Source organism: Artibeus jamaicensis, unplaced genomic scaffold (genome assembly GCF_021234435.1).
Source record: "Artibeus jamaicensis isolate MK-2021 breed Jamaican fruit bat unplaced genomic scaffold, CSHL_Jam_final contig_685, whole genome shotgun sequence".
NCBI classification, from domain to species: Eukaryota; Metazoa; Chordata; class Mammalia; order Chiroptera; family Phyllostomidae; genus Artibeus; species Artibeus jamaicensis.
Window position 1 is genome coordinate 32,484,941 of NW_026521924.1, and position 138,527 is coordinate 32,623,467.

General features: G+C 52.2%; 7 protein-coding genes across 14 annotated transcripts; 5 read left to right on the top strand and 2 right to left on the bottom strand.

Moving 5' to 3' along the window:
* Positions 1 to 26,243: 26,243 nt before the first annotated feature.
* On the top strand, positions 26,244 to 34,430 carry FAM210B (family with sequence similarity 210 member B). The gene is made up of 3 exons (XM_037133670.2): positions 26,244 to 26,468; positions 31,753 to 31,928; positions 32,144 to 34,430. Exons 1-3 carry the CDS (start codon positions 26,280 to 26,282, stop codon positions 32,358 to 32,360), a joined length of 582 nt encoding a protein of 193 aa, XP_036989565.2. The 5' UTR covers positions 26,244 to 26,279; the 3' UTR covers positions 32,361 to 34,430.
* A 1,405-nt stretch (positions 34,431 to 35,835) lies between these two features.
* AURKA (aurora kinase A) lies at positions 35,836 to 51,631 on the bottom strand. Of its 5 annotated transcripts, none has more exons than XM_037133643.2 (9): positions 51,522 to 51,631; positions 48,709 to 48,755; positions 46,453 to 46,732; positions 45,256 to 45,310; positions 44,018 to 44,209; positions 43,010 to 43,148; positions 39,236 to 39,384; positions 36,849 to 37,023; positions 35,838 to 36,706 (listed from the first exon to the last, which is right to left on the bottom strand). In XM_037133643.2, exons 2-9 carry the CDS (start codon positions 48,748 to 48,750, stop codon positions 36,521 to 36,523), a joined length of 1,218 nt encoding a protein of 405 aa, XP_036989538.2. In that variant the 5' UTR covers positions 48,751 to 48,755; positions 51,522 to 51,631; the 3' UTR covers positions 35,838 to 36,520. The 5 variants fall into 5 exon arrangements, with proteins under 5 accessions (XP_036989543.2, XP_036989538.2, XP_036989541.2 ...); XM_037133646.2 differs by lacking the exon at positions 51,522 to 51,631 and adding an exon at positions 50,913 to 51,060; XM_037133645.2 differs by lacking the exon at positions 51,522 to 51,631 and adding an exon at positions 49,149 to 49,169.
* A 103-nt stretch (positions 51,632 to 51,734) lies between these two features.
* Positions 51,735 to 61,985, top strand: CSTF1 (cleavage stimulation factor subunit 1). Of its 3 annotated transcripts, none has more exons than XM_037133640.2 (6): positions 51,735 to 51,907; positions 53,810 to 54,010; positions 55,234 to 55,511; positions 55,666 to 55,863; positions 56,575 to 56,965; positions 59,654 to 61,985. In XM_037133640.2, the coding sequence occupies exons 2-6, from the start codon at positions 53,842 to 53,844 to the stop codon at positions 59,911 to 59,913; spliced, it is 1,296 nt and encodes a 431-aa protein (XP_036989535.1). In that variant the 5' UTR covers positions 51,735 to 51,907; positions 53,810 to 53,841; the 3' UTR covers positions 59,914 to 61,985. The 3 variants fall into 3 exon arrangements, with proteins under 3 accessions (XP_036989535.1, XP_036989537.1, XP_036989536.1); XM_037133642.2 differs by having other exon boundaries at positions 51,735 to 51,901; XM_037133641.2 differs by lacking the exon at positions 51,735 to 51,907 and adding an exon at positions 51,983 to 52,079.
* Positions 61,986 to 66,635: 4,650 nt separating this feature from the next.
* CASS4 (Cas scaffold protein family member 4) lies at positions 66,636 to 93,235 on the top strand. Of its 2 annotated transcripts, none has more exons than XM_037133685.2 (7): positions 66,636 to 66,997; positions 81,009 to 81,431; positions 84,953 to 85,042; positions 86,244 to 86,324; positions 87,128 to 88,438; positions 89,393 to 89,470; positions 92,043 to 93,235. In XM_037133685.2, the coding sequence occupies exons 1-7, from the start codon at positions 66,962 to 66,964 to the stop codon at positions 92,451 to 92,453; spliced, it is 2,430 nt and encodes an 809-aa protein (XP_036989580.2). In that variant the 5' UTR covers positions 66,636 to 66,961; the 3' UTR covers positions 92,454 to 93,235. The 2 variants fall into 2 exon arrangements, with proteins under 2 accessions (XP_036989580.2, XP_053526987.1); XM_053671012.1 differs by lacking the exon at positions 66,636 to 66,997 and adding an exon at positions 73,927 to 73,997.
* Positions 93,236 to 99,253: 6,018 nt separating this feature from the next.
* RTF2 (replication termination factor 2) lies at positions 99,254 to 127,509 on the top strand. Its single transcript, XM_037133652.2, has 9 exons — positions 99,254 to 99,394; positions 101,368 to 101,462; positions 102,131 to 102,224; positions 104,125 to 104,264; positions 107,140 to 107,218; positions 124,528 to 124,641; positions 125,993 to 126,047; positions 126,132 to 126,209; positions 127,047 to 127,509. The coding sequence occupies exons 1-9, from the start codon at positions 99,326 to 99,328 to the stop codon at positions 127,220 to 127,222; spliced, it is 900 nt and encodes a 299-aa protein (XP_036989547.2). The 5' UTR covers positions 99,254 to 99,325; the 3' UTR covers positions 127,223 to 127,509.
* On the bottom strand, positions 113,683 to 117,740 carry LOC119040621 (beta-1,3-galactosyl-O-glycosyl-glycoprotein beta-1,6-N-acetylglucosaminyltransferase 7-like). The gene is made up of 3 exons (XM_037133638.2): positions 116,771 to 117,740; positions 115,800 to 115,898; positions 113,683 to 113,900 (listed from the first exon to the last, which is right to left on the bottom strand). The coding sequence occupies exons 1-3, from the start codon at positions 117,738 to 117,740 to the stop codon at positions 113,683 to 113,685; spliced, it is 1,287 nt and encodes a 428-aa protein (XP_036989533.2).
* Positions 127,510 to 127,850: 341 nt separating the features above from the next.
* Positions 127,851 to 131,380, top strand: LOC119040630 (protein FAM209-like). Its single transcript, XM_037133653.2, has 2 exons — positions 127,851 to 129,967; positions 130,979 to 131,380. The coding sequence occupies exons 1-2, from the start codon at positions 129,716 to 129,718 to the stop codon at positions 131,240 to 131,242; spliced, it is 516 nt and encodes a 171-aa protein (XP_036989548.2). The 5' UTR covers positions 127,851 to 129,715; the 3' UTR covers positions 131,243 to 131,380.
* Positions 131,381 to 138,527: the final 7,147 nt, after the last annotated feature.

The following is a 138,527-nucleotide window of genomic DNA, read 5'->3' on the forward strand; positions in this document are numbered from 1 at the left end:
AGTTCTTGGCTGTCATCAGGGTGACGGCCCGGCCTAATTGAGCTACGGGCTCCAGATCATCGAAAATCAGTCTTCTGACAAACCGCCACGGGGTTTTTAGCATGTGACGCGGAGGACTCTAAATAATTGAGTGACATTGCTCTAGCGGGCCTGTTTCACTTCTATCCATTTACTCCTGTGTCGTCGCGGTTTCTCAGAACTTACATCTAGAAAAAAATTTTAAATGAGAGCAGAATGAATGCTGCCCCATGCGTCATTATGGTAACGAGTAATGTCCTCTCCAGCAGGGCCTCTAAAAGCCCTGATCCTCCAAGAAAGAGATGCAGGCCCACAGAATGTTACTTCTAATGCTCCATAATTATCTCCTCTCTTTTTAGAATCAATTTATGTTATGTAGACAAATTATATTAATACTAGTTAAATTGCAAGCTCAGTCTAGAAAAAAATTTAAGCCCTAAAAGCCTTAGGATACCAGCAAACCACATTTTTGCATAGATACATATATGCAAAGTATATATATATATGTGTTTTCTCGCAGAGAACTATGATAAAAACAATCAAGAAAAGCTTCTGTGGCATAAAAAACATTTTATTAGAATAAAACTCTGCGTAGAAATAAAAAAGAAATTGTAAGCTCAAGGACAAAAAAAGGGAACCACGTAAAATTTTTAATTATTTTTCATCCATTTTTAAATGAAAAGTGGTAGGTATCAAATCGTTACGGTGTTTATATTCCACAGGATACAATCTTGTAAACATGTAACATTTTTCACCTTTAAACATCCATATTGATGCCATGCCAGAAGTAACCATCTTTGCAGCTATTAAAACTTACCAATAAAACTTTCGAATATCAACCTCAAAGTGTGTGAGGGAAGTCACGGTTTTTTTTAAATACTTTAGGGTGGTGTGCCAGCAAACACCCGTGGAAGCTCCTGGCCTGCACCCTTCCCTCGGCCCCCGGCCCCCACCACCGTGGGACGCACATGCCTGGGCTCCAACAGCCCCGCAGCGGCCACCTCGTTGGAGCTCCTCACACCAGCCCCGTGTCTCCAACACGGATCGAGGCAGAGTCCCGCAGTGGCCTGTCTCTGCCTGCTGTGCTGGAGCAGCACAGAGCAGAGCAGACCAGAGCCGAGCCCAGGATCCAGCAGCTCCTGACTCAGCCCTTGTAACTCACGCATGAAGACCTGAATTTAAATCTCACGCTGGCCGACTATGGCAGGTTCTCCTCAGTCACTCCTTCAGCCCCCGTGGGTCTTTATTTCCTCATCAGTGAAGTGGGGTCACACCTACTGCATCCCGTTTACAGGATTTTTATGAGGCTCGGATAGGATCAACATTCTTCCTGGTTTTGACCGCCATTTGTGAACTATCACCTTGCAGCCTACTTGCTCGTTCCCGGCTCACAAAACCTCCCACAAAAAGAATGGTAAGAACTCCCTGCAAACATCAATGTCCCTGACCATCACCACTGCAAACAAGGGAACCTCTTCCACCTTTCTTAGGAGCCCAATGAGCCAGATATGGCCTAAAATTCCTTTATAAAAACCCACACCTCTCCGAGCACCACCGACTGATCCTCCGGGCCACTCTCCCTCCAATATGTTTGATGACTGAATATGGAGTGCTGGTGAATTGGTTATTAAGCAGTCCCAGGGTGGAGTCCCAGGGTGGAGTCCCAGGGTGGAGCCCCACACTTCCCCCAGCACCAGCCTGGACAGCAAGGGAGACGGGGGTGGGGAGAAGTGGGCACGAGGAGAAGGGAACCCCAGGGTCCACGCCCCACCTGCCCTGTGGAGGTGGCCCCAGGTGACTGCCGGCACTGCAGCACCCGGTTCAGCTGCAACGTCCCCTCAGAGCCCGTTTTGAATCTGCTCCCCCTCGCTGTGCTTGAAGGATTCAACCAAGACAAACACCCGTACTCTGCCCTGCCTGCTGTTTCTGCTGTGCAAGAGGCTAGTTTATTTGAGAAAAGACCCTCCCATCCCTGGGGGCAGACGAGAGAAGCAGTGACTCGGGCAGGGCGGGATTCCCAGCAACCGGTGCCACTCCCCCAGGGGTGAGGAAGGCGTGCCCACCTGTGTGTCCCAGGAGACAGAGGCTCCACCCTTCTGGAACTGGTTCTCAAGCTGCCAGCCACAGGTAAGGGTCTCGGCACTCCGCCATCTCTGTCCTGATGGTCACCACGAACAGGACTGCACTGTCCCTTCCCTACGTCATCTTGCTCTTTGCAAGCATTTCCACACGCACAGAGGCCAGAAGGGCTTACACACTGGGCTTTGCTGTTGCTGGAGCCTGAGTTCCAATCAACAGTGAAGCCACAGGTGGAGGGGCAAGGAGCCCACCGACCCGCTGGGAGGCTGCCGAGCCTCGTTAGGCAGAAGGATCAGAGTGGTTACGCTGCAGCTGGCTGCATCTGACACTGGGGGGCCATGAGCCCCCCAGGCCACAGCCTTGGAAGGCGTGGAAGGACCCAGAAGGCTCCCACACGGGAGGGTATTGGCTCCTCCATGCCTGGCGCTGATCTTGGTACCAGGGAGAGAGCCGTGAACCACAGACAAAAACCCTACTGAGGAACACAGGCAATGAACAGCATAAATAACACAATCCTCTCTACCAACGGTGAAAGGAGGCGGGGAGAGGAACGGAGCAGAGAAGGGCGTGGCTAGCGTGGGTATGGGGCGCCGGCTGAAATGGTGAGGTCAGGGACGGCCTCGCTGAGACGCTGGCCTGTGAGTTCCCACGTGAGGGAAATGAGGGAGGTCCTGGGCAGCGTCCTGGGAGGGAGCGTTCAGACGGAAAGAGCAGTGAGTGTGAAAGCCTCCAAAGACCCATCGTGCGTATCTGGGTCACAAATCCTCACACCGCATCACTGAGTAAGTGGCTCTCCCCCTCCCAGGGCCTAGGGCGCCTTTCGTTGTTGTTCTGCAAGGAGAGGGCAGCGCGGCCATCGCTTCTCGGGGAGCCCGTGCCTCTGCTGAGAGGTTGCCCTGCTGCTCTGTCTCAGCCTTTCCGGGGAACTTCTCCTTTCCATGCCCAATTATGGTGCATGACAAGTGTCCCGAGGACACCCGCGGTGACAGCCACGCCCACCGCTCAATGCCATCAGGCAACGGACAGCCCCGTGAACAGGTAAAACTACGCTCACACATGCAGACAATGGCAACTGCCTCTCCCCTGCTGCCTGGCTCACAGCGACTCCAGAACAACAGCTCAAGACCGCAAGACTGCCGTGTCCAGACATGCGGTACGAGTGATTAGCAAGGTGACTGAATAAAAGGTTACTACGTGGAAAGCCACACCTGTTCTCAGTGGCAAAAACCTGGCCATCTGCTGGGGCCTGGGTGAGCAAACTCCAGTGTATTTGCCCGATGAAATATTAGGCGAAAGTAACATGTATTCATTGCAGTCGCACGAAATAACATGGATAGAGCACAGCATAGGTAAGTGGAAAGAGTCAAAAAAGATGACATAAGGCATCTTTTTCTAAAGTTAAAAACGACCAAAATCAAAAAGATGCTCCAGCAGGGGACATGCAGGGGCACTAAAGCTGCAGGTAAAATGGAACGACAGGTAACACGGGACCGAGGAGACGGTTACCGTGGGTGGGGGTGACCCTGCGGGATAGGAGGGCGGGGGCCACGGGGTTAAAGGGAGCCTCGTGTCAGGTGTGCGTACCTGTTACATATCAAAAATAAGCAACAGACGGACAAAATCAGGTCGTGACTGGACCACTGCGAGAGTGGCCCTCGAACCAGCCGCCACGCCGTCATTGCCACGTCCATGCTGCCTGCATCTTCCCTCATTTCTCTCCCAGGGGCCTGTGACTTTATCCTGAGCTAACGTTTTTGTTTGCCAGTCATCACCTCTGTTCAGATCCCTGCTAGGACTTCTGTCCCCTGACCCCGTCCCCTGATCAGTCCAGGCCCACCCTTCCTGCCATCGTCGGACGCCAGGAGCGGGTAGGATTGGAGCTGGGCTGCTTACCTGGCTTCTTACCTTCACCCTCCACCTCCTGAGCCCCCTGGAGGGCGGAGCTGAGCCTGTCCACCACTGAGTCTCCCCTACCTGACCCAGAGGCTTGTCCTCTGAGTTGACAATACCTATTGAAGACACAAGAGCATGTACCGTCTCACGAGTCTTCGTGGCCACCCTCGTGCCTGTTTATGTCTCCAGCCAGGGGGAGAGTGGCAAAAAGCAAAGGAGGCAAACACCAGAGGAAAATAAAAACAGACAAAAGAAAAGCAGAACACTTCCTCCAGAGGAGACCTTCCGAGCAGCCACCTACAGTGGAGAGACCCCCGTCCTTGTAGAGGGACAGGAGGGGTTGTCGCCGCAGCCGGAAGACAAGGTCGGGCTCGGGATGTCTCCGAGAGGCTCGGGTCCTCTCTGAAGGGGGAACCCACACGGGGCAGCATCCGGATTATTACTAACAACATCGCAGGCTATAAAATGGGGGTAACGGTGGTCTAACTTCACAAAGTTGCCGTGAGGCCCAGCTGAGATAAAGTGTTGTGAGTGGCTCAGCACAGTGTCCCGTGGCCAGGACATCAATAAGCGGTGGCTGCTTCCATCGGGTGGACATGACTTCCTCGTCACAGCCAGCTACAAACCCCCACGGGCATGGAGTGGGCCAATGTTCTCTTCTCCAAGGAATTCTGCTAATTCCTCCAGATAAATGAGAAAAGAGGAAAAAGTGAAAAAAGCCATGAGGACCGGCTGGCTATGGGGGAAAATGAGATTATTTTCTGATTAAGTGGCTGCCGAGAGATATTGCCTCTGAACCCCACTGCTTGCTCAGCCAGTGCTGGTCCTCGGTAAAACACAGCTGCCCAGAAACATAATCAAAACACTGAGATGTTGCCCAGGAAAGTCAGCCCATCTGCAAATGCACAAGGCTCTGGGGGGAGGCATTTCCATCGACACTGATGAGAAGGGTGCTACCTCCATCGGGGTCCAGGCACGCCCCAACAGGGCGATTCAACGAGGCATTAATACAAGACCTGCATGCAAGGGGTAGGGAAGTGCCCCAGCTCTGGAGAGGGTCCACAGACACCCTGGTTAGGCCAGAAGGAACGTGAAGAAAGAACTGTCACTAAAATGGGGAAGGAGAGCTGCGTGTGGAGATAGCTGCCCAGCGCCTGGTGGGAGCCACACGCTTCAGTTGAGGCACGCGACCGGCCCAACTGCACCTGCAGGGGACGAGCCAGAGTGAGACGAGATGCCCTGGCCCCCAACCCCTTGCCCTCACCCCCTCCAGTCTCTCTGTGTGGGTCTCCACGGTCAAACCCAAGCTGAAGCCACTGAGGAAGGTACACATCTCTGGCGGAGGGGTACAGAGAGAATATGGGAGGTCAAATAGAAATTATCCCACCCATGTATGTATGGATTTATAAAGAAAAACAGCAGTAGCACACGTAGTGAACAATCATTGTACATCATGAGATCTTTATGATGACTTTCGAAGTCTCATTACCAGCACCCTTTCACTGAGACGGTACCAGCGACTCGGAAGTGTTGAAACTGGACAGTGCTTTCTCATACATGGCCCATCAGTGAACACCCTGGTGTGCAGCCCACAGTCAGACCTGGGCAAGCCATGTGCTGGACGGAAGAACTTTTCGGGAACACAGCCCCTAGGCACTCTTGTCTTGTATCACATGACCTCCAAGGTCACAGCTGATTGGACCACTGGCAAGCATCGTCCACACGGACAGCCAATCCATAAGCTGGCTGGCAGTTTATACCACAGTCTGTCATTCGTGGGCCAGCCAAGGACCCTGCTCAAGAATAGTAATTAGAAAATAGGGGTGAATGCAGCGATTAATAGACACATTAATAAACCAAGTTCCTGCGTAAAAGAACTCCCTCTTGAGTCCCAATTTCTTCCACATTCTTTAAAGGGCTTCTATTCTCAAAGATCCTTGAGGGGGATTACCCTGATCAGCCTTGCCCACGTGTGTTTCCTGAAACCCGCTCTTTTTTTTTTTCCTAGATGCCAGACGGAAAAAGATAACAGAGTCTGTGATAAGATAAACTTGAGACAGGCGTCACATTACATCTTCCCCAGACCTGCCACATGTGGCAAGTTAAGTTAATTAAAATAAAACTAAACTTGAACTTCCGTTTCCTGGTCTCACTGGCCTCAGGTCAAGTGCTCAGGAGCTGCGTGTGGCCGGCGGCATCCACCCTGGACAGTGAAGGGAACCTTTCTGCCATCACAGAACAAAATCCACCAAGCAGAGCTGCTCCCGATGACTAATTCTCAAGGCACGACGCCATCTGAAAGTCGCTGCAAAACCCGGAAGGGAAATATCATGCTCGAGTGTGTGACTGTCCCCCACGCTCCTTTGGTCCTAGCACCCTGGGACGTTACACAAGTTCACAACCAGGACATGACTCCTAGAAGGAAAACCGGCCGGCTGTTTCCCGGCACCCAGCCCGTCTGACCCCAGTAAGCTCTCCTTTCTACTTAGCTGACTTCCTATTTGCTTATTTCCTCTGCCATGTGATGAATGGAATCAAAATCCCAAGAAATAATGTAAGAGAAAACGCACAAAGAAAACATTGGCGAGAGTTGTTATATTTGTGGGGACGATGACTTTCTCCTGTAGTGGAGAAAGGATTGATCAAGTCAGTTCTCATAACACCCACCAGGTGGAATATTATCCTCCCCTTTAAAAGAATGGTTCTAAAGTATTGTCATAAAGTGGAAATGCTTAGGGCCTAATATAAGTGAAAAACGAGGACACCAAACAGCCCCTGTTATGATTCTGACAGTGTAAAAATAATCTGTTTGGAAGGGAATAGTCCCAGGCGTATTCACCTTTGTGTTTTGGTGGTGGAATTGCGGGTATTCTTCTGCTTTCCTTTATTTCTCAAATATCTTTTAAAAGCACCTCGTCCTTTCAGAACAACACCATAAAATGCTGGTGGAAAAACAGCCCAGGTATGCTGCGGGGGAGGGTTGCTGGTGACTCGGTCCGGTCCCCTGGGTTTGCTGATGCTGTGCCTTTCCTGACGAAGCGGCAAGGACCGAGTCAGCTCTCAGTGGCACGTTGGGGGAATCCAAGCACCGAGGTCTCCCCGCCCCCCCCGCCCCCGTAGCTCCGAGCAACACGCCCTCATCCGTGGCACAGCAGAAAGGTAGCAAGAGACAGTTGACTCCTGGCCTCCCTGCCAGCTGTCTCCCGGGGTCCTGCCTTTCTCTGGGTGCAAGCCACTGCCAACACAATGGACCCTCTCCCCGGCGCTGGGTCCCAAACCTCATCGCTGCTCAAATCCCATCTCTGATGCCTTCTCGATGGAGACAGCTCCCCACCCCCCAAACCCAACTAGAGAAAATCTCACAGTGTGGGCCCAAACCCCTAGGCCTATTTCTGGCAAATGGTGAATAATAATTTAATAATAATAATTTTCTTTTCCTCATCCCTCCTTTTTTAAGTTAACAAATAATTAAACAAACAGAAAATAATTTCCTTATAAATGTCAACCTGCAAATATAATTTTTTGATTATTTTTTGGCCTATTCTTTCATACTTTGCCACTGGAACACGGGCAGTTCGTGTTCCCTAACTCCCCCCACCCCGTCGCCGCCACCCCCACTCCTAAATCTCTGTGACTGGGTCACAAAGAGGCCAGTGCCAGGCTGGACTGATTCCACTGTCATTACGCAAAATGTGGAAGTTAGAGCAGAACCTGCCGGGTAACTCACCTGCCTCTACAGCTGAATGGAAGCAGCTTTTATTAAATTATGCAGCCAATGTTCCTTTTATTTCCTTAATGAAAATGTGGCCCATAAATTGCTCTGCGGATTAACTTAATCAGTTAATTCCAACAATCTATAACCTCGAAGAGGCAATTTCAATACATTGTGGAGAGTAGTTTAGGCAGCGGCTTCGGAGGGGACATGGTGCTTGCTGTTCGAGGCCTGGACACGCCATGCATCGGGGAACACGCCGTGTGGGGAGCCTCTGCCTGCTCCGCCCTTCAGAGGCTTTGTCTGCCTGGGGCCGCGCCCAGTGTCACCCTGTGCAGAGTTCCAGGCTTGTCCCCTGCCCGCGGGAGCTCCCTGTGTCCTGGGGGAAATAATAGTAATTCGGAGAGCTCCCTGGTGACCTTCACCAGAACGATGGGACAAGGGCTCGGGGAGGGAGTGCTAATGCCAGGGGCTTCTGGGGGCAGGTTCTTTTCCAGAAAGGCTGGGCTTCGAACTTCATGTGTGAGGGGCTGGGCCAGGCAAGCTGGCCTGTGAGAAAAATTTCCCCAAGGCCTATAGTATTGAGTCTCCAGCAGTGCGTTTGACAAACCTTTCTTTTGGGCCTACTATGTGCTGAGGATGGCACAGATACAGGAAGGGTAAGACCCAGCACGGCCCACCCCCAGAGGCATGCAGTCCCCGAGGCGCAGGGAGTGACACCAGGGAGGCCCCCGTTGGTGTCTGAGCCTAGAAACCCCCCCGATCCAATGAGATAAAGCCGTGCGGGAAGTAGAAAGGTCCCAGGGACCCCCAGTGTCTGGGCGCCTCCACCTACTCGCCCCGCGCCCCTAGGAAGTGGGGGCAGTGGAGTGCCTGCCTAGTGACGAGTAAATACTTTGAGATTTTCAAAGCGCTTAACCTGGTCTCTGGCTCAGGCTGAATTTCCACATCCTACTCAGCAACCAGGAGACGCGCTGAGCCGGCTGCAGCTTTCCAACCATGTTCCAAGTCTGGGAGTGGGAGGGGTGGGGAGTGGGCTGCTGGCGTCCCTGGAGAAAAGGCAGAGAAACTGCCTCCCCCAAAAAATGAGTCGGAAATATTTGTGAGGACTGGCTTTTGTGCAGAAATCATTTTTCTTTTACTTAATCAATATTGGAGGCACATTATGCTATAGAAATGAAGATGTATCATATAGTTGATAGTTTAACTTACTAAATAATACACAGATTTTAAACGCAACTATTTCCATAGTCTTGAAGAGAAAGATCTTCTCCACTATGGCACCTCCCACTTCTAGGAATTCTCACAAGGCAATGCCAGATTGTTACATTTACATCAAAATATAAATAAGGCACTTGGGAGAAGCAGTTTTGGGGAGAAAGTCCTCTGTTGTACCCTTTCCTGGTGTCCCACACTTTCCCTCAATAGTTGTCACATCATGATGTCGCACGGCTGTTTGTTGAATTTTCAGTGTCACCATCTGTTGCCCCAGATATGAACAAGTCCCACGAGAGCAGGGACAGTGTCTGTCCACTTTCACATCTCTGGCCTGACAAGAATTGCCACATGGTTGGCATTTGGTGGGTGTTTCTTGGGTGGATGTGTGGATGGATGGATGGGTGGAGGAAAATATGCACAGAGGACTTCCAGTCAAGATGGAGGCACGCTTCACCTCCTGCACAACCACAGAGAGAATTACAGCTAAACCTCAAAACAAATAACACCCGGAATTGTTAGAAAATCAAACTACATGGAAGTCCGACAAGGATTTAAAGAAGCCACATTCATCCAGACAGGTAGGAGGGACAGAGCTGAGGGAACAGGTGGAGGGGCAAGGAGATGCAGTGGGGCACAGAGAGGCAGCGGCAGTGGTGGAACGGGTGGCCCCACATTCACTGCCCCTGTGCTTTGCTGGGTAAAACTTGGGAGGGGCACCTTGGGAGCAAGGGATCCCAGCCCCAGGCCAGACCACACAGCCCAGGGTTCCAGTGCCGAGAAGAAAAGTCCCCATAACTCTGGCTGTAAAAACCAGTGGGGGTTGCTGCAGCAGAATAAACTGCTGGGTTTTCAGGAGACTCTGCTTAAAGGGCCTGGACAATCTTAGAGCTTTCGCACACCGACCCACTCGGATTTCAGCACCAGGGCGACAGCTGGAAGGGCGCCAGTCACATATGGGGAGTGGGCGAAGTGACTGGAAACGGGGTGAGTACCAGGCAAACCTCCAGGGTCAGGTAGCGGCACTGTCCCCTCCCCAAGCCCTCCCCCCACACAGAGCCCCACCTTAGCGATTACCTAAGACTCCACCCCACACAACTTACAGGTGTGCTTTTCTACACAGGCCACACTACCGAGACAGGGAGTCAAAGCAGCTCTACCTAATACATAGAAACAAACACAGGGAGGCTGCCAAATTGAGGAGACAAAGAAGCATGGCTCAAATGAAAGAACAGATCAACACCCCAGAAAAAGAACTAAACAAAAGGGAGGTAGCCAACCTATCAGGCAACTGAATCTAAAGAAACAAACAAAGCAATCAAGCAGAACAGGAATGAAATCACAGAAATGGGGATAATTTGGAGGGTTGTCAGCGGGGAGTGGGAGTGGGGAGAATGGAGGAAAAGGGAGTAAGAAGCACAAATGGCAGGTACAAAACAAACAGGGGGAGGTTAAGGACAGTACGGGAAATGGAGAAGCCAAAGAACTTATATGTATGACCCATGGACATGAACTTAGGCGGGGTGCGGGGGTGGGGGGAGAGATTGCTGGAGGGAAGGTGGGTACAGGGTGAAGGGGTAAAAGGGGGAAAAATTGGGACAGCTGTAATAGCAAAATCAATAAAATATATTTAAAAAATAAACTACATTCAAAAAAAGAAATGAAAATGTGAACACATCTCAGGACCAAAGTCCGGGTCCATGAGCACCACATACCTCAGCAGCTTGAAGTTGTTGGCAGCCAAGGCAGGGCGCACTGACGCGTGTTGATCCACTGCAAAGTGGCTCCTGAGAAATAACTCCCAAGTTCCCGGCAGACTTATAATTTGCCCCAGTTACATGAGGTCAAGATCGTCCTTACAAGCACATTGCCGCCCTCACTAACACTCAGAAGTGCTTCCCCAGAAGGAAGCAGGAGGAGTGACATCGCAGCAAAAGGCCTCTGAACAAAGGTTCCACCCGGGCCCTCCCCTTTGCATGATGCACCAGAGACCTGTGGTCCCCACCAAACGCCCGCGTTGCTTCTCCGAATTTCTCAGTCCCCTGCAGTCGGCTGGGGCCGTGGGACTAGTTCTGGTCGGTGGACTATGCGCAGAAGTGGCATGTGACGCTCCCAAAGAAAAGCACAAAGAAAAGCCTCCAGAGGAAGTAGCTATGACAGCACACAGAGCCTGTCTCAGCCTGGGTCACGAGTGGTCACGAGTGGTCACGAGAAGCAGAGCCTCCCCTTCAACCTGCATTGGACAGGTGCACCCGACAAAACACAACTGTTAGGAGATTAAGCCGTCGGAATTTTGCGGTTGCTTCCTCAGCGTAGCCTGGCCAAACCGACTGGTGTGTGTCACGGTGCGGGGTCGGCTCTGTGTGGGGTCGTGCTGCCATCATTCCCACGGTGTGAGACACGCAGAAAGTCCGGAACCACCGGCGTGCTGGGAATCGCTCTGCCGAGCATCTGGGGATTTAGGAAAGGCTCCTGTTCAAACATTTTGGAATTATGAAATGCGTTTTACATGCAGAAAACTGAATAACAGATAATGTACCAACCGCGCAAATTTGAAAAGTTTGATATTTTGCCATATCAGCTTCAATTTTTCACGCATAAAACATTACAGCTACAGGCAATACTCCACCCCACTCCCAGCCCACTAGCCACGTGTCTGTCCGTCACCTTCGAGGAAAGCCATCTGACACTCGAGCTTCCTGTTCCAGTCACACATGACAAAACTCCACACTTTCACGTTTCTCCTTCACAACAGTGCGATTTGTGGCATTACCTGCCCTTCCTCTTCTTCCGCCTTTTGTCTTCTTTCCCATGGCTTGCAAAACTATCTTAAGATCAGAAACAGGGGACCCCTTTATTTATAAACAGTGGCCCCTTGAACCAAGGGTATTCTATTTAAGTTAGGTTCAAAATTCTTTGAGGGAAAACACCAGTACTGTATTTGTGTTAGCGATAGGTTTTCCAGACACCTCCTCCTGACCCATAAATCCACCGGTCCGTGTCCTCACCCCCAGTTGGCCTCCCGCTGGCTGGGTGAGTGTGACCGGCTGTCCTCTCTTTATGGGCTCCAACTCCTTGTGCGCCGCTCAGGTCCCAGGCGTGAGGTTAATGGCTCAAGAGAGGCGGTCGGAGAGAATAGCACGAGGCCTTGCAGGAGGCACGGGCGAGGAGGCACGGGCGAGGAGCAGAGGGATACGCCCTAGAGCGGGGCCTCGGGGCGGAGCTGCCAATCCGAAACACACCCCTTTGGCACGTTGGTCTGATCCTTGAAACGCGTTTTTTTGTTGTTTGTTGGTTTTCCCTTTTTTCAGATTTTTGCTGGAACAGGGGAATAAGCTACAAGGGGCTCTCCCTCCGTACCTTCCTTTCTGCGTAAAATTGAGAAGCCGTGTGTCAGGAGAGATAAGGGGAAGGAGCCGGGACGACTCTGCAGGTCACCGAGAGGCGATCCTGACTCTGGACCAGCCGGGGCTGCTGGGAGGCCTCAGGGGCCAAGTCCCTGCGACTCCCGAAGACCTCGCTTGCCAGTTTAACCTTCTCGGCCTGCGGGCAGGGATTCCGTCTGAAATGAGGCTTCACCGGAGCAGGGTAAGCCAACCTACAAAGCACAAGAAAAGGCGGGGGAGGAATGCGGCCTCGTCAGAAAGGCCTCTGAACTCGAGAAAGGAGAGACCACAGTGTTTCCACGCTGTGTTACGTGATGCAGTGTCTAGAGACAGCGGTGCGGAAAAACACGCCCAAATCCACAAATTTCCTAGGTGGAGCCGTGAAACCTCTTTACCCTCAGAATCTCATTCTGCCACGAAGGGTTCTTTTTCCGAATTTTAAAACACACTCGTCTGGCAGAACTGGCGCTTCCTCCCTGATGCTCTCGCTCGCTATGAGGCACAGGATTCGGGGGGGGGATGTCGAGTCCCCAGCAGCCCCTCACACCTGCCTTGCCTCACCTCTTCCACACGTGAAGTGGAAGGTACGTGTTTCCACCTTAAACACCAGGCCGTCTCGTGGAGGCTGCCTACTCTGCAACTCGGCAGAACCTCGGAGGAAAGACCGACCACGGGAGAAGTTTCCGTTCCGCGTTGTGAAGGACAGTCCGGGTTCAAGTTCGGGGAGCATTCTGCTTGAACCACTCACTTACAGGCGAGGGCGCATGCGGGGTTAGAGTGCTCTACGGAGTGGTTTTTACAAGGGGCCTGCAATGCGTGGAACATTCTCTTCTGACCCCGTCTTAAGGAAAAGCTCCACAGAAAGCAGCTACACAAGGAGCCTTTTTCAGAGACACAGAGGGTCTAGAAGTCCGCCCCAGCCAACGCTCGGCCTGGAAGCTGCCCCTAAGTCTCACCACTCCCTCTGCCCCAGGTAACGAGGATTTGTCTTTGGCATTTGGTGGCTCCGTGCGCATCGAAGTGACGGCACTTGCACCTTGGCCTGGACCTTCTGTCCATCTGTCCCCAGCCCTTCTCACTTCTCTACTCGCTCATTCAGTAGGTGGCCCGGGACCATCTGGCCAAGCCCCCTTTGGCTTGGTCAATAGGAGGCACCAACGGGAGAGCAAAAGGCAGGGGGGAGAGGCTGGTCAGGGCACACCTTCCGCCCACACCCCGCCGCACAGGAGTCTCGGCCCAGGCTGGTTTTGTACTGAGGCTACCCGACCCCAATTTTCTGAGCCGCCCGTTTGCACCGGCAGCCGTGTGGTGTCGACTTGGGGCTGAGATGTGGTCCCTGACAAATGTGTGCATTAAGTTCAAGCCTTCCCTGAAGAACACTCACATTTCTTTTTACCTGGAAATGGAATCTGCTTTGTCGGTTGCCTGAGAGACAAAACACACTGCTCTGTGCTACTGAAATGTGAAGAGGGCTTGGGTGTTTTTCTGCAAAGAGCCCATTTGTGCTGCACCGAGCACCCCAGGCCTCCCCATTTCACAGGTTAGGAAGTTCCCTTTCGTTAGAAAGCTCTTTAGAGCATGAAAAGGACGGATTTTATTTATATGGACTTTCTTGTTGCCCCAGGTTTGACAGATCAGATCTGCAAAGTCACCACGACATCATTTTCTATACTAAACCTGACCAGCTCTGGGCCAAGAACCCTTGATTTCTCATCTCTATCCCCCCCACCCCCCATCTCCCACAGTAAATAGAGTTATTCCCAGTGAAGAAACAGAGGCTCAGAAAGAAGCGGCGGCCCTCCGGGGAGCTGAATGTCGGCCGAAGTCTCCGTGGCCCTGAAGCCTGGGCTCCGTCCACCACAGTGCGGCCTCCCACCATGGACCCTGCAGTCGGCTGAGGCTTCCGTTTGCCAACGTCCACCTTCTGAGGGTGACCTCACTTCCCTGCCCCTAACTGCTCAGATTACAAGGGCCCAGAGCAGGCTTCGTGCCTCCCCGCCTGGGTCTGCAGAGATAAATGCCGTTGTTTTATGTCTGTTCTTAGTTATCTGTTACTCATAGAAAGTCCAGGTCTTGACTGGCATTTTTCTTGTATTTACTTGGTTTGGGTCTTTCTCCCTATAGCAGGGGGGTCCAACCTTTCGGCGTCTCTGGTTGCACTGGAAGAAGAGTTGTCTTGGGCCACACATTGAATGCATTGTGACAAGTAATCACACACAAAAAAAAAAACCCACATAATGTTTTAAGTAAATTTATGATTTAGTGTTGGGCCACATCTGTAGCCATCCTGGGCCGTGGGCTGGACGCCCCTGCAAATGTCACCTCCCTCAGGAGAGTATTTTGTCTCTCTTGGTCCCGTGGTGTCCTCAGCACCTACGACAGTGTTCGGTGCATGGCAGATGCCCAGTCAGCATTTGTTGGATGGGGGAATGAATGAATGAATGAATGAATGAATGAATGACACAAGAAACTAGTTTCCAGCAGGTGTTCTAGGCGAGGGGCGATGCCCTGCACAGATGGCAGGTGTTACTACACAGTGCACGGTATTGGGACTGATCCGCATTGTTTCCCTGGGTACCACGGAGACCCAAGGAGGCCACTGTTCTCAAATAGCATCACAGGGGAAAATTAGCCACTGACTTCAGAAGTGTTCACCCTCCGTGTAGTAATCCAGTGAGCAAAGGAAAGGCATGGAAAGATATTAGTTCAACTGTCAACACCCTTTTTTCTTTCCAGTTTTTAAAACTCCTAGCTCCTCTGTGCACGTCTTGCCATTTTCTCTCCATCAGGCTGAGAACTCTCCAAGAAAAGGGGCTAGGGTGCGAGGGGGCTTCAGGACAGGGCTGAGGGTCCGGGGAGGGCTGTACGTGCTTCCCTATGTTCTGTGAGCTAGTCCAGCAAATTACCAAGGCCAAGTGGGGTGGGGAGTGTGGGAGCCTCTCCTGAGAGGCAGTTGGTCAGAATAGAGGGACACCCTGGGACTTGTGATTGGCATCTGCAGTGGACTCAGTCTTATGGGACTGAGCCCTCACCTTGCAGGGTCTGACGCTAACGCCGGGTGTCAGAACTGAATTGAATTGTGGGGCGCCCAGTTGGTATTGGGGGCTCGGTCAGTGTGGGGGAAGAAACCCTCACATCGGTCACAGGAGGGTTCCTGGGGGCAGCAGACAAGAAGCATAAAAACCCTTTCTCTTGTGCTTCCTCCCTGGGACGACTGAAGCAGGAGCCCTGGGCCCCACGGTCTGTGTTCTCACAAGCCAAGCAAGTGATTCCACTCCAAGTTCAAGTTTGAGACCACTGCCTGCCTCCCCTGGGAAGTCCCTGAAATGCCGGGCCCTCTTCCCTCCAGTGGAGTCTCTGTGCCTTCCTTGTGGCAGAGCTGTTCCGCTGGGGCGCACGGCACTGGTCCCCAACAGACAGCCCCCCGTGCTCAGCTGCCCAGCTCTCAGCAATAAGCTGAGATGATTACTCCTGAACTGAGACAGCGTGCGTGGCCTCCCTGAGACACCATGTGGCCCAGCAGCCCGCTCCTGGGTGCCCGTCTGAAGGAACTGGAGCCAGGACCTCAAGGGGACGGCTGCTCTCCCGTATCCCTCAGGTGAGAAAAAAAAAAAAAAAAGGACTGAAGGCAGAGGACGGCAAACTGAGCTCCACTGTGTAAAACAGGTACAACTACACCCTTTCTGTCTCGTAAAGCGTCCAGCAGGGAATAACCCAGAGAGAGCTTCCCCTGGAAGAATCTCCGGCCACTCCCACCTCTCTTGGGCTTTGTATTTTCTCTCCCAGCTTTGCAAACCTGAGGAAACTACATGTTTCATTGTCAGGTGTTCAGAACTAAGACTGGCTCTTTAAAAATCTCGCAAACGATGCAGGCAACACCACTTGGAGACCTTGGATATCCGAAGTGTGAAAGAGGCTTCTAGCTCCCTCATGCTGCCGCTCACTGAGCCCCTGTGAGGACACTGACTCAAAACACCCGTGTCCTTGCCCCACGCGATGAGCACTGATTACTTACCACTGGTGTTACAAAAACACATCGATGTGCAGAAGCTAACTTTCTGCTGGTGCCCAGGCTCCCTGCAGTGAGCGACAAGATGAGGACTTTGTGCACGACTGAAGCTGAAAGTTTCTAGTTTTAAACAGGACCAGAGATCACCTTGGACAAAGAAGCCCGTAGATACAAATGCTAAAACCCGCCCCACACCACGAGGGGAAAGCCCGGGCGAGCTAGTGCCCTCCGAGGGCAGTCACAGCGAACCCTTGTCCACACTCACGCTCAGTTCGTATTTATAAACTCACGCCAGTTTGCCTGTGCCGGCACTGCCGCAAGCAGCCGACCCGGACTCGTTCCTATCCCACAGGCTCCATGGCGGTCTTTGAGAACTGGGGACCCCTGCAGCCCGGCCTGGAACGCATGAACGTTTGGTTCAGCTAGTACAGGTGTCGGTTTGTGGGGGTTGTTTTTATTCATTGCCAACCTTTAAAAGGCAGGGGAGTTTCATTCTTTAAATGCAGACAGCCAGCTTGGGTCGGTTAGCACTGTCTGGGCGACATCCCTCCGCGGTCTCAGAATGCTGGGTTTGGCAATCGGGACTGGGCTCAGCCAGACAGCTCTGCTGGTCTAGAAGGGATCGGCTGACCTTGGCTGGTTTTGATCTTGGGTTCATGATCAGCCGCTGGGTTAGGTGGGGGCTGGTGGTCTCCGATGGCCTTGGCTGGGATGCCTCACTCTGCTCCTCCAGCAGGGTAGTTCTAAGAGCAAGAGCAGAATGTACAAGGCCCCTCGCAGCCTGGGCTCAAAACACACAGCATCACTTGCACTTGGGAACGGGAGGCCCTGTGGCCAGGTGGCCCCTGTGCACACAGCTGCTCTTCAGAAATCAGGAGACGTGACCCGCTCTGACACACACGTGCCAGAACCTAGAGGCAGCCACCTGGCCCTGAGGCGGACCTGGCCCCGCCCTTCTGCACGAGCTCTGCCCTTGCTGGTCATTCACACAGCCGTCTGGCCCCGTGGGCACAGGGTTTGTCACTCCTGGTCCCAGAAAAAGCTGCACCCCTTGGTCCCAGAGACCATGAACACAACCGCTGTGCCATGCCCCGGACGCACCTCTGGGGAAACATCGCCATCCTCCGAACCCTGTTTCCTTCCCCCCAAGGAAGGGCCCGTTGTCTGCTCAGAGGACCAACGGAGGAGTGTGCGAAGAGGGGGCAGGAGGGTGATTGTCCAGCGTGGGAGCCAGACCCGCCTGGGCTCTCCCCGGCTCCACCACCCCATCCACTTAATCTCTCTGTGCCTCGGGTTCTCACCTGTAAAACCGTACCTGTTGTGTTTGCACACTTCTCTTTGAAGGTACTAAGTTAGTTGGGTCATGTGTTTTGCATCAATGTGGACCCATTTTGGTGTAACAAAACAATTAGACAAAAATAAAACAAAAGGAACAATAGCCACTCCAAAGTACTCAGAGGAGTGAATGGTTACGGTTATTTCCCTGTTTCGGCTTCACAAAAGGCAATGTGTGACTGGAATGCAGAAGCGATTTGCTGAAAGGTCCAGGAACTCCCTCGCCCAGGAGGCTGTCTTAGGTCGTTGCTTTGCAAATTGTAGCGAGCTCGCCCAAACCTGAGTCTAGGACTCTACCCGGCCTCTCCGCAGTCGGAGCCTTGGGAGAGCCTGCAGCGCCACCTGCTGGGCCAGGGCGCCTAGGACAGGGCTGTTTGCTGAGGGTAAACCGGGGCTGGTCCCTTATCGGGAAGCTCGTCCCTGAAAGCATCACCCGCGGCAGCCCCTGGAGCCCGGTGCCCTCAAGGCTGCCTCCGAAGCCCAGCTCCCGGGTCCCTGCCACCTTCGGAACTCAGATCGCCATGGTGCACAGTCCTCAGCCACGGAACAGGCCGGGGTGGGGGGAGGGGATGCTGACTGGAGGGGCTTCAATGAGCTGCCCACTGTCCTCCCACGTGCTGGGGGCCCAGGAGCCCCAGGCCACCCTCCAGTGACCTCCCTAACTCTGCAAACCAGAAATGACGGCACTGCCAGCCCCCTGGGGGCGATGTCAGGTGCGAAAGTGAGGATCTTGGGGGAGCACTCAGGGGCCCACAGCAAACCCTGCAATAAGTAACAGCTGCCGACGCTGGGCCTAAATGACGTATTATATTACCATGTTATCACGTTATCTAGAATCGCCTGTAGCCCTGGCTGGTGTAGCTCAGTGGATTGAGTGCAGGCCTGCCAACCAGAAGATCTCAGTTCGATTCCCAGTCAGGGCACATGCCTGGGTTGCAGGCCAGTTCCCAGCAAGGGGACTCATGAGAGGCAACCATACATTGATATTTCTCTCTCTCCTTTCCTTCCCCTCTAGAGATAATAAAGAAAGAATCTCCTCTAAATGATGTGATATAATAAAGAAAATAACAAATGGTGTCCTCCTGCCCACCAGGAGTGCAATAGTGGGTGGTGGGTGGATTTACACTTGTCAGGCTCTGCTCTAAGAGCCTTATTTACTGTGTCAGACCTGAAACATTTCCATAAAGTCAATATCATTGCATCCACCTTAAAGATAAGGAAGTGAACTCAGAAAGACTAAGTGACATGGCCAAGGTCCGCAAGCAGGCACTCCCTAGTCACCCAAGAACCAACGTCACTTTGAAATGTCCCTGCCTGGTGCCAGAGGGAGACCTGACTTGGGGTGGTGAGCACAGGGTACAAAATGCAGATGATGTGTTATGGAACTGTACACCTGAAACCTATATAATTTTACTAAGCGATGCCATCTTAATTAATTCAATAAAAGTAAAAAAAAATTTTTTAATGTATTAGCTGGTGTCCCTGCGTGTGGAAGCCTGAGAACTGGCCAACGTGGACCCAGACCAGTGAGGAGTGGGGTCCCTGCCAGTGCGTCCCTCAGAGCCTGAAAAACCATCTTTCCAAAGGCAGACTCGACTTACCCTGCACAGAGCTCTGCCCAGGCTCCTCGCTCAGGGCTGCTGTCCCCCTCCTGTCCCCAACCCTGGGAGCTTCCCGGTGACCTCTGAACCCAGCCCCCCATGTGCAGAGGGCCAGAGAGGCCAGAGAAGACAGATACTGCTGCTGGTTGGTTGGTGGCAGTGTGAACAAGCCAGGAACTGACACTCGAGGCAGGTCTGGGCAGAGGAGAGACCCCCACACCTGCGACCAAAATGCTGAAGTTCACGCACAGGCCTTACTGGCTGCACAGAGCATTCAGTCCCCGCGGCCTCAGTGCACACCGCAGTGGGTCCTCCCTCCATTCAGACAGTTAGCCCTGTACGGGGTGAGCCCTGCTGAGGCCGGTTCTGCAGCCAGCCAACCGACAAAAACAAGGCTCGCGCTCCCAGGGCATCTCATCAGCACCTTACGAAGGTCTCTGCAGAATCAGTGTCACGGGAGGGCCCGTCGGCGCCTCGCAAGGCTGTGCACTTGGAAATGGCTCCGGCTGTGCGCAGAATGTGGTTCCGGGGTCACGGAGCAGGGAGGCAGCTCCTATCATCCAGCATCAGTGGGCTGTGTCCTCTCGTGACCTCCAGACAGTGACCAGTCCCTGAAGCTCTCCCGCGTCTCTCCACCCTCCCTCATGACCCCGTGGCACCAGCAGAGCCCGAGGCGAGTCCTCTCACCAGGTTTCTGCAAACCCTCCCAGGGGGCCCGGCTTCTGCTTCCTCCAGCCCCCCATCTACATGCGGCCAAATGCACTGTGTCGCCCCCCTGATTAAAACCCTTTGACATCTGCCCACTGCAGCGGGGACCTGGCTCCTGGCCACTTTTCTCCCATCTCTGCTCCTGCCCACTCCTGCCCCTCACCCCTTGTTGCACTGGTCCCACAGGCCTCCTCCGACTCCCAGGCGCCAACTCCCGGTGCCCTCGCGGTTCTTTGGGAATGCACCCTTGCTGTCCCTCTGCCTGCAGCCTCCTGCGCCTCCTTCAGGAAGCCTTTCTGCTCACCCGACAGCGGCCACAACTCATGATGCTATGCCCACTTGGCTCTTTTCCCCGCCCATCCACCCACCCAAGTCTAAGCTCCCGGAGAGCAGGGACGGTGTCAGAGCCGTCCACCTGGGAAACCCAGTGTAGATGCTCTGCGGATACTCGAGGGAGGGAGGAAGAAAGGAGGGGAAGGACAGGGAAGACAGACACAGACGTTGCGGGAGAACAGTCACTGATTGTGAACATCACAACAATAACAGCTACAGACCGACCACCATACAGGCCCGTCCTGAGCCAGACATAGCGTCTTTACGTGCCAACACACTCAGTCCCGGCAACAACCCCACCACGCACCTGGTGTTACTGTCCCCATCCTGCATGTGCGGGAACTCGAACACGGGGTAAGGAACCTGGCTGGCGTCCCACAGGAAACAAGTGGCACAGCTGGAGCCTGACCCTGGGCCTCGGTCCAAAGCTCACGCTCTCGGCCTCCACCGAGAAGACCCTAAAGGTGTCCCATCAAAGAGGGAGAGGGGAAGCCCCTCCCGGCCAAGCCACCGCGAGAATACGGGGCAGCCACGGGAAGAGAGAGCAGGCTGCTGTACCACACGGACGGTTGTCCTTGATGGGACAGAGGGTGATAGAAGCGAACAGAGAACACATGTTAGGATCCCATTTGGGGGTTAAAGAAAGAGTCCAATAAAGCGCCGACCTGATGTGATTGGTACATGGACACGTGCCGGGAAGAGCACACCGGGCAGAGACACTGCCTACTGCTGGCAGCACTGCTCTGGGCTCCCGGGCTCGGGGCACAGGGAACGCTTCCTGGACACCCGTGGGACTGCCCTCTGTGCAGGCAAACTGCCGGTTACTTCCAGCCCCTGACTTCCTTTCCAAGTGGCACTTACGCTGCCCGACATCATAGGTATACAGAACTCGTCTGTTTAATGCCTCTCTCTGTAAAGGTAACGACAAACTGAAAAAGAAATAAATTTTCCCTAGTGCAAAAAGGGGAAAAAAAAAAAAACCCTTTCCTTTTCTTACTGCATTTCCTTTAGAAAAGTTGTAAACCTTTTAAAAGTGAAATAAGCCTCATTAGCTTTTACAACAAAGAACCGTGCTTTCCAAGAGTCTGAGAGCCACCTCTCTGAAATGTAAACGTGAAGAAAGGTGACACCCCCATCCCTTGTCTGGGGGAGGGCTGCAAAAGTGACCAGCCCGGTGTTATAATCACACACTTGCTGTGGAGATGCGGGAAGTTTATTATTCCGTTAGACGGCTGCCCCAGTTCCCAGTGCACTTAGGACGAACTATGTGTGACAAATGTTGCCTTCGGGTCCTCTGACTTGAGAACTGGTTACTGTTTATCTCGAGAACACCGGTGTGACCAATTGCCATCCACTCAGCTGTGCACAAGGGTGAGATTTCCCTCTGTCCTTGCAGTTTCTTTAGTGGGTTGCCTGTGAGATGCACTGCATTATGGCTTAATGTTTATTCAATAATAAAACTGTTTTATTTCTCTTCTCCTTCTGTAGAAAAGTTTTCTTGGTTGGAAGAAGATTCTGTTTATAATTATATTTCTCCACACTCTCCTCCCCAGTCATGCGTGAGCTCTGTGGGCACTTTCGGTTTTCCTGGTTCACAGCTGTGAGCCTGGACCTGAGCAGGTGCTCCAAATGCGTTCATCAAATGAATAAATGACCTCACGGGGTGTGTCGTTTGAATTTTGTTGTTTTGCAATGAGCCAGTATATTTATTATAATTTTTTAAAAATCAACTGAGCTTCCAAAAACTCCATAATTGCCAACAGAATAGGCAGGCACTGCTTTGCTTTATGGATTTGGTTTGGTTTTTTTCTTGTGAATCCCCAGGTTTCTCAGACATGAGCGAGCGGTCTTTAAATCGTTATTAGTAACTGCTTCAGACGTTATCATGAGCAACCACTTTACACACCATAAAAAAATCCCCCAGCCATCACAGTCCCAGCTAATCCAGACCCTTCCAACGTAAGTGACCCGTGTCCATCTCAAAGGGAGTGGGGAACACATGGCCACATCAGCAGCTCCGCCTGCCAACAAGCTAGCACTTCGATCGAGGGGGGTGCAGTGAAGGCCCACTCCACTTGCCCCTTCTCAGAATGAAGGGATGAAGCTGTGCCCACCGCCACTGGCTTACAGGGGACACTGCCTATGGCAATTACCCTCAAGTCATGATTTCTCTTCATTGTTGCAGCAAACCCACGGGGTGGTCACCGTTATTATTCCCACTTTACAAGTAAGAAGTCTGAGGTTCAGAGATCTCGCACGACTTGCCCAGTCACACAGTTAGTCCACAGGAAAGTGGGGACACGGCCCCAGGCCACCTGACCCCAAGGCCCCGGCTCTTGGCCCCAAACCATAAAGTGCCATTAGTCCCAAAGCACTGGACTGATCTTCCAGCTCATTCATGGGAAGCTGAATCCCCTGGTAATGCACTTTCTGAGCTCTTGCCTTGCACTAGGTGCTGGGCTGAGCACTTACCGATGTTACCCAATCGAAGCCTCACACCAGACGGAGGTGTCTACTCTCACTGTCCCCATTCCAGTGATGAGGACTGTGTGTGAAGGGTGCGGAGGCGAAGCAGCTTGCCAGGGTGCCACAGACAGTAGGTGGCCAGTCAGAATCAGATTCAGGTCTCTGTCTCTGCGGACTCTGTTTTTAGCCACGATTCTCTCCGAACACAACGGAGAGAGCAGAAACAATGGACCGGAATCGGTCCAAGGTTGAACAGGGACAAAGTTCCCACAGGGTGGGCCAGAAGAATAAATGGGTCACTCTGAAGTGGGCGGCAGCAGCTACCCATGGTGACATTGTCCACGGCGGCCTAAAGGGTAGGGGATCCCATATCTTGGGAATGGAGAATCTCGAGGGCTCCTTCTGCACTTGTTGTCTCCAAGACCAGGGACCCCGATCCGTATTTCCTCTGTCTGTGCCCAGCACAGCGCCAAGCACCACACTGATGCTGGATGAGCAGCTGCCAAACAAATTAGCCAGCGCCGGCACCTTCTTTCTCCAGAGGCTGTAGCCTGCACAGCTTCCAATTCAGCAGTGGTCTGCAGGGGCGTTCACTGTGTCCCACAAGGCCACTTCTGTGGCACCGACCCCACGCCTGTCCCGCACACACGGGATGGCTTCTCATTCCTTCAGGAAGCCACAGAGGCATGTGCCATTCTTCCCATGTTACAGACAAAAAGAAAGCTGGGTTCAGGGAGGTCACACAGCTAATTGTCACCAGCTCCAAAACTCAACTCGGACCTGTTTTCCTCCCAAGTCCCTGCCTCACAGAGCAAGAAGAATCGGTAGGCGCTGCATGCGTGACGCAAGCAAACCACGCATAGGCAGCTGGTACCCAGTAAGCACGGGTCGAGTGAGCTAGTAAACAAACGGACAAGACAGCTTGGAGGAGGGGCCTACGAACAGGATCCGCTGCCACAAAATATCACAGACAATGAGGACCTGGAGAAAAGGCTGGTGGGTTTGATGACTAAGTTCAACTTAAAATAGGAAAAGAGGGTGTGGAGAGGAAATCCCCCAGGTGTCCACTGTAATCTATAGCAGTCCCCTGGGGCTACCATAGCAAAATACCACAGATTGTGTGGCTTTAGCAACAGAAATGAGTTTTCTCACAGTTCTGGAGGCTGAAATTCTGGGATCAGGGTGCCGGGATGGTGAGGTTCTGATGAGAGCCCTCTTCCTGTCTCGCTGGCCATCCTCTCTACATCGTCACATGGAGCTCTCTCTCTCTCTTCCACTTTTTATAAGGGCACGAATCCCTTCGTGAGGGCCCCACTCTTATGACAGAATCTAACCCTGGGTCTCTCCCAAAGGCCCCATCTCCAAATACCATCAGACCGAGGGTCAGGGCTTCGACACATGAATTTGGAAGGGGCACAAACATCCAGTCCATGGCATCCACTGCCAGGAGATTGGACTACAGAATTCACTGTATCCATACCATACATAGAATGCTCTGCAGCTTTTAAATAATGTTCCACAATAGGGTTTCAATGGGAAAGACATTAGTGATAAAGGAAGTGAAAAACTCATGTTATAATGCACCTATACAGCATGACTTCATTTTTATCAATACCAGGGACATGAGGTACATTGTCAACCTCCCAGTCCTGGCAGAAAGGCTAAAATTTCCCAGACTCCTTCACAGCCAGGCTTCTGGATAAGAATCCGTTTCTGCCAATTGGAGGCACTCGCACGGTATTCTGCAAACAGAAACGGGGTGGAGGCACCTCCCTGCAGGTGAGGTGCCTGTTTGCTGAGGTGCCCCTGCCGGGGGCTGCAGGTGAGGTGCCCCCTGCAGGGGGCTGTTCGCTGCTGCCGAGCAAGTCTGCAGAGATGTGGGGGTTTCTTCAGCGGAATTCGGGTGTCCGGGTGTGCCGCTGCCAATCCGTGACTGTGGACAGGCATCTGTGGCAGAGGTCGCTTGTTCCACTGACAGACTACTGTGCCCACCTTCCCAGTTGTGGCTGAAGGGGCAGCCCCTCGGACTGGCCAAGGAATATTTCCCAGGGTGCCGGGGCCCAGCCTCGGCAGGCCTCAGGGTCCCTGAAGGATGGAAGGCACAGTCAACGAATGATGAGTCAGACACCTGATTGGATGCCAGAGAACAGCCAGCCTCTGTGGGTCTGACTGAACTCTCAGAGTTTGATGTAGGCTTTATTTTTACAGAGATTGTTACATGGCATGAAAGGAACAGGTACGTGGCGTGATCAGTTAACCAGAAACCAACACAGAGGTAACCAGGAAAAGTACAAGAATTTCCATAGTTGCAGTTATGTTAAACAAAGATTGTTTTGACCAGGAGAGCCATTAATCAGACAATTAGAAATAGCCGTATGTACAGAGTTTAAATGTCTTATTGTTTATTAAAGGTCTTAGAATTTGACATGGGGCAAAAAGGTACGCTAGACCGAGCAGAGGTTAGAAAATCCATGATAAGGCCTTTGTGATGTCTAACTTAGCTGTATCTATCTTTCTGTCTAAAATATTTCTTAATGTAATATGGACTCTAACTCCTTGGTAATTGTTTCTACCTGCTTAGTTTGTAGTAGCTAACCAGCTTCTCCTGTTTCTTTGCCTGTATATTTCTAATTAATACATATTCCTGTCCAAGGTTAAGAAGGGGTTGTTACTCCATCAACTTTTAGATATTCAGGGGCTACTTCATTAGGGGGGACTTTGTTCTCTGGCCAAGAAATCATTTTGCACAACTTCATTAGAATTATGCAGATCATTGGACCTGAAATGCAGGTGTCTAAAAATCCCACCACCTATTAATCTCAGCAACAAACATGCAAGGAGAGACAGACAGGAAGTCCAGCCGCACTGGCCTCTGTTGTGCAGATGCATCTCATCCCTCCCGACTGTGTCGAGGGCCGGCTGGTGGTCGGCTCCCGACAGCAGGGGGCTCAGCCTCATACCCACTCCTCCGGCTTTTCAAAGATTTTCCAGGTGCCAGTTCCCTGTGCTATATTCTCTTCTGCCTAAAATAGCAAAGATCTAGAAACATTTTGGATCCTCTAGTTTCAACAACAACAAAAAAGCTAAACAGGATCAGGTGTGAGAGGTGGATGAGACTTTGGGGAAGGCTCCCCACAGTTTCCTCTCCTGTAGACTGGAGACCAAAAATTATTCACAGTTACTGAATTCCGAGACAGCCTGTAGGTCCCAAAGATGAGCGTGTGATCTTGCCACTTTCCACCCAGTCCCCTCAGTCTTGAAGCTGGACGGACCTCTGACTCGCTGGGAACCAATACACTGTGGCAAATCTAGGCTGCAGGAATTAATACCGAGGCTGAATCCGAAAAGGCGCGCCTCTCCAACCCCGCCCGCTCCGCGAGCGTTGCCAGCTACGGCCCCGCCCACCCCACGGTAGTTCCGGCCGCTGTGGGCGGGGGAAAGGGGCGGGGTCGGCAAGGCCACGCCCATCCGTGCTCCTGCTCCGGCCCCCGGTGGGCGGGGCGAGCTGTGCCCCGCTGCTCACTATGGCGCGCCTGCTGGTGCTGCTGGGTCCCGCGACCAGGGTGGGCGCCCGGGTCCAGCCTCGCGCCTCCTGGCTGCTGGGCGCCGCCGCCCCCTGCGTCCCGCCAACCCTATTCCTGCCGCTGCTCCGACCCAGGCCGGACGCCCGGCTGCTGTCGTCCGCGGCCCCGGGGGATTGCGGCGGCCGCCAGGTAAGCCACCCCACCCCCACCCCCGTCCCCACGGTACCGCGATACCCGGTCCACCTCTGCCAAAGAGCTCTGCACGCGCAGCCGCCCGAGACTGAGCACCTCCAGGGTCCCCAGACCCCTCATCTCTACAAGCCAAGAACGCGAAGCTCCCACTCGACAGCGGGAGAAACTGAGGCTCTGGGAAGTAGTGACCTGCCCAAGGGCTCAGGCTCCAGCGGGGGAGCCCCAAGCTGCCAAAGCGTCGGCGGTGGGTGGCCCAGCAAACTTTAGGTGGGGCCTGCACTTGGCACTAAGGTCCCCGCGTCGCCGTCAGGGTTGTTCTCTTTTGAACACCCGTCGGAGCGTCCTCAGTGGGCCAGTGAGCTCCAGTGGGCGCTGGCGGCCACTCCCTCTTTATCTAACGAAGGGCAGGCCTCAGGCGAGACTCACAGGAAGCGCGGTGTTCTTTCTTGTCCGTTGTCTTCTCTGTCTAGGAAGTGAAAACTGGTTTCCATTCAGAATGTTAATACGGACTTAACTTTTTTTAAAAATCTGTTACAGTTGTTTTTCCTTCAAATGTGTCTCCTTGAAGAAAAACAGTCACATGAGAGACAGGACTAACACGCGGGCTTGGGGGACACACACCTGCCTTCCGGCCCCAGCAGCGCCTCCCACTTTGGACCCGGCTGTCCCTTTGCCATCAGGACCCAGCACTTACCAGTGATGTGACCTCACCCCCAGCACCAAGGCCTCCGAGGCCTCCGAGCCTTCCGAGGGCTAAAAATAGCACACCCCAGACAAGCGTTTAAGGCACAGTTCTGTGCACAATGCTTAGCTGGGTAGCCCTTCCTGAGCTTGATGCTCCCCGGTGGGGATTTGACCCCTGGCCTCACAGTGCCTCCTGCATAGATGGAGAGACTTCCTTCCTCGCCTTCTGGGCCCCTCATCAGACAGGCAGTAGGTCTTGTCTCTACATCCAGAGCCCAGTTTGGGGATCGGCAGGGGTCTGGCACCCGCCACCCACGCGCAGCTGCTTCCTGATGGTCCCGGCGGCTCAGCCCTCCTTCCAGGAAGACTTCCCTGCCCACCAGTGCTGCCTGTGGGGGCCCCATCAGCCCCGTAGCTGCGGTCTCCTCCTCATTCATTATGTGGAGTGCTTCCCTGGCTTGCCTGGCTGTCCCAGCAGCCACATCAGCCTCGTCCCCAGTCCAGGCCCTGTCACTGACATGCATGCACGCACACATGCATGGGTGGGTATGTGTTGTGTGTAAACCGTGGTGATGAGTGTGGCCTCAGACTCCCTGTGTTCCTGTCTCACTAGTTCTGTGGTCTTGATCAAATCCCCTCACTTCTGTGTCTCGGTTTCCTCGTCTGTGAAACGGGAAATGAACTCACACGTCATAGGCTGTCGGTGGAAATCGAGGTGACGTACCTGGCACCTGGTAAACTCTGCCTGCCTCCCTCCTCAGTGTTCCTCCACAGCACTCGTCACATTGCCAGCCCTGACGTTTTCCTTTTCTGTTTATTGCCCCTCCCGCTGGACCCTGGGCTGCCTGGGGGTGAGGTTTTCGCTGCTTGGTGGTTTGCTGTGCCGCCCACACTCAGAGCAGAGCCTTGCACACAGCAGACCCTTGTGAGGAAGCGAGGAACACAGCGCAGGTGTTAAGAGCAAAGGCCTGAGAACCAGACTCGGCTGGCCAGGATCCCAGCTTTCACTGGTGATCCCTGTGTGCTCCTTGGAAAGTTACTCAACCTCTCTGAGCTTCGGGAGCCTCCGCCATTAAGTGGTGATGACAGTAGTGTCCGCAGGGTTGTGGTGAGGATTGTAGGAATTGATATTTTCAAAGTACTCAGAACTGGTGCGAAGGAAACACAATATAGTGTGTATTGGTAATATTATTTATCAAATGAATGAAAGTAGATGTCACTCCTGACAATGTGAGCCACTTGTGGGCAAGATTTTTGATTCATCCCCCAAACCTTCCTGTCCCTTCTGATACAGCCTTTCATGCTTTTATAAACGTTGGAGAGGGCCCGTCACACATACACGTGTACACGCACGCACACGCAAGCGTACGAAAGCACTTGCTCTGGGTGCGGACACGGATGTGTCATGGTGGTGCAGCCCGGGCAGCATCTCCCACACAAGGTGATGCTTCACGAGGAGATGAACGTCTGGAAGGCTTCCACTCCTTGCAAGTCGCCCCTTCACAAATTCCCCTCTTTTAGTTTCTTCCGTCTCCTCCAGGGTTGGAAAGGAGGAGGCTCGGCTCACGATGCTTAAAGGGTTTGCCTTTCACCCAGCCAGAGAGAAGGAAGAAAATTGTCCAAGTCAGACTCTAACTCAAGCAAGTTAAAAAATAACCGTGATGCTGTTGACAGGAAACCGGGCCTTGGGTCTGAATACTCCGCCCTTCCCACCGCCTTGCAACAGGTGCCGGTTACTCTGTAGCTGGAAGCCTGGCTGCCTTTTATGTCTCTGGTCTGGCCAGAGGCCTCTTGTCAAACTCAAGGTTGTAAAGGAAAGGGCCCTCTGCACAGAGAGCCACACTTGGTCCTGATGAGTGGGCAGATGGGTACGTTAGTCTGGTCGGGGTGGGGGTGGAAAGGGCTCCCAGCCAACACCAGCCCTGGTCGGAATGTTGTTGGGCACTTGGCACTGCCGACTGTGGGTGGTTCGTCCTATCAGAGCCACCATCTGGCAGCTCCCCGTCTGCAGTTGCTCGTCAGAGAGCAGCCGTTCCGGCTGGCGGACCTCGGAGACAGTCCAGGGCTTTGGGGAACAGGACGTCACACGTGCTGGCCCACGAGAAGGAGCCGTGGCTTTCCTTCTGTCCTCCAGAGCCTGGCGGTTCTGGGGGTGTCTTCCTTCGGGAATGGCCCGCTCCTACAGGACATAATGGGGAATCTGGTGATGGGCTTAGAGGCCGTGTGGCTGAGTGGTGAGCAGTCCAGGAGCCGAGCTTCCCTCCGAACCTCCTGTCCTGTCTGTCGAAGAGGGAGTGACAGGGTGGCCCCAGGACAGGATCGTGAGGGCTGCTGAGAAATGAAGCCTTTAAACTGCTCAGCCCAGCACCAGGCTCCATAGAAGAGGCTCGACCTGAGGACACTGGTGGTTTTCCTCAAACCTTTCCAAAAAAATGCTGTGCTTGCCGGGACCAGTGCAGCTCAGTTGGTTAGTGTTGTCTCATGCACCAAAAGATTGCAGGTTCAATTCCCGGTCAGGCACATGCCTGGGTTGTCGGTTCAGTCCCCAGTTGGGGTGCATGCAGGAGGCATCCCATCAATATTTCTCTCCCTCTCCCGCTCCCTAAAATCAATAAACACATCCTCAGTGTTAGAAACGCACAAGAGAGAGAGGCGGGAGGAACCCGATGATCTGATCCAAGTGCCTTTATCTGATGCTGCGCTTATAGGCTGGCTGAGTTGGGACGGCGGCCTTCACGTTTAATTCCCCGGGGATGGGAATAGCCTTTAATGAAACAAATTTCATTTTTTAGGAAAAGCACCAGCATCCTCAGGATGCCTCTTTTATTGAGCCATTTCATCGCTTCTGGGTGTTTTGGGTTTGCGGGGGGCGGGGGTGTTTTTTTGTTTTTTTTTTCAGTTCCAACTATGGTTTTGGAACAAAGGAGATGCTCTTTCAAATGGAAAGTAAAGAAAGGACTCATTTACCTTATAAATCTGAGTTTTGTACAGACTCCGTGCGGGGCGGCGGGGGGACTGTTGTGTGTGATTAAAAATCAAGGAAGATTCTGGGCGAACAGACCAGCAGCTTCTGGGCCACCTGGGCTCCTCCCCCAAAGGTCAGCCGCCTGGAGCAGCTTGGGGCAGGCCGGGAGGACCCCTGGGGTGGGGGTGGGGGTTGTATGCACTGCTGTCCCGGAGGACTTCATTTTCATTCCCGCGGGTCCCGCCCCTACCTCGCAGGTATCCCGGGCTGTCTGTCACGCGCCTCCCTCTTGCCTGTCAAGCGTGGCCCTAAACACACAGGGAAGAGGCATCCTGAGCCTCTGCAGAGGCCAGATCTAGCGCTGACCCAGATACGACCTGCCGAGAAGACCGCCGCCATCCATCTTCAGTTAAAGGAATCTTCTGATAAAAAGGGCGCTTTCTGTATTGGGAAGGAGTTGGAGTCTCTGTCGCTGTTGTTTAATCCAGCGCTGCAGGTTTTGTTGTTTCTCCCCCACAAGGCAGACCCCATTGTCCTGAATTAATGCCCGCAGACGCCACGTGCCCTGAACTGTTTCTGTACAAGTCCCAGCCAGTGTGTGTGTGGCCCGGGAATCAGCCCTTCCTTTATCTGTGCAGACCCCGGAGGTGAATCTTGGTCCTGGAAGTAAATAGACTGTCACTTCTGCTCGCTTATATTTGGCACCCACAGTGCTGGTTTTGTGGCATCTGGCATGGTTGTGGTGGGCTCCTGCCGTGGACTCCACCCACGAGTTCTCATTCTGTGACTCTGGGCCAGTGCCCCAGCCTGTCGAAGCCCATGCTGGTCCTCTGCTAGGTGGAAAGAGCAGCCGTATCGACCTACAGGCTACTGTGCGGATGAAAGCGGGCGACGGATGGGCAGAAGCCCATGCGTGCTGCCTGGCTCCGAGTCAGTGCTCGGTGCGATGTTGTCCCCAAGCGTGTGAGCCCTAAGGCGTTCATTCCTCCTGCTACTGTAACCACAAACCTGGTGGGCTAAACCAACACATGTATTCCTTTTCAGTTCTATACGTCAGAAACGAAACTGAGTGTCCCGGGGTTCGAGCCAGGCTGTTGGCTGGGCCGGTTCCTCCTGGAGGCTCTGCAGGGAAATGAATCTACTTCCTGTCCCCCTGGCTCCCAGAGGCTCCCGCGTTCCTGGGCCCTGGCTCCAGGCCCCTTCCTCCCCCAGCTGCAGAGCGTCTTCCAGCCTCTGACTCCGCAGCCGTCCTCACATCTGCTCCTCGGACCCTCCTGCCGCCCTCTCTTCACTTAGAAGGACCCCGGTGATTACAGGGTCACACTCAAGATCCTTCACCTAATCACATCTGCAAAGTCCTTTGGCCATGGCACGTGACAGCTACAGGTTCTGCAGACAAGGACCTGGACTGTCTGGGGCCGTGATTCTGTCCACGATACCTGGGACCCAGCCTTTCGTTGTACTTAGTGGCTAAGGGGACACTAGCCGGGGCTCGCTAAGTAAGAAAGAGGGAGTTGAGTTCCCCTTAGGTGGGAGAGAGACTGGAACACTCTGAGTATAAAAGCTGGTGATGACCAGCTCTCATCCTTGCTCCTGACCTACAGGGTGTCCCCTTCTTTGGTTTGTGCTCAGGACCCCAGCAAAACCACTACAACAACAGGCAGTGACGTGAGCAACGCAGAGGAGAAAAAGCAAACCAAGTCCCAGCAGCTGAAGAAGGTCTTCCGAGAGTACGGAGCCGTCGGCGTGTGCCTGCACATTGGGATCTCACTGGTCTCCCTGGGCATGTTCTACCTGCTCGTTTCAAGGTAAGGCCGCTGCTGGCCGCAACGAGCGTGGGTTTCATATGGTCACGGGAGACTCCTCGTGGGTAAGAACTTTCTGTCCTGGGGCTTTTTATTCATCAAGCTGCTGTTTTCACGTTTTCTAAAATGATGTAACCCTCAGAGCCAGATCGGTGTCTCCGCTCCCTCCTGGCTGTAACGGGGGTTTTCGGTTTTGTTTCTGCCCCCCTCCCCTCCAGTGGCGTGGACATGTCTGCCGTCCTGCTCAAGCTCGGGCTCGGAGAGTCGCTGGTGCAGTCGAAAATGGCCACGGGCACGGGCACCTTCGTGGTGGCCTACGCCGTCCACAAGCTGTTCGCGCCTGTGAGGATCAGTGCAACCTTAGTCTCCGTGCCCTTGGTCGTCAGGTACTTTCGGAGAGTGGGATTCTTTAAACCTCCGGCTGCGAAGCCCTGAAGAGCTAGCCCCGCGACAGTGGCCTGAAAACCTGTTCCTTTTGCTTTACACATTTGGACTGGTTTGGGGATTTTAGGGTTTCGGTTGTTTTTCCAGTGGGGATGGGGGGCCGGGGCTACTTTCTGTGTTCTCTTGGGTGTTTTACTTTGGCCAGCAAAATTCAGGTGTTTGAATAATTGTCATTTTTTTCCTTTATAAATTTTGTTACATTGTAGAAGTTTACCGTAGGGCTTGTATACATGACCTAAAATGTCAGCAACACATCACAAATGGGGCGTCACTGTAAGCCGTTGTCAGCTTCCACAACGTTCCTCTGGAGGGTCGTTGGTGAGGGTTGTTCTGCAGAAGCCCCAGGGTTCATCTTAGTCCAAGTTCTTGAAGAGCAACGAAGGGTTCAGTAAGCCGATTTTGAAATCCCCCTTCCCACAGCATTTGTAGTCGGGCCGCCTGCGGTTTATTTAACGTGCAGTCTTCTGCAAAGCGGCTGCGGGCGCTACAGTGAATGAGGCAGGAGTGAAGACCGAGCGCTGTAACCAGGACCTGCATCAGCATCAACGCCTTCACATTCATTACACGTGTCTGAGGGACAGAAGAACAAGCACATCTGGTGTGTTGCCCTGGCCCCCAAGCCCCTCCCAATGGGGACATGATGGGGGCCTGCCTCAGGGGCCTTTTCTCAAATTTCAGGAGAGTAGCTCAGGGTCATTTCCTCCATTTGGGGTAGAATGTGGCAACGTGCCCAATGGTAATGGCCTCCCCCGGCCCCCGACGCCCACGTCCTCAGAGGAACGGGGGCACTGCACACGCGCAGAGCCAAGACAATCTGCCCAACTTGTATTTCAAACTCCAGATATTCCAGAGCTGTCAGTGTTTACATCGTGTTGCTACTTATATTTTTCAATTGAGTTCAAGTTATGTGCAGTTAAGAAAAAAATTTTTAATCACTCTCTGAAAAGGAAAGTTAGTAGCACTTGCCATAAGTGGAAGACAACTGTGAAATAATAGCAGCCAGGAGGGAGGGGAGGACTTGCCTCTCCACTCCCTTCCTGTGGAGCCTGCGCTGGTTCATGCGCTGCTGTTCTCCTGCTGAGCCCGAGCCGACTCCAGCTCCGGGAACCCCACTGACCAGTTCCGCCCTGCCGCCCTGCACAGGGCAGCTCCTCGTGTTCACTTCCTGGCTCCCGTGTTTTTAAGTTCAGTTACATTTGGGACAAACAAAACTAAAACTATAAGCTAACATCCTGATTTTCTTTTTTTTTTTTAATTTTTAATTGATTTTAGTTATTTTTCAATGATTTTCTGACCTAGCGACTCACAATCCCTACCTAGTTGGCTGTTGGGGACCCATGTCAATTGCTTACGTTTCAAAAAAAATCATTAAGGGACGAATTCCCCACTTGCAATGTCTCCAAAGTGGATCCATATTTTTCCCCCCCTTTAAAGTAATTAGCTCATTGCCAAAAGGTTTTACTAACTTAAATGTCAGAACTGCCTCCCTGGGACCTAAGTTTAAGGACACCTACACAGCTGGGCAGGCTGCCCGATGCCAGTGCGGGGTCCTCCCTCCTGTGGACCAGCCGGCATTTTCACTTCCGCGGGTCTTCCTTTCAACCACGGCTCTGGGCCCGACCCCCTTCCGCACCCATCTCCCCACGGAATCCCTATGATGCCTATGCAGAAAAGCTGACAGGGACTCCTATGGGCTTAAGGGCTTAAATCTTAAACTCTGACTGTTTGGAGTGATGTGAGTGGATTGGATGGGCAAAAGCAATAAAACGATTCACCCCATGAAATAGCCATAGCGTCCCTCCCACACCTCCACTCGGCCCTCTCCTGCGGCCAGTGGCCAGGACAGCAGAGCTGGAGAGGGGGAGGAACTCAAGAATCATTGTCAGTTCACCATCAAGATGTGCAAACTGCTTGTATTTACACTATTTTTATGCAACTAGGAATAAAATGATCTATTTTAAAAATGTAAAGCCACTCTCTCACCTCCCATTTTTTTTACCTGACAAAATGAACCACTTAAATGCTATGAAACAAATAAACATCTTTGTGAAGTTTCTGAAACTTGAATTGCTCTTCTGGAAAGCCATTAACTGTTGACTATGAAGCAGTGCCCTTACAGTGAACTGATTTCTTTGTTGTATGGGGTTCTGTTTGGGGAAGTGACAGGAGTTTAGCTACTGTCACTGAAGTTAGTCACGTCCTATGCTCCGCAGCTGCCATGGATGTACATGAACTAGTTATTACTACTTTGGGAAGTTGAAAGCTGGGGCGCTTCGAGACTGGGGAACCAAAGCAAGCCCTGCACCCCTCGGGGGCCAACTGCACACTGCGGTTCCGCTCAGTCCCTCGGAAGTTGCCTGACTACTTCATCACCTCTGCCGGAAATGGATGTCGGCCACTTCCTTATTATATTTGGGACATTTCTGATAGTTGGTCTCTTGCAGTGAATGTCAGCCATGAAAGCATCTTTCTCTGCTAGTTCTCAGTTCAACCCTTCCACCTTTTCCTTCATTGTCAAGTCCACCGTCTTCAGTTGCTGAGCGGATGATGTTGGCAGTTAGAAACAGGTGACTTTACACATCAGGAGGCACACAGAATGAGAGCAAAAATGGTATCTCACGGCGTCTGCTCATTTCCAGGCCGATGGAGAACAGGTGAAAAGTCACCCGTGTGCTCCAGACTGTGTTTGTTTCGAGTTCACACACACACTGTAACTCCAATGTAACAGAAATAAGCCCCCCGGGGAGCCAGGTGAACAAGGGGCTTCCACTTTCATAGACCACAAGGAACACAGGTCACACCCAGACCCTGGCTCGGGGAGGGATGAGGGATTCTGCCACGAGGTCACACAGCCACTGCTCCCCCTTTCTGTGCCAGGTTCCCCACTGTCCCCCATTAGCAGTAGCAACTTCTCACCACACCAGCCTCCAACCTGCAAGTCCTCCCTTGTCCTCCAAGCCTCAGATGCCCCCTCATCTAGAGACCTCTCCCAGCTCATTACCCCGTGGTCAGTGGCTGTCCTCCTAAGCTGTGTCCCCAGCTTCTGCCGGGTGGGTGAGGGGATGATGGAGGGGTGTCCACAGGCCAGGCTGGCTCTAGGACCTTGGCCCCACGGCCCATCCTGCCTCCCCACACAGGCCCACGCGGACACTGGCGGTTCTCAGGGGCTGCTGTGTGGACTCCTGGAACACACTGCAACTGTCAAGGTAAAACATGAAAGCTTCAGCCCCAGTTGATATGGCTCAGTGGTTTAAGTGCTGGCCTGCAAACCAAATGGTCCCTGGTTCGATTCCCAGTGAGGGCACAAGCCTGGATTACAGACCAGGTCCCCACCAGGGGGCACGCAAGAGGCAACCACACAATGATGTTTCCCTCTTTCTCCTTCCCTTCCCCTCTAAAATTAAAAAAAAAAAAAGCTTCAGAGAGTAACCATTTTGTATATGTCTTAATGTATTTACAAAAACAACATGTAAAACATCAACATTTTGTAAAAGCCCTGAACATTTAGAACTGGCCGGAACACACGTCTCCTCTGCGTCCCGAGCAAGTCCCGCGATGGAGGTAGAGCACGTGCCCCCAGTTTACAGTCTCGGACAAAAGATGAGTGGTTAGGGAGGACCAGACGGCAGGTGTAGGGGCGACAGAGCGTTCCGGAAGGACACAGTCTACGCACATCTCTTTATTTTAATATTTAAAAGTCACATACTCATTCCGACAGCTTTCCCAGGTGTGGCCACCCAATAAATTACACACACGCTCAGGAACTTGGGAGGTTATTGCACAGCGCTGTACCGACCGGGTCACAGCACAGGGGCCACTGCCACCATGGGCTCCAGGTCACCTTTGGCAAGGATGCCTTAGTCCAAACAGGCTGCAGGGCGGCTGCCCTTGAACCTCGCCTCGTGATGATGAAACCAGTGAAGTCAGCACAATTCTCGTGGCGACTTTTACTTCAGTGGCACGTTTACTGAGGTGGAACTTCCGGTGGGGAGCACGACGTACGGCCTGCTCAGTAAAATAACGTGCATATATTTATTCTCCACAGGGCTGCAGGTAGCAGGCAGGCCGTCGGCGTCAAGGCAGGTCAAGAGGTGTGTTTCCAGCGGGTCCCACAGCAGCCCGGGCTCCCAGGGTCCTCCCCCGCAGGAGCCTTAAGCCTGCTTGCCGGCTGACTCTCTGTTTTTCTGGCTGCTCGGCGGTTTGGAGGAGTTAGCGGCAATCCAGGGGTGCTCGAGCACTTCCTTCAGGGTCGGCCTCTGGCTGGGGTTGTGCATCAACAGTTTTGAAATGAGGTCCCTGGCTCCCTCTGGTACGAAGTCGGGGAACGTGAATTCAACCTGGAGTACGATAAGTGACAGGTGGTCACAAAACGTGGTTTAGAGAGAACAGTGTAAGTATTCAGACCGCAGCCTAGAGGGGAGGCTGGCAGGACAGAAAGGGCTCTAACAGAAGTGGCGGTCCCTCCGAGCTGTGTCTTACCCGCGATATCCTTCTGTAGGTCTCTTGGTATGTGCTTGCCTCAAAAGGGGGCTTCCCCACTAAAAACTCATAGCAAAGAACCCCCAGGCTCCAGAGATCCACCTTCTCGTCGTGCATCCGGCCTTCGATCATCTCAGGCGGCAGGTAGTCCAGTGTGCCGCACAGGGTGGTTCTCCTAGAAACGAGGGAGGCCCAGGTTGGCGCGCCTGCTTAAGTGGTCGCAGCAGCTGCTGGAAGTCATTAACGGCCTCCCTGACACTGGCTGAGTGCTCCTCCCAGGCCACATCCTGGGCTATGATGTAGGTCCTGTGTAAACCTCCACTTTCCGGCAGCAAACGGCCTGTGGGGGGCTGTGCAAGGTCACAGCCAGCAACCAAACTGTACCCCAATTCGTCCGATCACTACCACATAACAGCAGCCATGCAAAGTTCTCTGTGAGTACAATTTACCATCCTGTAGTTTTTACAAGGCAGACATGCTAAAAGGCTTCAAAGCCAGGTGACATTAGGACAAGAAACTGTCCCAATGCAAAAGCACTAGATTTGGGGCTGTAGGTACATGCTGCCTTCTAACATCATTGGTGCTAAAGATACTAAAATTTGGGAGTGGCCTGTGAGGTATTCTTGCCAAAAATATCCTTTAAGCCCTTATGCCCAATTCCCTATTTTCAGCAAATACAGAGGATAAAGGACAAAAGCAAGTGACACCGCAGTCAGAAAAATCCATCTTAAATTGTGGGGCAACTGGTCTAAATTTAGACTGAAGAGACACAAATAGAACGCATGGACCTTGGTTGGATTCTGGTTTAAAAGAACAGTTATCCAAGTTTGTGGACAACTGGGAACATCAGAACATGGGCTAAGTGCTGGCTATTACCACAGTTATTTTCTTAAGAGCGACAGTGGTTGGGACCAGATGGGACAATGTCCTTATTTCTAGAAGATGCTCCAAGGACAAGGAACCTGCAACTTGTCTTTGAAGGTTCACCAAAAAAGTAGGCACAGCCCACAGAGCAGCATGTCCACTGCTGACTGTGCGCTGGGCAGTCGGCTGTGCGGCTGCCTTCAGCGTGTCTACGTGAGTTTTCTAACGAAGGCTGCAGACGAGCTGGGGTGGCAGACAGACCCAAACAGACACCGGGCGGGCTCGTGCTCTCTACCAGTTCTTCGCCACCCAGGCTTACACCGGGTCACGCTGGCAGCCCAGCGAGCACACAGTGCTCACTCGACCAGATGGCGACTGGTGGTAAGGAGCCAGCTCTGCAGACACCCAGCCGTTCTCGTCAGCACTGTGACAACGGAGACCAAACCCAGTGACCGGGCAGCTAGCTCTCTGGTTAATAACATCTGGGAGACGGGGTAAAGTGACCATCAACACTGACATAAATGTCCTTTCCAGAACAGGGCAGTTATCTCTCCCATCACGGCGACACCACCAGACAGTTAAGGGACACTTTTAGTTAAACCTGGGCTGCACAAAGCCTACAAGTCACTGAGTGCCTCACCGGTGCAACAGCGCCCACTAGTGGCAGACAACCAGATTTTTTTAAAAGCAGATTCAACCCATTGCTAGAAACAATCACAAGTGGTTGGTGACAAAAACAAAGCTCATCCGCCCGGGGGCAACTACTTAGGCTATACGACTTTTTTCTTAACGAGCTTTATTTTTAACATTAAAAACAAACAAACTAGCTTTATGTTTTAAAGTACACTGGCTATAATTTTTTAAGTCCTACCCCAAAGTGGACAAACTCCTATCACTACTTCTAACATGGTTTTGCTTTTAAATGCTCTTAAATGCTCTCCTTCTCACGTGGTCTCAAAAGCTCATTTAAACCCAAATTACTTTTAGAACAGTAGAGAATATCTTAGCTCTTGGTTGCAAAGTTCACCCAAGATTCAAATTTCGCTTGGTTTTAGGAGGGGACGGGAAAGGACTGCTGTCCACAACAGCAGACCGGAGAGACTCCCGGACCACCTCCCTGACAGTTCCGTCCGAGGGGGCCGTTTAGCTGCTGAAGCTCCGGCAGAACTGCGCCCTCCGCTCTGGGCCTTCGAAGGTGCTGTGCCCAGAACTGGTCCCGCCCACCGCGGTGCCAGGGCCACGCCCCTCTGCGCCCTGCACCTCTCCTTCGCCTACACGAGGAGATGTGCATTTTTCACACCCTACCTGTCCCATTCAGCGTCTAGGCTGCAATAAATGGCCCAATGGCCGTAGAATAAAAACGTCCCCGAAGACACCATTTTCCCACCGGGCCCAACTCAGTGCGGAGCGCCCTGTCGGTCACCTGCCCGACTCTGCAGGCCCCTCGCTCGGCAGTTCACTGTCTGGCTTGTGATCAGCCCCCAGGGCTTTCGAGAAACCCAGCAAGTCCCACGGTTACGTACCTGGACGACGGGGCATGTACGGACCACCCAAAATCTGCAATCTTAAGCTCTCCAGCTGATCCAAGGAGCAGATTCTCTGGTTTAATGTCTCTGTGAATAACTCTCTTTGAATGGCAGTAAGACAGGGCATCTGCCAATTCTGTGATATACTATTAAAAAAAAAAGTGTTAAAAACCTGTGTTTTAGATTTTGTGACAATTTTAGACATCTCTTCTGAAAGAAAACCCAGCATAAATATTTAACATGTCTTGTACATTTTAAAGCAAAAGCTTAAAACCAAACTGATGACTCAAAAAATCAATGGAACCAAATTAGTGTTCAGCATGAAGTTATTCAGTGGGAGGTTATTTGCTAATATAGCAGAAAACATATCAAAAGACAAGGAAAACAATGAGCTGTAACTACACTCCCACATAACAATTAATGTCCTAGCAATTAAGACACTACTGAATAATCACTACAAATTAGGGACTCAGACATAAACATCTTTTTAAAAACAATAAAAAAGAACAGTCAATTCCCATTTTTAAAACTAAGCTCAACTAACAACAGAAGGATTTGCTTGAAGGTATAAACATGTACACTAAGAATATCAGAGTGGAAGAATATTCCTGAACAATAAACAGAAACTAGAAGCAGGTTTACTGGCACGTTCAATTTCAGACAAACTAATCATTAGCTTAAAAGTACACAAGCGAGTCAGCCCTTCAGTGAGTGCTGTTTCCATCACAACCGAGGAAAGGTCAGCCAAGTCCAGACATTGCTTTAACACACAGATGAGAATTGTTGTCCATATAGTGAAAGAATATATTTAGCTCTGGCTAAAGTTCGAGGCTATTTTCCAAAAGTAACTGCTAGACAGGACTGAACATTATGCCACACCAGAAAAGGTTTACTAAACAAAGGTAGAAACCAAACATGATTGTCAGAAAGGACATTTTTCATTTTTTCAGCCAAAAGCCAGACACCAAAATTTAGGCCACAACAAACTGAAAGCGAAGAAGACAGAACGCTCTTCTATGACATCAGAACGCCAGGAAAGGGCGCATTTGCCTGCTCAATTTAAGACAAGCGGCTCTCAGCACACCAGGGCTCTCTGGTGCCACGTCCTCCACACCTCCCATGGCACACCGCAGGTCGGGGTGGCTCCTTACCAGTTCTGCATGGTGGGTTTCATTTGAATTCATCAGATAGGAAAGGAGGGGTGTGTGTGCGCCCATTCATCCCAAGTACCATGGAATCTTAAAAAGAACAAGTCTGGTTTTCTTTCAGTACCTGTCCACACCACAGTGAACTCCATCTGGACTGAAGAAAACTGAGCAGTAGGAGTATTAACTGCCAATTAAATAACCAACTAATCTGGTGAGCTAATATTGTAAGAGCAAATAAAACAGATCTATTTCTACTTATGTGAAGAGCAATCAGTCCAGATTAAAATAGCACGTCCTCAGTGCCCAGACCAGACCAGAGCATCCCTCACCCACAGGGCTGTGATTTCGGAGACAGGAAAGCCTCCTGAATTTAATGCCACTTCAATCGATGCCAGAAAGAAAACCAGTGTGCACAGTGCCCAGAGACCTCCACCAAGGAACAGAATGGGTCTCAGCAATCGCCGTACAACAGGCCCCTCATCCGCCAATTCGCTAAAAATAGCCCAAATTAAGACTCTTCAACGTCTTCAAGCAAGTAATTCCATTCAAATAGAACAGAAGCACAACCCACGGGGGGTAAAAACACCACCCCAAAACAGAAACCCAGCAGCCTGGACTTGAAGATTTGAAATGTCTGTCCTGCCAAAAGCCCAGATAAGAGAATAAAAAGACAGCCACAGACAAGAAAACATTTGTCAAACACACATGTGGTAAAGGACTTGTATCTAAAATGTAAGAACAATTAAAGCTCAACAATTAAGATGACAAAAAAAAACAGCAAAATGATCAAAATGAGAAAAAAAATCTAAACCTACACCCCAAAGATGTGCATGGCACATAAGCACATGAAGTAATTCTCAACACCATGTGTCATTAGAGAATTGCAAATTAAACAATGAGACACAATTTCCCCACCTGTCAGAATGGCTAAAACCCAAAAAGTGACGCCACCCATGGCTGAGGGGATGAGGGATAGCAGGGAACCTCGCTCACGGGTGCGAACGCGAAGGTGGTGCAGCCACTTCCGGAGGTACCCGACCAGCTCCTTCCAGAGACGCACGCACGCACGCTGACTACGCAAGCCCACGGTTAAGTGCTCCCCCAGGTGTTTACCCAACGGATCTGAAGACCCATGCAGCATAAAAACCCACAGGCAGATGTTAGCTTTCTTCACAGCCACCAAACACTGGGCGCAACCCAGGTGCCCTTCAGCAGGTGAAGGGTTGGACGTGATACAACCATACGACCCAACACTATCCCCTCAGTGCAAAGAAACGGGCCGTAGCAACCCCTGAAGAGACACAGATGAATCTTCAGTGCGCGTGTGCCAGCTGTTCCCCGTGGGGGTAACCAGTTAAGCATCCTGATGCCACCGTCCGTGCACACGAGCACCGAGTAACCAAATCACTGGATGGAAGGTGGTAGAAGGAGGGGGAGGTCATGGAAAAGCGAGGTGATGGACTCGTGCTTTGCTTAATGCAGACGCAGGTGGATAAACAGAGGACTGCTGAGAGGCGCAGGCAAACACACAGATCAGCACTCGTCGGCTTTCTCTGTCCGCTGAGCACCGCGAACACTCAGCAGCAATGAGCGCACCTGGCCACCAGATCTTGGTTCCCAGTAACATTTTCCAGTAAAGGCACCGGGGCTCTACGGAGGAAACCACTGTAGGGCGGGGTGGGAATACACAAGACAAGACTGCAGCGTCCTGCAGTGTCAGGAAGCTTGAACTAAAAAGCCACCACCACACGTCCACTGTGAAGGGGAGCGTCAAACAACACAGGGACCACGTAACAGTGCTCCCAGCGGACAAAACTGGAACAACTCCAGCAACAAAATAAAACTCCGTTGGGTTGTAGCTCGCAGTACACAATATTGAGGAGTCCATATTAATAAATGCTGAGTAAATACGTAAGGAGAAGGTCCAAAATAACGTAGGCAGGCACTCTGCCGGACCGGAGCTGGAACGTAATCACCCCAACTCCTTCAGTGCGGCCGGGCAGAGCACCTCCCCTGAAGCGGCACAGTTTGGGGAGAAAGAGCAACTCTGCGGGGAGAGGGGTGACCACGGCGACCTCGGCCGGGGAGTCGAGGCCACCGCCCACCATGAGCGGTCAGTGCATGCCCTGGACATGTGATGGGACTGCACACGTCCTCTGTGATCTTCCTCTCAAAAGCCCAGAGCCCAGGCTGATACAAGGAAAACGAAAACCGAGGAAATCTGAACCCAGCTGTGCATCACTACTTGTTCATGAGCGGTGACAGATGTGCCGCACTAAGTAAGGGAAACTATGAATAGGGGAAATTAGGTGTGTGTGTCATCACGAGGAGAAAACAGGCCTGTACTTATCTTCACAATTATTCTGCAAAAAGTTATTCCTTAATAGTTCATTTTTTAAGGCAACTATTCACATACACTTCACAGAAAAACTGCTTTGAAACAAACCAGCCCCAGCACTCTACCTGGTACCTGCCTGTGTCCGCACACACGGCACAGCGGCTGACCCTTCCCCTTCCAGCATCCGGTCCCACTGAGCCTCCACTGCAAGAGGAGCCCCCTCACTGCGGGTGCAGGGTGCGGGGTGTGGGGACGGGGCTGGTCTGGAGAGCACATGACACTCACCGTGGCGGTCCTCCGCTCATCGAACCGGGACAGCTTCTGGAGTTCTCTGTAGACGGCTCCGAGGGGCGCGTACTCCAGAATTAGGTAAACTCTGGTGGCATCGTGGAAATAGCCGTACAGCCGGAGGATGTTTGGGTGCCTGCAACAAATGATCACCGCTCTAACTCCTGGCTTATCTTCAAAGCAGACCCACGACCACAGAGTACGCGCTCAATACCAAACCAACCCTTCACGTAAAAATTGCTTCTGCTCACGGGGCCCCCCACCCTGGCCCCCCAACTTGGAAATCTGAAACTACAGACCCACTCTAAGAAAAATACACACATCCACGTATCAGTTTCCATGCATATCAAGGTAATTCGGTTTATCTAAGATTACTACTTCCTTCCCACAGGCAGTGTTTATTTCTACGGGGAACAGAACTCAGCTAAACCTGAATTCCCTTCAAATTAAAAGAAAAAGACATGGCTTCCCCACAGTAGCTGGATACTGAAGGCCGTGGACAGAATTTAAAATCACTCTTCCTCTAGAACGGCCCCCAGGGTGCGTGGCCGGGGACTCCAGGCGGCGAGAGCACAGCCTGTCCCCGCCATCACCGTCTCAACCCCAGCCAGAGGCTGCCCAGCAGGGAGGCTGCCATCGAACAGGCCAACTGTCAGCAACCGATTTGTTTGGAAAAACACTGAAAGAAAAAAAAGACCCACTGACCAAAGCCAACCTGCAGACTCTGTGTAACTTCTGCCCACAGCTCAGACTAAGAAGTATCATTCCCCTCATGATGAACCAAAAGAAGGATAAGAATTATTCGTGTAAATCACTCCATTAACATAAATCTTCAAAATAGTTTTCAGGACCATAGAAGATAAGTCTAGAAAAATCATTGAAAAATGACAAATTTCATCGTTCTGCAGGACTATGAAGCAGGCCTCCTAAAAAGAACTTTATAATCGTTTATCTTAATAACGAAGTTCCGAGCCACACCCTTTGGAAGGCCACCTGACGTCTCACCTGAGGTGGGACTGTATTTCGACTTCCCTTCTCAGCTGATGCTCGACGCCTGCTTTCTCCAGCTGAGCCTTGAATAAGACTTTCAGAGCCAAGATGAACTTGCTTTGCTTTTCTCTCGCCAAGTAAACATTCCCAAACTTTCCTTTGCCCAGAGGGCGACCAATTTCAAAATCTTCTAAAGCCCATTGCCTTCTAGGGGAAAATATGATCATTTTTAAAGATCGAGAACACAAATCTTTTCTAACAATTAATCAGGAGACACACCCTACAAATAATTTTATATATTTATTGTATTCAGAACATACCCTCTGCCAAAACAAGCCAATGCCACCATTAATGAGTCGCCACAGACATTAACCGCCCTGCTCCCCACCCAGCTAGCCACTGGTTCCATGAGTAACAAGTACTCGGGACTTCCAGTGCCGACACACTCAAGGGGGTGTCAAAGGCACAGAGACTGACTACTGACACCAAAGACCACAACAAGGGCTAGGTAAGGACAGGGGGAGGGGCAAAGGCCTCAGAACCACCTGTGGGGCGCAGGCAAACAAACCAGCCTCCTCTCAACCCTGGAGATGCTAACCCTGGGCGGTGAGACCCCCTCCTGCAGAGCAAGCGGGATGGATCCCACAGGCAGCTGGGGGCAGAACCATTAGAGGCCCAGAAAGTCTCTGCTAGGCAGCTAACGTGAAAAACGTGCGGGCCCATTCCCAGCCCCTCCTCCTGTGCTCTACAGTCTAACACTCCGGAGACTGGCAGCAGGCTTTTAGAAAATGCCTGGGCAACACGCCAGCTTTCGCATAAAAACACGGCAATGCCAGGAACTCTGTCGAAACATCCATATAATCATGTAGCATGTTTAATGGCTCTGCAACACGACCTCACTTTTTAAACAAACTTGAACTTCTGTATACGAACAGAAATACAGAAGCACATATAAACCATACATAGGGGTCACTTCTGAGGGTAGAAACTCCTTTTATTTTACACACTTCTGTAGCAGACTCACACAAGTGTTAATCTAAAGTTTAAAAAAAAAAGTCCCTAAGTAAATATCCACCATTAAAATCCCTTTTCTCTTTTTATAAAGGTTAGGAAAAGGTTAGAAATTTGTATTTCTAAAATGAAAATATAAAGAGCTCTTCACCTTTTAAAGAGTTCCCAAACTTAAATTTGTAAGTAAATGATGCGTTCTGACAGAATGACGGCACAGAACTTCAGAAATAAGAAATGCTTACTTTTTTGATTCTTCATTTTTCTGCTTCGATGCCTGTTCCTTTTCAGAATTATTTCCTATGCGGAATAATTTAAAAACCTATTTTTAGAATAACTATACAGAGTAAGTTAAAAACCTGTGAATAGAAATGAATCACAGAATGGTCACCGAAGTATTAATGATATGTCTAGAATTAAGGATCTGGGCCATTCTGAGTTCATTTTATAGAACAAAGACCACCACACCCTCCCCAACTGCCCCCGTGACACCCGCAGATTATTCTAAAGACACGAGGATTATATCCTGGGCCTGCCAATCATTTGAAGGCTCGAGACTAGAGAAATTCTCCTCAAAGCCTTGGTTTCCAAATGAAGAGTTTCTGCAGCAGAACTAGGTCCTTCTGTCCCTGACAAGCTCCCACCTCGTCGCCTTCCCCCCACTAGGGGGGCCGGCCCACTGTCCACATGCCACCTACAAGCTGTCTCCCGTGTAACCCATGTCCGATCACGGCCCCTTCTCTCCGGCCTACGCCTCTCCATCTGGCTGTCTCAGAGTCTGTTAAGGCTCCGAGTCTAGCTTCCTCCTCCGTGGAACAGGGTTGGTGACCCTGATCACCTCCATGGGGTGGTGACAGGGATTGAAAGAGACAAGGTGGGCGAAGAAAGCACTCGTCTCAGAGCCCGCTGTGTGCGGGCCCCCCACGGAAGCTAAATGGTGACTATGAACACCGCCCTGCCCACCCAGTTGCGGCCTCGCCACTGTCCGGCGCCCCCAGTCCAGCATCACTACCCCAGCTCATCCCACGCGCCAGAGCGAGCTCCCCGCAGGCACGCCCATCCTTTGCTCACAGTCCTTTCAGTAGCTTCCCAGGGCGCAGGGGAGGAAGCCCCACTCACACAGGGCCGCTGTGACCTTGGCCTCAACCCGTCCATTTCCCCCGATTTCCCTCCAGGCTACAGAACCTCGGGACCTCTCAGTTCCTCAAAGGGACCATGACACTAGGAGTCGGGTCTGAATTCTCACACAGGCCTGCCCACAGGAGACACTGTTACTTCAACCTGACATCAAACGCTGTCCCCAACTTCATATTGTGTATCACAGATAGAAATGACATAAAAGCGAGGGCTCTACACAATGCAAACACAAGTGTATACACTTGCTTTTTTTTTAAGCAACTTGAAAGCATGACTACCCAACGAGTCTCCAAAAGCCGACTTACCAGGGGCAGCTGGCTGGGGCTGCTCACTCTTCTGCGGGTTATGCAGTGGCTTGGAGACGGGGCGAGGGGCACTGGTTGCCTGCAACTGCTTCTGCTTCAGATTCTGAACCGGTTTGTGGCTGGAGACAAGCTTCTGTGCTTGCGGAGGAGGCCGGTGGGAGGAATTTGAAGGACACAGGACCCTCTGCGCCTGGCCACTGTTTGCAGATACGGGGTGCTGCGGGGGGAACTGCTGAGGCACCGGGACGCGCTTCGGGCCGTCACCAGGCGGAACTGTAGGCTGGGCGAGGAGGGAGAAGTAAAAGAAGCCTCAGGTCTTCACAAACCAAAGCTGCATATTCAGAGAATCTGTTTTCTAACGAAACCAGGAACGTCACTAGTAACAGACCGAAGGGGAAGGCTGTGTTAATGGGCACTTCCGGAGGACTCGGTCAGTGTACGGCCGGAGGGACCCCCTGAATGATGCTTCCTGACCCCTCCCCATGCCCACCCTGAAAACAGTGCTCCCCTAAACTAGTGGTCACTAACTAAACTTCCATTTAAAGAGGAAGAAACACTTTCTAAGAATTCAATGACTCAGAAATTATTGCTGAGCGAAAAGCTGCAATACAGAAGCTTAGCATCGAAATCCTGGTGGCACTAAATTTGATGACGCGAGTTTAGGGGGAAAAAGGGGATAAATACATCAAAATGTTCAACAGTGGTTATCTTCGGGTGAAGAAGTTTTAAAAGACAAAGAAAATAGTCTGAATTTTTTGTATTTGCCAGATTTTTGACAAAAAGCTCATTACTACTGATTATTTCCCAAGTACTACTTACAAAATGGATCTTAATCAAAACAATTTTGGCAAAAAGAAAACAAGCATAGGTTGTTCAAAAAGTTATTACAAAAATAGCCCTGGCTGGTGTGGCCCAGTGGATTGAGTGAACCAAAGGTCACTGGTTCAATTCCCAGTTAGAGCACAGGCCTGGGTTGCAGGCCAGGTCCCCAGCTGGGGGCACGAGAGAGGCAACCACACATCAATGTTTCTCTCCCTCTCTTTCTCTCTCCCTTTCCCTCTCTATAAAGATAAATAAAATCTTTTAAAAAATAGAAGTTATCACCAAAATATAATATTTATGTGCCTGTAAGTAGAATACCACCAACTTAAAACAGTTTATTTGATTCTAAGAGCCTGCACCAATCAAACTAAAATAAGGGGGACACGCCCCCCAGCTCTACTGGGAGGAAATGCCCCCATACGTGAGGAGCGTGGCCGCAGAGGGAGGTCTCGGAGCCCGTCCCCAGCTCACTGGTACGGGAGGGTTTCCACGCACGGGGCCGCTCACTTCTGAAATCAACAGCGTCCACTCGGAGTAGGCAGTCAGTCAATGACAGACATTTTAAATAAAACTATTTTTTTTCAAACGATGTTTATCACTAGAATGGAGAATCAAATGCAGTGACTCAGGCTGACCTTTTTCTAACTGGTCATTTTATTCCTTCGGCCAGGAAAAGAAGGGTCAGTGTCCATTTACGCAAAGATAAAGACTTCAAAAACAAGTCCCGCCCCGTCCAAAAGCCCGAGCAGTACATATGCTCAAGCTGATTCCCTGGAGATTGCCGCCATCACAGGGTCTCCCTGTGAGAGACGCAGTCAGCCAGCCTGGTGCCTTGCAGACACTCATCCAACGCCAAGAGCCAGGCGTCTTTCCTGCCGAGGTCTCCCTGGACTCCAGCCCATCCCAATCCGAAATGACTGCCCCTCCTGGGAAGTACTCGGTCCTACTGATGGGCACTAAGGCACAGAACTGGCTCACACACCTCCCCAGCACTGCTCGAAGTTCTTCAAAGTCAAAGACCATGTGTTCTCAATCCCTGCATCTGGCCAGGAACCTGGTTCAAAGTGGGGTCCCAGGAAACACTCCCTAACTTGAGCTTGACATTCCAATGAACTTACCACTCCCCGAATCAAGACCAACACTGACTGTGGCAAAGAAATTGATTTCTGGCAAGCAAACACAGGCCAAGTACTGGGCGCCTATTGTGAGCATTATCCTGCCCAGGAGGGAGTGATACAGACTTGAACAGCTGAATGCAGAACAAAGTAGAACAAAAAAGACACAGTGAGAGAGTCAACAGTGTTCCTGAATGCCGAGAAAAGCAGCCCAAAGTTACAAATCTGAAGTGAAAGTGACAAGAATTCCAGAAGAAGAAGGATCTCTGTTTGGGTTCTGGCAACATGATTGAGACTGATGTCACATTATTCAACTTACCTTGACCATCCCTGAAATGCAGTTTTCTTTCGATTTGTCCATGATGCCTGAAAAGAAAAAAGGGAGCCTTTAATTTATACAGCCCCACCTGCTTCAAAGTACTGCTCTGCTAGGTCAGGGTCACAGCCCCAACAGCACACAGAACTTTCCACATCTTCTCTGTTGGAAAGGAGCTGTAGGGGAGCACTGTTCTCCCCCGTGACAACGATCAGGCGTGGGCCTTTTCTCCCGAAGAGCAACTTCTCCCCTGGGGCACTCACTGGTCCCGTCCCCCAGCCTGGTGCTCCAACTCTGCCCCTGAACTGACTCCCCCTCTGCTCCAGCATCTCCTCTCAAAGGGATCACTTCCGTCAGTGTTTCAGCCTGCCTCCATCCCCCCTGCCTTTAAAAAAAGTCCTCTCTACACCGTAACTGACCTCAAGCCATACCACATCACTCACCTCCCCTTTCAACAGCAAAGCTCTGGAACAGATGTCCTCACTGGTCACCTCTACTGCCCATCACTCCTCTCACCCTCCCTGGAGCCCACACCCAGCAGTCCACCTCCTCAGTGGCCCTGCTGTGACCAAGCCACACGTCCATTCTCCTCTTCCTCCTCCTTGCTCCTGGGGTGCCAAGCAGCAGATAAGTGCAATCACTTGCTTTGCACTCCCTTCCTCACTCAGCTTAGACTCAAGCCCCTGACGACCTCTGACCTTATCTCCTCCTGTCTGCTGCACACCAGCTATAGAGGGCTCCATTCTTTCCTCAAGAGCCCCCTGCCACAGGACCTTTGTACTTCCTCTCCCCTCCATCCTATAAAGCTCTTCCCCCAAACTGTGGCTTGCTCCTCCACTTCATTCCGCCTCTGGTCAGACATTCCAGTTTCAGACCATCTCTCCTTTATTTCTCTTCATAGGCCTTACTTAACATCTTACATAACATTACTTGTACTTTTTTACTGTCGGCTTTTACTGTCCTGAGACTCAAGATATCCAGCTACCAGTTCGGAATCTCAAAAAAAAAAAAAAAAGCAGGCTTCATGAGAACGAGGGCATTTTGTTCCAGGTCTCTCCCAGAACATGCCTGAGCATACACAGTGTGTATGCCAACATTTGGGGAATAAATTAGCCCATTAACAAAGCAATCATAAAAATAGTTTGTAACACTCAGTCAGTCCATTCTGTGAGTCAGGCAAACCTACCACGTAAATAGATCAACAAGAAAGCAGAGATGTTCCTATAGTTTTCTTCCCCAGCGAGCCCTCTGAATTCCAGACTCCAATAAGAAAACACTCCCACCCCCAAGCTTTCACAGTTATTTCATCAATATGCAAATCATCCCACCTTGAAGACAGGGCTACAACTGAAGGGCCTAAAGTCCTCAAGTCAAACAGTGAGTTGGTGTAAACAGTAGACAAAAGAGATGGAAACAAATGCTTCTGTTATGAAGATGTTAATGTCTCTACCACTTTCTCCCCTTTCCCTTCTAATCATAAGCTGCAGACTAAGGAGATCGCATAGGCCCAGTGAGAGTCTTCAGAAACTACAGGCATTTGCTCCAACATAATACACTGTTCTTCCCAGGAATGTTAATAGTAAGCGAAATGGAATAAGCTTCTGATCCAGAAATTTTGGAGAAAGGCCCAGGAAGACTGCTTCTCAGGTGATTCTGGTCTAGAGCCGGATCAGCAGTCACATGACCAGATGACCTTCATAAGAGCTTCAGGTTCAAACCAGGAATCTTGCTACTCTAAACAGGGAAACTGTTAGATATAATAGCACTGTGGGTTTACACTTTTCCTTCTTTCACAAACCTACTAATTAATATCTACACAAATAACGAAGGGAGGAGAGGAAATGAAACGAATATGGTACTGAAGACAGTTTAAATTCAATCAAGGAAAGTTAAGGAGGAGGAGACATTAGAAGTCAAGGGCAATACAGGGACGGTTAGAGAGAGAGACTTCCAGGCCCAGCCTCAGAGCTAACAAGTCAGAAGCTGCATTTTAACAACATCCCCACGAGACCAGTATGCGCTGGGCTACATCACTAGTTCTCAGTGAAACATCAGAATCACCTGGAGAACTCGATGAAACTAGACACCTAAGTCCTATGCCCAAGCGCTTCTCATTTAGGTGGGCCTGTTTAACAAACATGGGGCGTCTAAGGTTCTAGAAGCAGTAAGCCAGGAAGGCCTCTTCCAGGAGGTAACCACTGACTCACCCACTCATCCACCTAGCCAGGACAAGGGCCTTCCCTGGCTGTTCCGTCCCCCGGTAAACCGCACACATCGCTGTTTTATTACTGTCGTAAGCTCAGCACCATTGGAAGTTATCTTGCTAGTTCGTCGTCTGCCTCCCCACCCCCACTAGACCGTAAACTCCAGGGCAGCAAACACCTTCTGCACGTTTTCTCACCCAGGTGCTCACTGAATACGAGAATCTCACCAGAAAGCATCCCCACCCCACCCCCCAGCCCATCCACTCCAGGAGTTTAATAAACACCAGGAGGCAGGGCGCCTCCGTACACAGGAGCAGATGAAGAGGGAGCTTGGAAAGCTAGGGCGGGGGACGGAGAACAGGAAGGGGGAGAGGGGGCAGAGAAGGGGGGGAGAGGGGGCAGAGAAGGGAGGGGAGAGAGAGAAAGAAGCGGGGACAGACAGAGGAGGGGGCAACAGGCAGAGGACGGAGGGGGGTACGGAGCCGACGAAAGCCTTCTTAATCCAACTCTTCCCTCCCAAGCCCCGCGGCCCCACCTCCCGCTTCTCTCCCACCCGTCCTGCCGGCCGCCCTCGCCCTCTCGCCTCACGGAGCTGCCCCAAGGGCTAGGCACCTCTATCTCCGGCCTCGGACCCAAGACCGCCGCGTCTTTCGGAAAGCCGAGCCGTTACGATTCGGAGTCAATTTAAATAGGAATTGCTCTCTCTAACAGGAAAGCTGATTGGCCTGGGCTAGAGAGGTGCTGCCTTCTCATTGGTTCACAGCCAATGCGACAGATTGAGTCGTGTCCAAGGAAAGCAGACACAGCGCGCAGGCGCCCTTTCTCCGTAAAGACCCGGAAGTGAGGGAGCCAACGGCTTGCCAGACTCGTGGAGGTTCTAGCACCAGCACTGCTCTCAGGGACGTGCTATCCGTCTGTGAGACAGAAGCTCCTTAGCGTCAGGGTCGTCTCGTAGGAGATAAAGTCGGAGGGAGTGAAGGAACCTTTCAAAGGTGCCAGTAAGTAACATGGCGTGACGGGCGAGTGAGAGTGGGGCGATCGATAGTGCAGCGCTCGGCGCGGCGTCCTTTGTGCGTGCGCAGTGGCTGTGCGCCCAGAGTGATCGATCAGGCAGGATTCTCGCCTCCATTTTTCTAGAAGAGCGGGAGACTAAGAGAGCTGGACAAGCGGGTACTGGGGGCCTGGGATCCGTGGATCGGCTGGTGCGGTCGGGCTGAGGCCTTTGGGGGACCACGGGAAGGACTTGGGTGGGGCGGGAAGGAGTGATGATGAGCGGGGAGGCGTGCGCCCTGGCTTGCCAGGCTGGGCCTGAGCCCTCCTTCCCTCTCAGCATCTTTAGTTCATGTCTGTGCCAGGCTGGTAGCGGAGCGCCCGGGAAGCGGCTGTCTGTGTTCTCGCTCGGGTCCCTCTTCCAGCTCCGAAGATAACCAGTTCTGGGTTGGGTTCTTATGTCCTCGGCGTCCTCACCTGCAATTGAGGATGGTAATTAGGCGCTTAGTAGCCGGGCGACCTCGGCGTTTTGCGGGAGTTGGGCAGATTCTTTCCCCTCCTCATCTGTGAGCAAGGTTACAGGACCTCCTTTATAGGATGGTGTTGAGGATTCAAATAAAACATAAACACTCAGTAATTGTTCGTTGTTGTTATGATCAGTAGCCTCAGTAATTCTCCAGAGGGAGCTGTGTAGTTAGAAAACACTGTTTTCCAAACCCTTTCCTCTAACACCCCCTCTTCCAGAATCACCCCTGTAAAGTACAGCAATGCTAGGAGGTACTGGTGTTACTGCTCACTCGGTCGTCTCCTTTCTCATATTCATCTCACCTGTGCCCTCGGCTCATTTTTCTTCCCTGCCATGGCCGCCTCTCTGCATGTGACTTTTGTTTATTGCTGTCTCCAGGCTCCTCCAGCTTTCCCATATCTATTCCGATGTACACATACATGTAGACACTGGCTTGGTCATCGAATTATCTAGTGTTCTCCATTTAGAGTCCTTTTTTCCCCCCATAAACCAAAAACTTACCATCTACCATTTTCTGTTCCACTTTCTAAGACAGGGAGAACTTGGACACCTGTAAATAAAAGAAAGTGCTTTCCTTCAGATTTTTACCTTTTTTCTGTTTTTGTTACTGTTTTGGCCATATTTTTTTGCCAGTATTTTATTAAACAATTTACCCTTTTCAAAGCATTTAAGTTTTCATAGCATAATAGGTTTTTTGCCCTCACTTTTTTTTAAAATATTTTATTTATTTATCTTTAGAGGGGAAGGGAAGGAGAGAGGGAGAGAAACATCAATGTATGGTTGCATTTTGTGCGTCCCCTGCTGGGAACTGGCCTGCAGGGAACTGGTTTGCAACCCAGGCATGTGCCCTGACTGGGAATCGAACCGCGATTGTCTGGTTCGCAGGCCCGCGCTCAATCCACTGAGCTACACCAGCCAGGGCCTGCCCTCACTTTTTGATATACCACCTAAATATGTAACTTAACCTCAGTTGCTTTAAAATAAGCCTAAACAGAACTGAGGTTAGTAAACGTACAGCTTGGCTGGTAGAAACGGTAGTATGTAGACATCCAACGGTAGCCACTCACTGCCTTACCTGTTGCCAACACCAGTTAACATCTTATGAACAGAAGAAGTGGAGGATTCTGGGATAGCAGGAAAGAAAAAATGCAGGTGGGAAGTTCTGTCAAATCAGCTGATGTGATCTGAGTGACTTCTCTTTGACCCGTCCTGTTTGCCTTCACCCACGTAGCTAACAGCTCCGGACCCGGTCTCAGACGAGTCGCTGAGCAGAGGTAGTAGAGCTAGGGTCTGCGCCTCGCGAGTCTGAGCCCACTTCTGTGTGGCTTCTGTGCTTTACTGGTGCCTCTCCCTTTCACCACCCACCTATCTCCTCCTTTTGCAGCTGGCAGAGAAGTTGTTCTCCTCTTCTCCAAGATGTACAGAACCAAAGTGGGCTTGAAGGACCGGCAGCAGCTCTACAAGCTGATCATCAGCCAGTTGCTCTACGACGGCTACATCAGCATCGCCAATGGGCTCATCAACGAGATCAAGCCTCAGTCCGTGTGCGCGCCCTCAGAGCAGCTCCTGCACCTCATCAAACTAGGTAGCCCACGGGTGCAGGTTCACGGACCCTATGACCGGGGTCAGTGTGTGTGTGTCAAGTGCAGTGTTAGGCACTGAAGAGCAAACACAACCCAGCTCATAAAGGCTTCGAGCTGCTTCTAGCCTCAGGATCTTTAGGCGAATGTTGGAGCATTCCGACACTGGATGACTGACTCCCTCCAAGTCTCAGCTCAAGTTGTCGGCCCAGAGTCCGCGTCAGCTCTTGTAAACCAACCCCGCGGTCATCCCCTCGCCTCCCCACTTACTCTGACATGCAGTCTCGCTCCTCTCATCACAGAGTGGCCTGGAGTCACCTCAGTGGCCCTGGATCATTGCCCATGTGTCCGTACCGCCCCCAACACAACTGCACACTCTGTAAAGACCAGGGCCTCTTCTTGTTCCACAGCATATTGTGTGCTTGCCGGGCTCACAGAAAACTCCCTGAAATACCCAGTTACCAGGCACGCTCATGTGTTTTGATCTACCAATGCCAATTGTGAGAATTTGTCATATAATGTGGTTCTGTTTTCGTTTTAAGAAGTGAAACAGCTTCATGTATGGAGAGAGGTCCAAAAGAATTTGTACCCCCATTTTTATAGTAATTACCTCTGGATGATGGAAGGCCGGGTCTGTTCTTTTGTTCACCTGCCTTTCTAATTTTTCCTGTGCTAATAAACATTGTTTATGCGATGGGTGGAGCTGTTTTAAGTTTAAAACACATTTTTTTAAGTTTATTGATGTTAGAGGTAGGGAGACATCCCTTGTTGCCCACCCATCTGTGCGTTCATTGGTTGATTCCTGCCTGTGCCCTGAGCAAACTGCAGCCTTGGCCTGCAGAGACATCACTCCAACCAGCCGAGCTACCTGCCCGGGGCTTAACCACACAGTGATCAACTTCAGTTTATTTAACAATATACCTGGCTTAATGCGTGTCTCGGCTGCTAGTAACAGGTCTCATCACTAAAAATATTAAAACCTGGAATGAGAAAAAGTAGACAATTTATAGTACTGCTTTTTTGGGTTTCTAAAGTTGTATTTTGGAGGCAAAAATCAGCCAAGGTGACTTTACAAAAGCTTCACCTTCTGCAAACCACATTGCCTTACAGTGTGGTCGCTGTGCCTGGTTTGGTCAGGTATAGGGCGATCTTTCCTGGTTTAGATCTGAACTTGGTCTTGGCTTTTTAAAATCACGTTTTTCATGCCCTTAATTTTTACTCCTTTCAGGAATGGAAAATGATGACACAGCAGTTCAGTATGCCATTGGTCGTTCAGACACCGTCGCCCCAGGCACAGGGATTGACCTGGAGTTCGATGCAGATGTGCAGACCATGTCCCCGGAGGCTTCGGAGTATGAAACCTGCTACGTCACATCCCATAAAGGACCATGCCGAGTGGCCACCTACAGCAGAGATGGGCAGCTAATAGCTACTGGGTCTGCTGACGCCTCCATCAAAATCCTTGACACAGAAAGAATGCTGGCCAAAAGCGCCATGCCCATAGAGGTAAAGGTCCCCGTTCCGTACTTACCGTGCCTTCTGTTCCTTTGGTGGGGGGAGAAGGAGGGGTGCAAACCCGCTCTACATAAGGAGGGTTGCATAGCGCGTCCTCTGGGTCAGACAGATTTCACTCTGTGCATCTCCTCTCTCGGCTGCCCAGGTTATGATGAACGAGACTGCACAGCAGAACATGGAAAACCACCCCGTGATCCGGACTCTGTACGACCACGTGGATGAAGTCACGTGTCTCGCTTTCCACCCGACAGAACAGATCCTTGCCTCTGGTTCCAGGGATTATACTTTGAAATTGTTTGATTATTCCAAACCATCTGCAAAAAGAGCCTTCAAGTACATTCAGGTTAGGAATGTATGGAAAGAAGTTTTACGTTTTATCTTAAATAAAATGAGCTGTTGTGTGACTGACTATTCTCTTTTTAAAAGTAGTTTCCATAATCATCCTATAAATCAGGTCCCCAGCCCCCAGGCTGCTGACCAGTACCAGTCAGTGGCCTGTTAGGAAGCTGTGGCCTGTTAGGGACCAGGCCTCCAGGGAAGCTTGCGTGAGCTCCGCCTCCCATCCCCTCCTCCTGCCTTGCCCAGTTGTGGGAAAACCGGTCCCTGCTACCAAAAAGGTTGAGGGCCAGTGCTGTAAAACTAGAGTGCAGCAACGGGGACGTGTGCCACGGGTGGCGCATGGGTCAGTCCACTGGTGCATGGTTCACGTGCCGTCACACGCCCACCTCCCTGGCCAGTCGGCACTGCTGCTGGTTCAGCCGGTGCGGCAGTGGGCCAGGATGTATTCCACTCAGGGTTGCAGACCCCTGTTTCAGACAACGCACAGCCAGCTTCACTGGAGTGCAACTCGGGAATAAAAGCTATGCAGTTAATGCTCCCAGGTGTTTGCTGAAAGAGACATTTGGCACCTTAAGTACTTTGGTCCTTCTCACACCTGTGTCATATCTGATTATTGTTTAATGGGCTCTTTGCATCGACCAAGCGTTTTCCACGTCTCCTCTGGAGATAGTTGTTGTGCAGTCGGTGGTGTAACGGTCGTGTCTCTGTCCCGCAGGAGGCAGAGATGTTGCGCTCCATCTCTTTCCACCCTTCCGGAGACTTCATACTTGTCGGGACCCAGCACCCCACTCTTCGGCTCTACGACATCAACACGTTTCAGTGTTTTGTCTCCTGCAACCCTCAAGACCAGCACACGGACGCCATATGCTCTGTCAATTACAACCCTAGCGCCAACATGTACGTGACCGGGAGCAAGGACGGCTGCATCAAGTTGTGGGACGGCGTCTCCAACCGGTGCATCACGACTTTCGAGAAGGCACACGACGGAGCTGAAGTCTGCTCTGCCATTTTTTCCAAAAATTCTAAATACATTCTTTCAAGTGGAAAAGACTCTGTAGCTAAACTTTGGGAAATATCAACAGGACGAACACTGGTCAGATACACAGGTATGTGAGAAATCGATATTACTCAACATTATGTAGCATTTTACATTTTCAAGAACTCATTTTAGATAGGGGAAACCAAGACTTAAACCAGGATTACATATCTTAGCCGAGGTTAGTCAGGTTAACAAGAGGCAGAGCCAGAATGAGCCACAGTGTCCCACCTTTGCTCTTTCGATACATTAAAGCTTAAACTGGATCTGCTTCCGTGCAGGTAACATTTGAAAACCTGGCCTGTCTGCAGACGGCAGCCGGCCCTTTTCTCTGCAGTCCGGGGAGGAGCCTCGGGGTGTGCACAGCAGGGAGGGAGGGCTGCGAGGGAGGGTCTTGGGCCGTCCGTCCAGCAGAGGGAGGCCCAGGGTGAGAGCACAGGTGTGCTGTCCCTGCATGTAAAAGGTGAGCCTTTCAGACAGAAAAACACAATTAGGTTCATCTGATCCTCATTAAATCATGGCGGTCTCTAAATGGCAACAGTGTTGCCTGTGAGCTCTGTATGACAAGATTTAACTTGATCCTTTCACTAGTAGTCTGTCAAGTCGTTTTTTATAGTGAATGTTGTTAAAATGCTGCTCCTCGTTCCTCTGTTCCGTGTAGAAGCAAAGGCTGTTGTTTGGTAGGAAACTCCAGCTAGTTCCCTCTGGTGCAAGAGGTTTGTCAGGTGCCCAGGTTGCCTGGACTGTGACCCTAGAGCTCCCAAGAAAACGGTGCTGACCGGGCTCTGCCTGGGCGTTACATGGGCGTTTTAGAGAAAAGATGGCAGCGATGTGACGGCTGGGCCACTAGGGCGCAGCACAGCCTCCCGGAGTTGAGCTCACGGAAACCCAGGCTGCTCGAGCTGCCCTGCCGGCTCCCGGGCGGGGTAGGCGGTGCAACTAGCCACTGTTGGGATGAGTCGTTTCTATCATAGCTGGTGGTGGCTTTACTGAAACACGTCTGTATGAGGCTAGTTTGAAAAATAATCTTATTGCTATGAAAAACCTGTGCGTGTTGCAAAGAGAAGACATAAAAGTGACCGAAGTGAAAATGGGGAAACCACACTGGGAGCAAAGTGCTGGGCTGAGGGGCAGCATGCACAGTAGAAGCAGGTCGGACATCCATCAGTGAGCAGGAGAAGGTAGACGGAGGCGCAGGCCCTGTGTTGTGCTCGTCGCGTTTCAGGGATTTGAAGGGTCGGCGTTACGTAGTGTTGCTGAACATTTCAGGAAATCGTGTTAAGAGTGTCAGTAAAATACTTATGAAAGGCAGTTTGGGGTCACGTATGAAAATTTTAAACACATATACAGGGTGGGGCAAAAGTAGATTTGCAGTCCCTATGGAAAATACTGCAGGGATAAACCTTGTTTCACTTAGAACTGGAAATCTATTTCTGTCCTACTTTTTCGGGGGTGGGGGCCTGCTATACCCACTCTTAGAAATTCAACCTTAAAAACACTCGGGCAAGCACAGGCACTCACAGAAAGGTGTCCCTGCAGCAGTGGAGAGGGAGAGGCCACACGGTGGCTCCAGACACATGGGACAGGTTGCTTAGGAACAGTTGCTGAGCACACACTGCCTCATCCAGTCCCCACGCGGTCGGGGCTGGGTGCGGTGATGGTCCCCATGAGACAGAGGAGAGAATTGAGATCTAGGGGTGTAGAGTAATCTGTTCAAGTCCGCATCACTGATAAGGGGTGAATCCAGGTCAGACGCCAAGTTCGTATTTTTACCCATTAAGCGCTGTTGCCTCTTTACGGGTCTCCACTGCATACCGTTGAATAAAAACAGCACATGCTGTGTGCTCTGAGTTACGTAATTTTCAAATGAATGTACAGCTCAGAGACAGTTGGAAACTTGGCCATCGAAGTACTGGCTGTGTATGTAAAGTTACCAGACAGCTTTCATTTACATTCTGTATAGCATTTTGAACAAGATATTTTTATGGTCACACAAAAGCATAAAGCTTTCTTTTGGAGAGCAGGTGTGCATGCATCCCAGTAGTTCTATTCCCAGGAATTTGATTCTTTGGAAATAATGTGTCCTGCACAAAGGATGTGTATCCCACCGTTACTTAAAATTGGATACAAACTAAATGCCTGGCAGGAAAAGATCTAAATAGGTAATGATGTTTCTAAACAAGGGGGTATTTGCACCAGTAAAAATGATGGGAAATGTGCCCAGCAGGAAGCTGATTGAAACCAGGGGTCCCCAGCCCCCAGGGCCGTGGACCATACCTGTCCAGTCCTGTTAAGAACCAGGCCACACAGCAGGAGGGGAATCATCTGTAAAACATCCCCCAACCGCACTCTGTCCGTGGAAACATTGTGTTCCACGAAACTGGTCCCTGGTGCCAGAAGGTTCTGGACCGCTGGTTTAAAGCACAATAGAAAAGACATATATAATGAAACACCAGTTTTGTATAGTTTTTAAAAAGGTGTCTATGCCTCAGAGGGCATCCGGGTTAACAAAGTTGCCTTATGCACGGGCCCAGGGCTGATCCTGTTCTTCACTCTTCATTCTGTTCTACGGCTCTAGCGCTCCCCAAACCACACCATGAATGCGTGCCCCTTCAGTGGCTCTAAAATGCTGTTCCTGCGCCAGTGGGGTCCATGGCCCGTCAAATTGGTCTGAGAGTGGGTCCCGGGTGGTCTCGGAAAGCCCTCCAGCTCCCCTCGGCTCCCCTTGGCTCCCCTTAACCTCTCCGTCTGTGCGCAGGTGCTGGCTTGAGCGGGCGGCAGGTGCACCGGACGCAGGCGGTCTTCAACCACACGGAGGACTACGTGCTGCTCCCGGACGAGAGGACCATCAGCCTGTGCTGCTGGGACTCGCGCACGGCCGAGCGCCGCAACCTGCTGTCGCTGGGCCACAACAACATCGTGCGCTGCATCGTGCACTCGCCCACCAACCCCGGCTTCATGACCTGCAGCGACGACTTCCGGGCCCGCTTCTGGTACCGGAGGTCCACCACGGACTAGGGCGCCCGACCGCCGCTCTTCCCTCTGGGTCCTGTCACCAGCCCCAGGAGCAAGTCATTGTGCCATCTGTGGCCGTCGGGCTGCCCCCCACGGCCTGCGTGGGTTTGTACAGAAGGACCTTTTCTCACCCTGATGCGGGGTCGTGGAGGGCGTGGGGACCACAGAGCTGTGCAGTTCCGCATCACGGTTGTCATGGTGTGCTTGTCGCCAGCTGTGTAAACACAGGACTTGCAGTCTCTCCTCCTCTTGCTCATTTGCAGCAGGACAGAGTGGGTGTTAACGTGCGCGCCAGCCCCGGGTGGATGCCCGGGCCCTGCTCGTCGGTGCCTTCGTGCCTGTGCCACGCCCGAGAATCGAGAGCTTTGGGCCCCGTTAGAACCGCGTCCGTCAGTTCTGCTGTGAAGCGACATCCTGACAGCGACGCTCGACTCTGCACCTGTACCGCTCACACATCTCCCGCTTCCGTGAAATTCATGGCCGCTTTCCTGGGAATTTACGGGACACGTCTTTCATCGCATCTCCCACGTTATCTGTCCATTGTCTTCGGTAATTGTTTCTGATAAGATTATCGCCATCTGGTGGGAAGCAGATTTGAAAAATCTGTCCCATCTTAACAAAATTGGGGGAGCCCACCACTGCCCTCAGGTGTCGCTGACCTTCATGAACGATTAATATTGACTGACTTCGTTCTTATGTCTTTTTAAATCTTATTTTTCAGCGCGAACCTTAACTGCTCATCGAGGACACACGCCGCAGCCTGTGTTCTCAGGAGGTTTTTGCAGTTAACCAGTTTACATGAATTTCCTTTTTCTTCACACTTTCTAGAAGGTGACAGTGCTGCTCTGGATTCAGTTCTCCCTGGGTCAGGGCACCCTGCAGGCCCCTCACAGAAAACTGTGGTTTGCGTTTATCCCCAAGTGCAAAGGAGGCCTGAGTCACGTGCGGTACCTAGAAACACAATCTGGGAATATCAGATTAAAAAATGTTAAATAGGTTAAAGTAATTGCTTTATGTTATAGGAATTTTAAAGTTTTCCGAAGTTGATTGCATAAAAATTCTGTAGTCATCCTTAAGGATGATTTTAATTCTTTAGTCTGTGAAACAATTTAATTAGCATGTTAAATCACAGCGTTTTTTTGGTTCAGGTTGACAAAGATCTATGTCTTTTGCTGTATAGTGTGTACATTTTATTTTGTGTCCTGATTACCTAGTATTTGAACTAGGCCTTCTGTGGGTGATGCTTTTGTAAGATTAAAAGAAACCACCCTGGCTAGTGTGGCTCAGTTGGTTGGAATGTAGTCCTGTAAACTGAAGTGTCGTGGGTTCGATTCCCAGTCAGGGCACATGCCTAGGCTGCGGTCCAGTCCCCAGGCAGTGTGTGTGCAAGAGGCAGCCCATCAGCGTTTCTCTCACATGGCTGTTCCTCTCCCCGCTTCTCCATCCCTTCCCCTCTCTCTGAAATCAATAAGCATGTCCTCAGATGAGGATTAAAAAATAAAAGATTAAAAGAAAACAATTGAGTGGGAACAAGGGTAACCAGGGCGCCCTGAACCATGCCTCAGGAAAAAATGACCAAACACGGCTTCCCGCTTCCTCTGACTTTCCTTTTGCTCCCAGCCTCTGAAGCCAGAGGAGACCTTCAGCACGTCCGTCTGTCCATGTTGCTCTGCCCGGGCACATGCACGGGGTGACCGCTCTGCACACCTTGAGTCCACTCGACCTTCCAACTGCTCGTGAATTGAAATACTCACGCCTACTCTTTCCAGCTTTGGAATAGTCTCTCTCGGCGATGGATATAGTTTCAGGACTTATGTTTATAAGATCGAAATACTTTAGTGTGTCTTCAAAATGAACTTTTTTAACTTCTTTTAAATTACATTAATATTCAAAAGCTGGTATAAATGCCAGAAGTATTACACGCACATAATTCGTTGTACTGCGTAAAACCCTGACACTCGAACGGTGAATGATACCCAGTCAGGATAAGAGCTCAGAACGGCTGTGTTTTTTAAAGCTATGTGATTTCTAAAATAAACTTTTCATACGTAACGACAATCGAAAGCTAGTTGGTGGTTTTGGGGCTTGCACTGGGTGTTACCGTGTTGAACGTGAGCTCTCCTGCAGCCATTACGACGGACTCCTCAGTGTTTTCTTTGATGCTTTGTTCTAGAAGTCAGATTCTTGTACAGTGCTTTAGTCACCTTTCACGGCGTGTTTTTGCTCTTCTGCTCTTTCCGAGTTAAAAAGTGTGGGTGTAATTCCGTTTCTTTGGGTCACTTAGAGAAGAGAAACCTACCTTTTGCTTTAGGCTTTGCCTCCCCTCGCGGGGCAGGGGCAGACATGGTAAGTAGGAAGACGGGCCTCCCTTCCTTGGGGTTGCAGCTTCCTTTCTGTGATGAGAGCTTCATCAAAATCATCCCCAGGATTCACTGGAATCGGTGAAATCACTGAAGTGTCTTTTTTTTATAAACAGGTTGGGGTGGGGGAAGGCACTCGCTCACTTCTAAGAGGGAGACTCGTTTCTGAAAACGGCAGGCCAGGTGCCCTGAGAGCCTTCCCGCCACACACCTGGGTGGATTGTAGTTTCAAGCTATAAATTACACCAAGCACACCTGTTACTCGCCCTGGGCTCCTTTCCGAGCTCTGGGTCTTCACAGGGTGGGAACTTTGATCTAGTTCCCGAGGGAAAGCCCAGACCCCAAGAGGTGCTTTGCTGGCCGGCAGGGGTCTTCTCGGAGAGTCCCACCCACAAGCCAGCTGTCGCTCTGGCAAGAGGGCCAGTTCACGTTACCTACGCAGCAGGAAAAACGTGAGCTGAGAACTGTGGGCCACTCCAGGCGGCAGGGCCCCAAACACCGGCGAGCAGCCCAGACTCCGTGGAGAGCACGTCTGGACCCGGGCCACAGTCCTCCCTGATGCGCCTCCGAGGAGCCTGGGTCCATGACCATGCGGCGAGTGGCCACCATGACACTCAGGAGATACCCGGAGCGCGTTAGACTCAGAAAGACACTGGGATTACCGGTGCACAGTTACAAGTACGTTTGAAGAACAGCAGGGCAACCAGAATGAGCCCGGGGACCGAGTGACCTCAAAAGTGACCAGGTAGGTTGGAACCACCCAAAGAGAACTAGAAACAGTCAACGTTTCATACGCCACGCTTTTGCCCGTTCTCCGGCGTTTTCACCCTCTGCCTCCTGCTCCTTAGCGGGGTTTCGTAGCCTCCGCAGCCTCTCTCCATCGTCACCTTTTGGCAACTTTGCCCTTCACCTTCTGGACACACAGCCCCCACCCCAGGCAGTGACCACCTGCCTGCAGCCGCACTTTCAACCCTGCTTCTCCTTGTTCTCCCAGCGACATGCAGCCTCTTCCTTCCCCTCCGTGACCCCTGACACCCACGGCAACGCCTTTGCTTTTCCCCAAGTCTTGCTCTGATTCCTTTTCCCTCCCAACCTGGGGATCAAAATTCCGGCCATCAAACTGAGGTATGACCAGTTACGGTGGTGGTCGGACCCCAGTCCTCCCTGTTTCATTCCTGCATTAGGGGATGGCAGATGAATTTGTTGGCTGCTTACAAGACGCTACTTTTGCCAAAATAACTGAGTTATCTTCCTGAAGTTACGATCTGCCAGATGATCAGCCATTTCACAGCGGCGGGGCCCCGAGTCTCCTGCCAAGCCCAGTGCTTTGGACGTCCTCACGTGTGTTCGGCTGTGCTCAAAGCCTCAGGTGTTGGAACACTACTACTCCGGGGGCTTGAGAGCTGAAGTCCTGGTGGAAACAGTGGGGAAGCGCACAAAAGCCAGTTCTGCAGACAGAACCTCTTCCTGCACACTGATGAGGAGCTGCTGAAGCAATTGGGCCCAGTAGGTTCAGAACAGAGAACAAGTCCAAGGCGCCATTCTCCGTAGCGTGTGTCAAATGGGAAATAATTACTGCATTAGCATCCGTGATGTGCTTGGTTCTCTTAAACTCAAGCGGTTTCAACCTTGGGTCAGCAGGATATTACGAAAGCCAGCCCGTTTCCTAGAACAATTAACTTTTGCAATGTTTGTGCACATGAGAGACTCATTTGCCTTGAGAATTAAACACAAACGGATCCCAGCAAAATAATCTAAGGCCTTTTATTCAGAAAAAGCGTGACGGGACCAGATAGCAGACTGAGAAGTCAAGGTCCTCATTCACAAAACACTGCACCAGTTTCTCTGTAGGGGTTAGTCTGTTTCATTTCAGGGCCAAATCCTGTTCCTTGTGTGTCCTGTTTGTTGGTTGAGGGGTTTGTTGGTTGAGGGATGTTTCCTAAAGAAAGGCGTGCAAAGCAGGATCTTCTAATCTATGCTTGGAATTGGGGGCAGCCCTTCAGTTTGGCAGTGCCTCGGTCCGGCCTTTGCCCAGGGGTACCGGGCAGACTTGAATTGGTTGAAGTCTGTCTTGCTTCTTTTCTGGGAGACGGGTTCAGATTTTATCTCTGTCGCTTTGCTGTGTGACCCTCCAGCACGTTTCTCCACCCTTTTGTACTCCTTTCCAAATATATACTAAAGTGAGTAATAAAATAGAAACACTGGCTAGCAGGGGCTTGCGGGGAGGGGACTGAGGCATGACTGCTGTGGGGCACGGGGCTTCTTGGGGGGCAGTGATGTTCTGAAATTGCACAACTCTGAATATGCTAAAAAACACACTTAACGGGTAAATTTTGCAGTGCGTGAATTACTAAAGCTGCCGCACTTTTAACTGAATGTCCACAGCACAAAGCAGCAGACGCCCCAGGGTTCAGCTAGTTGCCAGTCTTGCTCTTCCTACACCTCTGTTCACTTCCCCTTTCTGGAATTATTTTGAAGTGAATCTCAGAAATACTTTATAAATATTTCACTATATATCTCAGAGATAAAGAATTTAAAAAAAAAACACTATTCATAGCATCATTACACCTTAAAACAGTAACATCAGTTACTTAATATTGTCACATACCCAGTCAGTGTTGGAATTTCCTTGTAAATGATTTGAGTTAGACTCCAGATAAGGCTCATACATTGTGCTTTGCTGTGTCTTTAAAGTTTGTTAATCTTCAGATTCCACCTCTGTTTTCCCCCACCCTCACCCTTTGCAGTCTATTTATTGAAACTAGTATGGGTTTTTGGCCAAATTAATAACTCTCTCTCTCCCCCTCCTCCCCTCTTCCATCAATCCCTCGGCAGGCATTAGGGATATGTGACCTTTGTTTTAGACGAGAGTGAGTGTTAGAGAAGGGACATTTGGGCTGAGCTGCTCCACTCCGTTTCAGAATTTTCTCCCACGGGTCTATGTAGGGAAGCATCGGATTTAGGTTTCGTGGAGTCTGCCCCGGAACTATGAACCTCAGGCTCCCCTCCGGGGCCCAGCTGCATCTTCCCCAGACCTGCGCTGCCCAGCAGAGCCAGAAGAAGCGCACCAACATTTAACACAAGCTTTCCACTGCTCTGCGGCGCCCTTTGCCTTACAAGTGTCAGCGCAATGTGTGCATTGCAGGGTGTCCTGTTAACGCCTCGTCTCATCCATAAAGACTAATAATAGGGTCAAGAAACTTCTGCAAGTCCCGCTGTCATGTACAACCTCAGCCTTTGTGACTCACCGCTCTTGCACACAAGTCTGCTAGCTTTCCTTAAATGGAACTTGCTAATTCCATCTCTTTTTATTATTATTTTTTGCACATTCATGCAGCTAGGCATGAGTCTGCCCCTCAACTGATCTGCCCCAGCTTCTCATTCCTTGCCTTCCTCAGAAGCCTTCCGGAAATGACTTCCCCTACCCCTCTGTGGCCCCCTCTCTGCAGACGTCCACTTCAGCTTGGTGGTGAAATCAGTCTGTGTACATTCTGTAGGGTTGTTGTCCCCACCTTGTTGTGGGCTCCCGTCGGCAGCCCACCAGTTCATTGGTCTGGGAAGTTCACTTCCAACAAGGATAACAATTCAAAATATAGATGGTCTCAGCCAAGTCGGCCAGCTGTTCTCATCAGTAGCTCCTTCCCAGCGCTCAGACCCTTGGGGACTACACACAGGACAGAGAGCAGACCAGCCAGTAAGAGCTGTCATCGTGGGAAGGGAGCGGTGGGGGGAGAGAGCTCAGAGCAGGCGGAACCTGAGCCAGGCTCGGAAGGATGGGCACCAGCTTGTCCGGAGGAAATGAAAAGGCGAGCGGGCCTGGCAAGGAGTCTGTTCCCCTGTATCTCTTCTCTGGATGTCGAATGTGAATTTAGGGAAAGTAAACCGACTCAGCAATAATGCTGAATACTGTGTGAGCTCATGCTGTGGTTTCAAGTACAGGGGGGGGGGGGAGATTTAAGAGATAATATGAAGTTATAAAGACAGGCACTCAGCATCGCCGGAGGCAGAGTCAGTCGGCACTGGGAGAATGTGAGCCACTCCGCTGACAGCGAAGTCCAGGAGGTGGGCGTGGGGGCCAGAGCAGGGGGCAAGGCGGCTCTGAGTGAGGAAAGTGCATTGCGACACGGTCCTTCGAGGTGGTCCCGGGACTTGTTTTCTCCTGGCTGTCACAGGAAATTTTGGGGGGCAGAAAGGAAGAAGTGCTGACGGATATTGCAAAGTTGGGCTCCTGGCCTCTAATTGGGGGAAAGAGCTTGGTCTGTTTGCTGTGAGCTGTTCCAAGTTGGAGGGATGAGAGCGCTGTGCTTTCATACACAGAGCTTTTCAAAGTAGGAACTTCAACATATAAAGCAGAAGAGTGGGTTTTTGGTGGTTTTTTTTTTGTGGTTTCACATAACAAATGTGTGACAATCCCTATTTATAAGCGACGTGAGACATTTAGGCGCTGAGGACTGAGTGTGCCTGGATTTCTGATCTCCTGTCCTCCCTTCACGCCTTTTGTCTGACTCCTCACCTGCTTTCCTGAAAGTCTGCCGGCTGGGAGAATCTCTCTGACACTCTCCCAGGCTGGCCACCAGCTCCACAGAAGCTCGTTTCTGAGAACCAGCCCCAAGCATGCCGTGGCATTGCACAACCCGCCTCTGAAGCCCAAGATATCAGCCACGGAGCGCCGAGGGCCGCTTCACAGTGACATGAAAGGAGCGAGCGTCATGGACGGGATGCCCAAGGTGAGTGCTGGGGGCAGTGTGAACAGGCAGAGGGTCAAACCACCTGGCCCGCATCAGGACAGTGGTGGGCTATTGTTCTGAGTTTCTAATGAGGTTACAGGAGGGATGCTAACAATATGTAATATTGAGATGGGAAGGTTTCATGTCAGTTTGTGTGCAGAACATGTGTGCACTTAAAGCTCCTTCCCAGGTGGATTCAGAGATGGATGAAATTGACTCGGGCGGAAACCGGCTTCTGGGTTAGATCACGCAGTCTCTCCCTCTGTGCCCACTCAGCTCCTAACGGGGCCCCTTCAGCTCCCCCAACCTCTCCAATCTGTGGACCCTGAAGGCACTCGGTGTCACTCCCAAATGTCCTGACGGACTTGGGGCCCACACCTGGGCTCCAGCCTCCTCTCCCAAGCCCACAAGGCAGCACCCTCTGTCTCCATGTTAACTGCTGTGTTGGTCCGTGTGACTGAGGCTCAGGTCTGGTACAGGAATCAAACAAGATTCACTAGTGAGGAAGTGACTACCAAAAAAAAAAAAAAAAAGCTTGCCCAGAAAAAAAAAAAAACAGGTAAGTTCACTGGTTACTGGGAAAGCTCAAGGATTATTTTGCTGCGCCTTTAAAAAAATACCAATAGAACAGGAAAAATAAATAAAACAATTACAAATGGGGAGGTTGCTTTTATGAATTACATGTGTTCTTTTTTTAGATACTTTTTAAAATTTTTAAATGGTTTTTTAAAAGATTTTATTTATTCATTTTTAGAGAGAGGGGAAGGGAGAGAGAAAGAGAGGGAGAGAAATAATCAATGTGTGGGTACCTCTTGCTCACGCCCCTACTGGGGACCTGGCCCGCAATCCAGGCACGTGCCAAGACTGAGGATTGAACCGGCGACACTTTAGCTCACAGCCCGTGCTCAATCCACTGAGCCACACCAACCAGGAAACACGTGTTCTTTATTAGTACAACAACAGCTACAGGTGTCGTTAGTGGAATTTATAGCTGCGTAACGCACAACATCTCTCTTCCACAGGTCATGTGTGCATATCTTAGCTAGAGTATTGTGCCCAACTGTTTTCTTTGAAAAAATTTTAACCATTGGGAAAAATCACTTAGTGAGCTTATGCATACCCTTTACCGGGGTTCGCAGGCTCCTGGCCGTCTGTTATACTGTCTGCATTGGTTTTCTATGCTTCGGTTCAAGTGCACGCTTGGTTACGGCCACCCGCTGGAAAAGAGCCTGTAGGGAGAATGACCCTTTCCCCTTAAATATGTCAGCACGTCTGCTGACCACAAGGGCGGTCTCCTCCCCAGTTCCAGGGCCGTGCTCACACCCAAGAAAATTTACCTGAAGGAATCCCGCCTTTCCGCTAGTCCCCATTCACATTTTCTAAAAATACCCTTTCTCGCTCTTTGGCCTGCTGTTCATTGCATGTTTGTTTTTCCAACCTGGGATTTGTTCCGTGATCCCACGCCGCCTTGTGCATCTTGAGAGAAACTATTGTTCGAGGCTTTACCCCGATGGGAGCAGTTGCTGAGCATGGTGGAGCCTCTGGCCTTTCACCATGGAAAGTACAAGTCAGGGTTCCATTCATTCTCCTACCATTGATCCACCACATCCGCTTTAACACCCACACGCTGTTTGGTTGCTGTAGAAATGGTAACGCAGTGCTGGGGGTGGTCACCGGTTGCCGTCCCCGGCTGTGCCCGTGTGTTGCTGTTCGCCGGCCAACAGCTCCATGTCATCAGGGCTTCCGCCTCTGTGTCTTGCAGATTTTGTGGAGTCGGCTTTTATTATCTATTTCCATCATTGGCCTATAAAACAAGGAGAAAACAGAAAGTTAAACACGATGATATCAGTGATAGGAAGGGCCGGCCTCACACGGTTGAGATGGCAGCCCGGCAGTCGCACGGCAGAGGGGTAAATGTCACGGCATGTTCACGGGCTTGCTGGACTGTAGCTGACTGAGTCCATGTTCAAGGCCGTTGCAGAAATGCTACAAAATCAGGTCTAAAAGACAAGGTCAATGTGTGATTTTATTATATGGGAATCCTTGTCTTGGAGTTTTGGTCGTTTCAAAAGGGCCTTCTCTTCAAAAATCGAGTTTGCCTGTACTGTAGTGGTTCAGTCCTGTTTGTGGCAGATGGATTTTTACTTCTGAGTGTGTGTGTGTGTGTGCTGAGCACACGCACCGTGGAAGTGATCTTGAGCTCAGCATCACTGTGCCCAGACATCCTGCCTCCCTGGGGCAAATATCTAGCCGAGGAAGGAGGATTGCTGAGTCCCTTCGCTTGTGAGTGGGGAGCAATTTGAGGCTTTCTGTGACCTTCCACAGCTCTCAGATGGTGCACCAGACGTCGTAAAGTCAGTCTTTGTCAAGGCAGGGTAAGGGGGACCGTGTGCGGAGAACTCGCCGTGGCCCGGAGGCCCTGCCTGGGTCCGCTCCCGCCAGCCCCTGCGGCCCCTGCTGTGGAGCACCCCTCTCTGCTCTCCCTGCCTCGTCTGCACTGATCAAGAGCAGAAACTGTCTCACCTGTGTCTCCCCAGCTGCAAAGGCAGCAGCTTCTCCAGGGACGGACCTGGGCTTTCCTGTTCAGGGCTCACTTTCTGTGCCTACAGCAGTGTCTGCACACAGTAGGTGTACAGATGCTTTGCGTTGGCGTGTGTTGAAAGGTGCAGGAAGTGCAGAGGGAGGCTTCACAACACAGCCCTGCCCAGAGGACAAGAACTTCCTTGTTGTCAGATATCTGGGAGCAGAGCGTCAGCTCACCCGGCCCCAGTCTGACCTTGGACTCAGCCTAGGTCTCTGAGAAAAGGCCCATTCCTTCTCCCGTTTTCGGATGTGGCCTTAGATCTGAGCCTTTGAAGTCAAGATCACAGGACCTAGGGTCTGCCTCTGACCTTCATCCCTTCACCCACTTCTCAAGAGAGAACAGCCCACACACAGCACCCAGCTTGAAAACACAGCTCGCTGCCCCTTGTTCAGCCACCCACTCAACACATAGCGGCCGGGGCCTGGAAACTGGGGCCATCAACACGGAGTGGCCACTCCAGTGGGGCCACAAAAGCACTAAATGCATCAGTGGATGGCACAGTGGTCTTGGGGGGTGGAAAATAAGGCAAGGTGGTAAGACAGAGGCAGTAGTCAGAAAGGGCCTCCCTGGAGGCCTGAGTGCAAAAAGTGTTGCAGGCAAAGGGAACAGCAAATGCAAAGGCCCCGAGGCAGGAATGAATTCAGTCGAGCAGAGCAGAGTATCCATAAGGAGACCAGTGTTGGCAGAGCAGAGAGAACACGCCAGGGGCGTGGTCAGAAAGGAGGCTTCAGGGCGAGCAGGGTTGGCCCTGCAAGCATGAAGAAGTGCATTCTAATTGCAAAGGAAGTCGCTGTGCTATTTAAAGATGGTGATGACAAGATGTGATTTATGTTTTTAAGACCTTACTCAGGCTTCGAGGCACCAAGGAGACTGTGGGTAGGAAAAAGCAGCAATGGGACTCGCGTTCGGAGACGGTGCCGGTGGCTCAGCTTCCTGGTTGGATGGCTCCGTGCTGTTCTCAATGGACACAGAGAAGAACCGTTTGCTCTTTTGCAAAAGCTAAAACTTTGGGTGTTTGAGAATGTTGGGGCATATGGGCAGAAACAATAGTAAGTGAAGGCGCAAACAGCTTGTGTTAAACAACAGGTGCCATCTACCTTTTGGAAACGTCTCTCCCCACCACCCTTACTTCTGCCTGTCGCTGAGGCAATGTGCCCTTCGCTCCTTCAGCAAACAGTGAGGGCCTAGCCTGCGCCAGGCACGGTCCTAAATGCCACAGAGGACAAGCGTCTAGTCACCTTTCCCTGCTAGGTCACCTGTATTGTCTTCACACTGTATGTCCTCTAGCACTCATTCTTTAAAAAAAAAGCTAAACAGAATGCCACCACCCCAAGCGTTAAAAAAAAAAAAAGTCTGCTGCAAGACTATTCAAAGGAAAGCAGCCTACACGCATGGAAACGGGGAAGTGACCATAGAAACGTAACGTGGTCATTTTGGAACCTCGATGACTAAGGGAGGAAATGACAACTGCCCAGAGAGGAAACAACTTCAAAGGAGGAAGGGGGGAGGCTGGTGACAGAGCGAACACCGGGTGATGCTCGAGTACTCCGACATGCGGGGCCTTCCAAAAGGGGAAGCGAACCATGTAGGGACCATTTCCGAGTGTGTGGCTCAGGAGCCCCTTGGCGGTGGGAAGGGGAGGGGACCGCTGGGTACACAGCACACGGACAGCGTCAGCGTCGGAGCTGAGAATGCAGCGAGCCCTGCTGGGCCTGGGCTGCCCCTCCTGGCCCTCGGCATGGAGGCTCTGTAGGCTCCTGAACCCCCGCCCCACCCCCGAAACAGACACAGACCAGGGAAGAGTTGCTCGTAGGCAAGGCCGGGCTCCCAGCCGGCCGCTCCCTGCATGAGTTTGTAAGTTAGTGCACATCCGGCGTGTTCTTTTTCTTTACACTGTTCCTTCTCCATAGAGTGAAAAGCAGGTTTTGTTTAAGTGCCGCCCAGGAAGTCCGTCCGCCACTGGGAGGGGAAGAAAAGGGAGAAACAGGGAAAGAGAGCGGCAGGCTCCCTCCCCCTCGGACGCATTAGCCACCTGGGTAACAAAAAGTGTAACACGGGCTCTACAAAATGTTCTCCTCGGGCTCAGCATGGACACTCGCCCTGGGGATGGCGGCGGTGACTAGCAGCAAGGATTTCGAGTGTTTGCTTCCCACACAGACGTCCCCCAGATGAGGGGACTGACACCCTGGGGACAGCAGAGGCCAGTTGACATGCAGCCTCTCGCTAACCCTCCCTGCGGCACCCAGACAAGGCTGGCAGTGGGCTGGTCTGCGGCCCACTGTTGACGCCACACACCCAGTGAACTGGAAGACGTTCACGCCGACAGAGAGGGAGAAGAGCTTAAATACCAGGCCGGCCCCTTGCAGGCCCAGCACCCCAAAAATTGAGCCTGGGACAGAGAAAGTCGATGGACGACCTTTGCTCCTTTCTCTGCGGTTCATCGAGTGGCTTTGAATTCTTCCTAACCAATCATCGGATAGAAAAACCGCACCCTGAGGGGACCTTGACAAGGCACAGGATGACTTTAGGTGTGGTACGCACACACAGAGAACATTTCTTAAGGTTAGCTATATATTTTAACGGGCATTAGAAAAAATTCACTTGGGAGACTTGGCATTTCATATGTAATATTGCTTGCGGGGGGAGTTGTTTTTTAATTGGCTTAATTTAACATTTAAGTAAAAAAAGTACAGACAGTGCACGGATGTGATAGGTCACATGTAGTTCATTGGCACGTGAAGTTGACGAAACGGTTTTAGACAAAGCTTTCTCGCAGCTACAGTTGGTATCATGGCCTACAGTGCAAACACATGCAACACTTTCTCTTGTCTCCGTACCTCTTCTCTCCTCTCCCTTCCAAACCAGAAGGAAGGGCGGGAAGGGGAGGAGAAGGGGGAAGAACCTACTTGTTGATTTCTCTTCATCCTCACCCGAGGATGTGTATATATTGATTTTAGAGAGGGAGGAAGAGAGAGACAGAAACATCCATCGGTTGCCTCTTGTAAGTGCCTCGGCCGGGTATTGCACCGGCAACCTAGGTATGTGCCCTGACTGGTGACCGAACCCGCAGCCTTTTGGCATATGGGACGATGCTCCAACCATTGAGCCACCCAGCCAGAAGCTGTTATTTTCTTTCATCCCTCTGCTGCCCTTTATGAACTGGGAGATGAAAATAAGAAGGGAAGCCCTGCAGAGTGTCTGTCCCTGCAGCCAGAGGCAGCCTGGGAGCTGCCTCACTTTCGGATGAGGAAATCGAGGCTTTACTTGCTTCAGAAACCTCGCTCACTTGCCCTCCTCCCTCCACGAGTTTCTCACGAGCACAGGCCGACTCCTCAACCACGTGCCTGGTGCAGCATTGCTGGCAACTCCTTTTTAGCTGGTGAGGGGTGGGCTTGGAGGGAGGTGGCGGCAGGGAGACAGACATGGATGCCCAGGACACTATGGGCGACAGGAGACGATGGAGTAGGATGTGGGCCCGTCGTGGGCCACATCCAGAAATACCAATGAAGAGAAGGCCTGGGAGCTCTTTCCTGTTGCCTCATCTTTCAGTCTGAGCTTAGATCAAGGGCACCTGGTTCCCCTCCCTGCCCCCCGCACCGCCGCCACCGCCCAGCACACACTGTCAGACTACAGTAGGAGTTTAGTAAGTAATTGTTGAATCATGGAAGAACCAAAAGTGCATTTTCCCAAGATCCCCAAGAATAGGAGAAGTGTATTCCAACAAGCCGATCTGGTCAGGACCCACAATATTGGACACCCACGGTGCTCGGGCATCAGGGAAGAATGTCATCGCCACTGGGTGGCTTGGGAATTTTTTCTGGCCGCAGCGTCTTCCTCCAAGTCTCATCAGCAGACGACGCTTCCTGCGGCTGCGGAAGTCCCTGCAGCGAGCAGCCTTTCCATCTGAACCCCTAGGAGGACGTCGAAGCTGGGGGGTCAGAGTTCAAAGTGATAGAGGAGAAATCAGTGGAGGTCTGTGCCTGTTCACAGAACATGCCGCCGTCATCCAGGGTCATTTTCAGAGGTGTTGAAGTTTTTCTTTTCCTCTCTCGTTGCTGCTCATTTCCAAGTTCACTGGGTTTTTCCACATCTGTGTCTCCAGGGCCCATAGATAAATTCGCCACCCTGGCCCTTTGTGCCGCTGGGTGGGCAGGAAGCATGGGTAACATCCAGGGAATGCGTGACGTAACTGACCACATCCCTTCCCGTGGCCGCTGCTGTCAGCCAGGGCTGCCTGGTGAGGACAGCTGCGGAGATGCCACACCGTGCGGGCACAAGTGCGTGTGCCCCCCGAGCTCACGGCACCCCAGCACGCCCTGGTGCCGCAGGGCCCCCTTCCGAGTGACTCCGCCGGCGTTTTCCAGGACATGGGATAATCGGGTTTACAAATCAGTTCCTTAAAGGATGAAGGTGAAGGTGAGTATCTGCGTTTCTCCCCTCTGGCATCCGTTTGCAACAGCTGCTTGCAGGCTCGGGACTCGGAGTTCCCGTGAGAAGGGGCCCGTGTTTCCTCCCCTGAGTTAGGGAAGTAGGCTTCGTTGTTTGCCAAATAAACACCACGCCGGTGGGAATAATTGAAAGTTGTTTCATGGGCCAGGTTTTGAAACAAGAAAAAAAGACAGAATTCCTATTTGGTTGAAAAGGTTGTATTCTACTCAGTTAAGTTTTTTTTCTTGTAAGCTTAAGTGTTACTTTAATTGTAAAAGTAATTGGGAAAAAGGAATTTCCGTGTAGTGACTTCAGATCATTTTCTACACACTCTGGGGCCTCCGCTTCCAAAGCTTTGCAGGTTTTCCGAAAGGAGACAGGAAGCAGAACTCTGTCATCAGACGGCTTTGCTCAATTCTTTAAAAACGGTTCCAAGAGAAGCAAATCTTCCTTATGCTGGAAGATGATGCAAGAACCCCCTTAGCTGTCACCTCATTTTTTAACAATTTGAACTATGTCTGAGGATGAAATGCGGGTCATTGAGGCAGAGCTGCACCAAGTCCTAGGTCCCGCCAACTGCCTCCCTCCGCACATCGGCCGTGACACCCCAAACGGAAGTCGGTGAGCACAGATGCAAGTCTCAGGGCCGGTTCCCACCCTGAAATCTCCCGTTCTGCTATCTCAAGTGACCCCCAGCTCCCTGTCCCTTGTGAAATTTTGCTTCTAAACGCTGCTATGGAAAGCTACTACCAGTCACAAGGGAACATGAAAATCAAGGTCACACAGTCCTGCCTCGGACGACTATGTCAGAGGGAGAAGATCAATGAGGAGGGAGGGAAGAGGAAGGGGCAGGGGGACACGGGGGGGGGGGATGAGGGAGGGAAAGAGAGAACGTGAGTGACAGACAAGGAGAGGACAAAGAGGAAATGGCCAGTTGTGTCACGTTCCCATGTCAACTGCAGACCTCCACATGCAAGGAAAGGAGGAAGGGGTCACGCTCACTGCCTTTCCCATGTCACACACATACAACACACAGCTGTAGTGGCCTGTGCCTCACTGGGAGCGCGTCCCCCTCTCAGAGGCCCTCCTGTCTGGCCCAGCGTTTGCGCGTGGGACCAGAATCATCTGCCATTGGCCAAGGTGAAGCAGCATGGTGATGGGAAGGGCAGTGAGCCCCCCCCCATGCCCCTGGACACTCATCCGATGCAAGAAATACCCTAAAAGCTCCCTGCAGACTAGACCCCTGTGATTCTTAGTGCACTCGAAGTTAGACCGTAGGCCTGGTAGGGGTTTACCAGGCAGGCCTTCATGGTCTTCTCTGAGCGCCTCGGGCTGTGCAAAATCAGCAGCTGTCAGAGAGCTGCTGATTGGCACGGGCTCCCTGATTGTGGGGCAGGGAGCCGGTTTGCGTCCATGGCATGAGCTGCCCAGAAGCCCAAGAAGGGCTTCTCAGACGTGGGACACGCCTTCGTGTGCAGACTGCTCCTGGCCAAGCTTCAGGGCGGCTGGGAGTCGAGCCTGGGAGTAGCCTGGGCTTCAGGGGCGGCCCCCAGTGCACCAACGCGGAGGCCGTTTTCTCCCGCCAGAAAGGAAGCCTGATTTGAACCGAGATTTTTAAATTGCAGAAGCAAAACATGTACCCAAGGGTTACAAGTTCCAGCTGCTCCCGTGAGCACAGACAGAAAGCCTGCTCCCCTTCAGTCCCAGTCTCTGTACTTGAACTCCACCTGCCCGTCCAGAGGGGGAGTCCCCGTAATTGATGTGAGTCTTCCAGAAAGATGCTGTGCTCACAAAAGCACAAATGAACACGTCCTTGCTTTCTTTTTTTTTTAACTTAACACTCTATTTTCTGATTTTTTTCTTTGTCAGCTCATCTAAATCCCGCCTTGTCTTTTAGATGGCTGTGCAGGATTCCATTATACAAATAGATCATTCATCAGTAGTTACATTTAGTGAGTTCCTGGATCCTTAGTCCAGAATCTAATCCTGTTTTTACGGGCTTACATCCCTTTCTTTCTCCAGAGACACCCTTTGTCATTTACTCTCTTGCCACCTTGTGACGGAGTCTTTGCTAAACACAATGGTTTGTGGGCTAAAAGAGCAGATTCTGGAGTCAAAACCGCCTGTGCTCCCACCGTGGTTCTCTCCTTTCCTGCCTAGAAACCTTGGGGTCCTTGCTCACCCTCTCTGTGCCCAGCTTTCTCATGGCTGAAACAGGACATTAGTAACAGTCCCTGGTTCATGGGATAGTGGATCTGAGTGAGGTGCTCAAAGTTCAGTATCACAATCCCCGGCTGAATTTAAACGGTGAGCTCTCCTTATTAATGAAGCATTGGCTAAATCGCCACCAGCAAAACTAACACGGCGCCCGACTCACTGTGTATCGGAGGGACTAGAGAAGGCCTTGTTTCTCTTGGATTTAATTTATGGGGAAATAATGCTAAGAATCGTAGATGTTTCATCTGCAGGGAGTTTCTAGGGTGTCCCAGGCATCGAATGAGTGTCCAGGCGGATGCAGATGGCTCGCTGCCCTTCCCGTCACCAAGTTGTCTGTCCTTGGCCAGCGGCAGAATGATTCTGGCCCTGCGCACAAACACCGGGCCAGAAGGGAGTTGTGTGCGGTTTGCCGAGTGGGACCCTTCCCAGGCCTTTGCTGTGCCTCCTCTCCACGTCCCCGCCGCCCGCCCCCTCCGCCTTGCCGAGGTCTCTGCTCGGAACACTGCCCCCATCAAAACCTCTCGCAAAGGAAGTATCATGTGGCTACTCTATTTCTTCCCCGGGTTGTCCTCCTTCCTCCGTCTTTCTTCCCCTTTTTGGAGAATGTGGGTGGGAAAAGGGAGGTGGTGAGGGGATTTTTCTTATGCTCTTGGAAACTTGTTTCCTTTTAAATACAATGAGCTTTAAAAAAAACTATGGAAAATAAACATTCACAAGCCAACAGCTTGCACCATGCCCTCTGCTTTGATCGTCCCAAGTCTCTCTGTGCAGTGACATAACAGGACAGGCATCCCAGGACACTGCCGGGGAGAAGCCTCTCCTTAAGGACAGTGCGATCTCCCTTCAGCCTTGGCCCCTGCTGTGCGGAGTCCAGGCTCGGCCACCCTGTGAAGGAAGATTCGCAAGAGACCATTTCTCTGATCTGAAAGCAAAAGCCGCTGCATCCAGGGGAGGACTTCGTGGACTTGGGTGGTTCACAGTTCCCAGACAGCCGAGGGTGTTAAATGCCTACAGCGGGCACTTTTAGGAAGCCTTTGGTCCATCCATAACTATTCTCTCGTGGCCCTCACGGGGCATGGGCACGCACTTCTGCCGCCTTCCCCTAAGACTAACTACAAATTCTTAAAAGTTGTGGAATCTGTGAGGAGGCAGCTAAAATGCCGAACACAGACATTTTTCAAAGAAGGATTTAAAATGAAGAAAGGTGTCCATCTTGTACACATTTAGGTCCCATGACTTAGAGAGCAGGGGCCCACGTCCCTTGTGGCTCAGAGCTCTCTCCACTGTACGCTCTCTGTCTCCTGTTTAGGGGACGTGTTGTTTATTGCTTCCAGTGGGGAGCTGGCAACTTTGTGGGGTGATAGACCCCCCTGAGGAAATGAGGGTTGCTGGCCACTGTGACGGGAACCATCTCGGGACATCTGGGCTCCTGTCCCCACTCCCTCTTTAATTTTAGGGAGGACGAGAGTTGGAAGGGGAGCAGGCGTGAGAGGAGGAAGCCGCAGGATTGAACCCCCAGACCTGATCTGACCCCTGCGAAGGGACAGAGGGAAGGAGCAGGAGAGAGGAGACAGACCCCAAACCATGAGCAGCTTGCACAGTCTTAGACATGATATGGCATCAGTGGCCACCAGTCTCCGTGCCACTGAGTCTCGACGCAGCATGAGACCCTCTTTCTCTGCTTCCTGGTCCACAGTGTGTTTCTCCACCTGCCCCAGCAATTAGAATCCTGCCCGTCTCTCCAGATTCACCTCCAGGGTCATTGGCGATGACCTTTTCCACCACCTCCTCCCAACGACCCCCCCACCCCCCCGAATCCAACCTCCACCCTCAGCTGAGCCATAGGCACCCACCTCATCTGGAACGCTGGCCCGTGGCCTCACACTGACTCCCTCCGCTCCCTCCCCGACCCAGCAACCAGACAGACACAGAAATCAAGCCCCTGATCCTTTGCGAATATTTCTCTAACCAGCCTGGTCATCTTTCAGTTCCTGTAACTCCCTGTACACTTCTCTCTCTCTCTCTCTCTCTCTCTTTCTCTCTCACACACACACATTTCTCTTCCTCTGTTTGGAACATCTCTCCCTGCTTCTTAATCTGGTCCCTCCTCACCCCCAGGTCGCAACTCCCACGCCCTGTTGCTACCAGGGGACTCTCCCTAAACCCTTACCCATTGCCACCTCCGAAACACACTCACAGTTTCTCACATCTTCTCGTCTTTTCCTTCGTGGCTCTTAAGTAAAATCCCTGCCCAGTAGACCCTTGAAAACACAGGTTTTAGCTACAGGTGTTCGCTGACGTGTAGGGTTTTTTTTCAATACATAATGAAAATGTATTTTTCTCTTCCTTATGATTTTCTCAGCTTGCTTCATTGTCAGAACACAATCTACAATGCATATGCTATAAAGAAGTGTGTTAATCGACTGTTGATGTTGTCAGGAAGGCTTCTTCTCCCTGACAGTGGGCTGTTCTAGTTAAGTGTGGGGGCAGACAAAACCTACATGTGGGGTTTTGACTGTGTGGGGGTCCGCATCCAGACCCATCCGTTGTTCAGGGGTGAACTGCATTGATTTTTGACTCGTCAACTGTATTTACTTTTGAGCGGAGTTTGTGTTCTCCATGAGACCATGCACTGCCCTGAGATCAGCTGTTCTGTTCACCACCTTATAGAGCTGATGTTCAGTGCAGTCTTGATGGGCGAATGAATGAACGAATCAGTGAACGGCACCCAGAATTCTCCGGTTACTGCTTATGATGCCCAGAGCGTGTCGCTGACTGAACGTAGATTAGCTCACTGCATCCGGCAGAGAGGCAATCGTCACCGCGAGCGCGGAAAACGCCTGTTTCCCTAAGCGCCTCGCCCTCTTCCTTCCAAACGCCTATGCATTTTCCTTTCCCCACTCCCAGCTGCTGTGGGAAGGTGGGCATTAGCGGGGGGTGCCCTCTTTTGGAAACTGGTTACGAAGGCTTTTTCCAGTGTACCCAGACCCTAACTACCTGTGTGTCCACAGGGAAGAAGGATATAAATGTATGTCCTTTTTCACCTAACTATTCACACAAGTGTTTCCTAATTAACACCCTAGTAAAAAATGCCTCGCAAGTGGCCACAGTGACAACTGCAACTGCTCTTAGGTTCCTTTGTCGAGGTGCATCAGTTGCGTCCCCGCATCATCTATACAGAGGTTTGCATGGTGCCAGGGACAGAGGTGCCCAGTGAACATTTGCCGCTGCTGTTCCTTGTTCATCCCACACTCCTGGCCTGACCATGCCCCGGCTGGGTCCTTTCTCCAACATGCCTGTGGGATGATCACCTTCAAGTCCTGCGGGGATGGGAGGAGGAGCTAGCCTTCGTGGGTGGTCAGGGGACAGGGTACTGCAGGAGGTGGCTCCAGCTGAGACCTGGAGGAGGAGGAGCCAGTCATGCCAAGATCTGAAGGCAAAGTGTTCCGGGAAGGAGTAGCAAGAACAAAGGTCCTGGGGTGGAAGCAAGCCTAGCATGTCTGAGCAAAGGCAGAAAACCACGTGGCTGGAGGAAAATGAACAGGAGGAGTGGGCCAGGGGCCGATCAGGCGGCGAGACCAGGTGGGGAGTTTAGGTTTCTTCTAAGTGCAGGTCTAAGCAATTGAAGGTTTTTAAACAAGAGATCAACATGATCAACTATATATGCATAAAACAGCATCCCGCTGGTGTCTAGAGAATGAATAATAAGGAGAAGAATGCAGTAACGGATGTGAGGAGAGCAGAGTCCCAGTGACCTTGGACAAGTCATTTGACCTCTCTGACCCTCAGTTTCCTCATCTGTAAAATGGGGATAAGAAAACCTAATTCTTCTGCAATAAACATGCATTGATTAAATAGGGGGGGATTATGTTAAACCTGCAAAAACAAATTGCCTTCATTTAATTGTGGGGGGAAGTTCCAACGAGGAGGGAGTCGGCCATCTCCTCCAGTGACTTTTTGGAGGGGCATGTGGTTCATGGAAAGAGCAAATGTCTGAGAATTAGGGAAACAGGCTGGGCCTTGGTCCTGGCTGTGCCACCGCAGACAAGTCATTCACCCCTGTGTCTTTGTTTTGTCATTCGTGAATTAATGAGCATATTTTCAGCCTCTCCTGTGCCCCTGGATCCACTTTGGGCTCAGGAGATAAGGCAGCACGTGAGCGAGATGTGTCCCAGGAGACATGGAACTTCCAACCCGGTGCCGGGGAACAATAACAAGAACCAGACAAAGAGCCATATAGTAATTATGACGGTAATAGCCAAGCTTGGCTGCGCCGTTACCAAGTGCCGATAACTGGATGCTTGCTGTTCATTGGGCTTTGTATATGTATGAACTCATTTAATCCTCTCGATGAGAAAAGCTATTATTACTACTCCCATTTTGCAGACCAGGAAACTGAGGCCCAAAGAGAGTAGCCAGTTTGCCCGAGCACACACAGCTGGGAAGTCGCAGAACCAGAGTTTTAACCCAGCTGTGGGCAACACCGCACTCGGCTATGTAACTATACGGGTTATCGTTGCCCGAAATCAAGTCAGAGCCATGAGGGCTCATTAGAGAGATCAGACCTGGTCTCAGGGTGCAGGTAAGACTTCCCCGAGGTTGTGACATTTCAACTGAGACCCTAAAGATGGATAGGAATGGATCAGGCAAAGAGCAAGGACAAGATAAAGGGGACAAGGACAGAAATAGAGTTGTGATGTGCTCTCAGGCACATCAGAGGGTGTGGCACTGGCGCCACGGTCACTGGCAACGGGAATAACAGTGAACTCTTTCTCCCCTCAGGCTCCGCTGGCCCGGGCGCTCTATGACAACCACCCCGACTGCTCCGATGAGCTGGCCTTCTGCCGAGGGGACATCCTGACCATTCTGGATCGGAACGTGCCGGAAAGCGAGGGCTGGTGGAGGTGTTCGCTCCACGGGAGGCAAGGCCTGGCCCCGGCCAACCGCCTGCAAGTCCTCAAGGAGGCCCCCGCAGACAGGCCCTGGCCCCCTTCCCTGACGGGCCTGGAGGAGGGTCTCGCCAACCCCAAGGAGACCTGCCGGGTGCCCACCCTGCTCAGCCCCCCGCCTCCAAGCCCCATATATGAGTACATGAAGAGCTGCGTGGAGGGAACTTCGTCACCCAAGGTCCAAGTCTACGAACTGCCTGACCCACCCACCAGCGCCAGGATTGTCTGTGAGACGATGCTAAGCTTTTCGAAACAGGTAAGCATATTTCTGGAAAAAAAAAAAAAAGAGACACAGGTCTAGTGATGGGAGTGTGGTGCCCCTTCCTGCACTGGTGTCCGTCAGAGCAAAAACACCTGGTGGGAACCAGGCCGTCGGCAGGATGGGGTGGGCTTGTGTCTGGCTGCCACTTCAGTTGCCGTGGATAGTCAGTCTCTTCAGCCCTGCGACTCCCCTGCTCTCCGGGTACCCCCACTCTGTGCTGGGAAGTGTCGTAGACATTCATGGGGACTTTTTTGACCCCTGGTAGGATCACTAGAACTGCAAGTGATAAATGGAAGGGTTGGATTTCCATGGGGTCAAAGGCAAGGAATTACTCATTAGATGTCAAGTGCGTGCACCCTTCACCCCAGACACATTGCTTCCAGAATTGCTACGGAAGCACACAAGAAGGCAGAGATATACCTGGGTGGGGAGGCCATGGCCGCTGTCTCGTTATTTGTCATAAGGAAAGAATCAAAGATGCTTCTATGTTTGTTCACAAGGGGATGGCTACAGAAATGTTGGGATGACCCTACAACAAACCGTCATGCCATTGTGAAGCAAAGATGGAGTAGTTCTATGAGGTATTTTTATGAGGGAATGAAGAGCTATTAAAATAAAACCCCAGCAAACAAACAAAAACTGAAAACAGCATTCTGAGCAAGTGCCCGCTCCCACTTTGAAAAGAACACACGCCAGCCATGGTTAGCCGGAGGAAGTGGACCTGGCCAAGGAGAAAGTGAAAGACAGCCTTAAGCAAGGACCTTTATTTCATCCGCTGTTATTCCCCCAGCTCCCAGACTGTGGCAGCCACAGGGTGGGTGCCGAGAGAAATTTAATCAACTGAGAGATTGGGAAGTTGATTCTGTGAGAGCTCAGAGTGTGTATTACATCGCAATTTAAAAATAGCGATTTTTAAAAGAATAAAGATGAAAAGAAGCATTCCGTAAATGTGGAATGAAAATAATATTTAAAGAAGGAAAGGAATGAAAACAGAACAGGAGAAGGATGATCCCCATTCTCTTCAAGCCTGGCTTCCACGAAGTGTTAAGAATGCAGAACAGATTTGCAGGGTCTCCAGTCACTGTGGGCATTTCCTGCTGTCATGCACTTGGCTTTCAGCTCAGATGACACCTTTTCTCTGGTGACAGCTCGGGGCAGAGGTCCCGACAAGGCCCGTGTCCAAGAATGTCCACCGCCCTACTGTGTGTTCTGTGGCCCCAGGAATGGCGAGCTTACAATGCAGGCCCTCTCTGCACCAGTTCCAAACACTACCTTCAGGAAGCTGTTGACTCCTTGGAAAGTTCTGCATACTTCAGATTTTCTAACTCCCTGGGTTGCCAGGCAGAGAGCCAGACAGTTGTCACACAGAACAGCTGCCCCTCAGGCACCGGAGGGAAGCTGGCTGTGCCTCCTGCAGCTGGTCCCTGGGGTGGACCCTGAGTCACTTTTCTAGAACAGCTGGCCCACGCCCCGGCCTGGCATGCTCAGCTGCCCTCTGAGCAGCTGACTCGGAACAGCGCCTGGCTGGTGGTTCCCCCAGGAAAAACAAGTGGCCTCATCTGAAGTTAACTGGAGTTTCTTTTCAAAGCAATGAAAGAAAGCAAACAAACAAACAAAAAGCCATTTGCGCCCTTCCTAAAGGACAGCAGGGACTGTCCACAGTTCACCAGGTATCCCTAACAGCCAGCATTGGCTGGATGGATGGAGCAACCAGGTGCAGCAGAAGGCCTCGTAACCATGGACTTCAGCTTGAGCCCTGACACCTGGTGTGAAAGGGAAGATGCGTTTACTGCCCCCACAGAAAGGGTCAGGGCCTTAGCTGTAAGATTCGCCCTTGACCACCAGAGCCCCGGCTTGTGCAAGCAGTCAGAAACCACAGCCACCGATGGGGAATTCAGACATCCAGGACCTTGTGCCACTCCAGCGGGGCCCTGCGGTGGACTCCGTAAACCCCCTGGGGAACTTTTCTGTCTTTTATTCCTGCTGAAGTTTCCTCTGCAGCTGCCCTCTCTACATTTTTGCTCTCCTCACCCTCTGGCTCACCCCTTTTTTTATTGCCTTCTCTGTGCTTGAGGATCTTGGAGAGCCCCCCTGTGTGTGGCTCAGGAACAAGGAGCCCGGTGCGGTTGGCTTCTGGGGCAGCCACAACCATGCTCGGTGATCAGAAACATCACAGCACCCTCCAGGCTTCTCTTTCTTCCCCTGCATCACAAGAGCAGAAGGACCGACCATTTCCAAGGTCTCCTCCAGTTGCACTGTTCGGTGATCCTAAGTAATTTTGCTGCTGCTTCTAGAGCCAGAAGGAAGGGACCTAAGAAATGGAGTAGATGATGGGTTAGGAGTCTTCTGATCTATGGAGCAAGCTGACATGTTCTCCCCGCTTGCTTGGGTTAGCCCAGTGGTTAGCTCTGCGCCTGAGGCTGTCCAAGAAACACACCCTGAGCATAAGTGGTTGCTGCTAGAATGAGGCAAGCCCACTGGCCTGGTGCTGTTCTCTGACGGGTGTCTCCTGAGCTTGGAACACAGCCAGGGAGACCCTGGCTCAACTCTCTAGTTGAAGGTTGGCCAAAAATGAAAAACCAAGATGGTGCAGACATGTCCTTGTTCTCACGTTGTCCTAACAGAGGCGCCTCCATGTCCTCATCAGACATCTCTGTGGCTGACAGGGACCTCTGGGGTCTGTCAGATGAGAACAACGCTTCATTTTACAAGTGAGGACACCGATTCTTAGGGAGGTGAAAAGGGCCATTCAGGGTCCCACGGCTGAAGACCAGACAGTCCAGCGTCCTTGTTGGGTGTGCCTGTTCATCTGTGACGCTGGGCTGCCAGCGCCGAGGGCAGAGACCTCCGTTTACGTGACTCTGTGGTGACACTGTCTACTCTTTGAATTAACTTTTCTTACTGAAGTTTAACCTACAAATCCTAAGGGCACAGCTCAGTTACTAGGATTCAGATCAAGAAACAGAACAAAGCTAATGCTCCAGAAGCTAATGCCTCACGCCTGCTCCCGGTCACTTCCCCTGGCTGACCACTGTTCCGAGTTTGTTTCACTTTTTGTTCCAACTTCCCTAATGCAATAATACGCTGGGCTTTTTTTGTTGTTTTTCTGTGACCACCAAATAAAGAACACATTTGGTTTTGCTTTAAATTCAGAGAAGAGAATGGCTCATGGTTCAAGTGAAAATGAGGGACGTGCTCTCGGACCCTGAACCAGAGTTTCCTCCTGGCCCTGCCTTTCGAAACCAGGTTCCTGCACCGATGGCCATCTTGAACCTACATCTTTCAAGAAACTCTGGGCGTCTGGGGGCGGGGACCCACACACAGGAAAGCCCCTCCTTCTCCCTGTAGGTGTTGCAAGTGTGACCCACAGAGTCAGCCACATAAACGCAGGGGGTCAGCTTCAGAGGGAAGTAGGAGCCCGTGGAACAGCCTTCGGGGCGGCCCTGAGGTGGGACAGTGTGGTGCGCTGGAATACGCGGGTGACACTTCCTTTCCCTCGTTCTTTGTCTCCCAAGGCCATCTTCTCGATTCCCAGACCCACTCAGGACTCGTCGCCTGCCCTGTATGATGTGCCTGTCCAGAACCGCCGCCCCCCAGCCCTGAAGGTGAGCTTTGACCCTGGCCCTGCTCCCCGAGGGGCGGCCCATCCAGAGCGTGGGGGTCCCAGTGTCACGCAGACCACCCACCTGTCTGCTCCTGGCTCCAGAGGGCACGCCCCTGCTCAGAAGCCTGCTTCATGCCCAGGGAACCCAGGCCTGTGCAGGAGAATGTCAGGACTATCTGAAAGCTGAATGTTTTTAAACTTTTCCTAAGGAATACATACTTTATATCTACACACACACACACACACACGTGCACTTTTAAGAATATTTTGAAGGATGTACAGGCTGGGACAAAAGTAGCTTTACAACTGTAAACCTACTGCACCGTTTTCCATACAAACAACTGTGAACCTCCTTCTGCCCCGCCCTGTACGTCATGGTCTTAACATCATCATTGGTTATCTTAACATCGATTACCCCTGGGGACAAAATCGCAGGTGTTCTTTTTTCTCTAGTTTGTATGTAATTGGGGCCTCGGATTTGTACGTCCAGCTTCATGTAATCGGAGGACAGCTTCACTCACATGGCTGTGTTCTCTCCCGCTCCCGCGGTGCGCACAGAACCGCGGGCAGGTTGAACCCCGCTGCCCAGGCGGGTCTGCAGAGACTGTTGTTAGACGTCTGGGTGGCAGCCCTCCATGCTCCAGCTGCCTCTCTCCTCCAAAAAACCTGTCTCCGCGCCCCCTCCCCTCACTTGGGAACAAAGAAGCCATTCGCGTCCTGATCTAAGTGTCTTCTAACTCCCGCACACACAAACACGCACAGCCACCGTGCCTGTGGCTCACTGCCGGGTGCAGACATGTGATCTGGCTCAGTGCCCACGGTCAGTAGGCACTCAGTGGATTTGTGTGGAACGAAAACCCGGGCACTAAGCCCAGGACGGTTTCTGCTGAGAAAGAGAAGGAAGATAGAGGACGGAGCCCGAATCCCACTTATTTTCCCGTGACTCAGGCTCAAGGCTAACTCCCAGAGAGCCCTGAACCACCGTTTCGAACTCGGGCAGCTGCGGTTCATTCTCTCTACCCTTTCTCCCCACTGTGGTTGAAAAGCATCTGTTCATGCACGAAGTCCACAGTCCCAACGGCACCCACCACAGAGCGCCGTGACCGGGAGCCCCGCCCCCAACACCGGCACGGGAGAGTGGGTGATGGGTGGCCTGCGGGAAGGAAGCACCGCCATCACCCTGCTTTTCGGTCTTTCCCCAGGAGTCAGAGAAGCAGCAGTTATATGACATACCCGCCAGCCCCCGGAGGGCAGGATGCGGCCCCCCGGCCAGCTCGTCCAGTGTAAGTATGACCCGGAGCTGAGCCCCACGTGTGAGCGGCTGGACCTCCTCTGGGCCTCTGTTAGTTTGGTCCAGGCATGCAGTCCAAGTGCCTCGGGGTGGACCCTGCTTCACGGGGCCCCTCACTGTGGCTGGGTCCCGGTGTGGCTGGGACCAGTCCCCAGCGGCTCCAGCCTCTGTTTCTGTGGCAGACTCAGGGCCAGCGTGAGGGAGTCCCTGAGAGGGACCCCCCCACCGTGGGGGGGGGGGCAGAGCAAGAGCCCGTCAGACCTCAGGTCAATCCTCCTCATCACCTCCGACCTCAGACGCAAGCCCTACTCATGGAGGCTTTCGCCTGTGTCGGAGGAAATGCCCTCACTTGAAATCGGCGGCATTGCCACCTGTCCTGGGGTTCCGTCGCCTTATCAGGGAAGGCCTTGTCACAGAAGAGCAGGCACTCGGCGCTGTCCTGAGGGCCACACAGGCGTCTGTGAGATGGAAAGCAAGGGGGTGAGAGGGTGTCTAGAGGAGGGGGACCAGTCTGGGTGAAATTAAATATCACGGTAAGAAGTAGCCATTCCGACGGGTTCAGGGACAGGTGAACGGCCTGGGCAGCTGGCCTTACTGATGACAGAGTGAGAAGGAAGGAGGCTCAAAGGGAGGCTGGAACCAGACTGTGAGGGGCCTTGATTGGCAGTGGCACTGGGGGGCGGGGCACCGAAGGAGCTGGAGCAGGCCCTCTGTGTGGGACACGTGGGTCACAGGAGTTGCACACACTTCTTCCTATCGCTGCTGAGCTGGGTGTCTTTGTGTGGTTCTCCGCAGAGGCAGAGTGTCCCCGTGACATCAACAGTCACCCTAAGGAGAGCCTGCTATAAGACACTACCAAACCCGCAGAAATCGGAATGGATTTATGACACCCCGGCGTCTCCCAAAAAAGCCGAAGTAAGAAATGCATCTCTAACAGGCTCTGTGGACGAGGCGGGGCCCCAGACTCTCCCCAGGCAGATGACCACTTTCCACTGTCCTCTGAAGAGCAGAGCAAGGTCCCTCACGCCACACCTGAGTGAAACTGTGCCCACGCAGAAGAAGCTCAGCCTTCCAGAAATCCCTGCTCACTGCCTTCTAGCGCCCGGGGACCCCACCCCCTCGGAGGAGGGAGTTGGGTACAGGGTACCCTCGAGCTTTCTGATTCCCCGAGTGGAACAGCAGAACACCAAGCCCAACATTTATGACGTCCCTAAAGCTAGGCCAAGTGCCCCTCCGGCTGCAAAGGAGCTGGAGAAAGGCGACAGGGCTCCCGAGAATGCGGGGGACTGTGGCCACTCCTGGGCCCCCCGACAGACCACGTGGCTCTGTCCTGAGCTGGACAGGTTGTCTGTGAACAGCGCGGACAGCAGGGTCAGCATCGTCTCTTCATGCTCCTCCACATCCACGGACTCTTCATCCGGCTCCTTCTCCGAGGAGTCGGTGAAAGAGACGTCCCTGGACTTGGACTTGGCCAAAGGGATGGTGACGGCTCTCCAGCACAAGGTGGCCAGCTCCGTCACAGGCCTGCTGCTCTTTGTGAGCAGGACATGGAGGTTCAGAGACTATCTGGAGGCCAACATCAATGCCATCCGTAGGGCCACCAACCACGTCGAAGAATCTTTGAGAGAATTTCTGGACTTTGCCCAGGGTGTCTGTGGGGCCACCTGTCACCTCACTGACAGTCACCTTCAGGCCAAAATCAGGAATCAGCTGCAGACCATTTGTAGCTCCTACCAGGCCCTGCTAGAAACCAAGGAGGGCCTGGATGGCTGCAACTGGTCCCTGGAGGTCCTCGTGACGGAGAAAGCCCAAAACAGCCCGGATGACCTTGAGAGGTTTGTCATGGTGGCACGGATGGTTCCAGAAGACATCAAGAGGTTTGTCTCCATGGTCATTGCCAACGGAAGGCTCCTTTTCAAGCAGAACAGTGAAAAAGAAGACTCGGTGCAGTTGACCCTCAGCGCGGGACCCAAGCTTGCGACGGACCTCCAGCTCCCCCCGAGGGAAGTGGAGTCATATCAAAGGAGCGCTCCTGTCAGCAAGCAAAGGGAAAGTGGCCTCTCCCCCAAACTGCTGCAGAAAAACTGGACCAACACCCGTGAAAAGGTCAGTTTGGTGTCCTGAGCCAACCCTATACAGGGGCTTTCCATCTGTACCTGGAGTAGTCACCAATGAGTTAGTTAGATGCTGAGAATCTCTCAGTGGTTGTACAGGCTTTCGGGGGGGGGGGGCGGTGCTGAATCCACTTTCCGAAAATAAAAGCCATGACAGTAAAATTCCAGATGACATCTTATTAAGAAGTAAGATGAATATCTTAATATCAAGGCAGGTCGGATGTCTTCTGGAAATCTGGGGGTTTGGAGTTTACATCCCCGACACTAAAATGAAAAGGGACTGTAAAAGCCTTTTGAAATCCATTCTTTGAATCTTAATCTCGCCATCAAGTTTTCTTGCATTTTTTTTAAGTTACAAATTTAGTCATCGTCCGTGTGTTTCTTAGAAACAGAAAAGGAAGCGTAAACACTCTCCCAAACTGTGTGTGGCCGTCACGGCCTCTGGACTCCAGTCACCCTCAGAACAACTTTGTGCAGGGAGGGACACTTTAGTCCCAGAGCTGCAAGACTCCCGAGGCCCAGCGGGTCACCGGGGGCTCTGTCCCAGAGATGACCCTGCCCTTTCGGGCCTGGCGTTGGTGTCTCAGTCACTGTCTGCTAAAGAGCCTCGTGCTGTAAGAACTTAAACACTCTCTAGATGAGGTAGAAATTTCAATACCTTTCATTCCCCAGTTAAGTAAATGAACATATATGTACAAAATTCTAAAACAAGAACCCCAAAACCTGTGTGTCATTATCCTAGGCCATATGGGTAGACACAGTTCAGCCCTTGGGTGGCCAGAATGTCCTTTTGTTGAAGAAGGCATCAGTACGCAGAACAAAACTATAAAGAGAAACTATAAAGAGGAGGGCGCCAATGTTAAAGTGGACTTAAATAGATATCTGATAGTAAAAAAAAAAAAAAAAGCCATTCATGGAGGTGATTCAAATGGATTTTCTTTTTCAGAAGTTGCCTAATCTAGAAGAGGAAGTAAAACCCATCTTGCAACAAAGGTCAGATGAAAACAGAGGCTTAGAGACACAGGTAAGCAATATCGTTCACCCTCCAAAACTCCCAATGCGTTTGCTTTGCCCTTAGAGGTGTTTCCTGCTGTGAATCATTCAAGGGCACAGCCATGGCCCAGTGGGGAGGAGATCTGGTGTCTCCTATGGTAGAAGGGACCCTGGAGATGAACAAGCCCAGTGAGCTCCAGGACAGGAACATGGTCCTTCAGCCACCGGCGAAACAATGCCGAGTGCTCTGCAGCCTATCATGGGCAGAGCTGAAATGGCCGTGAACCCCAGGGGCTCCCACCTGCTTTGACATCCTCTTCGAAGGCTTCTGACTACAACAGAAAAGCCATCTTGGTTTGGGGCGTGTGTATCTTTTGACACAGGACATTCTTTTTTTTTTAAATCAAAGATGTTATCATTGTGTTTATTTTTATGGATTGCCTTTTCTTGCTGGCAGCAGTTGTCCACTTACCAATTCAAAATGACAGTAGTTTTTTTTTTATCTTCCAAGTCAGAAAGTTTCCTTTAGATTAACATACATGGATCTGTTTAAAGACATAGATGGAGCAAGTTAAGAGGAAGGCAGGAAGGGCCTGATGTGGGAAGGGTTTCTCTGAATGACTGAGGCCTGGGAGGTGGTGAACCAGTTCAACGCTCTGCACTTTGCCCCTCCCCCACCACCACTTCAGGCCCTGCCCCCACTTCAGACCGGGGGTGGGGGTGGGAGGAGGAGCCACAAAGATGTCCAATCATGTGGATAAGGTCACTTGCCTTCTGGGAGACAAACTAGGCTGAGAACCCAGGCCCTCTGCTGTTCAGCTCTCAGACCTCACTCTTGGCGTCTGCCCGGATTGCTGAAAGTCATGCCTCTTCGTTCAAGCTGAGGTGGGCCTCAGACCAGCGCCCCTCAAACTTGGGAGTGGGTCACAGTCCCCTGCAGGGCCTCTTAACACCCAGAGGTATCCCCTCCCAGAGTTTCTGGTGGGATCAAGAATTTCTTTTCTGAGAAGTTCCCAGGGAAGCTGGAGCTGCTGGCCTAGTGACCACACTCGGGAAACTGCCTCTGCAGAAAGACAGTGCTTCTTGGTGGGGGTGGGGGTGGGGCACCGCAGACCACAGGGGACAGTTGTCCGTGGCGGGGGTGGACATATGGCACCCCCAGCCCCTGCCTGCCTGGAGTGCTTCCTGGTCAGCCACAAATATCTCCTCACATCTCCAGCCCCCGCAGGATGAGAATCTTGACACATGTTTTACTTACCTGCGGTTAAGGCTTTGGAGCTACGAGGCTGACATTGCAGTCTAGATGGTTGCATCTCCGCCAGCCTCTGCTCCATCCTCCTCATGGTCCCTGCACCCAGAGACCCATGGCTTCCAGCACGCCGATCCTTCCCAGCCTGTCTTAGGCCATCTGTGCTGCTGTAACAAAGTCCTGTAGACGGCGTGGCTTATAAACAGCAGAAAGTTATTTCTCATAGTTCTGAAAGCTGGAGGCTAGAGATCAGGGGACCAGCCTGGCTCTGGTGTTGGCTCCCCTCCAGGCTGCAGACTGTCTCCTCTCTGTTTCCTCACGGGGCAGGGAGCAGAGCCGGGAAGCAAGCTCCCCACAGTTCCTATCAGGGCACTAACCCCATCCACGGGGGCCCCGCCCACATGACCTCACCTGACCCTGCTCACATACCAGAGGCCCTGTCTCCGCATGCCTTCCAACTGGAGAGCAGAGTTTCAACACAAGAATGTGGGGAGGATGCAGTCAGACCTCAACACGGTCCGAGCGCTTCTGGGCTGTGCACTTTGAGATTATAGGCTGGTGAGGGAGTATGCGGTTTAATGGAAAGATGAGTCGAGTACTTCCCTGACTTGTCCTGGACCTCTGATCTTTATTTTGCTTGGCGGATGGGTCTAGGTGGCCTCTCTTTTCTTCAGGGAGCTTCCGAGTCTCCTCACCTGTAACCTAACAACAGGGCTTTCGATGGTCCCCTGGCATAGTCACCACTAAGTTCAATGCTGAGCATCTGTCCAGAGCGGGTAGGCTTGGGGGAGGGGGGGGCATGGGTACCGTATCCCAGAAAATAAAATTCATGGCAGTGAAAGTCCAGAGGAAACTTTATTAGCAAGCGAGAGAAATATTTTAATATTAAGACAGTAAGTCGGCATGTTTAGGTCTCTTCTAAAAAATTTTGAGGTTCAGGTTTTACTTCTGATATTAGAGTTACAAAGGATTTTTTAAGTTCTTTAAAATCTCTTCTTTGACTAAACATTTTATTCTGACCAACAGGTGTTCTTGTGCGTTTGAAAGTTATAAATTCAGTCATCGTCAACGTGTTTCTTAGAATGGGTTAAGTTGAGAGAATTGAATAAGATTTTATATATTTGTATAAAATAAGTAAGATTACACATAATGTAATATATTAGATCATACATATTATAGTTTTTATATAGCAGGGCTTTGAAAACATTAACGTTAATTTGTTAGGCAAATGTTACACGGTGGCCCCTTTTCTCATAAGAAGTCCACCAAATAGAGCAAAAGCAGGAAAAGGAAGCCAAGGTCGGCCTCCTGATGGAATCCCTCTCTTACCTACTGTTTTCTTCCTCTTCCCTAGAATACAAGTCAGCCCGTGCCCCGGCCCCTGGGTCAGCTGCACCCCGAGAAGAAGGTCCACCTTTCGGAGCACTGCCGCTTCTATTTCGGGGCGCTCTTCAAAGCCATCAGCGTCTTCCACAGCAGCCTCAGCCTCAGCCAGTCCCCAGAGATCTTCATCTCGCAGAGCAAACTGGTCATCATGATCGGGCAGAAGCTGGTGGACACACTGTGCAGAGAGACCCAGGACAGGGACGTGCGCAACGAGATCCTCTGTGGCAGCAGCCACCTCTGCAGCCTGCTCAAGAACGTGGCCCTGGCCACCAAGCACGCCGTGCTCAAGTTCCCCAGCCCTGAGGCCCTGGGGCACCTCCGGGCCGAGGCTGAGAAGCTGGAGCAACACACACGGCAGTTCAGAGGGATGCTGGAATGAGCCTTCCTCCCTCCCTCCCTCACCATCTGTCTTATGGGAAAGGCCAGCCTGGGGATGCAGCGAAGGGCGGAAACAGCCACCTGCCCAGAGCCCCTGTCCCCAAGTGCCCAGGGGACCCCCGGACACTGACTTACCCACAGAGAGTTGGGGAAGGGTGACTGGCGTTACATAAGGACCCTGCTAAGTAGGTGTCACGTGAGGTCAGTGTAGAGAGTGACATTGTGGAAACCAATTGTTGTATTGGTTCAATCAATACTGGTTTATTTATTGGGCACCTACTGCAGTCAAATTCTTGGTGCTGCGCATGTAGCCGTGAATGAAACAGAAACCTTCCCCTCGGGGAGCTTCCACTGTGCAGGGAGACAGACGGTCGGTGACAGAGAAATGTATGTACAGTCTATCAGCTGCCAGGGAGGAAAAGTGAGGAGGGAGGAGACGTGCTTTCCAATGAGTAACTTCTCTTGTATCTGTCCAATAAGGTGATGGGTAGTTCATGTTTGGCTGAATTCATTCTGTGAGACTGGTACCGATGATGTCTTACACCAAATGTATATTTATATTTTCTATTTTGTCTCCACCATGGTAAAGATGCATATTGTATTTACAACGTAGCCTGTTCTGTTGGGTTCCCTATTAATTTATTTTTGTACATTATAGAGTCTGTGTTGATAAATTCAGGATGCTCAATCAGCAAAGGCTTATACTTCGATGTTTATAATACTATGTAAATATAATCATGAAACATCCTTGAAAAAGCTGTTCATCCATGTTGCCTGGGTTCTGGTACCGAAGTAAAGCCTCCATCTCTTACTTCTGTTATTCACTGGCCTCTCCCCAAAGTGTGCAGAGGGGTGCAGTGGAGGTGAGGCTACCGCGGGCAAGGCAAAGCTGGGGTCCAGGAAGTGCGGTGGGGACAGGATGCCCATCCCCGGGCGCAGATCTAAAAGCCGCTCAGAGCTCCCTCCTGTCAAACCACCTCCTCTTCTCCTAGTAGCTGGTCTTTACTTCATGTTGCTATGGTTACATCATCCCTCCTTCACTTCAGGTGAAGGTCCACATTTCTATATGCATCTCTGCCACAAAACACCTTTGCCTGGAAGCAGCATCTCCAGGCTGGAAGTCACCTGAAATGGAACCAGGTTCGGTTCCTACCTGCTGCTCTGTGCTTAGTAGGTGCTTTTAAATTGCTGGGAGGTTGGTTATTGTTGCTGTTAGTCTCAGGGTTCCTGAAGATGGGGCCCACTTGGTGCGGCTTGGTTCTCTACACCACAACAGGGGGGCCCACCTTCTCTGAACAGCTGTCATCCGTATCAGCCAGGACTCCTGCTACAAGGAGTCCAATCCCTCCAATCCCTCTTAAGCAAGTAAAGGAAAATGATCAACTCAAAGATCTTAAAACCATCCAGGGGCCAGCTGGCTTCCAGACCAGCTGGTTTTGGGTGCTCCCACAGCCTCTCCAAGTCCCAGTCTCTGAGCCCCACTTTCCCTACTAAATGAATGTTCGTGATTGGGAAGTGGCTGCCCCGTGTCATGTTCTTCTTGGTTTATGGTCAGAGGAGAAGCAAGAGGCTTGATTCTGCTTGGAGTGTCTTAGATCGGGTACCTGCCCCTCAAAGCCTCGTGGTGAGCAGGGTGTATAAAGCCTAAGTGGACCAAGACCTGGAATTCACCACTGCACACACACACACACACACACACACACCCCAGACCACACACTAGACCTACATGGGTCCTGAGAGAGGCCAAGAGATGTTTCTGCCAAGAACAGTGATATGTCTGAGCTGTCCCCTCCGCCCCTTCAAATTGAGGTTAGCCCACCATGGTGTCATGAATTCAGAGAGAAGACAGGAGATTCTGGGGTCAGAGACCACGTCAGGGGTCCCCAAGGCCACCCCCAGGTCCAGTGATTCAGGAGGAGGATCCACAGGCCTCAGCCTTGAGTCAGACTCACAGCCGTGACCTGTCACAGTGAAGGGCAAGGACAGAGGAAACCAGGTTCTTGCTGCCGAGAGTCCTCTCCCCATGGCCACATGGGACACCCTTTCCTTCCCCCAGTAACGAGTCGTAACAACACACGTGGAATGTCAGCAGCCAGGAAGCTCATGAGAGCCTCAGCAACCAGGGTTTTTACGGGAGCTGATCATGTCAGCAGCCCCTGCGTGGCACGTACAAAAATTTCAGACTCTCAGAAGGAAAGCAGGAGTCTGGCATGAGTCACATGGTTCATAGAGTTTAGGCACACTGAGCTGTTCTTACCAGCTCTGGGCGGGGAGCAGGGACGGGGGCCCTCCCTAGACCCCAGGTCCCATACGACTACGAAAGCCCAACCTGGGGAGGACATCCCAACTCCCTAAGATCCGTCTAAGGGTATTAGGTAGGTGCTATGCACAGACAAAGGACTTCTGCAGCATCAGAAGAGCTTTCGCTGCATATTTGCATTTCCCCATGCCCCCCAGAGTCCTGTGGGTGCATATGAATCTGTGCACACAAGGGGCATGTGTCAAAACCAAAGCAGCCGGGCACAGGAAACCCCAGTCTTCCACGGCGGGCTCAAAACCTGAGCAAGCGTGGCCTCAGACGGAGGTGGCATCTTCGGTATTTGGGACAGCAAACAAGCCTGCCTTTCTGCTCCAGAAAGACACGTGATCTCCGTCTTCCAAGACTGTTTGCTACAAAAAATCCTTGAGATGAAAGACCAGAAGCAAATGACGGTGGTGCCTCTGCTCGGAAGATGTGTGGAAATGCCAGAGACCCCTGGAGAACTGTGTCCCAGCCAGAGCCCCCAGTGAAGTCAGGAAAGTCGTTGGGAGGCGGTGTTGCTGTGGCGACGCCCCAGCAACTGTTTACTCCAGGGGGCAGAATGACCCCTACACAACAGTAACATCAACAGCAGGTGTACGTCAAGGGACTCCTGTGTCCCAGACGCTGTGTTAGTGCTTCAGATGTTTTATCTCAATCAGTCCCTTGTAAGGGATGTAGAGCCTCTGACAGTTAATGAGCAGGTCCCTATGGGCTTCAGAATACCATATGTTTGTATGTACATAGATGTGAATATCTGTGGAGATACATCTACACCCATGTATACATATATATATTTTTTTGAGATAAGTCCCAACTGAGGACCTTTGTTAACAAAATATGCCATTTCCCCTCTCCTTCCCTTCCCCTCTCTCTAAAAATAAATAAATAAAATATTTTTAAAAAAAACTATTGGGTTTTAAACTATGAGAACTGCTGCTGTTAGCAAAATGTGTTTCCTTCCCCTTTTTTTTTTTGAAAGATGGTGGTTATGGGATGAGTTGCCACTGATTAATTCAACAGGATAATTATTTCTGAAAAAATGTAAAAGTAGAAGAAGACCACATCTCTGAGCTTTCAGCATCATTTTGTTGAGTGTTTCCCCTTACGGCCCAGAATGCTGTGCGGTTTCCTCTGGGGGACGGGGAGGAAGAGGAAATGGTGGGTGTCAGGGGTGGTGGTGGTCGCAGTGGTAGCAACTTGACCTCAATCAAGTTAACTTTTATCAGGAGGATGGAAGTGGTGAGGAGCCTCGTTAAGAGATCTTCCAATGTGACAAGCCCTGGGGGGCCCTGTTTCTGGTTTGGTGGTAACTTCTTTTTTCTTTTTTTAATAAAACATCTTTTAAAAATGTATGTCCTCCCCAGGTCTCCAAAAGCTGCCTGTTTGCAAAGGTTCCCTATGTGTGCAAGCATTTACTATTGCTTTCTTTTTTTTTTTTTTTTTTTTGCATCCAGGCAAGAGTGTTTCTGGGTTGGGAAGAGCAAGGCAAGGAAGGGCCCAGGAGCAGAGACGGTGAGGAGAAGGACCGGCGGAGTCAGGGAGAGGAGAGCAGCCAACCTGAGCTGGGCGGACTGTAAGTCCTGTGCATTCCTGGAATATTCCTAATAGTTCTCTAAAACTGCAACGTCAAAGTGAATTTTGCCTTGAATTACCTCAGTAATCAGCTCCATTTTCCACTTCATTTCACTTTACCCCTGGCTGGGACATCTTAAGAGTAAGCTTCAATGATGGTTGGGAAATTCTTAAAGAATCCTAACCCATCGTTGGTCCTTGTTTTTCACGCTAACTCTTAAAATGAACTATTCTGCATGTCGGCTTTTCCCAGAATTTTAAATGGCATCTGTGGAAGAGCACATGGGCAGAGCTGACAGAAAATCAAACCGGCCCCAGGTTAGAAATCGGAAATAGTCGGGAAACTATGGTAACAGGCCGTGGAAGCGTTTGGAGCACTGGTTCTTAGTCTGGGCCTCAGGTGCCTGGGAACGACACACATACGTGTATAAACTGGACCAAAGTTGCCTATGTACTAACGGAGGTTTTTTCTGGGAATAAGTCCAAAGTTCCATCAAAGTCTCCAACAGGTCCAAGGACCCCCAAAATGTTAAGAAATACTTGTTTTGCTCAAGGGTGGCGGTTTTCTCTTCTGGGGTTCTTTCCTCACCCTTCCAACCCACAGCTTGACTAAGGTGACTCTGCCACAGAGGATCCTTCCGACGCGATGGTCATCATTAGTTCACTCAATAAAGGCAGCAGGAAGAAGCCGCAGGTGACAGCACCTGCTTCCCAGTGTGTCTGGGAGAGCAAGACGGCTCCGGTCGAGCAAAGTGCAAAATACAACCAGCAACCAGCTCTCAACACAAATTAGTTGCCACTGATGATAATAAACCCCACAAATGCAGTAGCTGTGTACTTTCTGTGGCACAGAGTAGCCTAGAGGCCAATATTCTATTCTTTTTTTTTTTTTTTTTAGAGACCAATATTCTAAAAAAGGAAACCAAGGAGGAAGAGAAAAAACATTGAGCTGCTGAGCTTGAATGCCTGCCCCAAACAGGCAGCACCGATCTGTGTCAGCAGCAGCTTCTGGGGGAGAGGTCAAGGAACGTGGCGTTTGTACTTGGATGTGACTCAGTTGAGAAAAGGCCTCATCTGCAGGCCACCGCACCTACTCACTGCTGTGGGCCCCTGGTCCCAAGACACCTTGTGCATTTCAGTCCCAATCTTGTCATCTGGAAAAAAAGAGGGCATTATAGCCCCTACCTCCTAAGGTTGTTGAGAGGACAGAGGAAAGAATGTCTCCAAACCGCCCAGGGTATGGTCATAGAATGAGCAGCCTTTTAAATTTTTTCTTCCCTGAATGAACTGGACAAGGGGCAGAGTTAGTTGCCCCCAAAAGAGCACTGGTTTGAGAGTCCATCTAAAGATCCGTGGGGTTACGTTCTAATGTATCTGCTTTTCTGTCCTGTTAGGGAAGACGGAAAATCTTGGAACCCATTGCCAGCTCTCATTTCCTGCGTGTGTGACCTTGAACGAGTCATTCATCTTCCCAGGCCTCTGTTCCCTCAGCTGCAAATGAGATTTTAATAGTACTCACCAGTTTCAGGGTGTTTCATAACTGGGTGGGTTGCTCCTCTTCGAAAGAGTCTGTACTTTGTCGTGGTTTATGGAGGAGATGACTATGGGGTCTGCCTAAGGCTCTCTAGGCACTGAGGATACAACAGGGAACAAAACGAAGTTGCCACTCTCATGGACTTTATAATTTTTGTAATTGGCATGAAAACCGATTAAAGGGTTTATTTTCTTTCAATTCCCATTAGTTCCAATCTTACGGCCCTTGATGTTTTCAGACCCACATGCTTTCTGTTGCCAAGTGGGGAATATTTTTAGCTTTTGTATGTTTCACTGTGGTCAACAGGGTAACAGCCAATCATAAAGGTCCACCTTCCTTGCTGTGAGTAGGCTTTTTCCTAAAATGTATAATAATTAATGGACCAAATACTGGGATGGTCCAGAGCTTAAGAGCAGACAACCATGGATGTTGGAGGCAGTTTTGCAAGGGATATGAGTTCTCCTTATAGACATAATACAGCCTGTCTCTTAGAAAGGGCATTTAAACATTGGTGTACCTTTTAGTTAATGTGGCTGGGTGGCTAAATTGGTTGGAGCATCATCTGGTACACCGAAATGTTGCCGGTTCACTTTGGGCCAGGTGCGTTTTGGAAGGCAATCAATTAATGTTTCACTTTGATGTTTCTCTCTCTCTCCCTCCCTCTCTAAAATCCATAAACATATCCTTAGGTAAGGATTAAAAAGAAATAAATAAAAAATTTTGTTCAGACTTCAGGAGACTATGAATGAAAACCATACATGGCCAAACTGCATGCAAAATGTCATATATATATACACACACACACACACACAATTTACATGAAGGTATCAGAAAGTGTCAGGCTTCAGGTAAAGGATCTTACTCCCCTATAATCACCTATAACATCCTTTCCCAGGATTAGCTGTGAGTAGTTGGTGCTCAACACAAATGCGTCCTTTTTTTTTAAGATAAATATTAACTGAATAATACATCCATTCATATGCATCACTAAATGCATTAATAAAAGGCGGTCTTCGCGCAAGGCGCTCACAGTCTAGGGATGTGCCAGATGCAAACAGGCTAGGGTGGGACGGGGCCCCAGAGCTGCGGGTGCTCCCGAGTGTACCCCGCCCCTGGAGCTGGACGAGCGATTACGATGGTGCAGCAGAAATCCAACGCCCACCTGGAAGAGAAAGGCACGAGCCTTGGCCGGGGCAGTGGGGAAAACACACAAAACCGTACTTAGCGCGCGGGGACCCGCCAGGGTTTGGAAAGCCCGCGCAGCAGGGCCCCGCCCCGCGCGGCCCAGCCCAGCGCCCAGCGACGCTCTCCATAGCAACCGAGACTTGGCAACATCCGCGCCGCGCTGCGTCGAGACCGGCGTGAGGCGTCACGGTGGCGCGCCGGAAGTGAGTGCAGAGGTCGCCTGAGACCCCGGAAGTTGATTCTGCGGGGGACTGTTGCGGGCTCTGACACCCGGCTCGCGATGGGTTGCGACGGAGGAACAATCCCCAAGAGGCACGAACTGGTGAAGGGGCCCAAGAAGGTTGAAAAGGTCGGCGACTTGGGCCCGGTGGGGACTGAGAGTGGTGGGGCCCCCAGGAGCGAGGAGAGGTGGGCGGTGGGGCCAGCGGGTTTCCAGACGCAGCTGCGCTCTTTGATCCCATTTGGAGAACTCAGACTTAACAACAGTAGTAATAGCCGCCCTTTGTTGCGTGCTTGCTGTTGTCTTTCACCCGGCAGTGCCCTTAGTATGGGGTATCTCATGCAGTTCTCCCATTGGTACGTACTGTCGCTGTCTTCACTGGGCAGACACGGAAAGGAGAAAATTGACTCTGGCAATAGCGCCAGGATTCGAAGCCTATGTGCCGTCGTAGTAACTGATACAAATGGCTGCTGTTTATTGAGCTTTGTGTGCACTAACGTCATTTTCTCAGGAAAGACTTCCCAGAGCGTTTCCTTGCCTCCATGAGATCAGGCCCTTCTCTTAAAAACGGTATAACCCCCTGTACACTGCGTTCATGGTTGATGAGTGACGGTCTCAGAGGACAATAAGCTCCTGGGAGCAGAGCGGGTGCCTTTTCCCCCTCTACAAGCAGCATGGTCCCTAGCACACTAAGTACAATGTAATGAATTGATGGATGAATGAGTAATTTCTAACTCTCACAGGTCATTTGTCAAATTATATATAATTCCCATGCTCCTGACAGGGAAATTGAGTCAGTAACATGACCAAGATCTCACAACCCGTAGGTAGTGAAACCTAGATTCCCATTCAGTTACTCAGAATTTCAGAGTTAGGACTAGTAATTGCTTATTAATAGAAGGCACGTGAAGCATCTCAAAACAGTGTTGCACTGGTGGCAGGTGTCTCGGGGCTGCACTGCAGTGTGAATTTTGATAAGAGCCATTGAAATTCCCCTGCGGATCTGGGGAATGGGTAGAATAACGATCGCAGCGGTGTGGGTGTGGTTTGGTTTGAAATAATAGAGAGTAGTGATTAGTAAGTAGCACGGTCTCAGGAGCCAGCCTGCTCATGTTGTAGATCTTTCATCTGCTTGCGGGACAACCTCTTGGTGGTTCACTTTGCTCAACAACAAAGGCAGGAATACTGAGCCAAAGGGTGTTTCTGAGGAAGAAAAGATGAAGTTGCAGAAACTGTTTAGCACAGTGCCTGGAACACGGCAGACACTTAAGCAATTCTTGCTGCAAAAATCAAATTTAAGGGGAGTTTTTTCTTTTTTTTTATTTTCTACCAAATGTGCCACCTTGTTACATTATTTAGGTTTGGCATTTTAGGAGGGGGAAAGAGTGGGACATCGAATATTATATAGGTAAAACTATCATCTGATAATATAAAGAATTTTATAAAGAATTAAATAGTCTTTGGGCTGAACTTTTAAATATGAATGCCTGTATTATCAGTTTTTAGTCTTAAATCATGCTAAAACTTTGTAGCCCTTCCCATTGTTATAAATTAACCTGCACTGCTCACTTTTTCTGTGTGGCTTCCCGAACTTACTGTTAAGATACAAATATTAATATATATATTTTTTAAGATTTTATTTATTTATCTTTAGAGGGGAAGGGAAGGAGAGAGGGAGAGAAACATCAATGTATGGTTGCCTTTCGTGTGTCCTCTGCTGGGAACTGGCCTGCAGGGAACTGGCCTGCAACCCAGACACGTGCCCTGACTGGGAATCAAACCGTGATCGTGTGGTTCGCAGGCCTGCGCTCAATCCACTGAGCTACACCAGCTAGGGCTCAAATATTAATATTTATATGTAGCTTGCATAGCAATCTAATGGCTTAATGTAAACTGTTCCATCCTAGGTGTCATGTCTAGAGAGGACTTCATTTGACATAGTATTGATTACTTTGACTTTTTAAATCCCAGCTTCTTGTGTCACTATCTTCATAAAAAACAAAAATAATTAGTGTGATATTATGGAATAAGCCTTTATATGTAGCACTGTGGACTGTGTTCAGAGGTAAAAATCAGTTTCAAAGATTTTTTTCTTTTCTTAGGTTGACAAAGATGCTGAATTGGTGGCCCAGTGGAACTATTGTGCTCTAAGTCAGGAAATACTAAGGCGACCAATAGTTGCCTGTGAACTTGGCAGGTATGGATCCTTAATTGAAATGAGTTTTTATTAAATGATTTTGAAAAGAATTTTAATATGTCAGTGCAGTTCTTGACTCATCCAGTGGGAATTATTGCAGGCAAATTTGTAAGTCCCAGGTTAGCATTCCCTGTGAGCATCCTGGTACACCGCCTGCTCAGTTTGGCTTATTCAACCCATGGGTTGAAAACTCACGGGTGGGTATGAACACAAACGCATGCAGGAGCCATGGGGGTCACCGGGGATCGTGGGACGGAGAGAAACTGGAGAGTTCATGTCCTGTGTGAAGGGTAGCTGCTACTCAGTCCCACCCTGCTGTGCCAGTTCAAGAACGTGGGCCCAGTGATTCTCTAACTGCTGGTTTTATTTTTCTATTCAGGAAAAGTTCAAAGTGTGTACTTTTATATTAAATTTCCCAATTTTTAAAATCCTGGTTAAGGTCCAGCCAGCCCTCAAACAAGCAGTTTGCAACCCTTGATTTTAAACTAGTCTGTTTCTTTGAATGCCCTGGGCATAGTTGAGAGAGGATTCCATTTCCTTTTTCAGGAAGTCTGAGCATTTCTGTTATGGAATGTAGAATGACTTTAGATTGTCCACAATTCAGTCTTCGTCCTTTGTGCGAAGGTTCATTGTTGCCAGAATGTTTTGACTAATCTTTCTTGTTGCAGACTGTACAACAAAGATGCTGTCATTGAGTTTCTACTGGACAAATCTTCCGAGAAGGCCCTTGGGAAGGCAGCCTCCCACATTAAGAGCATTAAGGTGAGACAGGTGGCCCTTGGGTAAGGTTGATCGTATGGAATCCATGTATGTGATAGCCTGACCTCAGATGGGTGGGATTGCATCCCCACCCAGCCGGCTGATTAAGGTGTGATTTGGGGCGGCCACTTGAAGTCCAGGCTGAAAGGGTCCTGCACCTGTATTTTCGGCGTCATAAACCCGTTATGATTTAATATGTGTGAAAGAGCTTTGAAAACTCTTCCTGTGCTGCATACATGTTGGGATACCTTGTTTTTGTAGTTAAAATTTAACTACTTGAATTTTTGATTCGGAAGATACTTTATAGAATTGGAGGAATTTAGACTGGTAAACCGTGTGGTTCTCTCCTGCTGACCAAAAGTTCTGATTGGAAAAACAAGTTTTTAGTAAAAGAAGTTTGTGGAGAGGACAGCATTTTTCAAATGTGGTCGGTCAGTGAGAGAAGAACCAGAAAAGTAGCGCAGAACTGGAGGGCCTTTTGGCTTGTCAAGCGCGGGGTCTCACCCACTCTCCGAAGACCTCATTCAGGCAGGGCGCAGGTTAGAATTAAATGCAGACCAGACCCCCGACTCTTGGTCTGAGGCTTTAGGTTTTTTCTTTTTCCCCTTCTCTTTTTAAATGTTTTATTATTGTATTAGGCTTTTTCTTTGAATTCTTGGAGTGATTACAGAGCACAGGGTATGTTCATTCCAGGCAAATTAGTAATTCTTAAATGTAGTGAATCATAGTACTGTAGAAATAACTGTGCTGATTTTTGTCATCTTTTGCCTTGGGAAGAGAATTTCCTCCTGAAAAGCCCATGATAGCATAATTATCTTACCTGAAAAATGTGATTATTGTTAAAAGGTATTTATATAAGTCTATACTTAAACCACAGTATTCAATATATGTGGTTGAACTTTTCATTTTATTTTTTAATTTTTTAATCTTTATTGTATTTTTAATTGCTTTTTAGACCCCTTTACACCCCCTGAACTTTTCATTTTAATGCCCCCGAAAAACCTCTTCTTCCAAGACTATGAAATATAAAGACAAAAGGGTTCAAATAAAGCAATGCAAATGTTAAAAAGAGGGAAATATATAAAACACAAGTATAAAAAAATAAAGCAGTGCACTTGCACTGCTTTGTTAGTGTGGGTTAGTCGACCACAGTGCTCCGAGAAGAGAACGGAGACCCGACGCCGGTCTGAGCCGGGAGGCCGGCCGTGTGCAGGGTGGCTTTCCTCTGGAGGGACTGGGCTGCTCTTCAAAATGGTTTCTTTCATGGTTTCTCTTGTTTATTTTTTTAAAAATGTTTCTGTCTCCAGAGTGTTGACATCAAAGGGGTGTGGTTAAATATGAAGAATGCCTCAAATGCTGATGTTGGGCCAAGGCACCCCCTGTCAAATGGGATGGTTTGAGACCCAAAGGGCTGGCTCTGAGAATGTGACAGTGGCTGCTGGCTGATACTCGGCCTTGGGCTCAGCAGACTGTGGCCTCAGATGGCGCTGGTTCTTCCTCGGTCAGATAAACGTGGGCGGCTGGGAGTATGGAACAGCCTCGGGAGGGCTCCTGAGCAGGGAAAGAAAGGGTCCTTTCCGGATGAAGTCATTACGAAGCTTTCTTCTAGTGGACTGATTTTTTTATTGTTAGAAGTTACTTTTTCTTAAATAGCAGAATATATGTGAAATAGAAATTAACTTATTTGCTAGTTCGTGAATTTTAAAAATCATGTTTTCTCTTCCAGTTTATGGTTTAGTTTTCTATCCATATTAATTGGCGGCCAAAGGAAAGTAGCTAGGAAGAAGAGGTTTGAATGGGAAGGCACTAGAATAATAGTTTCTTTGTTGATTTGGGTGGTTATTAAGGCTACGGGTGATCCACATAGCAAGCAAATTATTAAAATATTGATGTCTTTTCACAGAATGTGACAGAACTGAGGCTTTCTGACAATCCCGCCTGGGAAGGGGACAGAGGAAACACAAAGGGTGACAAACATGATGACCTCCAGCGGGCGCGGTTCATCTGCCCAGTCGTGGGCCTGGAGATGAATGGCCGACACAGGTGTGTCTCGGTAAAGAACACTGGTACTGGGGGGGTTGTGCCAGAGCGTGGTAGTCACACAGGCCCTCGAGGAGGCCCTTCGCTTGGGGAGGTCATGCCCTACCAGCCATTTGTGACGTGGTGTCCAAGTCCACTCATCTCTGTTGACGGTGGCCTTCTGTTCTCGAGAGCAGGAGGGCTGGAGACAAAGAGGGATTTTATAGACTTTCCGACATGCTGCTTATGAGATGGCTTGGTTACCCAGTCTCTTCCTACAGGAAAGAAACAGAGCAACTGTTTGCTGTCAGACCGCCCATTTCCTTGTCATTGCTAAAAAAACCCGCAGTGGAAACAGTGTTACAGAAGGTGTGGGTGGGTGGTCAGCTGAAGGCCCAGCTGACAGTAACTTGATTTGAGTTTGTAGCTGAAAGTCCTCTGGCCAGAGCGCCAGAAGTCTTCAGGTTGAACTTGGTGTAATATGTGTAAGTGACCTGTATATGTTTCTCCTTTAAAAAATACGAATGTCGAGTGGGTTAGGAGGTACCTTTGTGTAGGATGTCACTCAAGCCAAAGCTCTAAACCCTTTTGCCGCCATCGAGAAAGATCTGTAATAGCTGGTGATCGAGACAGAATCTTCCATCTAATATAGCACGTTGAAGGGCAGTCATCTTTTTACCATTTTCAGGGAAGGGGAGAAAGCATCTCGAGTGAGAAAACTCACCGAGCTGTAAACATTTCACCTGGAGCTTTCTGGCACGTTGGTGCATGTGCACGTCCCAGACGCAGGCGTGCTGCGGCGTGTGGCGGGTGTCGGCAGAGAGGACTGCCACTGTGCTCTGGAAGGGAGGAGGGAAAGGTTTCATTCTTCCGACGACCTGAACTCATCATTCCGGCCTGCCTCCCAGACCTCGCCATTCAGTAGTGACCGGCCGGTGGTGCCTGATTACTTAGCTGGATTGTGCTGCCTATTTCTCTGTGCAGACGTGTGTCAGATCGTCAGGTTGTGCCCCTTCGGTGAACGCAGTTCCTGGTCACCAGTTTTACCTGAACAGACCTGGAAAATAACAACGTAAAACGCCATAGTTCACTCGCCGTTTGGGCTGAGCAGGAAGTCCTTGGGCACTGGACACATACACCTGACACCCCTACCCCCAGCCCCCTGGCCCCCAGCGCCTGGCAACCATTGATCTGCTTTCTGGCCCAATGGCTTCACATACTCTGGGCATTTCATGTAAATAGCAGCAGACCGTACGTGACCTTTTGTGTCAGTTCCCCACTTCTTTTTAAGAAAGCCGCAGCTCGCTCTGAAAGAGGAACCTACCTAGCAGAAACAGCTGCAGCTCCGGGCCTAAGTGGGGGCCCGCTGGGGGCTGCTGCTCTGACTGTGGCTTCCTGCAGTCTCGCCCCCCCCCACCCCCCTACCCCCCCACCCCCGCCTGCGCTTCCTCCGCTTCTCTTCCCAGGTAACCGGCCCTCACCTGTTCCACTCCGTCCTCCTATTAATGGGATTTTCCCATTGGAAAGTCAGTTTGTTTTATATTTCGTAAAGTTTGTATAATAAAGATTTAAATATATAGAAAAATGGAAATGAAATAGTAGCATAATAAAAACATTGAGCCTTTTTCCAAAGAAAACCAACTAATCTCTTAAATTACTAATAATTAGTAAGCATCCATAAAATAGGTTTTTTGGAGAGTCCTAACCAACATTTAGTGAGTTTAGTACAGTGTTGGGAATCGGGTTGTAGCAGGGCGGTCCGCAGCTGTCGTTATTATTGGGAAACTGGAGAGTCTTTCCTCTGTGGCATTCTGGAGGAGTGTGTGAAGTGGAAAGTGCTTTGTGCCCGCCCCCTCCCCCCGCCGCCTCCAGAAGGGACGTCATTAGTTGTTTGGTGTTTCACAGCCCCCGCAGGCCCTCCCAACCCCAGCCCCACACTGCCCCACGCCTCTGCAGGTCAGGGTGTAAGCGTGTTTTCTCCCCACAGTCATGGGGTTGATTATACATATTCTGTAACTTTCCCCCCCTACTTCTCTCATTTGAACACGTTTTCATGCCTTTTGTAGAGGTTTACCTTATTTATGTATTTTTTATCCTCGTCCAAGGACATGCTCACTGACTTTAGAGAGTGGGAGAGGGAGGGAGAAAGGGAGAGAAACAGATGCGAGAGAGAGAGAGACCTCATTCCGTTGCCTCCCGTGAGTGCCCCGACTGCAGACTGAACCCAAGATCTAGGAACGTACCCTGACCAGGAATCGAACCTGCAGCCTTCTGGTGTACAGGACAATGCTCCAACCAACGGAGCCACGCTGGCCAGGGCCATCTCGTTCTTTGCGGTGCACAGTCGACTCAGCCTCCCTTACCGAGGAACGTGCTGGCGGTTTCCTCTTTCCCACCGTCCCAGGCAGTGCTGGCTGCGCTACGCTACTTCGTAGCCACCTGGAGACATTCTGGAGCGCGGCGCTGCACCCGACCTGTCCGATTGCCCCCCCCAACGTGCTGTGTCGAGCTCCCTGCCCGACGATGAGCGAGCTGTCCCCTCAGACACCTGCCCACCGATTCCTTGAGCCGCTTTCCTCACTGCCTCAGGGGGAAGGCATCATGTCAGTGTTTCAAAAAAGCGTTTCTTTAACGGCTGAGTTTGAGCCCCTATTACAGGTGTTGGCCATTTATATTTATAGGAGAGACTTTATTCCAAAGGCTTTATTGCAGGAGGATGGGAATGGCCCTGTGGCCTGTGTTTGTGCTTTTAATTTATGTGTATAAACATAACAAAATGAGACCGTTTTTCAGTGTGGTTCTTGGCCTTTGTGTAAACTGAACAAATGTTAATGGATCACATGGACGAGAGTTTTTCGCTTATCCTGAAGTCATTCTCCACTTTGGGTTATTTCTCCAGGTTTTGTTTCCTGCGGTGCTGTGGTTGCGTGTTTTCTGAGCGAGCCCTGAAAGAGATAAAAGCAGAAGTTTGTCACACGGTGAGTTGTTGACATGTGCCCGTGGTCCCGTCTCAGTAGCCGAGGAAATCGGGTGGTCTCAGCCCTCCCTTCCGCGGGTCACTTCGGCCTCCTTGGGTTCTTTGTGAAGCACGGGCCTCATTCGTCGCAGCCTGTCACTGCGGGGAGGGCAGAGCCAGACCGTCTCTGGTGGCCCTGCCTGCCCGGCCTGCCTACCGGGCCCGAGAGCCGCTCTTGGCCCGCGCCACTGTTCCCTCCGCCCTGCCCGGCCGGCCTGGAGGGGTCCTCCAGGCACCTCAGCTCCAGAGCCACAGCCTCCCCGGCGGGCCCTGCCTGCGGCCCTCTTCCCGCCCCAGGCTCCTTGCTGGCCCCTGACCTCTGCTGGGTGTCATCGGCAGCTCCGAGGCCATTCCTCACGGGACTGTGAGGGCGTTCCCTTTCTTTTCTGTTTTTAAATAAGACTTGATTGTTTTTGGAGTGATTTTGGGTTTACAGTAAATTAAGAGGAAGGTAAGCGGTTTCCCATATTCCCTCTGCCCCCCTATGCGCAGCCCTCCCCGCCCTCACACCCCCGCCATGGCGGTGCATTCGCTGCCCGTCACCAACTCCCGGAGGCCGAGGTTTCCTCTGGGCTTCACTCCTGGCGCCGCGCGTTCCAGGGGTTTGGCAAACAGTGACGTGCACCGTCCACCTTCACGGTGTCGTCACACAGGTGTCTTCACGGCCCTGAAAACACACTGTCCCTCCTGTGGGGGTTCGCGGGCCGACTCGCCCGGGCATGTCACGTGTCCTCGGTAAAAATGCTCGGACAGGGGAGCAGACGTCGGTGTGGGGGCCCATGGGAAGGAGACGCCGTGGCTCTGCGGGCCCTTTGCTGCTGCAGCGGAACATTTGTGTCGGGGGGGGGGGGGTTCTGCCGGCCCAGGGCAGACCCGGCGTTTAGTGTAGCGCCATGGCTGCCAGTGGCTCCGGGCCCCACTGTCTCACCCTCTTGTGAGAGGTCCCTTCCTTCATCAGCGTGCGCCGAGCAGTCGAGAGGGCCCATCCTGTCCCCTGCACTGTTCGGTGGGCAAGGGTGGTGGCCCTGCCTGCTTGGGACCTACTGTCCAGCTGGGGAGGGAGACACTCAGTGCCTGAGTGGGGCAGTGTCGGTGGGCAGGGGCTGCAGAGGAGACACAGCGGCTGCCCCCGGGGAGGGAGGCCTCCTCGGCGGGGCTGCAGAGGCACCTCTGGAGGTTCGAGCCAGGCCTGAAGGGCGCGGAGGAGGCAGCCAAGCGGGGTCTGGGCAACAGCTCAGACGGGATGGAGGTCTGTGCTGGGTCAAGGAACAGAAAGTGGGGTGCAGGAGAAGTAGATGGGGTCGGGGGGCAGGCAGGGCTCCCTTCAGGCCGGCACGCTGGGGCTGCTGGACTCCACTCCAAGAGCGGTGGGAAGCCAGAGGCAGCGAGACGCTGGACGGGGGCCATTCGTTCTAAAGGATCCCTCTAGAAAAGAGGCCGGCGCAGAGGAGGACGCACTGGGTGTTCCCATTTGTTAGGGGTGCAGAGACAGCGAAAGATACCTGGTAGGGATGAGGTCGGTTTGGGGCGATTATGAATGAAGCCATCGTAGAATTTGGCATCTGTCCATGAGGCTTTTACGAAGAAAAGGTGTAAAGGATGCACTGAAGAGTTGATCAGGCCGTTCGTGCACCCGGACTCACTGCGTCTCCTGCACCGAAGTCGAGGTGCAGGCGCTCCGGGCAGAGGGCGTGGGGCGCGGGCACCATGCTCAGCAGACTGCGTCCTGCAGGGACACTAGTCACCTGAAAAATCATGTTCTGCTGCGTCGTTTGGGGCCGGATGGCAGAGATGTCACTGGCGTGCAGGGGCCAGAGAACTTCCTTTGACCGTGGGGGTGAGGACCGGCTTTGTGAAGGAGCAGGTGTTTGTTCCAGGCCTTGTAGGCGGGCCTGTTTCCCGTCGTCAGTCAGACCCCAGAGGTGGGGACGGCCCCCAGCTGGTGGAAGGAGGACTGTGCGGGGGGAGGGGGGGGGCCCGCAGACAGGAGGGCACAGGCCCCAAGGACAGCACTTCGGGCACGGGGACTCCCAGTGGGCGCTCCTGCACAGCGCCTGCTCGCTCACCTTGGAGGGGCGGCCTCCCGTTTGGTCCTGGCGCTCTGAGCACGTCTCTGGCCGAGCTCCTGTGACGGGGTCTGTGCCCCTGCTGCCTGCAGAGCTTGGCGGGCAGGACCTGGTGAGACTGGTGTGTGTTGTGCTTGTGTTTGTGCTTGTTTTATATTTCTTGCAAGGGTACTGTTTTTTAAATTCATGGTTGGACTACAAAGTTGACTTTTAAAGTAAATTTAGGGAGAGCCCTGACTGGTGTGGGGCTCAGTGGGTTGAGTACGTTCCGCAAACAAAAGGGTGGCGGGTTCGATTCCCTGTCAGGGCACCTGCCTGGGTTGCAGGTTTCGTCCCTGGTGGGGGGGGTGTGAGAGGCAGCTGATTAATGTTTCTCTTGCACATCGATGTTTCTCTTCCTCTCTCCCTTCTTACCCTGTTTCTAAAAGTATGTAAAATCTCAAATAAAGTAAATTTAAGTAGAAACAATGGGTAAATTGAAAGAAAAATGTTCCGGCCCAACAGCACTTTTGGCAGGGTTGGCCTGCCGTTTGTGGGGTGCTGTTGTGAATGAGGGTAGGTGCGCAGTGGGGGGAGGGAGTGGGGGAAAGATGGGGGTGTTGAGAAGAGGAGGAGGAGGAGCCGCCAGATACGGGGAGGAAGAGGCCCAGGCAGCCCAAGCAGATGGGGCACAGGCTCAGGGCTGTGGGCAGGGAGCAGGGAGATGGCTGGAGGCGTGAGTCGGGGTGGGCGGTGGGCAGCCGCAGTGCCAGACTGGGGAGCGGTCAGAGTGGGTGTGTGGAGGGAGCGAGCCTTCGGTGCAGGCGTTGGACGGCAGGTGCGGAAAAGGAGCCCATGTGGGGAGCAGGAGGTCGGCTGGTTGGGGGGTCCCCATTCTCAGGAAAGGCACTGCGCACCACTCTGGGCTCACTGTGGGCGCGCCAGCCAGGTGTGTGCAAGGGGCTGTGTCAGCTGCACACTTGAAAGGAGGTAAATGGGGGAGGTGGGAAGTGAAGCTGAAATTGTTACGGAAGCTGGATGTCCTAAACCGGTGGCTCCCAAACCCGGCTTTCCCGATGGAATCGCCCCAGTGGTTCGTTAAGCTCCCATTCCCATCTCAGACCCTAAATCAAAACTGTTAGGGTGGGTGTAGATCCCCCCCCAGATTTCTCCTTTTATGTAGAAGTTCCCAGATTAGTCCTAACGGGCTGCCAGTTCGGGGGAACTCTGGTCTCCAGCAGTCGAACGTTTTTTGCTCTGCCCGTACGTAACAGCGGCCCTCTCTTAGATCAGCAGGCAACATTCCTGGTTTTGGAAGCAAAGTCTTTTTAAATTTTATTTATTTAGTCATATTTTTATTGCTGACACCAGTGGCGATGTTCCTTCTCATTGGCTGACCTCACGCTTCACGTTAGTAAGCACATTGCATGACATGCGTAGCAGCTTTACAGAGAAGTTGACTTTATCTTAGGAAAACGCAGTGTTACAAGGAAACTCTGAAATCGCTTTGCAGGTGCTTGGGAAATCTTACTGAACTCCAGCCAACCTGAAAGTTTGTACCTTTAGCACTTCAGGGGAAGGGAAGGAAGCAGAGGAAAGGGGAAGTGCCTGCGTCAGGGGTGCGCAAGGAGAGGGGACAAGCCGGGCCTCCTGTAGGCAAGGAGGGACACCGGCTGCAGTTCAGGCAGGTGTCAGGGAGGAACCGTTCTTAAAAACACATCCGTGGCCCTGGCTGGTGTGGCTCAGTGGACTGAGTGCCAGTCTGCGAACCAAAGGGCTGCCAGTTTGACTCCCAGTCAGGGCACATGCCTGGGTTGCAGGCCGGGTCCCCAGTAGGGGGTGTAAGAGAGGCAACCACACATTAATGTTTCTCTCCCTCCCTTCCCCTCTCTCTAAAAATAAATAAATAAAATCTTACAAAAATAACATCTGTTGCCAAAAGACCAAGGCAATAAGCACTTTGCCCATAGTTATATAGTCTACATAAATAGTCTACATGAATGTTGCCTGTGCTGGGTGACACGGAGTACTCGTTAGCTTGCCAGGGCAGCCACAACAAGGTGCCCCAACTGGGTGGCTTAACAGAAACGTGCCATCTCCGAGTTCTAGAGGCTGAAGGCTGGGTCCCCGGCAGGGCTGGCTCCTTCCCAGGGCTGGGAGGGGATGAGCCGTCCAGACGCGGCTGCTGGTTTGCAGATGGCCTTCCAGTCCCGTGTCTCCTCGGTGGCCTTTCTCCTGTGGGGTCCGCCTCTGTATCCGCATCTCCCCTGCTTCTAAGGCCACCAGTCATCCTGGATTAGGCCCACCCTAGGGACTGCCTCTCAATGACATCTACAGTGAGGTCATGTTCTGACATGCTGGGGGCTAGGACTTTGGCATTTGGGGGGCACACAGCGCAGCCAAAAACTCGATACAATGCAGGGCACTCACTGGCCTGGGGAGTGGAGTCTCCCATCCATTCATTCAGGAAACCAGAATGGAGAGCTTCATGTGTGTCGGTGAGTGTCAGCCGTGCGTGTGGGCCATGCGTGTTGGCCGAGGCTCACGCACCAGAGCTGGCTCGGGACTGTCACCTCCACTTTCTGGGCTTTAGATTCAAATATGCAAAATTAAGAAATTAAATTCCTGCACACTTTCTTTTTAGACCCAAACTCCAAATAGTAGCATTTTTAAATGAAGGAATCAAGTGACAAATTTGCAGACTGTTATCGGGAGTCACTCTCCTACTTCTCATTCAGACTCTCTAGAGGTCGTGCGTACCGAGCACCGCCCTCAGGGTTGGCCCACTGCGGTAACACTGGGCCACAGTGGAAGCTTCCTGCCACCCGCTTTCTTCTAAGGGAAATACAAGGTCTCGGGTTCCTGCTGTCGTGCGGCTCGGACCTCCTCTGGTTTGGGGATTCTTCTCCCTTCCATCAACTGATGGGACACAGGAGGGAGCATTTAGCTAAGGGGGTTTTAATGGGCTTGTCCTCACATGCCATTGGCCAAAACTCAGTCATGTGGTCATGCCTAACTGCAAGGGAGCCTGGGAAATGTAGTCTGGCTGAGCCCACAAAGAGCTGGTGAAGCCCAGCTTTTGATGCCCAAAGGAAGAAGGACAGTGGCGTCTTGGGAGCTGTGGTGCATTGGGAAGATGTGGTCACAGTGAGGAAAGGCCAGCGTCAAAGTCCCAAAGCAGGCGTTTCTGCTTTTCAGGTGGTGTCCCAAGTTCAGAGAAGCCCTCTGGAACGTCAGTGGCATTCAGGGTGCGCGCTTTTTCTGCATTTCACTCTGCAGTCCCACCTCCATCTGCCTTTCAGTTGCACTAAAAGAGATTCGAGGCTTTGAAGTAGCCTGGTTCTGGGCTCCGAAGCCCAGGGTACGCACGCTGACGTCAGTAACGGGGTCCAAAGAGACGCAGTTGCTAGGTTGTTTTGTTTTCAATGTAAATAAATCACTAGCCAGGAAATTAATTGTATTCCCCACTGCGTCCCTTCCTCCTTGTAATAAGAAGCAATGCACTGTAGCGATCACAGGTCACACAGTAAAGGGTGCACTTGTTACTCAAAGCGAGATCCGTGGTCCTGAACACTGGTGTCAGCTGGGAGGTGTTGGTTTCTCTTTTGAAGGAATGCAGACTCCCAGGCCCTCCCCAGACCTGCAGAATCAGAATCTGAGTTTTCACAAGATACCAGGGATCTGTGTGCACAGTAAATTTTGAGGTGCGCTGGTCCAGATCGTCGGGGCAAACTTGGTAGCATTTGACTTTTAGCCCTCTAGCTTCGTTTATTGAGTCTGTGATGGGCGAGTGGGGTATACGGGTGTTTTAAAGTCAGAAGTAAAACAGAAATTTACACCCTTACTGTTTCTGGGGGTTTTTGTTTTGTTTTGTTTTGCTTTTGTTCTCTTCGTGGGGGTTGGGGGTAGATTGAAAAAGTGAGAAAATAAGTTAGGGAAGCGGGTGTGTCTTCAACAGTGGTCAGCAGATTTGCTTTTCAGGCGCTGGCCTGCAGGTGTCTGGCCGTCTGCTGCCTTTGTGGTCTTTGTGAATGTTAAGCCTCAGCATCTGGCACAGGCAGCCTGAGACTTGTACAGGTGAGGAGGGTCTAAGGAAAAGCGGAACAGGAGACTGCATGCTGGCGAGAAGTTCGTGTTCCTAGAAAACTTGAGAAATTACCCCAAGGTCCCCATTAAATCATCGGCTTCGAGATGCGGTCTCGTGACCTCTGTCCAGGCCAGGAAAGTGGCCCATGATTAGTAGCAGTCTCGTCCAGAGCTGACTTGTATCAGACTCATTTCCCACCTTCCTTCTCCGGTTAAACGCTCTCTCATTTCGCGCCAAGGAGGCAGAGTGCACCAGCACGAGAGCACACACTCCTCGCAACTCCCAGCCCGGGGCTCAGTGCACACGGAAGTGGGTCTGCCGTGGGAAATGCCAGTGCGGCTCCACGGGAACCTCTGCCTGCTGCAGGACTCGCCGCCTGTGCCACCTCTCCAGGCACGCCAGCACCAGAGGCTCTGCCGAGGACTCGAATTTGCTGGCAAACAGAGAAGGCGACCGCACGAGCCGCGGCAGGTCTGCTGGGCCGTAGACGCAGCTGTCCCGGTCGGAGCGGCCTGTGAGGGGAGACCCAGAAACTTAGCTGCTTTTGTTCCCGAGTCGGCTCACTTATTTTTAGTTTTTATTTTAATGATCTTACTTATTTAGAGAGAGGGGAATAGACGGAGAGAAACATCGATTAGTTAGTTGCCTCTCAGACCTGCCCAACCGAGGACCGAACCCACAACCCAGGCGTGTGCCCTACCCGGGAATCAAACCTGCCACCTCTCGGTCTGCAGGATGATGCCCAGGCCACCGGGCCACACCAGTCAGGACCTGTGTCAATTTGCATTCACACACAAAAGTGACCTGCTTCTGAGGTCATCCGTGAGCCTCTTTGCTTCACGGGACTTCAAATTAAGTAGGACCTCCGTGAAGGCTCTGACAGGACTCCTTTGTTTAATTTCGAATTCGCGATGGGAGGGCAGTTTTCGTTCTTTTTGCCAGTGACAGCTGAGATGTTCGATGGCTCCTCTAAGTGGCTACTCTGGGACTTCAGCTGGTCGTGAGTGCGAGGGGGGTACAACACTCCATTTGCCTGGGAAATCTGAATTCTGATAGCTGCTCTTGTAAGGCCCGTGAACTTTTCAGTGTTTTTCTTGGTTGTGAGTATGTTCGTAAGGATTGACAGGATTTTCCCAGGTCCTTGGTTTTGCAGAGTATGTGTTTGATGTAAACAGAATCCAGCGCTGATTGGGGCCCTTGGAGGTGAACTCAGCAGCGCGTTTTACATGCCTGTCACTGCTCTTGGCTCTTCTCCTTCTCAGTCCTCCTGCCGACACCGCGGGCATTTCTGCCATCACCTCCAGGGTGCAGAGAAGTGGGCACTCAGCTAGTGGGGGGGCATGCTCTGTCCTTTCTGGAGACCCTGCTCTTTCCTCTGCCCCCTCCGCCCCTCCCACCCCGGCATCCTGTGCCTAAACACCTCTCCTAAGGAAACGTTATCTTGAAAGGGGCAGAACTGCATGCACAGAAACACCCGCTGAGACTGGGCTCATCAGAAAGGGCCTTCCCTGCCGAGCAGGCGCGCTCGCATAGTGAGAGGCTAGAACTGGGACGTGGCGAGGCTGCCGTAAGCGCGCAGCTGTCCTGACTGTCCCCCAGCTGGAGCACGACTGCCTGTTTCAAAACAGAAGCGGTGGCAGCCCTTCAGATGTGGCCGCTGAGGGCCGCCTCTGCCCAGTAGAGGGCGTGGCAGAGGCTGCCCAGAGGTTGAATGAGCCACGTGAATCCGTAGCTGCGAGATGTCACTGAAAACCCAGTCAAAACACATAAACAATTTATAGTAGGTTGGAAAATACCCCTTTCCAAGAACGAAACCTGCAGTAAGAAAATGTCTCCAGTTTCTTTTAAGGAGCAGGGATTCATATCTGGGGTGAAGTGCCCAGCGGAGCAGACTTCCTGTAAGGACTCGCGTACCTACCCGATCCCACCCTGAGTTGTCACAACTGGTGCAATAAGGGGGTTGGCCTGGCTGTGTCCGAAAACATGTCATTCATGCCAACAGGCTCGGGGAGCTTGGAGGTGGTGGTCAGCTCTGGTCGGGAGCAGGTGTCTGCATTACTTTCCTGTTTCACTGGAGAGACCCCGGGAGGCACAGAGCTGGTCGCCGACTGATGTTTGGGTCTGAGCTCTGGGGGCCAGTGGGCGGGCCGGCCACTCGTGTGTTTCAGACTTCGGAAAGTTGCAGCCCTGTGGTGCGCTCACTTGGGACTTTTATCAACCCCAGATACTTACGATGTCTGCACTTTCTGTGTGCATCTTATACTTAAATTAAAAAGTTTTAAAGTTTGACTCCAGGCCAATTGGATCACCACTAATCCAAGATCTCTTTAAATGGGAGGGAGGCAGCAGTTATCTCATGTTCGTAAAACTAGAAACTAGAAGGCTCTTTCTGGGTTTGTCTCTGTGTTTACCTGCACATCCGTCGTGAGCGTCTCCCTCCTTGCCCCTCCATTTCGTGGCTCGAACGTCGTTGCCCTCCCAGCCAGCATTTGGTGTGGCGCCCGGGGCATCTGCGGGGAAGAGAGAGAAACACAAATGTGCCGCGCGGGCCGGCCCCTCCGTCCTGTCAGACAGGTCCTTCCGCGCCGCCAGCTCCACTTCCTCTGGACGCGGCCACCGACAGACCATGGCTGCCAAGTCCAGGCCCGCCCTGGGGGGCTGGTGGCAGGCACTACCCTGGCGGTGGTCTTAGGGCGACCACGGCCTCACATCTCGGTCCTCCCGCCTAGATTCCATTTTCACCCCTTTCTGCCGCCCTGGTAACTGACGTTCACAGCGTGGTCTTCAGTTATGTTGGGTTTCACTGGGTTCTGTTTCCGCTGTGAGCCCTCTGCGGTGGCTTGAAAATGGGGTTCCAGTGGACAGGAGAGGCTGTACAACAGCCCTGGCCGATTTCTGCTGGGGTCACCGTTCTGTCGTCCGGGCTGATGAGCTTAGCCGTTCCAGCTCGAAGCCCCACCCCCAGGAGCCCATCAGCCGTCCATGAAGGAAATGAGGCCGCTGAGGGGTATCAGTTTCCCCCTGCCTCTCAGAACTACCTCCTGGATCACAGTAGCCACCGAAAATTAATCGTTTTCATTGTTAAGGAGCCCCCAGCACTCGCAGGGGTTCAGTGGTGCTTATGATACGAGCGAGGATAGGAACAGCCTTCCCGGTATTTGCACAGAGGCTGTTCAGAAGGCTCTGTGCTGTGTGAAACCCTTCTTTCTGGGCGGGGAGCAGTGCAGCCAGGCTGATTTGGGGGCAGGGTGGCCCCTCAGCCCACCTCGGTAGGTCTTGCAGAGTACAGCGCTGTTGACCGAGCCACGTGAAATAGCTGGAGTGAGCGTCCCCTCCCTACCCCCTGAGCCGAGCACACAGCGTGCTGCTGGGTGGCACTTACCTTCCACATGGTTCAGCGTCACCCAGTAGTGGCACTCGGGGCTCTGGAGGGCTTTGGACCAGCGGAGCATGTCTTTCGCACGGGTGTCGGTCAGTACAAACTGGACAAACGCCCTCGTTAGTACATAGTAAGCACTTCCAAAGTAGATCGTTAAGTTATAGGGTGGTTCCTCTTGGAACCGTTGGTTTGGAGATGCGCGGACGCTTCCTTCTGGGGCGGATTCGGGCCGACTTGGGCTTGTTGTGGGCTCAGGCTTTGCTGTTTGGATTGCTCCAGGAGTGATGTTTCTACCGTTCCATTTACTTCTGATGTAGTGTATGATTTCTTTGTTGGTTTTGATGGGGAAATCCTGTTCACAAAGATTAATGACGTAGCTCCATTGAAATTGGGAACGGATTAGGTCTTCCATGCAGCTCAGGTCCGCCTGTAGTCTTACAAAGCCGGGATGAGCCCCCTTTTCTCTTTCTGATGCAATGAAAACATTTTCAAAACAGCTAACCAGGGTTTGCACGGCAGACTTACACTTCTTCGGGGCCCTTTCATCAATGTGAATACAGTAAACATTTTGAGGAACGTAAATAGCTCTGAGAAGCTGTACAAACATGGCCAGCTCCTCGTGAACAGTTACGATGTATGCCAGAGAGAAATTGCCCTCCTCTGCAGACAGGGGTCTGGAGATGAAGCGCAGCCCCTGGGAAATCTGGGAGCAGTTTCCCGGTGCATACAAGCGCTCAAGTATTTCCGATCCAAGGGGGTTTCTACAAAATTTTGCAACTTGTGAGGCTGCCCCTCTGCCTTCAAATAAAGCTGAACACAACTCATCTGGATAAAAGCCACACTCCACGACCGCTGGGGAGGGGGGCTCCGCTCCGGGCCCCTCCCGAGCTGGCTGCCTGAAGTAAAGGAGGGCGGAGACGCACACGACTGCGCACAGGAGCAGCCCCGGCCTGGCGGTGCACAGCCGGCTCATGCCGTGAGCTCCAGGCGCCCTCTCGTTACCATGGTGTGACGTTTTCTCTTCGAGCTTCCTGAAAGAACAACGGGTGGAGTTTAGGATGTTGTGAACCCCCAACTTCGTTGAAGCACTCACACTCCAAGTGTGTTATTCAGTCCCTTTTCTGCGTGTGTCCGCCCGGGAAACATCAGCAGTCATCACAGAAATGGGTGCACCCACCACCCTCCCTCTGGGCAGCCACGGACTCGCCGTGGGTCACTGTGGGTCCGTGGGCATGTCTGCCATTTTATACAAACGGACTCACACTGAGCACTCTCTGCCTGGCTCTTTTCACTCAGGATGATGAGTTTGAAACGCACCCAGGCCAGCGCACTCATCTCCACTTTCTTCCTTGCCGTTGTTGCGCAGGGCTCCACCATGGGGGCGCACGGGTCTGTCCCCCGGCACCTGCCGGTGCGCGCCGGCGTCGTTTCCAGCTGTGCTGTATGTACTGTGTGACGTGGCACTGCGAACGCCCGCCTTTGTGTCTGGGGCAGAGACTGGAGAGTGGGAGGGCCGGCCCAGCTCCCGGCGTCCCTTCAACTCCTACCAGACTGCCGGCCACAGCTTTCCCGGGGGGCTGGCCCCGCTTTGCATCCCCGCCAGCGGGGTGCGGGGCGGGAGGGGGGGCCTTGCTCTGTGAGCAGAGTTCTCGTCTCAGCACAGGTGTGTTGACTGCCCCAAGTGTGGAATGTTGTGGCACAATTTTAGAGACATTTTTATGAGTTAAATACTGCTTTTTATCATTTTGTCAGCACAGAATCATTTAATTAACACATTTCACATCTGGTCTCTAAAGTAAACAAGCCCTTTTATATCATAAAAACTTGTCACAAAAACGGAAGCTCGGTAGGTAGGAAGCACCTTTCTGAAATGACATGGAAGGAGGGACCGTGGGGAAGCTGCGCCCTGTACTGCCACCCGTCACATTTCTCTTGTCCCGGGGCTTTCGTGCAGGGAGCAGGTGTGGGAAGGTTTGGGGTGTGTTGTCTTGGTTTTCGTTTTCAAGCTCAGGGTCAGAGTAAAACATTCCGGTCCCATCACGGAAACATTCTCCCCGCTTCAGTGGCAGATCCCACCCATGTAACCCCTGGAGCCGGGGGTTTAGATGTTTTCGGTGGTTTTTAAGTATTGAGGACAGGTCTCCTGTGTGATCCACCGTCCCCCAGAGTAAACCCCGGCTACGTGCTCACCCTCCCTGATGCCGAGACTGGCTCGGGGGTGGGCGGAGCCTTCCCACCTCCGGTTCTGTTAGAGCCAGGCGCTCAGTGCCCCCGTGGCCCTCCCTCCAGCCCAGGGTCACCTCGACTCTTAGAAGCAGGGTGCCAGCTTTGTAAACAGAACCTAGGGCACCCCACCGCTGTGAAACGCGAATGTGTGGCCCAGTTCTTGCTGCCACAGAGTGTCTGGCGGGTAACGAGAGACACCGCAGAACCCCCTCTGTGGGCCGGTGGTTTTTCCTTTCTAAGGAGTGACAAGCGCCCTTTTCGGTTTTGCAGACGTTTCCCAGCCTTGGTTCTTGGTGATACTGTTGTTGTCTGTTTCTGTATTGGGAAGTCAGCCTTGTAGCCGTAGTGAAGGTGTGAGACGTGACTTGCTGTCACTCAATTCTTTTCCAAGAAATTTGTGTTATTTTCCAAGTATGAGGGGACTAGGCAGCTCATAGAGAAGCTCAGGCCTGCTGGTTTTTGAACTACGTTTTTCCTCCACAAAAGGCTGCAGTCACAATATACGTCTATGTTGAAGGCTTTGGAGAGAGTGACGGTCAGCCCCATGTCCCCTGAGCAGACATGCGGTCTCTGCTCAGACCAGACGCATGCCCAGCCTCCCAGGGTCCAGTCACAGATGGGTTCTGAGTCACTGCTGTGTGTGCGTGTGTGAGAGAGAGAGAGGGAGCGTTTCGGGGCTTTCCCCCTGTGCCATGGGCCCTTAAATTAAATTTCCCAGGCTGCAGTCTGCTCTGGTCCCACCTGGGCAGCCAAGTAAGGGGAGCGCCATGAAACCTACGCAGTGAGCGGCGCAGGTAGGCGGCTCCCGGGCAGGGAGTGAGGACGCTTCGAGGGCTGTGCCTTCACCTCACGCACGTCCAAGGGCTGCCAGAGTCCCTTCCAGTAGAAGTAGTCACCGGACTCACGGTTAAGGATGCTGTTTACATGTTTTCCCTTTTTGTAGTGCTAGAATTTCTGCAGTAACAGGATTAGTGCCCGATTATGGTTCCCCGAATGGAGTTGTTTTACATTTTATGGTTTTGTCCAGGCATAAAATGCTTTCAAGGAGTTGTTTCAAAACAGGTCACTGTCCTAATTAACTAGCGCCTGAAGGTGTGTTTGTCTTGTCTTTGTCTTCTGCGGCCTCCCCTGCCCTGCAGCGAAGCCCCAAGGGCCACTGGGCATGCCGCCGCCACTCCCCCGAGAGCAGCGGTCCAGTTTTGTTGTGGTAGGGCTTCCTCTGCTGTGGAGACGTTTCATGGGAGTCAGCAGCATCCCACAGAAACGAGTCCTTTGCACAGGTTTTTAAAAGGTAATGACCCCGCCCCGAGTAAATAGATAATGGGCATCTTTAAAGACAAACTTAAATATTATGCCGTGTTTTCTAGAGTACTACTGTTTGCACCATTCCAGTTCTTAGCTGAACTGGATCAAACAGCTGGGGCCATTTCCTGCTCTCCAGGTGGGGGTGCAGGGCCTTCCAGGGACACCAGGGTGGGGGCAGGAGTGGGGGGGGAGCCTCCCAGCGGGCCTGGCCGTGGGGCTGCCCAGCGCTGTGTGGGGTTGGGGGGCGAGGCACCGCCGGAGCAGGGTGGCTCCAGGCCAGGAACGCCAGCTGCTCTCTCCATATACTGTGTGTTCGTCCTAAAAAAAAAATAGGCCACTGTAGCAATGAAAGTTTTGTGTCTGTTATTTTTGTTGGGCGCTGGGCTCAGAATGCTGTCCAAAAGCACCCTGCAAGGTGACACGCTGTTGTCCTGAGCTGTTTGCGCTGTAATAAGAGAGCGTCCCGTTCAGGGAAAGAGCCGTCCCAGCCACAGCTGCTTGTTCCTGAAACGCGTCTGCGTTCTCTCAGCCCCTTCAGCATGCGGGGGGCCTTTCGGCTGTCTGCCCAGAACAACCAGGACCAAAACAGCATCGTTATTAGCACAAGTGCAAGCCAAGGACTGGGCGGGGCTTCAGGTGGACTTAGTCACTGTCTCCCACGTGCAGAGTGGACAGACAGTGGCATTTAAAATTGTGAATTCTGACTGATTTCATACTCGAAAATACTCCACTGCTGTTTCCTTTGGCTGAAACAAAAAATGAGGACTGTTTTTGAGAGAAAAAGATGCCTGCCTCACCTGCGCCTTGCAGTGTTACCGATACTCCAGTATTTCCAGTTTAGGGTCATAAAGGAGGTGGAGAAAAACAAGCCTCATTTTACTACTGATACCTGCCCGGGCTCTGCCACTCCCGGTCGCTGCAGGGGCAACAAGCACTTACCCAAAGATGCCCTTCAGGTCCCACGCGTGGAGTCCTGCCCACGGCCCGAGTGTTCTCCTCCCATCAGTTGCTCCTCTTGCTGTGGCTGCAGCCCGAGTCACATGAACAGTCTCTTGGCGGGTTTTGTTCCCTCTCGTCCCTGGAGGACTTCACTCTGCTTCATTCCGACGTGTAGATTGGAAGCGAGTTGCCGCTCTGGCTTCTCAGGGGAGTTCCTCAGGGCCGGGTGACTCACCAACAAACCCTCATGGCAGCAGAAGACGCCAGGCCCGGAGGGCCGGCCGCCGGGCGGTTCTCGTGCAGTGCAGTGTAGGCCGGGGGAGATCCCACTGCTGTGGGCCGGTGTCTGCAGGTGCTTCTGAAAATAGGAAGCCAGGTTTGGTGGTTTGACCCTTTTCCGTGAAAGGGGTAATTAAAGGTTATTTAAAATCTGGCTTGCTTCCTAAATAGCATCTGGCACAATCCAGGTGTGCCAATGTGTGCCCAGAGGGCGCGATCTCAGGGACACGCGTCAGCTCAGCCTGCCCCGACCTCCAGCTCCACTAGGATGCGTGCAGCCTGCCAGCGCACCTTGCGGGGTGGGGTCTGCTCACCAGTCACGGAGCCTCGCCTGTGTTGGTTGGCACCGCTGGGCATTGGTACTCAACATCCTTCCCTGTTCAGGCACGAAAGTTTCTCTCACCTGCTGGCATTCTCTTTGGGCTTCCAGCAGACCCGTCTGCGGGGGGGAGGCCGAGGGACGTGAACACCGCACCCTGGGGACTCGCCACCCTGTGTCTGGACGCCCCAGCTTGACACCGAGTCACATGAGTGCAGATTGGCTTCGCCTGCTTGTGGGTGACTCGGGACACCTGTTGCCGTGGAAATATTTGTCAGAGGGCAGAAAGAATCCAGGCTCTCCAAGCTTATGGGGTTGCAACTTTGCTGTGGGGGGTGACGTGTACACTTTTTGTGTAAAAACAGCTTCAAGCAGCCTTTCAGCGGGGAGCCCCTGGGGGAGTTTGTGTGCATCCCGTGAGTAGAGGGGTTCATTTGTCTGGCAGGGTCCAGGGAAGGACAGGTCCTTTCACATCGGAAAGGCTGCCCTGCCAGCTTGGGAAGCAGGAAGCAGCGGGCGCTGCGGGCCTGCCCCGGGGGTGGGGCCGGGTGCCGAGCTCCCCTGTTAGCTCACGTCCTGAACCCGGAAGGAGGAAGATGCTCTGAGCCAAACAGCGAGAGAAGGGGAAGCGGAGAACGAGGGCACTGCCTGCCCGCCACTGTCCACTTGCAGAGCCCCAACGGGGCTGTCGGGCTTCACGTATCGACCTGATCCAACTAAAAAGTTTACGTGAAAATCTTAACAAATGTGATGGACATGGGGCATATACATGTAATTTACAAAAGAGGCAGTAGGAGGGGGGCGGTGCTTCTTAAAAGACAAAAAGAGCTGTCTTTTGCCTTTTGGATTAGCATAAATTTTTTTCCTTTAAATTATATGGAGTGATGGGCCTTCTCCCAGATTGCAGGGATTGTAAAGTCCACATGACCTTTTAGGGAACCCTTTGGCTTTGAATTTTTGTTCCCTTGCATCCTGGTTTGAAATAGTATCTCTTTTTCGGCCACGTTCCCATTCGTTGAGCTAGGAATTGTTTGAGTGACCACAGAACACAGGACCCCCGGCTCACCACGGGCAGCCCTGAGGAAGATGAAAACACAGCCCCTTCCCCTGTCTTAAAGGTCAACACCCCTTCATTCATTTGAGCCACAGAGCCCTCCTCTGGGACCTGACGGGGCACCGTGACAGGAATGCCCACGCTGTGACAGAGGGACTCTGTGGTCAGGGGCGAGTGCCGTCATCTGGAGTCCCCGGTGCCGTCTGTGAGGACGCGGACGAGAGGCGCCCCCCATGTTTGTGTGAGCCGTTGTTCGCTCCTCACTTCCCTCCTGGCCTTTTTTCCTCCTCTTTTCCTAAAACAATTAACATCCAGAGGACAGGAGTACGCAGGTTCTAGTCTTCTAGTCTGCTTTTTAAAAAATGTATGATAAACATATTCTGTATTGTCAAAACTTCTAAAGCCACCATATAGTCCTCTGTCTTAGGAGTAGGTCACGACGTCGAAGTTACAAGTGGCAAACTGAGGCAGGGTTTGCCTAGAGTGTGGCTGTGCGGGGACAGCTTGCACAGAAAGGTGCCTTTGCGGGACACCTGCTGCTCCTTACTGTGCCCGAGTGTCGCTTTGATAAGCCGAGGCCAGGCCAGCCGCCCTGCAGCAGCCGAGCCCCTTTCCCCGTGACCTCTGCCCTTCGGCCTGGACCAAGGCTGTGCCAGCCCGTCTCCCTGCCCTCCAGGGTGGGCCGTCCCACCCTGACTCCGGGGGCGAGGCCATCGGGAGGGCCACGTGCCCTGTGTCCAGGTCCAGGCTGCCGGGGCCTCGAGGCGTGCGGCTGGTACCCATGGATCCTCAGAATCTGGAAGAGAAAGAGTGAGACATCTTGAGTTTTAGTGTGAGGGGCTTCTGCCGTTCTGTTGTCAGTGGCCGACTCGGCTTTCAAAACCCTGCTCTGGGCGCCGCAGTGTGCCCAGCAGGGTCCGTGCTCACATCTGGACAGCTGCACAGCCACCCCTAGAGGAAGGGGACTGCTGACCGCTGGCCCAAAGGACAGGGGCAGTGAGGACAGCTGGAAGGAGGCCACGGGAAGCCCGGAGCAGCCAGGGAGGGGCAGGGCCGGGCCGACAGAGCCGGTGGGCGCGGCGCAACCCCGTCCTGCTGTGGGCCCAAGAGGCTGGCCGAGGCCACCACCCCGCCCCAGGCCAGGTTTGCCACCTGACTGGTGCCTCTCCTGCGGTCTCCACGGAGAGTGCCCCTGGTGGCAGGCTCTGCCCAGTCTCCCGAAGCAGAGCCCCCCCGGGGAACCTCCTCTCGCAGAACAGGCTGCCCGTCCCTTTGGGTCCCTCGTGACGGCTGAACGCAGCTACTTCTCCAGAGGAGTCCTGCGGGAGCACTCTGTGGGCCCCCCTCCGCACAGTTCGCATGCCTTCTCTGGGGCCCTGACCTCAGGAGGTGAGGGTCCAAGGAAGATCTCTGCTGTCATGAGAATGTGGCCCACCCACCCAGAAAAGGAGCCGGCCCCAAAGGAATGGGTTTGGAGGCAGAATCGGTAACCCCGCTGAGGCAGCAGGCCCGAGGCCGGCCCAGCCCTCGGACAGCGGCCGGGACAGCGGCCGGGTTCCCAGGTGCCCGAGGGGCTGCAGCTGGGAGAGAGCAGTGGCCCAGTCTGGTGACCGCTCCTCTTTCTCCTGCTCTCTCCAGTGCGGGGCCGCCTTCGGGGAGGACGACATCATCGTGCTCAATGGCACCAAGGAGGATGTGGCAGCGCTAAAGGGCCGGATGGAGGAGAGGCGGCTGCGGGCCCGGCTGGGGAAGGTAAGGGCGCCCCGCGTGCATGCCTCCCGGGGCGGGGGTGGGGCGGGGGTGGGGCGGAAGCATCTGTACACACGCACTCGTTCCAGGTTGATTTTCTAAATGGCTGTGATTTCGTTACCATCGAGCAAAAAGACAAGGGGAAAGAAAAGCTTGAGATAGTTTTGACAAAGGACAGTTACCGAAAAGGATGTGCTTATTCTTCATTGGTCAAGCTCTGTTTTTAAAAAGCACTGAAGGGGGAAAGTGGTGTTTTAGCAGAAGCTTTTGGAGATGTCCGTGTGGGTGTTAATTAACCAGCCAGGGGGCCCTTGTGACTGGTGTCCTCTGCCCGCCCCAGGCTTCCTGCCGAGGTGTGGCCCCTGGGGAGCCCCGGGCCCCCGCCGCACAGCCCCAGGCGGAGCCCCGGGCCCGCGCTTAGATACTGCTGCCCGGGCGTCACAGCATCTCCCGTGCGTGTGCGCAGCTGGAGAAGGGCAGGGCCTGGCCTCCCCACTCCGTCCTGTGCCAGCTCTTCGAACAGCCTCTCCTGTGACCCAGGGCTCGGAGGGCATCTGCGGGTTTTCGGGACTGGGCATTGCCCTCAGATCTGAACATGATCTGTGTGTGTGGCATGAGCAGCAGTGTTTGTGTCTGATACAAGCATTGCAAATCACACTACGCACCTATCGTAAGTTCAAGGCTGCTGCCGGAGAAGGACCCTTTTCCCCGCCTCGACTGGAGATGGGGACCTTCTGAAATAATTCGCCTGTGTGTCTGTAGTGCCCTCTTCTGGCTGCGTAGGAAAATGGCATTGTTAAAGTAAATTCTCCGAGTGAACAAGTTCTGTGTATCCTTTCTGTGACTGAAGCAGTTCTAACAAGCTGTGTGGTTTTGGGGTGATTGGTTCCTTTTTGTTAGTCTTGCCGCCCGATATAACTATTAAGGGTGACACACTCCCACTGCCTGAAAGCCCAGCCAGAGTTTAGGAGAACGGCTGGGGTGCCGTTCAGCAGAAGCCCCAGAGCCTGGTGGGGAGACAGACAAACGTCCGGGCGGTTTGGCAGCTTCTCACAGCCTTGCAGGCGCGGGTGACGTGCAGGCCCATCCGTCCCCACGGGGCTTTCTGAGCCCGAGTGAGCCTTGTGTCATGTCCCTCTGACTGCTCCTTTGTGTGCTGTGCACCGTCAGCATCGACAGTGACCGCGGAGGTCTGTCCTCCTCATTGAACATTGAGAAGGTGATTTCTGGAACACGGAACTCACGCGGGTCTCTACAGAGGGACTCCTGTGTGGGGCGAGCACGTAACTGGAAACTCGGGGCCCTGGTTGGGGGCTGACGCCAGCACCCCTCCGACCGCCCTTTCTTCCCACAGAAAGCAAAGAAGCCCAAGGTGGCAGAGACGGTGTCCAAACCGGACGTCAGTGAAGGTAAGAGGTCGCTGCAGCGAAACCGGCTGTGGGGCCGTGTGCGAGGTCCGTGGTGCTGACTCTGCTCCTTCCACGGGCCCGCAGGGACGTCCGGAGAGAAGCCTGAAGAGCCCAGCCCCGACTCGCAGGACAAGAAGACCACCCCGGCTTCCAGGAGCGCAGGTGGGTCCCCCGGGGCCCGCAGGCAGCTGCGTTCCTAGACAGCTGGACACCCTGCTGGCCGTGCCAGTGTTGTGGGCGTGAGCTGGGGACCTTGGAATCCTGAGTCACGTCTCCATAGTGCGCGGAGCTCCCTGGGGACTAGAAACCAGTCACTGTGCCCTGCAGCAGGCCTGTCAGGGCCTGTGCGGTTCCCCGTCGAGCACACACTTGCGGCCGAGGCACCAGCTGCGGGCGGGGGAGTCGTCCAGCCCCCCGAGGCCAGGGTCCTGTGCGCACGGCACCTGGCCCTCGGGGCCTCCTGCTCCCCACCTGCCTCGGCCAAGTTCTCGGAGAGCCGTTCAGCATGCAGCTCAGAATTCAGTGCATCGCTCCCAAAACTCCCTGCCTTTAACTCCGAAAGTAGCATTTATTTTCACAGAGAGAAAGCAGGTGAGAGGGTGTGTGGTCTTGTGTTCTGAGCAGCATCCACAGTGGTTACGGGTTCCAGTCCCCACTCTGCATGCGGCAGCCGCCCGGCCGGGGGTGATCACTCAGCCCCCCTCGGAAAAACGGGCCGGCCAGACCCCCGCTGAGGAGGCTCCGGCGCCTGCCAGTCACAGGGCTGGGCCGGTGCGTGCTCACCCCTGCGGTTAGGTGGTGGGTGTGATTAAGTGATGGACTTAGCTGTCGTAACCTTGTCTTCTTCTGGGAGTCGGTGATGGAGAGATGGATCCCAGCCTTCCTCCCAGGAGGGGGAAACTCTCAGGAGGAGCAGACTGACTGGCTTTTCCCCTCTTGAGAAGCTCATATTTGGAGGGGTCTTTAGTCTCAACCCTGTTTGCTCTCACTTCCCCACAGCTAACGGGGGTCCTTCTGGAAAAGTCGGGAAGCCTCCTGGTGCGGCCACAAAGAGGTCCATCGCCGACAGCGAGGAGTCCGAAGCTTACAAGTCCATTTTCACGACCCACAGCTCCGCCAAGCGCTCCAAGGAGGAGTCGGCCCACTGGGTCACCCACACGTCCTACTGCTTCTGAAGCCCGGCCACGCCCCCACGCAGGCTCCTTGGGGCTCACAGAGGCAGGTGCTGGGGCCACCAGTGGGGTCAGGGCCTCTTCATGGGGTCCTCAGGTTGTCCCCCAGACCCTGGTGCCAGCGTGGTCACTCTCTGAGGAGCATGGTGGGTGGCTGGCAGGTTGACCTTGCTGGGCCACCACGCTGGCCCCTCTGCCCTCTCCCCCCACTTAGAGCTCCGTCCACGACCCAGAAGGCTGCGCTGGCTGCACGTCTGTGCTCAGTCATTAAAGGTCCCGGATGCCTTGTGGCTGTGTGGTTGGCTCATTTTGACTAACGTGCAGCGGTTTTGTTGCCAGCAGTTAATTAAGTAGGCGAGTGAGGCTGAACTTGAGATGACTGTGCCCGCAGGTCTGTTTGCAGGAGCGTCTGAGAGGCCGGGACTCAGGGTCAGGTACTTGGTGGGGGTGGGAGGGAAGGGACATAGTTTATCAGTTTGAAGACAGGAGGGATTGAGTTGAGCAACTTGATACAAAAATAAAGCCAGCCTGCCTTTTCTCTCGCCTCTGTTTTTGTTCGTCTATCTTCCACTCGTGTTTTGTAAGAAAATTGAGAGACGGAAGTAACTCCGTGACCTCACACACATTCCGCTTTTCCTCTCAGTAAAGGACACAAAAGGGGCTGGTACCTAAAATCATTGCATTTTACTCGTGATGTGTGTTGGTGTCGGTGGCTGCTCAACCTTCCTGCGGGGCTGCTGGGCGAGACCCGGGAGTCCCGGTGTCCCCAGGGCTCCCTGGAGGCGGGCGTCGAGGGAGATGCCTGGCCCGTTCTCTGCGGCAGCCCCAGGGCGCTGTCCCTACCCGGTGGGGCGCGGGTCAGAGGAGGGGGGTGCGCCCTGGGCTCCGCCCGAGGCCCCGGAGGGTTCCGGGGTCGGGGCGGAGAGGAGCCTGGCTCCCTCTGCCTCTGGGTTCTGTGCCTCACGTGATGGGAAGTTTGGCCCTGAGGATGTTTTGACATGAACACAGAAGCATTTTAATTAAAATTATATTAACATCAATGTGTTTGTTGAAGACTTTTCCAGAACAAGCCTGATGAACCATTTTCTTTCCCTGGTAAAGTTTTTATGCAGCCCAGTTAAACTGCTAACTAGCTGTAGCTTTTCCAGTTTGTTACATTATCATGGGAAGGTGCAGCCCGGCCCACCCCACAGGGGCCCCCACAAGGGCCCCCGCAGGGCTGTGTGGAGGACAGGCTGGGCCAGAGTCCCAGTTTCAGGGCTGAGCCCCTGAAGGTCACAGGCACGCCCTTCAGCCCAAAGCCAGGTGCCAGGCCACCTGCGGCCCAAACAGCAGTCCCGTCCCCCGGGGCCGGTGGGCTGACTTCACTGCCCAGGTGTCTGCTGCAGGAGGCCCCTCACCTCTCCAGACAGCTTGCTGTCCCCAGCAGGCGATGCTGTGCAGCCCAAAATAAGTCCCCACCCTCCCCTGCCATTTCAAAGGGTCTCTCCGGACCCTGTGGCCGCCCAGGGCTGCACGGAATGGGGAGGGGCCCTGTGGTCCCTTCATTATACTCAGGGAGCGTCTTAATCCTGGGGACTACCTCCGAGTCACATGACCTGGTGAACAAGGACAAGCCTCATGTTCCGTGAACTGGGACTTCTTGCTTCACGTCCTTGGGGGAAGCTGATGGTTTCAGACACTGGCCAGTGAGCCCCAGTTTCGCTCCGGCTGCGGCCTGGAGGTGGGTCTTTCCTCTGGGTCCTGGCGCGTGCCCGGGTGTCGTCTGGCCAGACTGTCCTTCCAGCTCAACCACAGCGCCACCTTCAGGGAAGCCTTCCTGCGTAACCCGACCCCTGCTCTTGAGGCCCGCTGCGGTAACCCCAACGTTAATGAAGTCCACCCTTAATTAACCCAGGCTTGCACATTCAGGTAAAATCGACGAGTGGGAGGTGGTAGGGAACGGTGGGGACTGTGGCGCGCACATGACCACCTAGACGGGCGGTTCCGATTGGGACCACTGTTTTCAGAGCTTTCATATTTTCAAAAGGAGCCAGAAATCTAGGTTTTTTCGGTTAAAATACCCCAACATTTAAACATAAGTTAATAGTTTTAGAAACGATGTAAGCCAAACAGTGCACACCCACGGCTCCCCACATGTGGCCTGCGGTTTAATATCTTTCTCACTGGGCTGTGCTCCACAGGGGCACACGCCATGCACTCAGCACCACGTCCCTCGTCCGGGTTCAGCAGACTCGAGACCAGCGCAGGCCTCGGCCCACGGCCCCGGGGTCAGGAAGCCTTGTGAGGAGACGGCACCCGTTGTCCCAGCCTCTCTTTTATTGCCTCTGCCAATGTCCCCTCCTCCCAGGCCCCTGTGGGCCTGTCACCCTCCGCCCGCCCCCATCACAGTGGCCTCTGTGACATCACGCGGGGCCCAGCCCCAGGCACCCGGTCTCCCGGTGCCAGGGCGGACAGACCCACCATGAGCAGCCTCCTTCCCCACCTCTGCTCGCCATGCGGACGCTGACATGGTTCTTGTTCTTGCCTCTGTGCCTGTCCTGCGGCTGTGCCTTTATGTTTTCTTCCGTGAGGGGGAACATCAAAGAGCCCCAGGGCCAGGCGCCCTGCGGGGGGCACTTCCGGACCAGGCAGGGGCTCCCGGAGCACGCCCCGGGCTGGCTCACCAGCAAGTGGCCCTGGCTCCTGTTCGTGGGGGCGCTGTACGCGGTTCTCAAGTTTCGGGGAGGACACGGTGAGAAGAGTAAGGTGAGTGTGGGGGCAGGAGGGGGACGAGGGACAAACATCCGTGTGTGAGAGAAACGTCAGTCGGTGGCCTCTTCAGCGCCCCCAACCCGCTGAACCTGCAACCCAGGCAGGTGCCCTGACCAACCGGGAGTCGAACCAGTGAATTTTCGGGTTGCGGAACAATGCCCAACCCGCTGATGGGCAAGATGGAGTCATTCTCTGTCCACATGGACTCTGTCTCAGAAATCTCAGAGTCGGAGAAACGGACATGCCACTGGTTACAGCAGCACCGTTAAAGGACGAATTGGGACGCCGAGTCCCTGCCCAGTGGCCCTGCTAAACGCTGGCAGACTCCTCTCCTGACACAGCCTTCGGGAAAACTAGTCCCCAGACCCAGCTGGGTTGGGGCTGACCGTGGAAGGCCACCTTCTGTGATCGGTGTAGGAAACCTTGGCTTAGTATTATAGCCTGGTAGGTGAGTTTTTGCAAATGGAGGATACATGGAAGAACTTGGCATGTTTCAGGTCGAAATTATTCTCAGATGATTTTTAATTTCCCTAGCGTTTGACTTACTACCGGTCGCTGAACTGAGTGGAGATGATATCATTACCCCAAGGGAAGGTAGAGACCTGTTGGGAGGGGAGGGGGCGAAAGGTAACCGCTCCTCCCGCAGGGCTAACTCTAGAAGGAGAGAGAGACAGGAACCTGGCAGCTTACTCTCTGCCACGCGGATCCCAGAGCCTGTCCAGACTGGCTGGGGCAGGGTTGGCCCTCGTAGAAGGTATTTTCAGCTTTGCAATGACTCACCTCCGCCATTTCAGTCTGAAAGCAGCCCCAGACAGTATGCAAGTGAGTGATCGTGGCTGTGGGCTGGGTTCCAATAAAACTTTATTGACAAAAGCAGACAGCGGGCCAGCCCCTGGGCGAGAGCCATGCTAGAACCGCCTTCTCTCAGGTGACCCCTCCTGTGTTGGAACTGGGTCAAAACCCAAAGCCAATGGCATTCTTCACCCCGAGTGTCTTTCTTAGCAGGAAAAGAATCCTCCAGGCCTTCGAGGCTGTTTGGGGCGAGCTCCACTAAAGAAAAACCAGAGCGCCTCCCCCAGCAAAGACTTCACGATCACCACCTTACACCAGCTCGAAATGGAACTCGTGAGATTCCTGTCCAGAATACGGCACCTGAAGGACGCGGCGGCCAACGGCAATAACCTCAAGCTCCCGATCTTCGAGGTGCCTTCCGACCCGCAAAATAAAGTTACGATATATGAGATATGGGGCGAAGAGGAATGCGAATGAAAGGATTTGTGTATCGAAGTAGGACAGAAAAAGTTGAGTGTTGACAAATGATATGCAAACCAATAAACCTATTCTGAAGAAAAATCTCAAATTTGAGATTTTTTCCCCCTGTTGTTAACCTTGAAAAAATAAATGTGAAACCGGCCACCACAGCCATTCATCTTGTGTCTGTGGCCTTCCTCACTCCCCGGAGAGCTGTGGGTGACGAGGAGCGTGTCTCAGACACAGCTGCCTGCGTGAGCTGCCCAGTCAAGAGGCCAGGGCCCCTGTGGGACCGGGTGCAGGAAATTTGGAGTAAGTCGTTAGCATCATTTTCATACTCGATATCTTTATATTATTAACTGTTTGTGCCCAACAGATGGCACTGATTATCTTTATGGTTTATTACCTTATAAAGGACTTTAATTACAGCTTTAAAAATGATAAAATGATTACATTAGGAGGGCTATGGATATATGCAGGGGGAGGGGGGAGAAGGATTCTAGAATCACTTGATTTTCTCACCAGCAGAAAAGTCTCCCTTATTTCACCTCGTTACGTATGGACTTTTTCCTACCAGCCAGTGGTTATGTATGTGTAATTGGATTAGGGAAAATGGAGAATCAATTCCTATTTTCAGTGTAATCTGGGGACAGGTGAACTAACCAGGGTCTCCTCCATCTGTTGATATCAGTGTTCTTTATAATGCTGGTTAACAATATGGACTTTGGGCACGTTAATATGGACCCAGGGAAACTATCTCCCCTTATGGCTGTTCGGTTGGCTTCCTGACCCCAAGCGTGGGCCGCCCTGAGAGTTTCACAGCCGGGCTGGCCGGGCCTGGAGAGAGAGGTCAGCCGTGGGAGGGGCCCGTGGAAGTTCCCCTGCTTCCACTGTGGTCCACGTTAACACGTGCCCGCCTGACTCTCCGCTGCCTTCCCTCCCAACTACGAAATTTACTTCCCATTGGCCGAGTGGGAATTAAAATGCCTTCCTTGCCTGCCTCTTCCCCTCTGGTCAACATTACTCTCATCTCGGGTCACAGTTCTGTGTCTTAATGTCAACTTGCAGGACAGAAGGGGCTGGGATTACTTCTGGGCTGTTTCAGAGCAAACAGGATTCTCTGTGAGGTGTGTGCACTGAACACTCTGGAGAAACTCAGAGGAGCAGGAAATACTTGGGGTTGAACCTGTGAGATCAACTTGGGGCACATTCCCGACAAGAATGAAGGCAACCGTCCAAAAAGCCAGTGGTCACCATGCCATGGGCCCTGGGCCCGATCCAACCCGCTGGCTGCTTCTGTAGGGCCCAGGGGCCAGTGATGGTTTTCTTACTGATAAATGGTTGGGGAAAAAAATCAATCATCATTCATGGCATGACATTCAAATTGGAGTTCATAAATATCGGCTGGCACTCAGCCACCCTTCACTCACATCTGTCTGTGGCTGCTTTTGTGCTCAGGGGCAGAGCCGGATGATGGCCCAGAAATCGTATAACCCATATGGGAAACTATTTTCCAACCCCCTGTACAGGAAACGCTTCGGGACCCCCTCGCTTATGCTGAACTCAAGTACCATGCGAGCAACCAGGGCAGGCTTTCGGCTGGGATCTTTACAAACGCCCAGTATTTGTCAAGCAGGAAAAAATAAATGTGACCTCGTAAATCCTAACTTTTGTGGTTCTGGGCAGGCCACTAGCATTGAAAGGCGGGGGGTAGGGGGGATCCTCAGAAAGAACTGAACCCCACAGTTCTGCAGAGCAAAGCTGACCGAGGATCTGGGTTAGAACGAAACCTGCTGTGTGTTTTGGTGTAGCAACTCCCACCAAAGAGTGTCCCTAGGACTTTGCCCAGCAAAGGTCTGCAGAGCACAGTTCTGCCTAGAAAACCAAGCTTCCTCAACCCGGTCAACATCATGCAAAGTGTTCTGCAAAAATGCAGGAGAGGTCGATTTCAGCGCTGGAGCTCAAGGCAGCTCCTCCCTCCTACTGCCAATTTGAATTCTCCTGCCTCCACACTGTGTGGTTCCCCCTGGGTCCCCACGGCTGCCTGCCCTGACGGGTTCACCCAGCAAGTTCTGCCCCAGCGGTGGGTGGAATCCTTTCCCTCACGGCTGGGGGAGTCATTGCAGTTCTCCGCCTCCAAAGCCAGCAAGGAGGTAAAGACTCTAGAGCGAGTTGTTCACAGAGCCAAGCCTTACATAGTGTGAGCAAAACACTACGTGACAGCTGTCACCTGCACCAAGGTCTACAGCTTAGAAACAAGTCACTCCAGAGGAGGGGATCACACCAGGTTGTGCACGTGGGGTGGGAACGCAAGGCAAAGACGGAGGGGATGGGGGACGTTCCGGAAGACCGTGGAGGACGGTGACAGACGGTGACACATACCTGGCTGAGGGTGGTAGGCAAAGTTCTAAGATGACCCCCAGGGGCACACACCTCGTCTAATCCCTCCCATGAGTGGGGGCAGCAGCTGTGACTGGGATGGAACTGTCTCGGGGGTGACTGCATGGTGTCAGATGAGGCTCTGTTGGCACCAAGACCACCCTTCAGTGGCCCCTTCGGTGACCCATCCTGTGAGACAGTGGGTCCCCTGGGAAGGGTCCCAAGTTAACAGCTAGGAAAACATGAGGCACCCAGCCCCACTTGGGGCCACAAAGGGGCTGCAGTGAGAGAGGATCTGGTCCCCACTGACACTCGGATTTCCGCCTGGGGAGACCCAGAGCAGAGGTGCCCCGCCCAGATGCAGGCCCCTGGCCCACGGAACCGTGAGATAATAAATGGGTGTTGTCTTAAGCCACTGAGTTGGTGGTGCTTTGTTACCCAGCATTAGAGAATCAACAGAGCACGCGGACACCCAAACACAAACTTTCCACCTGCTGGTTCGATGCCTGGGGTGCCATGGGCACCTTCCCTCTGACCTTGGCCCTGGCCGCTGAACCAGGGAAGTGGGACCAAAGGCATATGCAATGTCCCCGGTCCCCACAACCAGAGGTCACAAACTATTGGCTCCGTGACCTCACCTCCCTCCCACCCCCTGCTTGTTTGGCCCACGGTCATTTTTTTCTAACTTATTATTTTGAATTACAGTCACGCAAGGTTGCGACTGTAGTACATGTTTCGCTTCCCATGGTTTTAGATGGTCAATGGCCATCTAAAAATGTTCACTAGAAAATTAAGAATTCACAAGGTTTCAGCCGCGGGCTGTTCTGAGCCGCTGGGATGAAATCTCGCGATGTCCGTCCTGTGTCTGGGTCCTCCGAGCTGCGGACGCTCCAGCGCGTTAGTCACGTGGCAACCGCCTGGGCGTGAGGTCAAGTGTGGGGTGACGGAGGTGTCCGTGTGCGCCTCACCGTGGCTGCACTTGCTAATGCCCCCGGAGCACAGGGGAGGCGACGCCGGCAGTGCCAGTGCGCCCCGGAGGGGCCGGAAAGTGCTGCTGTGAGTGGAAGGGTGGGGCGTCTCGCTCTGGAAGGAAGAATCATCCACACTGAGGTTGCTGAGACCTACGGGCAGGAGGACTCCTGTCTGCGAAGTGGCGGGGAAGGAGAAAGACTTTCCCTGGTTTTGCTGCCGCGTCGCAACTCCGGACACCTCTAGTCATGTGGGCATCTCTTCATCTCAGCAAGAAAAAGGGAGAAGACAGGACAATAAGATAGAACGTTCAGATAACTTTTGTTACAGTGTGTTGTTGCAATTGTTCTGTTTTCTTATTAGTTACCGTTAGTCTCTGGCTGTGCCTGCTTCATAAATTAAACTTTATTATAGGTATGCACATATAGGAAAAAAACAGTATATACAAGGTTCGGTACTATCCGCGGTTTCAAACATCCACTGGGGGTCTTGGGTCGGATTGCCCACGGATTAGGGGCTGCTACACACAGAACCTCCTTGTACCCTTGACACCCATTTCCCCGGGGGGCCACGTCTTATTTAAGTACAGCACAGTCCCCACGCCACTGGAACAGTGTGTGGGAAGGGCTCTACCCCCTTCATCCCAGTGTGAATTCCTGTAACGACACCACAGCCGAGATGCAGGACTGTTATTCCAGTGCCCCAGAGACCTCCACCCCGCTGCCCCTTACAATCCCCCCAACTCCTCTCCCACCTCCCTACCACCCCCAGTTCCCCAACCCCCAGCTGCCTGCCACTCATCTGCTCCCCATCGCTGTGATTTTGTTGTTTTGAGGATGTCATGTGGATGTAATTTGACAGTGAGTGACATAAAAGAGATTGGCTTGTTTCACTCAAATGACAAACACCTGAGAGCCACCCGCCCAGCCCAGCACACCTGTCTTTGGCGGAGTGCGTGTAATCAGCCACCTACTGAGCGGTGTCTTGCTCATTGTCAGGTTTCAGCTGTTGCCGAGAAAGGTGTAACAAAGACCCGTGCCCGGGTTCCGTGTGGTCATCCATGTTTACTTCTCTTGGGTGGACGCCCAGGGAGGGGCTCAGTTGCTGGGTCATGTGCAAAGAATATGATTTGGCCACTGGTAACTTTTTTCAAATTTTGGGTTAGTGGCCGACATTTCCTCGTGAGATTTCACATTCTATTCCAGTGAGGGAGACGGTAAACCAACGAGTTTCCATCACATGCAGATAAACATGACGTGAGACACAGTGGCCCTGGGCTTCAGCCCCGGAGCTTTCCCCCGCCTGTGGGGTGGCACCCAGCCTCCCCCTGGCCCAGCAGCCCCGGGGGTTCCCACCCCTCCTGGCTCTTGGTCCGGCCTGCTCCCAGCCACCCAGGCCAAGCCCGGGTCTGCCTCTGGGCCTTTTCCCTCCATCCCCGGCTAAGTTTTCCCTCCAGATGCCACCCTGCTGGGTGCCCTGTGTCCCTTCGGTCTTCACTCAGAGGTCACCTCCTCACAGAAGCCTTCGCTGACCACCCTCCCCAGCCACTGGCGTTTTTTCTTTTAACTGATTTGAGAGACACATCGATTTGTTCCGTTTAATGGTGCATTCATTGATTGATTCTCACATGTGCTCTGACCGGGGATCCAACCCACAACCCTGGCACATCGTGAGGACACTGTAACCAACTGGGCGACCCAGCCGTGGCCGGATGTGAAAAGAGACTTTTGAAGTGTGGAGAGATGGCTGGACTCTGCCTGGGACAGCCCCAAATGTGCAGTGTGCCTTGCAGTTACTGAGAATGGCCACTAGGTGGCAGGCACAGCCCACCACAAAGGACAGCGCCTTTTCCCAGGGTGTTGCTTCATGGGCCCTTGAGAACAGGGTGTAAATTAAAGCAACAGAATCCTGGACACAGAATCATTACATGTCGTGTGACAGTCGTGATTCTGCCCTCCTAAAAACTTCTCTGTCACAGTGCCACGAGCCTTCATTGGAGTGAGTAACAATGTGGAAGCAGAGACGTTACTGCCAGACATAAAGAGCGTGGATGCCGCTCCATCCAGAAATTATGAGAAGGAACTCTGGTGAGAAGACAGGGCGGAGGGTTTGGGGGGCTGGGGGCCGAGGCCAGGCTCCTCCGCCTGGCATTCCCCCTGCCGTCACAGACACTGAGGCGAGGCCCAGGGGTGGCCATCCAAGGGGGCGACATGGGTGATGGGGACAGGTGGGTGAACTGCAGTGAGTTTCGGGGAGGCAGCCAAAGAGAGACTGGGCTCCTGGCGGGCAGGGCCGCAGCCCCCACCACTGCCGGCCCCTCCACCCCTCCTCCACGGCTGCTCACCGCACCAGCCCCTTCCTTGCCCCCCTTCCAGGGGTGGGGGCAGTGCTGATAGGGAACCCCCCTCCACCGAGTTCACTCCCGATGCTCTTAGAAAACCACCCTGCCTTTGTGGGCAAACTTCGGGATTCACTGAACTGAGGGACCCCGGAGGCGGCTCAACGCCGTCCCCAGTGTGAGTGTGAATTCAGACGTCAGGCCCGAAGTTCTGGACACAGACCTAGGTTGCAAGTTCGATCCCCAGTCGGGGCACTTACAGGAGGCAATCAGTCAATGTCTCTCTGCTACGTTGAGGTTTCTGTCTCTCTGTCCCCCTCCATGTCTCTCTCTCTCTGAAAATTAATACAACATATCCTCCAGTAAGTACTGAAAACAGAGAACTTACAAACAGAATTTCCATATGATCCAGCAACTCCACATTTCGGTATCAACACAAAGAGTTAAAAGCAGATGTTTGCACACCCGGCGGGATTCCCAACCACCAAGAAGCAGAAGCAGCTGATGTCCGCAAGATGGACAACCAGAGAAACAAAAATGCAGGCTACACGCGTGGCGGAGTCTTCCTCAGTGCCCCTTCTTAAAAAACCCAAGTCCCCTCCGGGCGCGGGGAGTGTGGGGGGAATCCAATCCCACACCGTGGCGGGGGCCGTCGGATGACTGAGGGGACGGGCGATGGCAAATGCGCACCACAGCACGTCTGGAGGAGGTAAGTGCTGTGAATAAAACACCCAAAGGGGCCCTGGCCACTGTGGCTCAACGGGTTGGAGCAGTGCCCTCTACTGAGGGGCCGTGGGTTCGATCCCCAGCCCGCAGGTGTGTAGGGGAGGTGACCCGTTGATTCTCCTCATTTGCACTGATGTTCTCTCTCTTCCTTTCTTTCTAAAAGCAACGAAACAAGAGTCGTCAGGTGACGCTATATATATTTATTTATATATAGATTAAAACACACACACACTAAAGAAGGGCCCTCCTGAGCCAGCCCGTCCGGGTGGGCCTTTGGGAGAGCAACTCCTGCGAACCCCCTGGGAAGCGAGGGAACAGCTTCGGAAAAGGCTTCGGGCAGTGGACGGGGTGGGGGGACGCGGAGGCATGAAGCTCTCCCACAAACCCAGGCTCCTCCGAGGGCTGACCTCCGCCCTCAGCGGTGCCCTCGTTTGTGCGGTGACTGGAACCCTGTCTCGGGGTCGGGGGTGGGACAGGCTGCCCCAGACGATGCCGTCCTGGCACAAGGAGCGTCTCTGGCTGCAGGCACTGAAGCAGGAAGGGGCTTCTCTTCGCTTTTCTAGGTGAAAGCAGGACGGACATTTCCTGCTGACCAACGTGTCCCCCTCCCCCATACCAGGGAGAAGGCCCCAAACCGGGGAAAAGAGGGACCCTTACCTTGCGCCAGTCTCCCCCATCTATTTCCTAGTCGCGGCCCCACAGCGGATCCCTGGAAACCCACTCTCTCTTCCCTTTGTTAACGGGGCCTATAAGCTCTCGGCTCCCCATCTTACTGCTTCTTTGAGTTTTGCTTCTTTTCTGTGAACCCCCATGTACGGGCATATTAGTAAATGTTGCTTGCCTTTTCCTCTATGAACCTGTCTGTTGTTTCATCCCCAGACCCCTGTTTAC

Coding starts and splice junctions, on each gene's coding strand:
- FAM210B (XM_037133670.2), top strand. CDS start 26,280: ATGGCGCGCCTGCTGGTGCTGCTGGGTCCCGCGACCAGGGTGGGCGCC. Junction 26,469..31,752: donor GGGATTGCGGCGGCCGCCAG/GTAAGCCACCCC, acceptor GTTTGTGCTCAG/GACCCCAGCAAAACCACTAC. Junction 31,929..32,143: donor TTCTACCTGCTCGTTTCAAG/GTAAGGCCGCTG, acceptor CCTCCCCTCCAG/TGGCGTGGACATGTCTGCCG.
- AURKA (XM_037133643.2), bottom strand. CDS start 48,750: ATGGACAAATCGAAAGAAAACTGCATTTCAGGGATGGTCAAG. Junction 45,311..46,452: donor GCCCCAGCCAGCTGCCCCTG/GTAAGTCGGCTT, acceptor TATTCCGCATAG/GAAATAATTCTGAAAAGGAA. Junction 37,024..39,235: donor GTACATGCCCCGTCGTCCAG/GTACGTAACCGT, acceptor CCTCGTTTCTAG/GAGAACCACCCTGTGCGGCA.
- CSTF1 (XM_037133640.2), top strand. CDS start 53,842: ATGTACAGAACCAAAGTGGGCTTGAAGGACCGGCAGCAGCTCTACAAG. Junction 54,011..55,233: donor CCTGCACCTCATCAAACTAG/GTAGCCCACGGG, acceptor TACTCCTTTCAG/GAATGGAAAATGATGACACA. Junction 55,864..56,574: donor GAGCCTTCAAGTACATTCAG/GTTAGGAATGTA, acceptor TCTGTCCCGCAG/GAGGCAGAGATGTTGCGCTC.
- CASS4 (XM_037133685.2), top strand. CDS start 66,962: ATGAAAGGAGCGAGCGTCATGGACGGGATGCCCAAG. Junction 85,043..86,243: donor GCCGCCCCCCAGCCCTGAAG/GTGAGCTTTGAC, acceptor GTCTTTCCCCAG/GAGTCAGAGAAGCAGCAGTT. Junction 88,439..89,392: donor GGACCAACACCCGTGAAAAG/GTCAGTTTGGTG, acceptor TTTCTTTTTCAG/AAGTTGCCTAATCTAGAAGA.
- RTF2 (XM_037133652.2), top strand. CDS start 99,326: ATGGGTTGCGACGGAGGAACAATCCCCAAGAGGCACGAACTGGTGAAG. Junction 102,225..104,124: donor CCCACATTAAGAGCATTAAG/GTGAGACAGGTG, acceptor GTCTTTTCACAG/AATGTGACAGAACTGAGGCT. Junction 107,219..124,527: donor AAGCAGAAGTTTGTCACACG/GTGAGTTGTTGA, acceptor TGCTCTCTCCAG/TGCGGGGCCGCCTTCGGGGA.
- LOC119040621 (XM_037133638.2), bottom strand. CDS start 117,740: ATGAGCCGGCTGTGCACCGCCAGGCCGGGGCTGCTCCTGTGCGCAGTC. Junction 115,899..116,770: donor GACGCTGAACCATGTGGAAG/GTAAGTGCCACC, acceptor TCTTCCCCGCAG/ATGCCCCGGGCGCCACACCA. Junction 113,901..115,799: donor CGCTCACGACGGATGTGCAG/GTAAACACAGAG, acceptor CTCCCCTCACAG/GCCGCTCCGACCGGGACAGC.
- LOC119040630 (XM_037133653.2), top strand. CDS start 129,716: ATGCGGACGCTGACATGGTTCTTGTTCTTGCCTCTGTGCCTGTCCTGC. Junction 129,968..130,978: donor GACACGGTGAGAAGAGTAAG/GTGAGTGTGGGG, acceptor CTTTCTTAGCAG/GAAAAGAATCCTCCAGGCCT.